This window comes from Aquarana catesbeiana, linkage group LG10, assembly GCF_042186555.1.
Source record: "Aquarana catesbeiana isolate 2022-GZ linkage group LG10, ASM4218655v1, whole genome shotgun sequence".
Classification (NCBI taxonomy): Eukaryota; Metazoa; Chordata; class Amphibia; order Anura; family Ranidae; genus Aquarana; species Aquarana catesbeiana.
Window position 1 is genome coordinate 180,217,676 of NC_133333.1, and position 123,309 is coordinate 180,340,984.

The 123,309-nt window shown below is 44.3% G+C and overlaps 1 protein-coding gene across 3 annotated transcripts; it reads right to left on the reverse strand.

Moving 5' to 3' along the window:
- Nucleotides 1-26,219: 26,219 nt before the first annotated feature.
- H6PD (hexose-6-phosphate dehydrogenase/glucose 1-dehydrogenase) lies at nucleotides 26,220-68,530 on the reverse strand. 3 transcript variants are annotated; one of them, XM_073603018.1, is made up of 5 exons: nucleotides 68,410-68,530; nucleotides 49,820-50,448; nucleotides 36,971-37,088; nucleotides 32,930-33,199; nucleotides 26,220-30,895 (listed from the first exon to the last, which is right to left on the reverse strand). In XM_073603018.1, the coding sequence occupies exons 1-5, from the start codon at nucleotides 68,528-68,530 to the stop codon at nucleotides 29,538-29,540; spliced, it is 2,496 nt and encodes an 831-aa protein (XP_073459119.1). In that variant the 3' UTR covers nucleotides 26,220-29,537. The 3 variants fall into 3 exon arrangements, with proteins under 3 accessions (XP_073459119.1, XP_073459118.1, XP_073459117.1); XM_073603017.1 differs by having other exon boundaries at nucleotides 49,820-50,462; nucleotides 68,410-68,518; XM_073603016.1 differs by lacking the exon at nucleotides 68,410-68,530 and adding an exon at nucleotides 57,419-57,533 and having other exon boundaries at nucleotides 49,820-50,462.
- Nucleotides 68,531-123,309: the final 54,779 nt, after the last annotated feature.

Genomic DNA, 123,309 nt, shown 5'->3' on the forward strand with positions numbered 1-123,309 from the left:
ACTTTACACAGCTTCAGTTCCATGAGCCCCAATTCACTCCTGACTGTTTTGTAGTGTGTTTCCCTGTGCCTGACTACATTCAACATACAGAATCCCATTGTTTGCAATTGTGGCTGTTCACATATCAACACCCAGTCATCTGTACACTCATCGCTCTACGATCAAAGTCATACATGAGCTATTTTTTTTAATTATGTAAGATTTATTAAAGATTTCTCATAGTCAACCAGAGAGTAAGTTGACAACCATTGAGCATGTAGATTGACAATACGGGTACATCAAACAGAAAGATCAAGGTGTTGTTTAAAGACAAGGGATAGGAAAATATTGTATTTTATTTAAAAATAATTAGAATTATGTGAAGTTCAACAACATTTTGAGTACAAAGCGAAAGATTGAAGTCATAGAAGTCTATCCATTACAAGATGAATAAGTAATAGGCCAAGGGTAGCTAACCAGTTAACCCACACTATATAAAATTGTCTAGGACACCCTATGAGGTTTTTTTTTCTTTCACATAATCAGACATTTTTTGTCCCATATATTTTGGTGCGAGAACCTGTAAACTCACAATACATACAACACACATTTTGTGTTTTCACACCTGAAAAACTCCAATCCTTCTCTAGAACTGCTCTCCTCCTCTTGCGCAGCCCAGTGGGGGGAAAAAATCTGAAGCTTGATACATGTGCAAAAACACTTGCACAAATGTCATAAAATGCTTTAAAAACACCTTCTGAAAAAAATGCTTCAGAATCACCAGGAATACGTTCTGCTCTGGGGTGAATGGAGGCTAAGCTGTTATTGCAGTAGGAAGTTGACAGCTGACCAGCAAGAGCTTGTAATCCTAGAAAAAACAACTGAAAGTGGACTTCAGAGTTTCTTGCATAGCCTGGGAGAGAAAATTCAGCTAGAGCAGCCTTTCTTAACCCAAACAATGGAGAAACATACCTGCCTTCCAGGATCCATCCCTGGTGTCCTGTACATATCCCCCTTCTGCCTCAATGAAGAAGTGTCAGAGGCAATGTGGGACACCCTACAGTGTACCCTAGAGAGGGCATCAACATTCTGATGTTTCCCCAGCCTATGTTCAGCCACAAATTTGAACTCTTGTAGGGCCAGGAACCATCTGGTTACCCTGGCATTTGTGTGTTTGTTCAGTCTCATTGAGGTCAGTGGGGTATGGTCCAAAGCAGACAAAACTTCCTGCCAAGAAAAAAATAGTGCAGGAAGTCTAGAACCTACCTAATAGCCAGGCACTCTGACTCCACGACAGCATAATTTATCTTGTTGGCTGTCAACTTTCTACTGAGAAAGACTATGGGATGTTCTTGGCTTTCCGTTAGGCTTTGGTACCAACACAATCAGACTCGCCAATTCTCTCTGAGATTCCTCAGTGATATTGAGTTAAACCTTTTTCAGAACTTACTCCGATAATGTTTTCCTGTGTGCCTCTTGAATGCGATAGGGTTTTATTCAAACCTTTACATTAGGTTCGGTGACAATTTCATGCTCAATTACTCTGGTGAGGCCTGGCAACCTTGAAAAAATGCCCCTATTCCTAATTATAGTAAGGCAGGATCCATACCTCTGCATGCATGGTAATGTGTACTAATGTACACAGAGTATGAGGCACTGTACCTGCACTTCAGCACACACCAATGTGAATGTACATTGCTCGAAGGAAGTGCAGGTACCTTTTTTGTTGCTGCATTATTACCAGGGTGCCATGAATTATGATGCCTGCAGAACACTGTTTTTTCAAGGCACAACACATTTGCATCTTTAGCGCACTGTGTTTGTGGACTGGGGTGCAATTAAGAATTAACTGCAATGTGGTGTACATATACAGGGTATTATTGTTATGTGTATTATATCATGTTGTGATGTGAACAAGGCCTCAATGCACATTAACATATTTCGCAACAACATATGGTGCGTGTGCTATGGTGCTCCATTCACCCCGAGCAGAATGTATTCTTGGTAGTTTAAAGATGAATACACTTCAAAACAAAGTACACTAATGCTGCGTACACGCGGTTGGATTTTCCGACGGGAAATGTTCGATGTGAGCTTGTTGTCGGAAAGTCCGGCCGTGTGTATGCTCCATCGAACATTTGCTGTCGGAATTTCCGCACACAAATATTTGAATTTTGGGCCAACATTTGTGTGACCGTGTGTATGCAAGACAAGTTTGAGCCAATATCCTTTGGACAAAAATCCACGGTTTTGTTGGCGGAAAGTCTGATCATGTGTACGGAGCTTTACCCTTTTTACCCTCCTTCTCAAACCTAAATAAGCCCACCCTGCACCTTTTGCATGCTGACAACCTGGCATCCACAGCATGCTTTACATTCTTTTCTGAAAGTCTTGTGAAAGTCTTGTGCACTGTCTGCAGTAGATCCCCATAGACTTGTATATGGTTGCCCCCCCAAGAGTCTCCAGAATCTGTACTCAAGTCTATAGAAGCCCATAAGGAGAGCACAGAAGACATTCAGCATAGGTTGCAAACTGTGCAGGCCACAGCCTCCAAATCAGGTAAATATGCCTGTTGGATGGGGTATGGTAGGCTAGTTTGGGTCAGGAAAGGAGGGCAAAAAGATTTATTGCACATTATTTCGAAGAGCACTTATCCTTGATCAGCCTGCAGTTGGGTTTTTATTGCACATTAATACCTATTTGTAGATGTAATTTGGCTCTTGTTCTTACCCTGCAGCTTTCAGTCCTGTGTGGATTGCACCTCGCATGTTAGCTACATAAAGTTTGTATATCCTTCTTGTGCAGATTTCCTCCACTGCTCCAGTTTCCACCCACAAACCAAAACCATTCTCGTAGCCCGATTGGCTTCTCTCCAGACTCCCCCTGGCATTTGGGGTTCTGAGATTAGATTGTGAACAATTTCAAGGGATGGGGCTGATGCGACCATCTCAATGAACTCTGTAAAGCATTGAATAATATGTTGGGGTTACCATATACAGGCGGTTCCCGGGTTACTAACTAGTTAGGGACTGTAGGTTTGTTCTTACATGGGAAAACGGTGTTAATACGGGCCCTTTATCACACCACTCAGCGCCAGGACAAGATGCAGCCTCAACCGAAAACAACAATTGGAACAAATGAATACAGTATAACCGTCCAATTTGTTATGTACAAAGAGGCACGGAAAGAGATATAGAATAAAAGAGCAGCTGTTTAAAATTTAAACATCAAACATATTAAAAGTGGTATAGCATAATCAAACATATAGACCATAATATCCACTAAACAGCGCTAATGTTGAACAGAAATAGACATGCATGTGGCCAACAACACATGGAAAAAAAAGTCCTTTTTTTTAAAAAGCGGTGATAAATCCAGAGTGTAGTTCAGACAACCAGGTGTTTGTATTGCTGATTCTCAGTGTGCACCTTCCACCAGTCAAACAGATCCCACCATGTGATGACACACTCCCCTCAGGGGGTTAAACTCACCAGAACTGGGTAGTAATTAAGCCTTCAAAAACAAAACCAGCCAAGCCATACACTGCAACCACCACTTCGAAGGATTCTCAGATGATTAAGGACCGAAATCAAATAACAACAAAAGAAAAGGGTACATAGCGTAATCCTGTTTATTGATAATAGATCCCGTCACATCACACATATAAAACCCCCCTTCAATATATGTTCGTACATTATCATGCAATCAACTAAGCAAATCAGAAGGCGTTTACTTCACCGCAGTAGACAAGCCAGCGGCTCGGCTGTTCAGGAGCCGCTACTTCCTGGTTCTCGGTGGAACGCAAACGTCACTTCCAGCGTCGTGTAAGCCACGCGCTGACGCGTTTCGTCATATCCTGACTTCGACAGAGGGCGAGACCTGGTTGACACTGTCTGAACTACACTCTGGATTTATCACCGCTTTTTAAAAAAAAGGACTTCTTTTTCAATGTGTTGTTGGCCACATGCATGTCTATTTCTGTTCAACATTAGCGCTGTTTAGTGGATATTATGGTCTATATGTTTGATTATGCTATACCACTTTTAATAGGTTTGTTCTTACGTCAAATTTGTTTGTAAGTCAGAACAGTACATTTCTAAGGGCCCTTTCACACTGGGGCGGCATCGGCGGTAAAGTGCCGCTATTGTAAGCGGCGCTTTACTGTCGGTATTCGACCGCTGGCGGGACGGTTTTACCCCCCGCTAGCTTCCAAGAAAGGGTTAAAAACCACCGCAAAGCGCCTCTGCAGAGGTGCTTTGCCGGCGGTATAGCCGCGCTGTCCCATTTTTTTCAATGGGCAGGAGCAGTGAAGGAGCGGTATATACTCTGCTCCTTCATCACTCCGGAGATGCTGCTAGCAGGACTTTTTTCCCGTCCTGCTAGCGCACCGCTCCAGTGTGAAAGCCCTCGGGGCTTTCACACTGGAGACAAAGCAGCGGCACCTTCGGGTTGGTTTGCAGGCGCTATTATTAGCACAATAGCGCCTGCAAACCGCCCCAGTGTGAAAGGGCCCCACCCCGCCGCCTATGCCGCCCCCGCCCCAGTGTGAAAGGGCCCTTAGTGTAACTCCAGCCTGTGCAGTGATGTGGGAGGTTCCAGGTGCTTCTGCGCATGCAGTATTGTTATTTGGGGCTCTTGTGGCCATGCAGTACTGCAGTGTAGGATGTATCTGGCACTGCAAGATGGTTGCTCGGCTGTATCTGGGATCAGTGTGGAATGCAAGCGGCAGGCAGTGACGTTGCGCCGCCTCCGCTCATAAGTAGGAGTCGTTCGTAACTCGGATGTTCGTAACCCTGGGACTGCCTGTATATACTGTAAATATGAGAAATAATTAAAATACTCTTTAGCTGACAAAAATGAATGAATCCATCATTTCCTTTCAAGAAGATTAAAACTGTGACAATTAGTCATTTATTACCAGCAAACTTTAATCTCATTGGATCTGCTGAAAGTAATGAACAGATCATCAGATATATAAGTTTTTAGCCAGTAAAGTAGCTTACTTTCAATGTAATAGGCTTAAGAAGGGATCAAAGCATGGAATGTCTGCCAAAAGCGATGTAGAATTCTAATAGCCAGTGCCTTGATTTATGATTGCTGCCATCACGCAAACACATTCAAGTGTCTTTGTCTGAAAATCCACGCACAGCAATGTCCGATTCACTAAGACTTTCCATTTCAATGCTGACTTCAAAGAGAAAAGCTGGAGCCAATTTGGGAAAAATGATGTACAGGAAAAAGGCGTTCATTTTCACACCTATGCAAAGAGTGGATAAACACGTTCTACAATATGAAATCATGCATCTATAGTACAAACTTCTATATACATGCTTCGAGGTGGCCAAACTTGATGCTTTAACATGCAGATGTCTCACCAGGAACAATCACTAGTGATGTATCCTTATGAAGCAGAATATATTATCTCAAATTACTGCCCCTTAGCGTTCGGACATTTTTGTATTGGAATAGCAAAGGGGCATTTCCTAAAGTGTATCTAAAGCCAAAAGCTTTTTTTGTTTTGGATACAGTGGTGAGAGTTCTCATTTTATTGCCTCCTGTGTTCCTCTTAAAAAAACCCACGTAAAAAAAAAAAGTATCAATAAATGGTGTATTACAAGCTGTTCATACTCACTCGGTCACTATGGGATTCATTTTCTGTATTCTGCAAGAAACCTGGTTGATCCTGCTGCTTTCTATCTCCACCATCTGTTCATGTCCCCAATTCAGCTAGAGATTTTGCAGCTGTGGTGGCAACTCTGCACATGCTCAGTTTTCAGTAAGTTTCTATGTTGAGCATTTCCTACCTATCACATCTGAGCACCCCATGTAACTACATACCTCCCAACTTTTTGAGATGGGAATGAGGGACACCTATCAGCAAAATTATGCAGGCATAGGACACACCCCTTGCCACGCCCCTCAAACGAGAATTGTACAAAAAAATAAGATTGGTTAAACCCACAAGTGCTTTTTTTTTTTACCACTACTATTCCTTTATATTGGCTTTTGGAATTTACAAATGGAAAAGCTGGAAAACACTTTTTGATAGATAAAAAGTGCTTTTTTTATACCTCTATATAGCTCAGACCAAAATGAGGGACGAATGAGGAGGAAAGAGGGGCAGAGGGACATTGCTCCAAATCAGAGACAGTTGGGAGCTATTTATTATTATTATTATTCAGGATTTATATAGCGCCAACAGTTTACACAGCGCTTTACAATATAAAAGGCAGACAATACAGTTATAATACAATACAATACAATAGGATTAAGAGGGCCCTGCTCAGAAGAGCTTACAATCTAATAGGGTGGGGCAGGTGGTACAAAAGGTTGTAACTGTGGGGAATGAGCTGGTGGAAGTGGTAGATTAGTTGGAGACGTGATAGGCTTTCCTGAAGAGATGAGTTTTCAGGGATTGCCTGAAGGTAGCAAGAGTAGGGGATAGCTGGATAGATGGAGGTAGCGAGTTCCAGAGGATGGGAGAGGCTCTGGAGAAATCCTGGAGACGAGCATGGGAGGAGGAGATGAGAGAGCTTGAAAGCAGGAGAAGAGCGGAGAGGTCGATTTGGGTGATATTTGGAGACAAGATTAGTGATGTAGCTTGGGGCAGAGTTGTGAATGGCTTTGTATGTTGTGGTTAGAATTTTGAATTTAATTCGCTGGGTGATTGGGAGCCAGTGTAGGGATTGAAGTAGAGGGTTGGCAGACACTGAGCGGTTGGTAAGGTGGATAAGTCTGGCAGCAGCATTCATGATAGACTGAAGAGGGGATAGCCTATGGAGCGGTAGGCCAATGAGAAGGGAGTTGCAATAGTCAAGGTGAGAGATAACAAGGGAGTGAATGAGGAGCTTGGTGGTTTCATTTGTTAAAAAAGGGCGAATTTTATAACTATAGAGTCACATGTGAGTGTATACACAGTGGTAAATGACAGCCCACTCTGTTCCTCCTCCTCCATGCTCAGTAACCAGCTAAACACAATTGGGGGCAGGATCTTACATGTAGATTAACAGAGGCTTCATCTCCCTCTTATTGTTTAACAGAGGCTTTAGGGGCGTGACACAGCCTGTGACTGGGAGAAATCCACCTACACTGTGTTATTGCCAATAAATAATAAAGATTCAGTGTCACTTACAATTCTACTTCCTCCACTCCTCTTCCCTTCTCTGTCGGGGTCCCCCAAGGTTCTGTTCTTGGACCTCTTTTATTTTCAATCTACACTTCTTCCCTGGGTCAGTTGATAGCCTCTCACGGCTTTCAATATCATTTCTATGCTGATGACACACAAATCTATCTCTCCACCCCTCAACTCACTCCATCAGTCTCCTCACACATCACTAACTTACTAACAGACATATCTGTATGGATGTCACACCACTTCCTCAAACTCAACTTGGCCAAAACCGAGCTTATATTTCCTCCCCCACGTGCCTCTTTACCTGACTTCTCTGTCAAGAGCAATGGCAAAACCATCCACCCGTCCCCACATGCCAGGGTGCTAAGTGTTATCCTGGATTCTGAACTCTCCTTTCAGCCCCACATCCAATCACTTTCCAAAGCTCGCCGCCTCAACCTCCGCAACATCTCTAAACTACGTCCCTTTCTAACCAGTGAAACCACAAAGCTCCTGATTCACTCCCTGGTTATCTCTCGCCTTGACTACTGCAACTCCCTCCTCATTGGCTTACCTTTAAATAGACTATCCCCCTTCAGTCCATCATGAATGCGGCTGCCAGACTCATCCACCTTACAAACCGCTCAGCGTCTGCCACTCCTCTCTTCCAATCCCTCCATCGGCTGCCACTCGCCCAACAAATTACATTCAAAATACTAACAATAAGTTACAAAGCCATCCACAACTCTGCCCCCAGCTACATCACTAACCTAGTCTCAAAATACCAACCTAATCACCTTCTTCGTTCCTCCCAAGACCTCCTGCTCTCCAGCTCCCTCATCACCTCCTCCCATATCCGCCTCCAGGACTTCTCCCGAGCCTCGCCCATCCTCTGGAATTCCCTACCCCAATCTGTCAGACTGTCTCCAAATGTATACACTTTTAGGCGATCCCTGAAAACTTTCCTCTTCAGAGAAGCCTATCCTGCCTCCATCTAACAACTGCACTATTTTCTCCATTAGCTCATCCCCCACAGCTATTACCCTTTTGAATAACTTGACCCTCCCTCCTAGATTGTAAGCTCTAACAAACAGGGCCCTCTGATTCCTCCTGTATTGAATTGTATTGTACTTGTACTGTCTGCCCTAATGTTGTAAAGCGCTGCGTAAACTGACGGCGCTATATAAATCCTGTATAATAATAATAATAATAAAGATTTGATTTCAAATATATATTTGTATGACAATTTAAAACAGTTTATTGATATTATTTATTTATTTTACTCTGTATTACAAAGGCTGTTTTTTTTAATGAATAGTTTGAACATGTGACCAGCAGCAGAGGACTAGAAGCTCCTCCTGCTTATGTTTCCCTGCAGACAGGCTGGGAAAGATCTGGGTCATGTGACAGCTGTATATTGATTAGGAAAAAGGTACTTCGATTTTTTTCTTTTAATTAAAATAATTACAGTGCCATCTTCCATATACAGAAATAGAAGGGACAATGTAAATTAAATAGTGTGTGTTTAGTATCACTTTAAGGAAAATTCACTCTCAGTTTATGTCTAAGTAACCAGTACCATCAGGACTGAATGATAGGGAAGGTCTAAAACTTGTATTGGTCACCAGCTGTCTAAGGGCGGCCAAACGCTGAGAGAATTTCTTTCCTGCAACCACGGGTTGCACAAGCTCTTTAAGCTCCACTGTATGGAGCTTGAGTGGGGGTACTAGTAGTGCTACTTACAGTTGGCTGAGATTTACAAAGGGTTGTTAACAAAAACGATATGTACAGCTTGTTATAACCTTATGTATAAAGTACAGAAACAGCACAATCTTTGTAAGTCTCCCTGACTATGGGTGAAACAATGTGTAATACTGATTCCCCACTCCCCCTTTTTTTAATTTCCTTACCAGGTTTCAGGGCTTCAAGAATAAGGGGCTTCTATCAAAGGATGCTATAATTTTACCATATGCAGTTTTAGAGATTGGTAGTATCTGAAGTGACTGTGCCAACGGACATCCCCCCGCTACTACAGAGAGACAGATTTCTGCAAACAGATCCAAAATTTGGAAGTGATTTCCCATAGAAAATGAGGTGATTTATTCTCATTTTTAATTTCCACTTTTTGTAAAGCTTTTCCAGTGTATTCATTATAAAAGAAACCAGTAGGACAGCGCCCTCTGCTGGTAAATACAAGCAAAGGAACACAAATGCAGGGAAAATTACGTCTGATATGTATTGCCTTGCTTCTAGTACATTTTACACCAGTGTGTTTATTCACTTGACCTCCAGAAGATTTACCTCCTTCATGACCAGGCCATTTTTTGCTATATGGCACTGCATTATTTTAATTGAGAATTGCGTGGTCATGCATTTGCTGTACCCAAATAAAAGTTATGTCATTTTTTTCCCCACAAATAGAGCTGTCTTTCGATGGTGTTTGATTAACACTGCGTTTTTTTTTTTTGCGCTATAAACAAAAAAAAGACCGACAATTGAAAAAAAACAAAAAACGATTTTTTACTTTGTGCAATAAAAAAAATCCCAAGCGTATATTGATTGGTTTACGCAAACGTTACAGCGTCTACAAAACTATGAGATGTAATTATGGAATTTTTGTTTACTTATTTTTTTATACTAGTAATGGCAGTGATCAGTAACTTATAGCAGGACTGCGATACTGCGGTGGATAATCGGACACTAACTGACACTTTGTGGGAACCCGTGAGACTAATACAGTGATCAGTGCTAAAAATATGCACTGTCACTGTACTAATGACACTGACTGGCAAGGGGTTAAACATCAGGGACAATCAAAGGGTTAACCATGTGCCTAGCTAGTGTTTTTGTGTGCTGTATGTGCTACTTTTACTGAGGAAAGAAATGGATTTTGGACCTGCTTTGCAGGGTTCCTTCTTGGTAAAAAAAGTTGAGAAAGTTGAGAAAGGCTGCTATATATAAGTGTAAGTATATTATGACTCCTCCCCCTCCCTTCCTGGCAAACTCTCACAAGAATGAGCCAGAGAGCTGTGCATGATGTCATAAGCCTAGGCTAATGACCAGACAAGAAACAGGAAGTGGGCTGTATAAGGTATTTACTGGCAGAAAAAAATGTTTTACTATCCAAAGTTAAAACAACAAGAGCAGAAGATTTAATAGATGGAAATATGAAAAAATGACTGAAGTTCCACTTTAAGTAAGCATACTGAGTGCAGATGACCTTCTTCACAGGCTGGCAGTTGAGCGCCACCTTGTGGTTCCAGAATAGAAATGTTCTTCACCAGAATAGCAATTATCAGTAAATTTTTATCAAACTGCCTACTTTTTTTTATTGTGGGCTTGTATTGATAGCTAATCAGTTTCCGAACTCTACATTTCTACTTAATGTCTTTGTTGCATTGGGAAGTGACCCCTGCTTGATGGAACTTCTTTGTGTTCAAAGCTAAATTTTGCTTGTATTTTGCCTTCATGGGTTGACTTCCCTCCCTTTTTTTTTAATATGTACCTTATTTTAGACCCAGTGATTTCATCACTAGGTCTCTGTGCTTCTCTATGCAATACAGGTGTTTCACGGCTGGTAGGAGGGGCCAGCAAGTTGCTGTACAAAGCTTCCTAAAAACAGGAAGCTGTGGTAACACCAACATGTGATGCTTAGTCTCATTGATTGAAAGAACTGAAATCTAATGAATGAAAGTGGCGGGCCAGAGTTAGTCAGGCTAGGGAGGTAAGAGATAGATGATGCTAGACGTCCTGCATCCAGGAAATGAGGCACGCTCTTATCTGATTTGCTACAGCTTCTTCACTGGGAGAAGCTCACAGTGTGCAGTGAAATCAGAGTAAACAATTTCAGTACAGGAGAGTACATCTATATACAATAAAATAAAGAGATATTCCCGCGCTACCAAAGGAAAGAAAAGGGAGTGTGATGAGACACTAGTTGCTGCAAGCACCGAAATGATCAATCCATAAACCACAGTGAATAATGTAATGTAATGTAATAATGTACTCACATTTAAAAACAAGATAAAATGCAAAACACCTTGAGCAGTGAGCTCGCACACTGATGTCACTTCCAGTGCCTGTTCGTTTCCGACACGTAGCGTCACGATCACGTGACTTCATCAGGGATTGCTTTTATATTTCACTGTTTTAATTATCAAATAAGGACATTTTATCTTCTGGGACTATTATTCAATTTTTAATACTGTTCTTTTGGTATTTCCTTTTACTAAAATTTTTGGACTTTGTTATGTTTATATGATTTAACCAAGTGAGGTTTCCACTGCCTTTAAGCACGTGGCACGTTACATATTTATTGTTTGTATTTTTCTTGTGGCACCCATCACTTTAATTTTGCACATTGCTTTTGCTATCACTTAGAGCGCAGCACCATCTTTTGATTTTGATACATCTCTATACAACTGTAAAAAAAAGGGAAGATTGGAATTCAGCTTTAGTGTCAACAGAACTTTACTAAAATCAAAGGGGCTCATTCAAACATACAGTATCTCTTGCCATGTTTGACAGGTGATGAGGTAGGTGGTGATGCATCAACTCCTCCCTGGCCAAACCATTGTGCTGCTAGCACTTGCATTACACACAGTTACAGGGTAGTTGTGGCACGGGCCCATACACTTAAAATATATGTTTTTATCCTCCTTAACCACTTCCTACTCAGCCTATAGCAAAATGATGGCCTGGCAGGAGTTTCATTGTTCTGGGTTAAAACGCTGCAGGCACAATCTGGCATCCGCTGTTTCCACCAGACACAGCCAATGACAGATCACTATACCGGCCCGCTGCCAGTACCATGTGATCACTGTGACCAATCACATGTGACAGATCACATGACAATTGTAAAAAATGGATGGCTTCCTTTGTGTGCAATTGTGTTGCTAGCTGTGATCTGTCACAGTGATCACATGGTACAGACAGGGCTAATCACAGCCCATCTGCACCATGTGATTAGCTGTGTCCAATCACAGCTAATTACAACAATACTCACTGAATGAGACTGTTTCATGCAGTAAAAATGGTTCCATATACCAATAAAATTCATCGGTATAAGCAATTGTAAGAATAGTACAGTGTTACTATGGTAACACTGTATTGCTCCGGTCACAGTGTGTTAAAAAAAATCATTTAAAAAAAAAAAAATGTAAATAATAAAAAAACATAACATGTTATCAGTCAGTGGCCCTGATCAACCACCACCACACCAGTTATATGATGATGCTGTACTGCACTGGTGACAATAAAAAAAAAAAAAAAAAAAATTGTGAAAAAACTTTTTTTAATTTCTTCATTATCTAAAAAATTGTAACAAAAAATTACAACTTCCAAAAACTCGCCTTGCCTTTTACAAAATATCTTGGACTGTCTACTTTCCAAAAAGATATTTGTACTGTCCTGGCATTTTCAGTCCTCATGAAATGAGGCAATCAGTACATCAGGATTGATCAGTAAAAAAAAAGAATACACTTTGTCCTACATTTATGATTTTTTGTTAGCAAAATTTTCAAAATTGTCGGCCTTTTTCGTTTATTTAGCAAAAATTAGCAAGGTCCCAGGCCTCCTTAGGCTAATGAGAACCTCCAGAGCCAGGGACAGCTGACATCCTTCTGTATAGAGTGGGTTGCAAGGCATAGTGGGTGTAATGAGAGGTAGATTCATGGGCGCCAAACACTTCTTGAATGCAGAGAGATTTTATTTTCTCTTGAACAGAACAGTGGGAGAGAGGGTTTAGGGCCAGGACACCCTTTGGTAGTTGCAATGTTAATTAGCAGACTCCGAGACTTCTACAGGTAGACAGCCATGCAGGGAAAGGCATCCATCAAGACACCACATCTGCATGTGTAGGAGCGCTGTCTCCTATGGCAACAGTCTTAGAACAGTTCCTAACACAGATTGTAACAAACTCCTTTACTTTCATACAGTCAATTCTTGTAGACTCTCAGCCCACTGAGCTCCCAGTCTCTCTCAATAGACTTGCTGATTCACAGCAACTGAATCCCGTGAACTCTTCTCACTTTAGTATCTTCCTCAAGCGACACCCCCGCTTCACTGCTGGGTCCCTGGCTTGGCACTCCAGATACTCCTCAAGCATCACCCCACTGGCTGGGTTTCTGGCTTGGCACCTACTGAAGTTGCCCAATTCCTCACCGTCCCCGGTTGGTGGGAATACTGCTCCGGTACTTGCTTCAGTAACTCACAGTGGTCCCTGATACAAGGTGGTTGGTCCTATAGTAGCGACAGCTTCCCCTCTACCCCCAATCACGAGTGGTTCTCCAGCTGGCAGAACTGTCACTTCTGGTTGGACTACAAGCCGCAATCCCAACCCTACGCTGCTCTCTTGCTTCTGGATAGGCTCTCAGACAGCCTAGCAGCCAGATGTGCCTGGGATAGGCCCAAACTCCAGCCTAGCAGCCCAACACATATCCACCCAGATAGCAGTCCAGGTGGCACAGAACCCGATCACCTGACCTCTTTCAAATAAATAGGCTCTCCCCCAGCAGGCCAAGGGACCCAAGAAAATCCCTGTCCATTGGCAGAGATACCCTATCCATTCCTAATCTGTCCTTACAATGCCCTTGTCTTATCTAATGTCACCAGATACCCGGCCATCTAGTGACAGAAGAGAGAAGTGCAGCAATTCCAGACTTAGGATGAAATCAATTGATCCCTAGCAATTAGCCAAGGCAACTATACCTAGCAGATAAATTTATGAGCAACCCTGCCAAAACATCAGGGTGCTACAATAAAAAACACCCAGTGGTGATTAAATACCACCAAAACAAAACTCTGTGTGAAAAAAATTATCACAATTTCATTTAGGTACAGTGTTGCATGACCGCCCAATTGTCATTCAAGGGGGTAAAAGTGCTGAAAGCTGAAAATTGGCCTGGGCAGAAAGGGGTGGAAGTGGCTCACACTAAAAAACAGAGGGCTGGACTGGTAGGTATTGTGACTATTGATAGATACAAGTTGGCTAAAACACTTTCATTTTCTACTTTTCCCCATTGATGACAGGTGGCATTCCTATATGTACACATGTACACATGTATAGGCAGTGGTGTATATTGGTTTTGTGCTGCCCTAGGCAAGACTAAAATTGGGCACCCCCTCCCATCTAAATTTGTCCCATTCCTTCCTGTTTAAGATCCCCCCTCATCTGTAAGCCCCACCCCTTCCTCTTTAGGCTGCACCTCAGGAGTTGGTCATAGACTGCAGACATACTACAGGAGACGGTCAGAGACTGCGGACATACTACAGAAGACAGACAGAGACTGCAGACATACTACAGGATACGGTCAGAGACTGCAGACATACTACAGGACACAGTCACAGACTCCAGACATACTACAAGAGATGGTCAGTGATTGCAGACATGACTCCCCATGGTCATAATAGGGAATAGAAAAGTCTCCAGCAATTAATTCACTGTAATCACAGTGGGGAACAGCTTAAGTTTTAAAACATAACAACTAAGTTACAGCATTTTCTGTAACATGAATCGTCCTTCTTCTTCTAATACATTTGCCAGTTACCATTACACCACTGCAGCCACCCCCACCCCCCCCGCCCAAGCACAGCCAAGCTGAGGTGAGCCAAGCCGAGACCCCTCCATCCGAACACAGCTGAGCCCACCCTCCCCGAGCACAGCCAAGCTGAGGTGAGCCCAACCAAGACCCCTCCCACCGAGCACAGCTGAGGCTGCCCCCTTGCCTGAGCCCAGCGGAGTCGAGTTCGCCCCTGCCCGAGCACAGCCAAACCGAGACCCCTCCCGCCTGAGCACAGCTGAGACTGCTCACCTGACCGAGCACCGCCAAGCCGAGGTGAGCCAAGCTGAGACCCCTCTGCCCAAGCACAACTGAGACTACCCCCCTGCCTGAGCCCAGCCGAGCTGAGGTGAGTCAGGACCCCTTCTGCCTGAGCACAGCTGAGACCGCCCCCCCTGCCCGAGCCCAGTTGAGCCCACCTCCTGGGACCACCCCCGCCTGAGCCCAGCCAAACCAAGACCGCCCACCTGCCCGAGCACAGCCAAACAGAGACCGCCCCCTGCCCCAGCACAGCCAAGCCAAGTTGAGCCGAGACTACCCCCCACCTAAGCACAGCTGAGATCGCACCTTTGCCTGAGCCGAGAGCACCTCCTCCACCCGAGCACAGCTGACATTGCCCCACTGCCAGATCACAGCTGAGAGCGCCCCCCATGCCTGAGCAACTGAGACTGCCGAAGCCTAGCTGAGCCCCCCCAATACAGTTCACTCCTGGTAGCGAAGGCACTGGTCCCTTCTGCCTGGGGGCGGCGCCGACTCCCTGGAAAATGCCGACCTAAGGCAAATGCCTTGATTGCCTTGCGGCAGATATGCTCCTGTGTATAGGGATGTCCATGGGCAGGGCACAATGATTGGCACACATGGTCCTTGACAGATATGCATTAAAGCAGCATAAGCAGTAAATCACATAGTGGATGGGAAGAAGACAAGCCTGGTTCACATTAGAATTGCTGGGTTGTGTCTTGTAAACACCAATCTGCAGATTTTTTTAAATCGAGAGAAGCAAATATTAATCTTACAAAACACAACCTTGCAGTCTGATGCCTACAGATCCCTTTTTATTTGGAAAATTTTAGAACCTTAGATTGTAGAATGATGTCTGTTCATTTCTAACAATAGAAGCTTTTTCCACAGATCATCAACAGTTGCTGTCTGGGGGGGGGGGGCAGTTATGTAGCCCTGTAACTGGAATCTCATTAGTGGAGATTTGTGTCTTCCGTGATTTCTATAGTCTCACCAATGACAGCCAGTGTACCATAGGTTTGAAGATTACGCCAAATTCCTGATGTTGGGTGTCACTGGAGCCCTGGATATCACTGATCAGAGGGCGCACCAATCTAGCACATTACCTTTGTCATAGCTTTTATTATGTAAATAAGACAAATACATACTCACAAACAACACTGTCAATAAGGTGGCACATCAAAGTTCACAATATACTTGAAGCAGCCTAGTCACCTAGGCAAGTCCCAAACCTACGAAGATATTCCAAGTGCTAATGCGTTTCAAGGGTGGATCCCCTCTTCCTCAGAGGCTCTGAGAGGCTCCATACGCAGCATCTCACACATCACAAATCATCCCACCCCATACACAGTATCTCACCCCACACAAAGCATCCCATACCATATGCTGCAATTCACCCCATACACAGCATCCCATACCATAAACCATAATTTTTCTTAGCTGGTCTGATGAACTTACCAACCCCTGGCACAATGCACAGCCAGGCAAGTGACACAGCTACTTCCTACATTCACATTGAGACTCCACCAAAATGTAAAGTTCACATTAAGACTCCATCAAAATGTGAGGTCCATATTGAGACTTCACAAAAAAATGGCCGTGAGTGCCCTAGCACTAGAGATATTATCCCAATGACATTGGATGGCTTCAGATTCCATCACCTTCTTGGACAGGGGAGTTTTGGAAAGGTAAGTGGTCAGATGTTTTCTCTGATTTAAAATATTCAGATAGAGTGGGTGAGGATTAAAACCCCTGTCTGTCCTTCTTGCCAATCAGGGCAGCATTCAAAAGATTTCCCCTTACTATCCTGCTGACAATGGTTTCACCAGCCAGGAAGTGAAGGAAAATCCACAAGGACACAGACAAAAATCCTCTTCTGTGGTGCTGTTGTAAAATTCGACATACACTTTAAAGCACAAATAATCTTTCCATTTTATTCAGATAAATCCATTCCAGGTGCATGAACATAAACGTTGTTTAGAATTAGTTTTTTTTAGCAGCTAATGCCAAAGTAGAAGAGGAAGGCTGTATGTGTATCAGCGCTCCTTAGGAATAATTCCACACTTATACCATGGGGGTGAGCTGAAAGAACTAGAATTGGAGAGGGGGGATAACTTGTCTGACTGAACACAGACACTATTTCTGCTCACTGAAAGGGTCCCAGTCTGTGACCTGTCAGCACACCTGGGATACCTGTCCCCCCCGGACATAAGCAGCCCATGCATGGCTGACCATCTCACCTATCCTCTGCTTTTTACTCTCAATCTCCCTCCCACTCTAAAATGCGTCCAGCTCATGGCACTGCGCCGCCACCTTTGCTACTGACCTCATGCACCACCCATTCCTCCAACAATTCCACCCACTTCACATTTCTACCTATTATTCCACTTTTTACATGACATTACATTGTATTGTGCAGATCGTGGCTGTATGTAAATGAATCCAAACTCAGCTTTGTGCTGTGTGGGGAGGAGGAGGTGTGCTGTTTGTGCCCTCTCTGTCTGCAATGCATAACTGGGAAAAGGAGCTCAGCAGCGAGGAGCTTTGGGGGGGGCGCAGCTGCAATTTGGGGGGTGGTGGCAAAGCCCACCCAGCATCCCCCTGGATCTAGCCATATTTTTAAGGGTTCCTTCATGTTAAAAAAAAGTTGAGAAAGGCTGTTATAGAGTGTGAGTTGAGGAACAGTCCTGAGTCTGTTGGGACTGCTGACCTCACATCCAAAATTGCAATTCCCAGCAGAAGTCTCAGGTCCCTTGCGTGTCTACATGAGGGAAGCTTTTATGAATTCTGTGCACATTTACTGTACATATGTGGCACTACCCCTGTAGAGGTTGCAGAGGACAGGGTTCCCCACTGCTGCACTGCCAGGTACACATCTTCAGCTTTCATTCAAACACAGTTAAAGGGTAACTCCACTTTTGTGGGGAAAAAAAATGGCAAAAAGAAAAAAAAAATTAGCGTGTACAATTGTGATACAAGTCATATTGTAATTGAATGTTATTAAAAATTACCTTTCCTTTTCAATCTGCAGCCGCTGTAATTTTCTATAAATGCAATGCAATATGGCTACCTGGAGGTGTTCTGTACACAGAATGTGTTCTGACCACTCCCTAGAAACATAATTTCCCACTTGTGTGATTGGCTCACCAATTTTCCCAGAAGTCTGTCTAAGATAGTGTTTTTTAATAGGGGGTAATAACTTGGATGGGGATTGGAATTATGGGATGCCCAACTTAATAGTGACAAAACCTCCCTACATACAGCTCCAATTGATTCCTCTTTACAACTCCAATTGATTCCTCGTTAGTAGCAAAGGGGCAAGTAGGGTTAGTAGCAAAGTCAATTCACTAAGAGTTAAATAATAGCGAATAAAATGCGGTAAAATAATGCATTCGGTAATAATTATGCAATTCACTAAGAAATTTAAGTTAAATAACGAATGCAATATTTGTTTAATCTAGCAGGAAATGCTAGCCCACCTGGCTGCTTCTCCACCAGTCTACCTGACTGACTCTCTGGAGATCTCTGAGGGCAAGGAAGGGAAGATTTAAGCACACCCGTATCTTCCAGAGAGACCTGCTACATGACAGCCTCCTCTTCCACTTGACTCCCCTCCCAGCATGGCTCGTCATTCCTGTTTAAGCGCTCACTCCCCTGCCAGGCCTGTCTCCTGGGAATGGGCAATGCACCCCTAAATATGCAGAACAGCTCTCCTAGCCTCTGCCCTCTAGTTTCCAGAATGTTCTCCAACTTTGCAGAACCAGGGGGAGGCACCAGAGAGCTGCCTGTATGAGTCATGCTGCCCTGAACTCTAATAACCCTGACCCAATTAAGACTCTCAGGATTTAAACATGAGCCAGGGTATGTTTTACCTACTCTGACACTAATAGCATAGTAGAGGGTACTATGCATATAATGGTATCTTGTTTTCTTTCTAATATTTTGTTGAAATCAATAGTCTGGGACAGGGTCTCTTTAAACCGGTACTGAACCCAAAACCAAACATGTAATACATTGCAGCATACCAGTGCTTTCCTCTCTGTTTTCTCCTGGTGATCTGGCCAGTAACACACCTCCTGTATTCAGGGCTGTCTTTAATATTGATTAGACCCAAACATTTTCTTGGGACCCCCCCATGCGATTTCACTCCCCCCATCATTACACAGGACTCCCTCCCCCATACTACCCAAATCACTACATATGACCCCCATTCCCCATACTACCCCCATAATTACAGGACCTCCCTCCCATATCATTATACAGGACCCCCCATACTATGCCCATCACTACACAGGCCGCCTCCACCATACTACCCCCCATTACGCAGGATCCCTCCCCCATAATACCCCCATCACTACAGAGCCCCCCCCCATACTACATTGCCACTCATTAACCATCAGCGCGCTGCTGTTTCTGCAGAAAGGAGGAGTATTATTCAGGGTGGAGAAGCAGGGAGGGGGGTTATTGTTGAGGGTGGAGAAACGGGGAGGGGGTTATTGAGGGTGGAGAAGCGGGGAGGGGGGCTATTGTTGAGGGTGGAGAAGCGGGGAAGGGGATTATTGTTGAGGGTGGAGAAGCAGGGAGGGGGGTTGTTGAGGGTGGAGAAGCGGGGAGGGGGGTTATTGTTGAGGGTGGAGAAGCGGGGAGGGGGGTTATAGATGAGGGTGAAGTGGGGAGGGGGTTATTGTTGAGCCCACAGCTGTCAATCACTGCCCTGCACTACAACACCCAACCCTGCCCTCCCCCTCCAAGAAGTTCTGCAGCAGCAGCCAATCACTGCCCTGCCCCCCCCCCCCAAGAAGTTCTGCAGCAGCTGAGACTCCCTGAAAAGTTATCAGAGGTGGTGGGAGGGGGAGCATGGCTCAGAACAGCACACAGTGTCTCAGAGGGAGACAGTATACTCACTGTGCAGAGCGATGTAGTCCGGCAGCCCACAGAGGAGGGATGGGAGGGGCAGAATGCAGCACGTCCGTCCTGGGGAAGAGACTCAGTCCACTCAGACAGAGACAAGGGGAAGGGGCAAGTAGAAGAGACACTGAGGAGACGTGACTTCACTTAACCCGTGCCGAGCTGGATAGAAAGAAGGAGACAACTTATGCACTTGACTTGTCAGCGTTTGGGGCCCTCCAACAATGAATGGGCCCTGGGCAGATGCCCCATTTGCCCTGCGTTAAAGACGGCCCTGCTTGTATTAGTGAGATATTGGTGAGTGGATGAATGGGCACAGGGGGGCACCTTTGGACAGCAACATTGTCAGTCTGGTGGGGGATGTTAGATGTATAAGCACCCCTTGGTTCGGTTGGCGCCAGAACTCCCGAACAAAACCGTGTGGACTCCGCCCACCCCAAAGCACCTTGTCCCCATGCTGATGAGGACAGGGACCTTATCCCGACAAACCCTGTGGGCTGTGGTTGTGGGGGTCTGTGGGCAGGGGGCTTATCAGAATTCCTTAACAAGGGGTCCCCCAGATCCTGGACCCCCACATTTGAATGAGTATGGCCTACCCATTCACCAAAAAAGTGTAAACGTGAATAAAGACAGTACAGGAGAACAATTCCTTTTATTAAAAAATTAAAAAAAACAATGTTCGCCGATGTAGATCCATCGTTAATCGCACCGCTGCTGACCCGAAAAAAAAGACGCTCCGGCGTCAAAGCAGGCTAAGTGCCTACAGTTGATAGTTACGATATAGGTAAGAGGCAGAACCACCTGGCGACGGCACTTTGGGGGCCCCTCCCCTTTGTGACGTCACCAACCCAGCATGCACTCACCAAGGAGCTTGCAGATTCTAGTGTTTGCCGAACGGATGATATTCGGGCTGAACATTTCCTCGAACCGAGCGCCCAACACTATTTAGAAGTAAGGGTAGTTGAAATACATATGTATGCCCCACATCCCAAGTTATATACAGTAGGTTATGGAAAACAAAGAGAAAGGGCAGCACATCTGGAGATTAAAAGCAATACATTTATTGGAAATCCATAAAACAATGAAACATGATACACAAACAATCCAAAAGGTGCTCAGTAGACGCGTTTCTCATTGTAATGAGATAGCACGTTGCTTTTAATCTCCGGATGTGCCGCCTTTTTTCTTTGTTTTCCATGGATTCCTCTGGCTGTGGACCAGGCAGGAACCTGGATTCATACAGCAGCACATGAAATCCTGCAATCGGCTTAGGAGCAATGTGTACCCAGCTCTTTCTCTTATATACAGTAGGTCCACCAAGAAACAAAAAGGTCAGCTATTTTTAAGGTGGTTTTGTTACTATTTAAGCTGACATCCAGTACAAATATCTAATACTATACAAAATGTATTGACTAATTTGTAAAAAAAATATTCCCAATAAAAACATTGAGGTTGATTTACTAAAAGTAGAGAAAAATTTGGTGAAGCTCTGCATAGAAACCAGTTGGCTTCCAGGTTTTTTAGTCAAAGCTTAATGGAACAAGCTGAAGTTAGAAGCTGATTGGCTACCATGTACAGCTGTACCCATAGGTGTGTTTAGCCTATTGCGTTAGGGTGTGCACCCCAAAGTTCAAACACATATGCCTTTCTCTGCAGCCTCAAGTTGTACAGGACAGTGAATGAACAGGAAGTGCTCTGTGCTGAGTGGCTTCCTGTTCATTCACAAACTGGAGCATAGTAAACTGTTTACTATGCTTCAGTTATGAATGGACACAGTGAGCAAGTGTGTTCATTTATAAAAGGAAGGGTCCATTAAATTACATATTTACTAGCCCCTTCCCCTGCTCTCCATCCTGAAACATCCCCCGCAGCAGTCTGTGGGAAAGCAGAGGAGGGAGGCCAGCAGGACTACAGGGTGGGGGACCAACTAGGGGGGAGCCTAGGCAGTAGGGGGAATTAGTACCATACATAGTGATTAGGGTGTGCCCAGGCTGCACCAGATTTTGCACGCTCCAGTTTTAATAAAGGAACCCTTGTGAACTATAACAGCGAACATGCTGAGCAGTACATTTTGCCTGGTCTGTGCTCCCATTTTGTTTGTACCTGCCAAACATTATCAAATCAAAGACAGTGATCTTTATATATCACAGGCCCTTTGGATGTCTTTTCCAAATCCATTATGAAAGCAGTGGACATTCATGTATTATCTGTCGATTTTATTATTTAACTGGCTGTGTGCATTATCTATTTTGACCTACCACACAAGGCAATCTAAGACAATGATCTCTTGGGCCTTTTATACAATGCTGTGAAAAAGTATTCTGATTTCAAACAAAGATTTGAAGAGATCAAACAAATTTTATTATTACACAAAGATAACCTGAGTAAATACAAAATGCAGTTTTTAAATGATGGTTTCATTTATTAAGGCAAAAAAGCTGTCCAAACCTGCCTGGCTTTATGTGAATAAATAATATTCCCTAAACATAATAACTAGTTGTTCCACCCTTGGCGGCAACAACTGCAATCAAGCATTTGCAATAACTGGCAATGAGTCTTTCGCATTGCTGTGGCTCAATTTTGGCCCACTCTTCTTTGCAGAATTGTTTTAATTCAGCCACATTGGAGGGTTTTCCAGCATGAACGGCCTGTGTAAGGTCATGATACAGCACCTCAATTGGATTTAAGTCCGACCTTTGATTAGGCCACTCCAAATCTAAATTTTGCTTTGTTTGAACCATTTGGAGGTGGACTTGCTGTTGTGTTTCACTGGTATAAGCAATCAAAGTGTAAAAATAAATAAATAAAATACTGATCACTTCCCCAGAGTAGGATATAATGCTTGTGTACCTGTATACCTGACTACTTTGGTATCAGGCCCTAGTATAAATATTGGAACCCACCAAAAGAGGAAGAAAGGGGAGAAATGGGACTTTGTTTATTTTTTTCCACTTTGAGGGTATCACAAATATAAAACCACATATGTAGTGAGAATATTCTCACTACATATGTGATTTTATATTTGTGATACCCTCAAAGTGGAAAAAATAAACAAAGTCCCATTTCTCCCCTTTCTGGGTTCCAACATTAATAGTATTGTGTTACTTTGTCTTGAGATAGGGTGAGCCAAATCACATTCCAAAACATTGATATAAAATGGAAGCTGTGGAAAGGCAGGAGTTAATAGAATATGGTAAAGAAGAGAAATTAGCTTTGTGCACTGGTGCGCAGTCGACTATATTGGAACAGGAAGAGGGTCATCCCCAGACTGAAATTGTCCAAAATGTCTTGGCATGCCAACCCCTTTAGAGTTCCCTTCACTGGAATTAGGGGCCAAGCCCAACCCCTGAAAAAAAAAAAAAAAAAAGACCTGACCTCAACTTGACAGAATTTTGGGATAAATTAGGAGCGGAGACTGCGAGCCAGGCCTTCTCATCCAACATCAGTGCCTGACCTCACAAATGTGCTTCTGGAAGAATGGTCAAAATTCCCATAGACACACTCCTTAATCTTGTTGACAGCCTTCCCAGAAGAAGCTGTTATAGCTGCAATGGGTGGGCCAACTCAATATTGAACCCTACGGTCTAAGAGTGGGATACCATTAAAATTCATGTGCGTGTAAAGGCAGGCGTTCCAATACTTCTGACAATATAGCGTAGCTCAGATTGTGGAGGGATGCGAGAAGCCTTTAGGGCAGGTGGTCTCAAACTGGCGGCCCTCCAGCTGTTGCCATGAGGCATTGCAAGGCTGACAGTTATAAGCATGACTCCCACAGGCAGAGGCATGATGGGACTTGTAGGCCCCATACACACTATTAGATTTCCTGCAGATTTTGGTCTTCAGATTTACCAAAACCATGTAGTGCAAAGGCCTGCCTGATTGTATACAAAATGAAACTCTTAAGGTTTGACCTCATATTATATGGTTTTGGTAAATCTGAAGACAAAAGTCTGCAGAAAATCTAATGGTGTGTATGGGGCCGTAGTTTCACAACAGCTGGAGGGCCGCCAGTTTGAGACCCCTGCTTTAGGGCCGCTTTAGATTTATGCTTTAGGACTATTGTGGTGTTGCAGTCTCCCATCTTCAGGTTTCCTACTTCACACTGGATGTATATGATATGTGCTATACAGGACCTTTTCAATATTACCAGAGTCTATATTCTGCATATTGAGCTGTGCATTCTTGGCTTTTAACTACAGTATATATGATATATAGGAGACACATGAGAACACTGGTGTTGGATTCTGTGTTCCCAGATCTCAAACCTTTCATCACTCTGTCTCAGTGGGTAAAGTCTGACTGGACACACAGAAAAGCTACTGTATTTCTGGATTAGATGGTACATTTTTAAACTGCTGGGTTAAGATTTCTATCTTAACCCAGCAATCAATGTTTGCCAACATGGAACACAAATCCCTGATCACCCCCGTGTCAGTTTTCTTTTTTCTGTCACCAGTCATTATCCCTGCTCACTGCCACACCGGTCATACAATAACACTGTACTGGTGACGGTATGTAAAAATAATTTACTTCATTTCTCAATTTTCCAATAAAATGACAAAAAAGTACAACTTCAAAAAAACTTGCCATGCCTCTTACTAAATACCTTCGACTGTCTACTTTCCAAAAAGGGCTCATTTGTTTTTGTTTTTGTACTGTCCTGGCATTTTAAGGGCCTCTAGAAATTAGATAGGCCGTCAGTACACCAGGATTGATCAATTTTCAAATATGTATACACCATAGTCTGTAGACTCTATACCTTTCACACAAACCAATTAATATACATTTATTGGGATTTGTCTTTACTAAAGACTAGGGCTGCAACTAACGATTATTTTCATAATCGATTAGTTGGCCGATTATTGTTTCGATTAATCGGTTAATAACCTTTAAAAAAAAAAAAGTGTGGTGTATAATTTAGTTAATACGTAAAGTTTAAAAAAAAAAAGGCAATTTATTCTTAAATATCTCTATGCAGTGGTAAACATAAATACCGGTAACCAACTATATGGTTAGGGAGCAAAATATCGAATCCACTCTGAGAATGACAGAAGAGAGATACTGTATATACTATTAGATGAGATATACTGTATATACTATTAGAGGAGATATACTGTATAAACTATTAGAGGAGAGATGTACTGTATATACTATTAGAGGAGAGATATACTGTGTATACTATTAGATGAGATATACTGTATATACTATTAGAGGAGAGATATACTGTATAAACTATTAGGAGGAGAGATATACTGTATATACTATTAGAGGAGAGATACTGTATATACTATTAGAGGAGATTTACTGTATAAACTATTAGAGAGATATACTGTATATAATATTAGAGGAGATATATACTGTAAATACTATTAAAAGGGTGGATCTGGTAAATATCATCAGACTCAGAGATCACATTTTTTAATTTAAAACAAAAACAAATGTCTTCCCTCTAGAAAATGTAATTTTAAGAACGTTCATTCGATTTTCTAATCGTTAGTGGGGTCAAAGCAATGTTCATTTTCAACCACAGTGACGGGAACATTTGGAAATAATAGAGAACTTCTTGGTCAAAGGAATTTTCAGACAGTGTATGTGGTTTTCACTCATGTACAAAGATTTTTTGTCTGAATATTCTCGTCTGAAAATTGATCCGTGTGGCCAGCATAAGGCTCAGTACACACCTATGCAGTTTACTTTTGATCTGTTTCTGCTGTGCTTCTGCTGTGCGTTTTGATTTAGCTATCACACAACACTAGACGCTGCTTTGACCCAGAAGTGTTGTCTGTGTGAACCGGAAGTTTTGCACTAGGTGACGGCGTTCCGCCGCCATCTTTCCTTGTCACCGCCCCACGCTGTCTCCACAGTGTGGATGTTTTTATTCACTGTTTGGAAACCTGTTTTTTTGGATTAAATAAATTTTAAAAATAACGAACTACACCATTGGAAGCCCCCTTGTTCTTTTTGTCTTGCTTGGTTGACCTGAAGTCTAGGATCCAGAATCGCCCCTAGCAAGAAGTGGCCAAAGTATCCATCCACCAGGAGCCATCCACCAGTGGACACCACCAGATTACTTCTAAACCATCACCCTACATCTATACTAAGGCTTTATCTTAAGCCCTTTAAGGTAAGGGCAATGGGAGACCTGATATAGAGGGAAGGAGTTTATTTGACCATTATGTTATTTTTGGAAGTCTATCACACAGTTGATTGAATACTCCATTCCCTAACTGGAAGCTATAGGCCTGTTATTTCATCACCATTGGACACTTTTTATTGTTTTTATTAATTGTACACAAGTCACTTGATATATTAGACAACACTTATTAATTGTTATTCATTTATGTGTTTGCTGGAAATCCTACCTACAATAGTTGTATGTATGTGTTATCTGTAAAAGGCATAATAATATTTATTAGCTGCAGTCAGCTGGTGAATTTTTTTATTCCAATGAAAGCATGTATAGCCACAAACACTGATATAAAATCTGGATGGAAAAAAACATTATAAACATCTAATAATACTAGTTATTAACTGTTCACAAGAATATCTACAATTCTATAATTTAGTTGCATATTTCACATCTGTGTCTTTTTCAGTGGATAGCACAACATAAAAATATGACACATTCAGTAGTCATTTACAGTTATTGGTCCACTTTAGTAATACCAACAATATGCCAATTGAACAGCTTAGAAACATCTCTAAAAAGACACATCATCCTTTTAAAAAGACAAATCCAACCTAAAATGTTTTTCTCTGTTTTAGATAATGTGGTTGGGTGTAGTCTCATGCTGGGCTTTTATAGTGGGAGAAAACAAGTCAAACAGTGTTTTGTGCATTGCATACATACATGTTGTAGCACATATAACAGCTAATAATGCTGTGCAGTTACCAGCTATCCATCCAATATGGAAAACTGCCAGTTAAAGCACATCTAAAGCCAAGAACAAAAAATGCATAATATATTGCAGCTTACTGGTCCATAGATGTGCCATAGTAGCTGCATTTGTTTTCAAGCACATTTTCTGCATGTGCAGAAAAAGCACCTGTTGATCCTGCCAGAAATTCAATGTCCAAGTAAAATCCTTTGCACTGACATGTTATGGGTCTTTGAAGCTTAACTCTGTGAACCACTAAAAATACCTCCCCCCTCTAATAGAAATGAGGAGTCAGGGAGGTGTTTGTAATCCAAGGTTGACAACACTGCACTGCCCCAGACACCGTTCAATGAATCAGTATTGTCACCAAAGGACATCATGTTTGTTATTGGCAGGATTATCAGGTAAAAATAAAGGGGAAAAAGCCTGAAAAAAGAAAATGAATGCGGCCACCACATCCAAGAATTGATGAGCTGCAATATATTACCTTTTTTGGGTTTAAGTATGCTTTAATCCTACCCATTTTTTTCCTCCTGGTTACCAGGTAAAATCTAGGTGGTTTCTGTGATCCAAGATATACAGAACTTTGTAAATGGTAAAAAAAAACTGTAAAAACCTAGATACTGGTAGACAAATCTAAAGACTTGGTTTCAAAATGCTACAACTATTTTACAAAAGTAGGGATGCAGGGGCATGGAAGAATGAAGTGGAAAGGACAGAACACAGTCCGGGAAGCCTGGAAATGGAAAGCATTTAAAGGAGACAAAAAAAAACAAAACACACTGAAGACATGTGCAAGGTAAAGAAAGAAAACAGATGGTGAAGACTATGGAAAAAAAAATCTGGATGTGTGCAGAGGGATCATAGAATTGGTATATTTTGGCAGTAAATCAAACAATGGCTGCATGTTTTAGTTATTAGGTATGAGATGTTTTAATTAGAGATATATTAGGCAGCTTCTAGCCACAGTGCAGTCTGAAAGTGATCACCTTATAAGTATAGTTAAGTTGGCCATAGATGGATCACAATTCAGGGGCTGTCCGAATTTTGATCGATCTATGGCATTCCCACTTGACAGAAGTCGAACCAACAATCAACTTTTGTTGAATGGGAATGCTGGAAAACTTTTGTCGATCATCCGCTGATGAGTGTATTCTGATAATGGAGGAGTCTCAGCTGTTAGAATACAATTACACAGCGGGGAGGATTCTTCCACCTACCTCGCTTGTGTAGATGGGGAAAAAAAAAAAAAAGGAGGACCATCTATAGTCTACCTTAGGACAACAGTACGAATATTATCATAATTTCAGATACTGTATACCACAGATCTGAAATTAAGAGCTCCCTGGCCTTTTCTTTTTTGTAACATACCAAACACAAGTATACATATTGATTTATAAAATCATTTGCGTCAAAACCGCCGTTTCATTTCACACTGGTCGGCTAAATTGATCCACTGTTTTATATCTTTTGGTGTCCCCAAAAACTGAATTAACCATCAGCCTGGATCCCCACCCTGCAAAGCCTTACTCCTTCTGCTGCATCAAAAAATAAATTTGTGTTACTCCTGTTAAATTTTCTTAAACAAAATGAAAATCCATCAAACACCTTCTTGTATGGACCTGCCATGCCCGCAATCCTGTCACTGGCAGCAAAAGGATCCCTGAAGGGTGCAATCACCTCATCCTATTACTTCAGTGGTTCAAACTTTGCAAAGCCTTGCCCTCCAGCAATAAAGTAGAGAAACAGTGACAGGTCCTTGCTTCGTTAAGCATGCAGTGATGCAGTAGAAGCAGCCGAGAATTCTTGCTGCTCTCAAAGTGGTTAAGGCAAAAAAAGTTGTTTACCCTAATACTCTCTGCATTAAGGTAAAATACCTTTTGAAAGTTGCTCCCCCCTTAAGCACTTACCTGAGCCCAATTTCAATCCAGAGCTGTACCCATCTGCAGCAGCTCTTCACTCTCTCTTCTCACAGGAAACTTGACAGCAGTCAGAGTGATTGGCTCCTGCTGCTGTCAGTCAAATCCTGTGAAAAAGAAGCAGGGGACGTGCCCAAGCTGAGCTGTGTGCGTCTCCAGACACACACAGTCAGGCTCCGCATCAATCCAGTGCATCTGCCTTCATAGCAAGCCTTTGCTATGGGGGAAAAACGGAGAAGGGGAGGAGCGGACAGAGCAGATGGAGAACCAGAAGAGGAGGTTTGGGGTTACTCTGTGCAAAACCATTACACAGATCAGATAAGTATGACATGTTTGTTATAAAAAAAAAAAAACCTTTACAATCACTTTAAGCTGGCCACACACTGGTTGAATTTTGGGCAATTTCTGCAGGCTCCGACTAAATCTGAGTAGTGTACGGCCATGCAGATACTACTCCATTTAATAAAAGTCAGTTGTTCAACTACTGCCTGTCAAAATACCCTGTCATAAATTGTTGGGCCAACAGCACCTGCATCTAATCAGATGCAGCACTGTTTGGGTATTCTGATGATGCCCCAGCAGTCATAATACAATAGCCCGGAAGGGGGAATTTGTCTATCTGTGCTGCTAACGTGAATGCAGGAACCTGTTAGATTTCTTTCGTTCAGCCCCCAGGCTAAATAAAAGAAATCTATATGTGTATGGCCAGCTTGCAATCCTGTCGCTGACATAAGATTGATAGATTCACATGGGCCCTATGGCTGTGAACATGAGCAGACCTTGAAATTAAGTAGACATTGCAATATTGCAGTCCCCAAAATAGAAGGTGGTTCCATCCTCTGGTATCTGCCGAAAAAGCTTTTTTTGGTGGTAACCCTTCAAGTAAAAAAAAAAAAAGGCACTTTCACTGGTAAACATTGTTTTTTTTTTTTTTTTTTTTGGTTTAACGAAACAAAGTCTCATAATCAATGTACCATACCAACTGCCCAGATGCTGGTTTTATTCCAAAGATGGGCCATTTATTGGGATTGCTTTCTGCTCTGCTAATAAGAGTTGCAATATCATGCTTCCCTTTACCTAGAACTAGGACAGCGACTTTTCTGGCTTTATTAATGAGTGGAAGGCTAAGGCTCATCCTATCATGGGGCTTTATTGGACTTCTTGAAAATACCACCAATTCATCTCCTGTGATCCCATTCTGGGAGCCAGGGAAGATGGAAGCAGTATGGCCATCGTTCCCCAGCCCTAATAGTACAAGATCAAAGCTTGAATTGCTGACCAGGGCAGAGATATCCTGAGCGTAGACCTGAGTACCCAGATCTTCCTCAGCACAGACTCTTTGGTTCCTATGTACAGGCATGGGGTGGACATTTACATAGGGGACTCTGACATGCTGCAACAGATGTCTTTCAAGGCTACCAAAGTTGGACTCAATATCTGTAAATGGCACACAGCGTTCATCCACCATCCACAAATGAGTGTGTTTCCATGGAAAGCCATGATGGTGCCTGGACAATCTCTGAAATAAAGCGATAGGACTGGAACCCCCAGAGAGCGCTAGATGGAAACTGCCTGAGCTCTTCACAGCTTCTTCCGCTGCTCTCTGTATGTCCTGTGCTAGTTTCTCTATCAGTTGTTCAGCCCAGTTAGACACCATAGTGTTCCCGAGGAATTTTGACTGTGTTGAGGCAAATGTATTTGTCTTTTGCTCCATGCCCATTATCTGTAAGTGTTCATCTGTCAGAAAACGTAGCCCACCATGTTCTATTACAAAGTCTAGCAAATTACTGTTCTCTGACCCTCCTGGATAGACTCTTGGGGAAGTTCTCTCCAGCTCCTCCAAGATAGGAGTCCAGAACTTCCAGGAAGCCAGCAGATTTTTTGTTGTGATGAAAGACGCCTTCTTTCCCCGATAAATATTTGAGATTAGTATGGAGTAAGCCTCTCTTTCTTGAATTGGACGGTACACATAATAATCAGAGAGAGGTTGACCAAACAAAGACAAGTCATTCGGGACTTCAGGCGCTTCTTGCCACTGGCTGGGTACAAGGCTTGGCTTGAATAAATTCCGACTTACTAGCACAGCCGGAAAACCAAGCTCTCCGTGTCCAATGTGGAATACAACCTGCCTGGGTTTACATGGATCTTTTACTGTGTCCCGGGCTGAACCTTTTTGCAGGCAGAAGGCATTGTCTTTAAACACAACTCTGACATATGAAGTCCTCTCATCCAAATCTTTGCCGGATACCAAGAGAAAGGGCACTCCTTCCCACCTCATGTTGTCAATATAGATAAGGACACCTTTCAAAAGAGCAAAAAACAAAAAAATAAATAAATAAAAAAAACACTGTTTAGATATGGTTATTTGCACATTTGTGTAATTTTCTGAATGTCATGACATTTTACATATTTCTTTTAATCTCTTCTGCTTATATTTCACTAATATTTAATACTAAATAGAGCATCAGGCTGTAGTTTAAAAAGAAACTGGGCCTCTTTTACTAAAATGCGAAGGAAACCGTGTGTGCACTGCTCATGATAAGCAATTTTAGACCTACACCAGTAGCATATAGAACAGGGGGCCCAATTCGCTGCCTGAGGGACCTTTTTCTGCAGCCTGCATCACACCAGGGAAGTACCAAGTGCTGGAACGGTCTAGGGCACGCATCACCAAATGGCGGACCGTGGTTCCGGACATGGACCAAATTACAGTCCTATCTGGACTGCGGCTCGACTACTTAGCAGCCTGGGTGTCCTCTGCTGGTATATCCTTCTTCCCCCGCTGCCACCACACCATTCAGCTTAACAGCAGGTAGAAGGCACGGCATGACCGGACAGAGGGCGGGAGCTGCCCAACTTTTCAAGTTAACAAGCCTGTGACTTATTGCGGGGCGGTCCGAGCAACCAATCACCTGACTGTTAACATGAAAAGGGCATGTGCAGCTCCTGCCCTTAGTCCAGACACGCAGTGCCTTCTGCCTTCTACCTGCTGTGTAAGGTAGGATTGGTAAGGTTGGAGGAGGATTGTGATTGGCACAGGGAAATGCAATGTGATGTAAGGGAGGGGCATTCACATGAAGAGGAATAGGAAGGAAGGAAGGAAGGAAGGAAGGAAGGAAGGAAGGAAGGAAGGAAGGAAGGAAGGAAGGAAGGAAGGAAGGAAGGAAGGGGACCAGTATACAAGGAAGGGGGTTGTATAGGGGACTGAAATGGAAGTAAAAGGGGGCTGTAAAGGGGACTGGGGTGCAAGGAAGCGAGGGCTGTAAAGGGGACTTGGGGTGCAAGGAGGGGGGGACTGTAAGAAAAACTGGGGTGCAAGGAGGGGGGGCTGTAAAAAGGACGGAGGTGGAAGGAAGAGAGGCTGTAAAGGGGACTGGGATGCAAGGAAGGGGGACTGTGAGGGCTGAGGACACTGTTTTAAAGGGTGGAGATCTGTGATGTAAGAGAGGAGGAGGGGGGGGTCAGAGGACATTGAAGTAAGGGAGGTACTGATGTAAAGCTGGGCTGTGATGTGAAGTGGGCACTGTAATGTAAAGAAGGGGCTGTGTTGTAAAGGGGAGACTGATGTAAAGGGGAGGACTGATGACACTGATGTAAAAGGGGAAAATGTAATGTAAGGAGGTGGGGCTATGATATGAAGGATCCGAGTCATCGTACAAACATGAGACTCGAGCCTCTGCTGGATGAAAATTTTAATGATAGGACCTCTGTAAATTTTAATTCAATACCACTGCTCTAGAGATTATTTAATTCCCACTGGCAAAAACAATATGGGGCTTATTTAATACCCACTGGCACCAACAATGCAGGGCTCTTTTTACTCCCAATGGCAACAATGGTTGGACCAATTTTACTCTCGCTGACAACGGGTCTTATTTTACAGTCAATGACAGCAAAAATGGGGGGTATTCCATTGTGTTCATGTATTTCTTGGTTTTATAACAATACATATGACCTTTGCCATCTTATACCATGGGCTTTTCCCACCATACATTGACCTTGGGTGCTTTGTACAGCCTGGACAGGATATAAGAGGTGTTTATTTAGAAGCAGCCCTCCACTCAGCTTGAAATATAAATGGGCCCTTTAGGTTGGACACCACTGACATACAGAAAGCAGGTTCCAACCAACTCATTGAACAACCCGGGAGTCCCCACACTCAGGGTGCTTTATAATGCTCAACGTTACCCTATACTATTGCTTCAGTGAGGCTGCCCATCATAGTGTTGAGCAAACTGTAAAATGCATGAGGTCCTGCAATCTCAACCAGAGTAGCTGGTAAAGCATTCACCCCCTTTTATACAAATATGAGTAGATTTAGAAGAAGCAACTTACTTGCAAATGTCTGTGTTTTGGTGTAAAAATTTGGAGGTTTTTCCAACTCCTCTCTGACCTGTTGCACATAGTTTTGGTATTGACCAGTGATAGCACTGCTGCCTTCCAGGGGGTGCAGAGAATCCAATAACTCTAACTTGGCTCTCAGGACATCATCGGAGCTGGTAAGATTATTTGGCACTTCCATGGCAACAGAGGTCAAAATTTCTGTCAGATGATTCTGGATAACATCACGTATGACGCCATATTCTTCATAAAAACTGATGCGTCCTTAAAAATAAAAAAAAAAAACCCCAATAAAGTGTTAAATGCTTGAATTGTCTAGGGATTTAGGAATTCATTACTTTATTCCTTGCTCTGGCAGACTTCCCCCTCTTTATGGGACAGGTCCCCAGAAGCTGCTCCTTTTCACTGGCCAACCAGTCACAGCTCTCGGATGTTATATTGGACAATGCTGTCCTTTGTTGTACATGAGTCAGGGACACCATCTACATCTCAGAAGCTTTGGAAAGCAGAGGAAAAGGCCACCTGCCAGGTAGGTGAGTAATAAGGCAAGTAATTCTCATTATTCATCACCCCCAAGACAAAGCGAGAACAGTCACTCTGCACAAAGAGAGAAAGCAGCAGAGACTGGTCTTTAACACAGGAAGCTCCTGCTTGTAGGCAAAGGTTTGTTGCCTTATGAGTTTATGTGAAATCTCCATTAATAGCTGTAAAATATTGTAATTATAAATATATTTCATTTAGTTTTGGATCTATGTAGGGGTGTGACATAGTGTCCCAGAAGGCCCTGTTATACAGATGAGTCGATGCCTAGGCTTATGTATCTAAACAACGGGACCCAAACCTCTGTTGTATATTTATTCACTTCAAAGGATCCCTTGTTGAAATATGCAATGAGGGTGGCCAGCCCATCATGAATACTTAATTTCCCTGAAAATGTCTACTTACAAGGTTATATCTCACGCTCAAAAGTCTGTGTCAAAGATTTGCATTAAAGGGGGCTGACTTATGCAAAAGTATAGAGATTGAAGATTTAGCGAATCCTTAACCAGGATTAGGGAGGCCCACCAATCAGAGCCACGCCATGCAAGCCAATGAGTCATCAGCCTGTAATGATATACACAGTCTAGATGGGAGGGAAACACACACTCTATGGTAGAGCAGCCACCAGAATGGAACCTTGATGGAAATGGCAACTATGGGAAATGTCTGCCTTGTACTTGTAACTAAATATGTTTGTCTTATGTCTTTTATGTCCTACTGTTTGTAGATTCATGTTTAAAGGAATATACTCTGTATTCCTTCATGTAATCCATGATTTTTTACCCTTTTCCTATACAAATAGATAGATTGCTGTGTATTAGTCTAGGCCTTATTACTATATAGTAATAAATTGTTGTTATTGTGTTAAAGCTTTCACTCATGGTCAACGAACTCTCATTTAACCCAAATCATATCTGAGAGATATTAAATCTCAAATATAATAAACGGGTAACAGGTTCATGCTGGATTACTGCACCGATCTGGAAAAATACACAAAATACCCCAAGAGTTAAGTATACACATGCCTTTTACATTTAAACAATATTTGCTTATCTTTAATTTCAGCTTTAAAGCACAGCTTCAGGCTCGGTTCACACCTAAACCAGCCGCGGACCGCACAGCAACACTGTCCGTCCCTGTTCCCTGTTTCAGGGACGAATCAGGGCAGAATCTTTGCCTCAATTTGGCCTTGAAACGGAGGCAAAGACGCACAGTGTTTCTGTGCAGTGCGCTCTGCAGCCGCCCTAGAGACATGTGAACCGGCTCCATAGAGAGCCAGTCATATTCTCCTGCTATGCGAATTCCCCGCATCCAATTCGCGTAGGTGTGAACCCAGCTTAAATCTGTAGGAGAAAAAAATGCTGACAGGTAGGCATTTTATTGCTCACACTGTCTCTCTTCTGCAATTAAAAGCTCCTTTTTGCCGGCCAGCAATCTTCTTCACATTGCCACTATTGCTCAGTGTGCAACCTTGCATGCCTAGGTGCTGCAATGAACTAAAGCTCAAGTAAGATGGGCGAAGATGTCAAACCCAGAAAAAGACTGGGCAAAATGTGAGCTGTGACAACGGAGCAACAAGGGACATTGCGGCCACTGCAGTGCTGGGGGGTCTCTGGCAGATAAGTGTACCACAAGGTGTAGGTATGCATAACATACTTGTACTTTGTGACAAAAGCCCACTCACTTGTAACTGAACTACTGGATTACTTCCATTTGAAGGAAACCTGCCAAATACACATTAAAATACATATATTTGAACCTTTTAAAGGCATAGAGCAACACAGGCTCAGGGCAAGGGTACATTTTCTACGTGCCCTGTTCATACTATACGTGTGCAGTGGTTTGCACTTCATAAAAATGCACTATACTGCACGTCAATGTACTGTACAGTTGAATGAAGTGTCGATTTGTGACATTTAAATACACTTTAACAATGTAAATAAGTAGCGGTGCCTTGCATGGGACTACACTTCACAACACACACGTTATACAGGGCATAATGCATGCTAACTGGTATGAACAAGCCCATAAGTGTTCTGAATCTTTTCTTCATTATGTTTGGCATCATGCCTCCCTGTATGCATTTATAATATTCAAATCATTTTTGCAACCTTGTTGTAAAGTGTCTTACCTGGAGATCCTGCGAGGAGCAGAGCTTTGTGTTGCAGGCTGTCAAAGCGAAGATTTATACTTTAAGTGCTGCGCTATCACTAGCACTATCACTAGCGTAAAAGCGCAGCACTTTGGCTGCTTTCACACACATTTTTACTACATTTTTTATGTTTCCAGTGCGTTCTTTGCTTGCCTGACATCAGGCTGCACTTCTAAAAAGAGACGTGTCTCAAAGCTGCAACCATGGGTGAGTTTTTAATGAGTTTTCAATGTATTTCAATGGGGAGGTGTGTTTTTGGTGCAATTTTAAGCACGCACCAAACATGCAGCATGCAAGACTTTTAAAAATGCAACTGACCCGCAGCCGACTGGTGTGAAGAGTTCCATGGAATTTAATGGTCGCCATTTTTCATCAGCTTTTTGTAACACAAAAAAAGTAAGAAAAACTGATCACTGTGAAAGCAGCCTTCAAGTAGCTTATATCTTATATCAGAATATTATGCAGGAGGCACTGCCTCTCAATTAACAGCAGTGTCGATAAGCTGGCCATACATCATACAATTTTTCGTTATTCAATTTCTTTTAGATTTACCTTTTGCCATGTAGTGCAAGGGCATTCCTGATTGCATACAAATTGAAAGAGTTTGACCTCATATTACATGGTTTTGGTAAATCCTAGGAAAAATTGGACGTATGGCCAATCTGCTGTGTGCACTCCTTCGGTTGGCCGTTGCACTGCCCATCTGATAGACCTGATAGGTAGCTCTTGCACAGCAGGCTGACAACACTGCTGCTAAATGAGAGGCTGTGGCTTTGTGCTTCCACATAACACATAAGCATAATGGAGAACAAAAACGAACCATCAAGTACCAGAGAGTGATATTTTTGTAACGGCTATGAGAAAGACGAATTGTAATTGGAGGAGATCTCACCACTGAAGTGTTTTATTTACCCATGAGCCCCTATACTAACAACATTTGGTACCAGTTTCAACGAGAAATGGCCTTTAGGTCAACCAAGACATTAAAAAAGAAAGGAAAAAGAAAGAAAGGGAAGCACCTAGTGCTGTAAATTTTAATAAAACAGATTCAAAACAAATAAAATGTACTGCATAGGTTGTGCTTCCCTGTTTCTTTTGTTGTATAGATTGTGGTCAAGTCCTTGATCAGACAATTTAAAGGGGCAGTTTCACAGATCCTGGCTGGATGTTTTCTTTTAATCTAGCATTGAGAATCCCTTGCTGATTGCACACTCAGGTGTATCCAGAGGGGGAGTTTTGTTTTTCTTTTCAATCAAGACTGTTATAACCTCTGGGTATGCAGCTTTTGAAAAAAAAAGAATGAAGATAGTAAATTGTAGAGCTCGTTCAGGTTTTTAAAATACCTTTTGCATCAACTGTTTCCTTCATGACAATTTCCACTCTATCCACATGCTGCCGGTTCCAGATTGAGTCTAGATGCTTTTGGTTGCGTCGTCTGAATGGTAGAATCTGTTCAACTGTCTGCAAAAGATACATTACAAATATATTAGACCAGTGGTGATTTAAGTAACTGACAGCTAGGTCCCATCAATTAGTCCAGGCACAGTAACCATGGGTAAGGAGAGGGTAAGGAAGAAGATAAAAAAAAATAAAAAAAATATAGAATAATAAATAATAATAATAATAATGATGATACCTTTAACATCCAAAATGCATAGCTCGTTAACCACTTGCCCTCTGGAAGAATAACCCCCTTCATGACAAAGCCATTTTTTTGCAAGACGGCACTGCGGTACTTTAACTGACATTTGCGCAGTCGTGCGATGCTCTACCCAAATAAAATTGGGGTCCGCAGTAAGGCTACTTTTACACTAGGGCATTGGCGGTAAAGCTCCACTATTTTTAGTGGCTCTTTAACATCGTTTTTGTGGTCCTTTTCGGCCGTCAGCGGGGGTTAAAAGCGCCCCGCTACTGGCTGAAAAAGGGTTAAATGCACCTGCAAATTGCCAGTGAATTCAATGGGCAGGGGCACTGTAGGAGCAGTGTATACACCACTCCTACAGCGCCTCAAAGATGCGGCTTGCAGGACTTTTGGCATCCTGCCAGCGCACCGCTCCAGTGTGAAAGCACTCACACTCAGCATTAGAACGGGAGAGAGCGTCAAGTCAGGGGCCCTTGTCCTCATCAACGTGGGGACAAGGTGCTTTGGGGGTGGGGGGCTTTTCCTGACCTGCTTGGCTGCGTGCTCAGATAAGGGTCTGGTATGGATTTTGGGGGGGGGCCACGCCGTTTTTTCGCCGTGGGGGTTCCCCTTAAAGTCCATACCAGACCGAAGGGCCTGATATGGTCTTTTTTAATTTGGCATGGAGTTTCCCCTAAAGATTCACAAAGTGCCTGGCATTGTTGGGATCAAAGTCGGATCCCTGTTCATTGAAGTATGTCGGACTTCAAGTCACAGGGCAAAGTCAGATCCATAGTCGTATGACTGTCGTGTCGTACCAGTGTGAACCCAGCCTGAGTTGTTTATACAATTTGATTGGAGTCCACCTGGGGTAAATTCAGTTGATTGGACATGATTTGGAAAGACACACACCTGTCTATATAAGATCCCACAGGTAACAGTGCATATCAGAGCACAAACCAAGCCATGAAGTCCAAGGAATTGTCTGTAGACCTCTGAGACAGGATTGTACCGAGGTACAGATCTGGGGAAGGGTACAGGAAAATTTCTGCAGCATTGAAGGTCCCAATGACTACAGAAGCCTCCATCATCCGTAAATGGAAGAAGTTTGGAACCACCAGAACTCTTACTAGAACGGGCTGCCCGGTCAAACTGAGCGATTGGGGGAGAAGGGCCTTAGTCAGGGAGGTGATCAAGAACCCGATGGAACCCTACGTCATATGACACCCAGTCAGGATAACTGAACCACTTCCCGGCCGTCATTAGGCCAGGCGGGAAGTGGTTAAACTTATTCTGTTAATAAACTTGTAAAGTGACAGGTGCGCTTAATTATTCAGAAATAAATAAATGAAATGGCAGAGAGTTAGTAAACAGCGGCCTGATGACGTTGTGCTGACGAAACGCCTAGGGTGGAGCTTCCAGCGTCCTTGCGTCACTTCCTGCCAAAGCCATGGAATGAATGGCATCCCGGACTTCCCGATTTTAAATGCTTATTGTATGCAGACAAATTGGCAGTACATTCCCAGCTGTTGTTAACAAAATAAATATAATGAAAATGGTATTGTGCTATGGGATGTAATTTTTCTCTGCATGTGGATGAGACGGAGGGGCTGAATTTCTAAAAGGAGGAAGGAGAGGAGAAATACATAAAAAGGCGTGGATCTGGGTCTGCTACACAGTGGCTTAAACTGTGAATGTCAGACACCCCCCAGAGGGGAGAACTTTCTGGTGAGTGCAGTACCATAGGGGGAGCACTAAGTGAGGCACAAGCAGAGCACCTGTCACATAACTCATTGACTATTTTATTGGAGGATATTTACATATATCAAAGACTATTTGTTTACTGGCTTAAATTCTAAGTGCACTGGTCACTTTAAATTACAAGTGTTATTCATTTAAGGATTATTTTTCACAGCAAAGGTTTACCAACTCTCTGCCATTTAATTTATATATTTCTGAATAATTAAGAGCACCTGTCACTTTACAAGTTAACAGAATAAGTTTTAATGAAAAGGGTTTGGTAACACTGAGGTATCAATTTTCTGTCACTTTATTTCATGTTTTAATTTTTTAATAATTAAGAGCACCTGTCACTTTTTAAACTCGATTACCATAAGTTTTAATGAATAAAGATTGGTAACACCGAGGTATAGAAATAAAATTGCAATCTAATTTAACATTAGAGATTATTAAAAGGGCACCACACAATTATAAAAAGAACAGCGCCATACCTACTACCTTCAAACACTCTTACTTTCAGATTTTGCCAGTAAGTCTGTTTTTCAACAGAACAAGCTGTCCTGCAGATAAAGGACTAAGGCTACTTTCACACTGAAAGCGCCGGTAGTTAGTGCTAAAGCGCTGCTTGTTTTAGAAGTGCTTTTGCACCTCTTTTCGGTAAGTTCACCTTTGTACACTTTTTTCTAAATTCCAGTTCCCCCATGGACCAATATAGCATTCATGTACTTTTTTTGCAAAAATATCAAAGCTTTTCATTAAATCTACAGTCACTTACTTTTCTTGTCCTAATCCCTGTTTCCAGACGTTTCCATTAGTAATGTCTTCTTCCTGATCAGACTTTAGGTCATGACACAGGAAGGATTTGACCAGCTGACCTCATTAGCACACACCCTGCATCATCCACCCTCCCACTCCCAGGTGCACGCTTTTTAAATGAAATGCAATCAATCAGTGATCACCCTTCTCACTAAATACACTATCAGATTGCATAGTGTATAGTGTACATAGGAGGGAGTGGACTCAGCTTTCAAGCCCCGTTCAGAACTCACATTCCCACATGCGTTTTTTTTTTGTTTTTTTGTTGGGGGGGGGGGGGGGGGGGCGTTTTGGAGCATTTTCACTCATCACACATAGGGCAGCCCATCACACAGCACACAGCAAAGAAGCTTCAGAACTTTTTTTTTACTTTAGAGTGGAGCTTGGTGCGTTTTTTACTGCAATTTTTGGTGCAGCGCATTTCTGAAATGCAAGGAAACACACAGATGTGAATGGAGCCTCATTGTTCCTGTGGTAACGCATCAATTTCACTTTCAGGCCCCTTCACATCTAGCATAGTGGGAACGCACATTGTGTCTCCTTTGACACGTATAGGGCAGCCTGTTGATTTCAATTGGCTGCACTAAATGTGGTTAATGGGACATTTTGGCATTTTGTGGGTTGTGTGTTTTTACTGTGTGTTTTGCAGCATTTGCCCCTCGTTTTTTCACATGGCAAAATGTGTGTTTGCCTCTGTGTTTGGTGTGCTGTTAATGGCACTGAAAGCGCAACTACTAATTTTAGGTGTATAAACATGGCCATACACTATACAATCTGATTTTATATTGTGTATTTAGTGAGAAGGGTGATCACTGCTTGATTGTATTTCATTTAAAAAACGTGCACCTGGGAATGGGCGGGTGGATGATGCAGGGTGTGTGCTAATGAGGTCAGCTGGTCAACTACTTCCTGTGTCATTACCTCTGATCAGGAAGAAAGACATTACTAATGGAAACATGGATTAGGACAAGAAAAGTAAGTGACTGTAGATTTAATGGAAACCTTTGATATTTTTGCAAAAAAAGTACATAATTGCCATATTGGTGCATAGGGGAGCTGGAATTTAGAAGAAAAAAAAAATACTGTACAAAAAAGGTGAACTTACCCTTTAAGAGTGTTGAAAAAAAACATTTAATACCAACAGGAGTACTTACAATGGTCAGCTTTTATTCATTAACCACTTATACTGCAGCAGGTTGGCTCCCCTGCGCGAGACGTCGTAGCTGTAAGTCGGCTCTTTAAGATGCCTCCGGCGGCACGCGCCCAAAGCGTGTCCCCGGAGCCTATACGAGTGCCCAGCGGGCCCGGGGGAACCTGCGATTGCTCGTTACAGAATGAGAACGGGAATGTGTGTGCATAAACACACACATCCCATTTCTCTCAGGGGAGAGGAGACAGATCGTGTGTTCATACCGAGTATGAACACCGATCTCTCTCTTCCCCTAGTCAGTCCCATCCCCCTACAGTTAGAACACACACAGGGAACACAGTTAACCCCTTGATCACCCCCTAGTGTTAACCCCTTCCCTGCCAATGCCATTTATACAGTAATCAGTGCATTTTTATATCGCTGTATAAATGTCACTGGTCCTAAAAATGTGTCAAAAGAGTCAGATTTGTCAGCCGCAATATTGCAGTCCTGATGAAAAAAAAAAAAAAAAAAAATATATATATATATATATATATATATGTATATATATATATATATATATATATATATATATATATATATATATATATATATATATATATATATATATATATATATATATATATATATATATAATAAAAATGCCATAAATCTATCCCCTATTTTGTAGATGCTATAACTTTTGCGCAAACCAATCACTATGCTTATTGCAATTTTTTTTACCAAAAATATGTAGAAGAATACATATGGGCCTAAACTGAGGCAAAAATTTGTTTTTTTGTGTTTTTTTAAATTTGGGATATTTATTATAGCAAAAAGTAAGATGTATTTTTTCAAAAATGTTGCTCTTTTGTTTATAGCGCAAAAAATAAAAACCGCAGAGGTGATCAAATACCACCAAAAGAAAGCTTTATTTGTGGGAAAAAAGGACGTCAATTTTGTCTGGGTAGTGTCACGCGACTGCGCAATTGTCAGTTAAAGGGATGCAGTGCCGTATCCTAAAAAATGGCCTGGCCATTGAGCAGCCAAATCTTCCGGGGCTGAAGTGGTTAAAGTAAAACCTTTATCCCAAAAGGAAATAAACTGCTGCTGTAACTGCTTAAAAAGCGTTAGCTGAAGTTTGGCTTCAATTTATCAGCATATCTAAATCTGCTATGCATTTAACACTCCCCTCCCCAGATTGACAATGCTGCTGTCCAAAAGGTGTCACTGTTGCTCCTTCATCCAGAGTGGAGGCACTCATACAGGTGTGTTTTGTGGCCAGATCACCAGGTGAAAAACACAGAAAACCCGGTTGCAGCCACCACACCTAATTACTGTGCTGTATACTACACACATTTTTCAATCCTTGAGTATGCTCTGTAAAACATGTAATGGTTCAGGTTTTTCCTGTGCAGTCTCTTAGTATGAAAAAAACTTCAGCATTACCAATGTGTGATCCTCTATCATATTCCTTGCACCCTGGGTGTCTGTTTGTGGGCTGATGCGTGGACCGACTCGGGAGTTGTGTTGTAGCCCAGGTTCACACTGAGCAGCTTCACTCCCGCATGTCAGTCCTGCGGCGTCGCACCGATTGGGACAGTGCCATTGACGGCAATTGCCGCCGATTTGACATGTCAAAAGGCTCCAGTGTGAACCATGGCTTAAATCTGCTTTGTGCATTCAAAGGCTTATCCCCGTTTTCTTTAACCACTTCAATACAGAGCACTTATACACCCTTCCTGCCCAGACCAATTTTCAGCTTTCAGTGCTCTCGCACTATATATCTATAATACCTAAATGATACCTATACATGACTACTATATACCAGGTGAGAGCTAAGTCTAATATAAATCAGACTTAGAATTGGGGGACTTTTATAGCAGCACCTTAATCTATAACGCATATGTTTGTTGTTTTTTGTTTTATTTAGTGGTATCTATTGTAGACCACATGATATATATGTGTAACCCACCACTCTAGACACATATATGCAATTTTGTTTTTTCGGTTGCTTGTCAGTTTGGTCAAGTTCTCCCACACCTTGAGCCACAAGTTTTCCAGGCAAGCATAAACATGGTTTTGTTTATGTTTATATGTAATTAGTCTCTGTGTATATGTACTCCTCCTGGAGAAATGTTGTAACAATCACAGTTCATACTTCTATAGATATACACTAAATTGAATACTTACACACGTACTCTCGTTTTTAAATATACCAGAACCTACCTAGTATCTGTCCTGAGGAAACTAATATTTTAGTGAAACGCGTCAACAAGCAAGTTTTTGGAGGCATCACTGGATCAGAAATTTTTCTTTTACCTTGATACAGTATTAAATTAATCTTTGTTGCTGTAGGTCCAGTCCTCTATAACTGCATTATTGGGTAACTGGTAACTGTGTCCATACAGGATGTTGTTTGTATGTTGTTTTATGTGTTTTTTTAACTATGTTGTAATAAAATGTATACTTTTTTACTGATTCTCTCTCTCATTATGTGCCCACAAAGTCCACTAATTTTTTTGACTTGGTCAATCCTTGAATATTTACAGAACAGCTCTGGGAGTCTCTGCCTATATGGAGTGGGGGTGTGTGCCTTTCCTCCAATAAGCTGTCTTGGCTGTATGCCCAGTCTTCACACTCAGTGCTGGGCAGAAAAAGAAAATCTAACACGATCTGAACTTTCTAAAGAATATATAAAGCTGAAGACAGCAGCTATACATGTAAAACTTATGTAGAGAGATTTGTTTCATCTCTCTGCATCATCTGAGGCTGTTCACTTCACTGGGTATATGTGAGGGTTTACATCCACTTTAAGATGACTGATTTTGGTAAGACTAGGCAACAACTGTCGTTGAAAGTGCAAAATCTGGTGCAGCTGTGCATGGTAGTCAAACAGCTTTTAACTACAGCTTGTTCAATTAAGCTTTGACACAAAAAAAAAAAAAAGCACCACACGGAAGCGGATTGGTTTCTATGCAAAGCTGCACCAGATATTGCACTCTACAGTTTTAGTAAATCGTTCCCAATGGATGGCAGCATATCCTTGGTCAATTGTTCTCAATGGAAAGGTTAAATGGCTGGGTTACATTGTTTTGGTTTATCATAATAGTTATTCTGGAGACAAGGCTAAGGCAGCCCATAGACTATTCGATTGTCTTTCTTTCCAGCACGGGTAAAAGGAACGAAAACTGCTCGATTTCCCCCACAGCGCTATTATGTTCTGCCGGTAGGGGGGGACTGGGGAGCCTTTCCAACTGGCAGAACACGACTACTGCTAGCAGCTATAGCCGCTGGCAGTGATCGCATGCCAAAAATTTGATGGCTCGACTTGGGTACAATCAGCCTGCCCAAACAAGGATCGAAATTTGGCCAGTCCCTACTGAACCAACTGAATTTGGATTCATGTATGGACAGATTAATACCACTGCTCCCACTTCTTCAAAGTATAAACACACAAGCTTTCAGAAAAAAAAAGTCCAAAAAATTTTGAAAAAAAAAAAAAATTATATATGTTTGCATGACTAACTGGTATTCTGTCTGTGAATCAGCTAAGCACACCTGCAGATTAGTTATCAGGTATGGAGCAGCCTGCAGCTGTGCGCATTCTTATTTCTAAAGCAGAGACATAGGTCTCCAATCAACGATTAGTAACCAATTATCATGGTTCACAACTAAGTGATGGGCATGACATCCAATCATGTATATAGATATGTTGTTTCCAGTTTTCCAGACAGTTTCCAGAAACAAAGTATCTCCCTAGTAATGGATAAAAAGAGAAAGCGTAGGAGAGAGACACTGCTCCCTCAAAGGCAATGGGATTTTAATTGGAGGTAAAACCTCTGTTACGAAGGTGAGCACATATACACCACAGTATGGTTTAAGAAAATATTAAATGTATTTATTACATAGCAGATAAAAAATCATCACATAGGCATAAAGCATTTAGACCATGAATTGATACTTAATATATGAAACAAGATGCTTGGATATGCAGAGGGGACGACATGTTTCGCAGATTCCTGCTTCTTCAAGGCACCGCATGCATCTATAGTTTCATCTAAGTTAATCAATTTTCAATTTTACACAATGACACATTTTACACAATGATAAGTAAATTCATAACAGAATAATTATAACAGTATTAACAGCACGTGCTCACCTAGCTTGTGGTTTTAAAAGATTTTTTGGATGCCGGTAGCATCTCATTGTGCAAGGATCAGCCGTCACAGAAGCACCGCCCACAGCAACTTCCTGGTGGAGGCCAGATCCACTAGGGTTGGTCAGTGAAGATATTGGATCGTGTTAATTGCCAGGGATTGTATAGTGACAATGGTCTATGGATTTAAAAATATATATATATACACTAACAATAAATGCTGTATATTTAGCTAATAGATCGTTAAATTCTATCAGGGGATGGGGAATCTAGATATGGCTCGATATAGATGTACCCTGCATAGATACTGACCAGGGATATTAACTTTGTAAACATGACCATCTAGATACCTATACTATATTAAATTATGCCATCATACCATGATGACATAGAATCCTGTATGTGCAACATACATTTTAGTGTGTATGTATTTATATTAGTAGACATGTTTATTTTGTTTTTCATTTATTTGAGTGGACAGACAGTCCAAATATAAAGTTGTACACCTAATGCTACAGTTTAAGGTTTACAATAAATTCTTAGGTTAATCTTTACTGAGATAAATAGATTAGATAATACAGGTATTCAGGCCCGAATATAGATTAATTAGACCGGTCATTGCCTGCAGCTATTAACATGATAAATGTATGTAAAGCAAATGTAAACCCGGAGTCACGCTAAAACTATTATAGCATGTCTCAAAAAGTAGTTCATATAGGGAGGGGCCCATATTGTATAGCTCCTACAACTAAAGTCCCACCAAGATTAATAATCCTTACCTGTGTCAAATATAAGGTTTAAAATACATAACGCTTCAAAATCCCGATCGATGCACAGGTGCCTATTAATGCACCATGATAGATGACGATAAGATGCGTGTGTCGGCATATCAGCCATCACCGCCATTTTAAATATCCACGATCCCACCGGAAGTGATGGGTCAGACTTGACCCCTGACATCACTTCCGGTGAGGGCACCCCTGGAGGCATGCGTGTGCACCAGGGCCGAAGACCTGACAATCGGTGTGCAGGTGCGCTGTCTCACATGCCAAGAATGATGCGCAAGGGGAGTGGGGAGGGAGAATGAGTACCTCCCCTCTGTCAGAGGCGTCCAAATAGCCTCACTCGTAAACCAATGTCAAAAGGGCACTCAATGCCGCAATCATCCAATCAATATATTCACATGCTTTAGCATAAAGAAATCACATATATAGGCAATTGCTAAAATGTAAATATACGAACATAAAACAACTTATAACATGGAGAAGACACACATATACAGGCGTGCCCTTCTTCTTGTCTAGTATTCAGAGAGTCACTTGAAATAATGATTCAAATAAAAAAAAAAATAAAAAAAAAAGAAGCATATTTTAAATTCTACATATCAAAATAATAATAATCCAAAAGAAAATTACCCAATACCAAATATATTTAGTAAACATTACATTTAAGTTGAATAAGTACATGATTGTATAGAGACATTTTACATTATTATGTGGAAATTGTAGGTATTGTATAGTATTGGGAATATTCTATGGAGATATTATTATTAGGGGAAGAGTATAGAGATGGTAATTAAAGAAAGGATTTGAATGATAATGATGTATTTAACCCCGGTGGGGTTGATTAAAGATCCACCTGGCTTCTTTCTGGAGGATCTTCTTGTCGAAGTCTCCTCCCCTTTCAGGTTCAGGGATGACCTCTAATGCAAAGAAAGAAATAAATGCTGGGTCATAACTATGGTTTAGTCCCACATGTTTACATATTGGGGTGTATAAGAGCGCAGAGTCTAAATAATAGAGATGGTCCTGTATACCCTTGGCAAATGGGTGTTTCGTCTTCCCAATATAAAATGCGCCGCATGAGCATGTCGCTAAGTAGACTCTACCAATAGTGTGGCAGTCCGCATACATTTTGGATTTATGGTATCCGCCTCTTGGTAACAGACATCCCACACCCTCTTTAATCCATGGGCATTGGTCGCAGTGGCCACATTTGTATGTCCCCTTTCCACCTGTCGCTCCAAGAAAGGGAGCGGCAGTTGGAAAGTGACTGTGTACCAGGTTGTCCCTGATTGATCAAGATCTTCTATATATAATTTGTGGTCTGTCTGCTACATATCTCAAAATGACTGGATCTTCAGATAAAAAATGCCAATTATTAGCTACCAGTCTACAGAACAAGTCCTGATGCGCACTGAAAATGGTTATAAATTTTGTCGTGGGATTGGTCTCTCGGATCTTAGATTTGAAAATCAATGACTTGGCCCTTTGATAGGCTTTTTTAAAGGACTTTTTTACTATAGCCCCTAATGATCAATTGTTCAAAAAGGGCCTTAGCCTCATGGTCAAAGTCCTCCTCCCTGGCACAGTTTTGGCGCAGTTTGAGCTACTGGCCGAATGGAATGCTCTGTACCAGGGAATGAGGGTGGGCACTAGAGTAGTGCAGGATTGTATTTCCGGCTGTTTCTTTCCTATATAGGATTACTATATATTGTTCCATCATTGTTGAGGAAAAGGCATAGATCAAGGAATGGGATACTCACTGTATCAGAGTGAATTCTAAATTTAAGATTAAATTGATTATGAGATATAAATGTCATGAACTCGGAGAGTTCGACAGCTGAACCCGTCCAGATGAGCAAAACATCATCGATATACCTCTGCCACAAAGAAATGTGGCGGAGGTATTTTGAGGCGTTGTCATCTGAAAATAAAGGCTCTCTCCCATCCCCCCAGGTACAGGTTGGCATACGATTGGGCACAAGATGTCCCCATTGCAACCCCCTGCACTTGGAGGTAGGTGGAGCCATTAAAGAGGAAGATATTGGTGGTTAAAATATGTTCCAACAATGTAGTGACGAAGTGGCAAAGTTTCCAATTTTTTCTATCTTGCTCTCTCATAAAGCCAGAAATAACCTCTATGCCCTTCTTGTGAGGAATACTGAAGTACAGGGCCTCAATATCTATTGCTGCCAAGATAGTCCCTGAAGGTACAGTAAGTCCCTCGATGACCTTAAGTAGTTCTAGCGTGTCCTTTAGATATGAGGGTAAACACATTACATGGGGACGTAGCTGACTGTCTACGTATTTACTAGCAGTCTCTGTGTGACACCCAATCCCCGATACTATTGGGCGCCCTGGGAGGTTCTCAATATTTTTGTGAACTTTTGGGATAGAGTAGAAAGTTGGCATTATCGGCCATTTTATTTCTAGGTATTCCAGCAGGTCCTTGTCAATAAGGGCCTGCTGGTATGCCTGGGTGATGATGGATTTATACTGAGTCCTAGCTTCCACAAGTTTGTCAATAGGGATTAGCTGATCCCATTCCCGATTAGTAAGAATTTTTTCGCACATTTCAGTGTATTTATCTCTGTCCTTCACCACCACATTCCCACCCTTGTCAGATGGTTTAACTATGATTTGATTGTTTTGAATGATGTTCATTAGTGCCCCATGTTGAGCTTGCAATAGGTTGTCCTCAATGTATCGTGGGAACAAAAAGTTTTCAATTTGCTTTCTGGTCTGTTGGAGGAATGCCCAAGCAGCCGGGCGTGTCTGCAGGTTGGGGAATTTTTGAGGGAGAAGTGTCTCTCTCCTACGCTTTCCCTTTTTATCCATTACTAAGGATTTGGAGATACTTGTCTGTTTCTGGAAACTGTCCAACAACATATCTATATACATGATTGGATGTCATGCCCATCACTTAGTTGTGAACCATGATAATTGGTTACTAATCGTTGATTGGAGACCTATGTCTCTGCTTTAGAAATAAGAATGCATACAGCTGCAGGCTGCTCCATTTTCCTGCACAGGGAAACCATGCCTGATAACTTTAATCTGCAGGTGTGCTTAGCTGATTCACAGACATAGAATACCAGTTAGTCATGCAAATATATATATATAATTTTTTTTTTCAAAATTTTTCTTGAAAAACATATGGACTTTTTTTTCTTAAAGCTTGTGTGCTTATACTTTGAAGAAGCTGGAGCAGTGGTATTAATCTGTCCATGCATGGAACAAAATTCGGCTGGTTCAGTAGGAACTGGCCAAATTTCGATCCTTGTTTGGGCAGGCTGATTGTACCCAAGTCGAGCCATCGAATTTTTGGCATGCGATCACTGCCAGCGGCTATAGCTGCTAGCAGTAGTCGTGTTCTGCCAGCTGGAAAGGCTCCCCGGTCCCCCCCCCCACCGGCAGAAAATTGATTAATTGGTATTATATTAATGATATGTTCTATGTAACCTAGATGAAACCATAGATGCATGCAGTGCCTTGAAGAAGCAGGAATCTGCGAAACATGTCAGCCCCTCTGCATATCCAAGCATCTTGTTTCATGTATTAAGTATCAATTCATGGTCTAAATGCTTTATGACTATGTGATGATTTTTTATCTGCTATGTAATAAATAAATTTAACATTTTCTCAAACCATACTCTGGTGTATATGTGCTCACCTTGGTAACAGGCATTTATACCTCCAATTCAAATCTCATTGTCTTTGAGGGAGCAGTGTCTCTCTCCTACTCTCTTTTTAGACATCCAATCATGGTAATCGTGTGAAGTTGGTTTATAAACAAACCTGCTATTTGTAGCTTTCACTTTGCCTGTGCAGTGATTGCACAGAGAAAATTCACTCTGACAGCTGTAACATGCATACCAACAATGCTAAATTTGTTTTGGGTAATTAGGCTATACCCACCTCTGGTTATAAAATGGTTAGTCTTACCTGTTTTCCTAGATAATGATCTACCCGATAGATCTCTTCTTCTTGGAAAAAGGTTTGCATAACACTGGCCAGCTGCTTAGCAGACTCATAGTCATGCCCAAAGGGCTTCTCCAACACCACACGTAGCCATGCTCCAGGGGGAGGACGGCAGCTGGCATTGATGTTCTGAGCAATATTGGCATAAGCAAATGGAGGGACTGACAAATAGAAAAGCCTCCCAGCTTCATGAAGGTTTTCTTCAGCTAGTGAAATAAGGATGTCCTGGTGCAATGCTGTATAGTTCTCAGCCGTCTTCAATTGCCTGTAACGAGTGAGCCTCAGAAACTGGTCCTTCAAAAGTGCACACCTGTCAGCCTCAACATTGGCTGGACAGCTCAGAGACTTGAGTGAATTGAACATTATCGCCTCTGCTTTTTCTGGAGGTGTCAGCGCAGCTCCGTGAAAACTGAAGGTGTGGCCCCTTGGGACTTCATTCAGATAGAGCTGGAAGAGTCCCTGCCATAGGTATTTTTTAGCCAAGTCACCAGTAGCACCAAGAAGAATAACCGATATGTGTCCTTTTTCTTTGCAGGTGACAGCAACTGCGCCAACCAGGAGTATGCAACACAGAGTCCTCCACTGCATCATGGCTGGAACTTTCAGGCTGGAAAAAGAAAATGTTGTTAAAAAGTTTGCCATTACAAATATTGTGCTAAAAAATTCACAGGGCATTATAAAATATAAGGCACCATTCAGCTTCTTGCTGAAGTTGGCTATAGGTAGGAAGATGCTTCTGACCCATGGAAGAGACTGTGGGTGAGATTTACTAAAACTGGAGCACTCAGAATATGGTGGTAATTAGGGATGAGCCGAACACCCCCCTGTTCGGTTCGCACCAGAACATGCGAACAGGAAAAAAGTTTGTTCGAACATGCGAACACCGTTAAAGTCTATGGGACACGAACATGAATAATCAAAAGTGCTAATTTTAAAGGCTTATATGCAAGTTATTGTCATAAAAAGTGTTTGGGGACCTGGGTCCTGCCCCAGGGGACATGGATCAATGCAAAAAAAAGTTTTAAAAACGGCCGTTTTTTTCAGGAGCAGTGATTTTAATAATGCTTAAAGTCAAACAATAAAAGTGTAATATCCCTTTAAATTTCGTACCTGGGGGTGTCTATAGTATGCCTGTAAAGGGGCGCATGTTTCCTGTGTTTAGAACAGTCTGACAGCAAAATGACATTTTGAAGGAAAAAACTCATTTAAAACTACCCGCGGCTATTGCATTGCCGACAATACACATAGAAGTTCATTGATAAAAACGGCATGGGAATTCCCCAAAGGGGAACCCCGAACCAAAATTAAAAAAAAAAAATGACGTGGGAGTCCTCCTAAATTCCATACCAGGCCCTTCAGGTCTGGTATGGATATTAAGGGGAACCCCGGCCAAAATAAAAAAAAAAAAATGACGTGGGGTTCCCCCTAAATTCCATACCAGACCCTTCAGGTCTGGTATGGATTTTAAGGGGAACCCCGCGCCAAAAAAAAAAAAAAAAAACGGCGTGGGGTCCCCCCAAAAATCCATACCAGACCCTTATCCGAGCACGCAACCTGGCAGGCCGCAGGAAAAGAGGGGGGGACGAGAGTGCGGCCCCCCCTCCCTCCTGAACCGTACCAGGCCACATGCCCTCAACATTGGGAGGGTGCTTTGGGGTAGCCCCCCAAAACACCTTCTCCCCATGTTGATGAGGACAAGGGCCTCATCCCCACAACCCTGGCCGGTGGTTGTGGGGGTCTGCGGGCGGGGGGCTTATCGGAATCTGGAAGCCCCCTTTAACAAGGTGACCCCCAGATCCCGGCCCCCCCCCCTGTGTGAAATGGTAAGGGGGTACATAAGTACCCCTACCATTTCACGAAAAAAGTGTCAAAAATGTTAAAAATGACAAGAGACAGTTTTTGACAATTCCTTTATTTAAATGCTTCTTCTTTCTTCTATCTTCCTTCATCTTCTGGTTCTTCTGGCTCTTCTGGTTCTTCTGGTTCTTCCTCCGGCGTTCTCGTCCAGCATCTCCTCCGCGGCGTCTTCTGTCTTCTTCTCCTCGGGCCGCTCCGCACCCATGGCATGGGGGGAGGCTCCCGCTCTTCTCTTCTTCTCTTCTTCTCTTCTTCTCCGGGCCGCTCCGCAATCCATGCTGGCATGGAGGGAGGCTCCCGCTGTGTGACGGCGCTCCTCGTCTGACAGTTCTTAAATAACGGGGGGGGGGGGGCGGGGCCACCCGGTGACCCCGCCCCCCCCCCGTTATTTAAGAACTGTCAGACGAGGAGCGCCGTCACACAGCGGGAGCCTCCCTCCATGCCAGCATGGATTGCGGAGCGGCCCGGAGAAGAAAATGAAGAAGAGAAGAAGAGAAGAAAAGAAGAAGAGAAGAGCGGGAGCCTCCCCCCCATGCCATGGGTGCGGAGCGGCCCGAGGAGAAGAAGATAGAAGACGCCGCGGAGGAGATGCTGGACGAGAACGCCGGAGGAAGAACCAGAAGAGCCAGAAGAGCCAGAAGATGAAGGAAGATAGAAGAAGAATTTAAATAAAGGAATTGTCAAAAACTGTCTCTTGTCATTTTTAACATTTTTGACACTTTTTTCGTGAAATGGTAGGGGTACTTATGTACCCCCTTACCATTTCACACAGGGGGGGGGGGGCGGGATCTGGGGGTCACCTTGTTAAAGGGGGCTTCCAGATTCCGATAAGCCCCCCGCCCGCAGACCCCCACAACCACCGGCCAGGGTTGTGGGGATGAGGCCCTTGTCCTCATCAACATGGGGACAAGGTGTTTTGGGGGGCTACCCCAAAGCACCCTCCCAATGTTGAGGGCATGTGGCCTGGTACGGTTCAGGAGGGAGGGGGGGCCGCACTCTCGTCCCCCCCTCTTTTCCTGTGGCCTGCCAGGTTGCGTGCTCGGATAAGGGTCTGGTATGGATTTTTGGGGGGACCCCACGCTGTTTTTTTTTTTTTTTTTGGCGCGGGGTTCCCCTTAATATCCATACCAGACCTGAAGGGCCTGGTATGGAATTTAGGGGGACCCCCACGTCATTTTTTTTTTTTAATTTTGGTTCGGGGTTCCCCTTTGGGGAATTCCCATGCCGTATTTATCAATGAACTTCTATGTGTATTGTCGGCAATGCAATAGCCGCGGGTAGTTTTAAATGAGGTTTTTTCTTTCAAAATGTCATTTTGCTGTCAGACTGTTCTAAACACAGGAAACATGCGCCCCTTTACAGGCACACTATAGACACCCCCCAGGTACGAAATTTAAAGGGATATTACACTTTTATTGATTGACTTTAAGCATTATTAAAATCACTGCTCCTGAAAAAACAGCCGTTTTTAAAACTTTTTTTTGCATTGATCCATGTCCCCTGGGGCAGGACCCAGGTCCCCAAACACTTTTTATGACAATCACTTGCATATTAGCCTTTAAAATTAGCACTTTTGATTTCTCCCATAGACTTTTAAAGGGTGTTCCGCGGCATTCGAATTTGCCGCGAACACCCCAAATTGTTCGCTGTTCGGTGAACTTGCGAACAGCCAATGTTCGAGTCGAACATGAGTTCGACTCGAACTCGAAGCTCATCCCTAGTGGTAATCAACTTCAAAAAGGCCCCTTTCAAAAGATCGGACCAATCGGGTCCGCCTGAAAAACTGACCAGACCACCCAATGTCCTCTATGAGGCGGCAGATGTTACCGAACATGTGTCGGCTGACACCTGCCAGGCATCCGATCTGACAAAATCTGCTGAAAATAGAAGTATGGCAATACGTTCGCCATCCGTCCAGCGGATCGGATGACAATCGGACGGAAACGGACATGCAATCCGTTTCCATCCAACCGTCCCATAAAGGAGAGCGGTCTGTGTCCGCTCTGCATAGCGGAGCGGACACAGAACTGTCATCTGCCTGCTCAGCGGGGATCAGCGGAGAGATCCCCTGCTGAGCAGGCGGATTCCGCTTGGACGGGTCCGCCCCATGTGAAAGGGGCCTAACTTCAGCAATAAAACCTGGAAGCTGATTGGTTTCTATGAAGAGCTGCACCAGATTTTGCACCATGTAGTTTTAGTAAATAACCCCCCTCTGTCTGTAGTCTGATGTACTGGCACAGTGTGTGCAGTGTTTACATTTTTCAAGTTTTTTTTACGTTTTTTGAAAAGCTTTTTTCATTTTGGGTAGTGTGTGGAAGTTTTCAAACCTCTTTAGGTCTTATTGCTGTCTGTAACTATGGACTCTAGGACAAGAAATCAGGGGAATAAGTGCACCAGAGACAGGAGGACACAGCAACAAAAGGCCCCACCATACTAAAAAATTGTTTTTGTTGTGATCTCTATTCTCATCGGACAGATCTCCCATTACTGCCTCTGCCCTAGTCATCATAGCAGGAAGCAATCTGAAATCTCCAATGGGGACAGAGGCAGCAAAAAAAAAAAAAAAAAAAACCTGGAGGATGTAATGAAAAAAAAAAAAAAAAGGATGGCTAGGGGGCTGTCCTAGCCTAGCAAGGTCACACAGATTTTCTAACAACTAGGAAAATTTCTGAGCACTAATGGATTATGACAGTCATAATCCTGTGTTATTGCTTTCTAGGGGAACATTAAAAAAAAGGCCAATCCTTGCCCAAATATTGTAGTGAAGATAAGACTGGGCCATTTGTGACCACAATTCGAGCCATGGGTCACTGGTGCTTTTGTTGCTAGCAACCCATTTCCACACATTTCTCCTTTGCTGGCTGGATGAAGGAGTTGTTTTGTCGCTGGAAAGTGACATACTGCTCAGTTTTCTTCATTGAGGAAGTGACAACTCGCTTATCTGGTCACCAAAACAGTGAACTAGGCAAGCATGTTCTTAATCTTTAGCACTCAAGCCAGTGACAGGAACCCAAGTGTGCCACAGGCCTACAAAAGAGAACAACACATATAGTGCACAATTAACTTGCCAGAGTGTGACAACTCTTCATCCCCCTTCACTGCTGCCCTGGAAGGAAGCTTTGAAGTCCTGGCTGCACATATGCAGATGAGTCCCTGAGTAAGAGAGATTAGTAGACGTACGCTACTAATTGGAGGGAAGAGCTGCCTTTTCCTCCACGACCACCTATCAGATTAACAATGCACCAAAACATGATGCGAAATGAAATTCCAAATAGGACTTAAACTGACATTATTCTGTTAGAGATAAACTCACATGTAGGCTTATTTAAAACACAGTAAATACATTGATACTATAAAAAACATAGTGGCAACTGGCAGCCAGTCAAAGTGAGTTTTAAAATTAGATAGCCAGAAGATTAATTCTCACAGGTAACAATGTGTTAATGTGGTGTACTGTTCATCTTACTAAACATACTTTAGGTCATAAAAAGGAAAAAAAACAGTAAACAAGTATAATAGTAGTATAAATCTGTTGTCTACAGAGTTCTTTTTACAGTGAGGCCCTCTTCTCCAGATAGCAGACAAAAACTGCTGCTGAAACGTCCAACTAAATATAAAATCCAAGTAAAGTCCCACTCCATATGTTCAATGATCTCTACCAACCACACCAGGTAATCACCAACTCCTAAAGACAGCACACACACACAGGTTGGTCTACCTAGTAGTAGTTGGTCCCATTCAACTAGACTTGTCCTGTAATGTTGAAGACTCTCACTAACTTATCCAGGTAATTTCTTTGGTTCTTGGGTTCTTTTTTCAGGCCATTAGAACTTAAGAAGAAGTACAGCCAAAGCTTGTTTGGCTGTACTTTTCCTGTGGATCACAGGAGTGCAGTTCATTCTGCACTTCTGTGACCCATTTTCAGCAGACGGTGGGCTGAAGCCCATTGTTGACTGACGCCACAGTGCCGGACAAGATCGTGACAATGGAGTCGGGATCCACCCACATGCCTGGGCCAGCACCTAACTCAGCCTCTCAGCAAGTCACCGAGAGCCGATGCCGGTCGCTCCTGACCCCTTCACAGCAAAGCGCTCAGCATAGCGCGGGGGGGCAGAGCTGTGAGAACCGAGCGACTGGCAGTGTTTGATCGCTCGGTTCTTTTGCCGCATACACGCGATCGGATTTTCCGACAACAAAACCGTGAATTTTTTTCCTAAGGATGTTGGGTCAAACTTGTCTTGCATACACACAGTCACACAAATGTTGGCCAAAAATTCCGAACGTGAGAACGCGGTGACGTACAACGCATACGACAAGCCGAGAAAGAGGAAGTTCAATAGCCAGTGCTGCTCCTTCTGTTTGATTCAGAGCATGCGTGAATTTTTATGCAATGGACTTGTGTACACACGATCGGACTTTCCGACAAGTTTTGTTGCCGGAAAATTTGAGAATCTGCTATCAAACGTTTCTTGACGGAAATTTCGACAGCAAATGTTCGATGGAGCATACACACGGTCGTACTTTCCGACAACAAGCTCACATCGGACATTTCCCGCCGGAAAATCCGACCATGTGTACGCAGCTTTAGTGTTAGAGGCGCCTGGGTAGCTTTAATAGGGGTTCCCTAAGACTGGTGTCTTGTCGAATACTGTCCCCCATCCGATAGTGTCCGCCCTGTACTGCGCAGGCACAGTACAGAGGACAAACGAGAGCCGAAAGTCTCCGAAGTTCAACAGCTGATCGTCAGCTGTACACGGCGCCTGCGCTTTTATTCTTACCCTGTGTCCAGGTTCATTCCCTACTATCCAAGTGGACATAGAGTAAGAATAAATAGATGCCGAGCGCAGCGAGGCTGTGCCCGAAGCGTGGCGAGCGAAGCGAGCCCGCGAGGGGCCCTCTTACACAGCCATCACTAATAAGTGCCCAAGCGCCGTGTACAGCTGATGGTCAGCTGAACAACTTCGGACACTTTCGGCATCTCCTTCTCCTCCGTACTGCTCAGGCGCTGCGCCTGCGCAGTACGGGGCGGACACTATCTGATAGGAGGACAGTTCTCGTCAGAACACCGGAAAGTTATTTCAAGGGTTCCACTGTGTTGGAAAGGTTGAGGAAGGCAGTATTAGAACAAGTCCAGGTATATGTGGCAAACTACTACTAGCTATACCATGACCTGAAAAAATTTGAATATTCTCAGACACACAGTTTTGATTTATAGCACCCATGTAAGAGTCCTTGAACCACTTCTTGGCTTCGCATATTGTTACGCTACTCTGTGGAGAGCAACAACAAAGAGTAGAGTACCGTTACCCTATTCTTGTTGCTCTCCACAGAAGCCCCATATCTCTTGTCAGCATTGGCCGCTCTCTTACCTGCTGATGGGTCCTTCCCTCTGAGAAAACAGGGTGATGGTATGAAAAGCCAAGAAGCAGATTCATTTAACTTTTTTTGCCATCTAGCCAATCTCCAGTTTCATCTGTGTACACCAATTTCGGTTTCTGCAATTATTGTTCTAGAAGTATTATTGTTGCCACCAAATATGCCTGAACCATGCCTGATTTCTGTGTGCTGTGTAAACACCTGCTGGACCTCACAGAAGTGCATGTAACGTGACACTGACAGAAAATTAAGGACACATTTGGTGTTCATCATTTAACCTGAATGGGGTTCTTTAAATCCTCAGCAATACAAAGCAGCATGCACACCTACCTTTTTGCAAAGGGCTGACCGGGTTCCCCCTGCAGAGCTCTGTTTGTGCACAAGGCTGGTGCAATGAGCAAGCAGCAGTGAACCTACAAAACTAGTAGGTCAATGATCCCTCCCCTGTTAAATGTTAACGATTACACAAGAAAATTGTTGTGCAAGGATCACACAGAAAATCTTTTCCTGGCAGTGAGAGTTTAGATATTCCAAGCACTCTCACTATCCTGCAGCAATTCTCTATAGAAATATCTCAGCTTGTTGAAACCTTATGGATAAGCTCTGCAAACAGAAAGGAGATATCAGATGCCAGTGTAGTCTTTACTGGAATTCTAAAGAAGGCCAAACAAAACACTACAATTAACAAACCACTTCTTGGGACACATAAGCTGACTATAAGCCCAGGTTCACATTAGTGCGAACAAAGACATCACATGTAATTCGCACCCGCACTGCGGTGCCGATCGCATGCAATGTCTATGCAATGCGAGTTCAGCCATACAGTTGTATGGCTGAACTCGCATTGGATTCACACGAAAATAGTGCAGGGACTTTTTTGCCCTGCACTAGAATCGGATTGCATGGGTGTTCTAACCTATGCGATCCGATTCCTGTGCGAGTTCACAGTTCGTACTGCGATCAGAACTGATCTGGGGGTGTCATTAACAACGTATTGACACCCGCAGCTGTTCGCAGAGGGCAGTGTGAACTGCCTGCGGGGGAGATATAATCGATTCTGTTCCCGCATCGCATCTGTGTGAACCTAGGCTGAGTAATGCAACATACACACGGTCGGACTTTTCGACCGGACTGGTCCGACTGACTTTCCGATGGACTTTTACATAGTTACATAGTAGGCGAGGTTGAAAAAAGACACAAGTCCATCAAGTCCAACCTATCACCGGGTGATGTTGACCACGCCCCCTTATGATGTCACAGTTCCAGCATGCCCAGGGACTGTGACGTTATAAAGGGGGCGGGGTCACCGCCTATATAAGTCATCATTGCGCACCACTCACACACCATCACAGCGGGAGCGAGCGTTGTGTCAACATCGGAAGAAGAGAAGAGGGAAGAAGATGACGCAGAAGTCCGGGCCACCGCTAGCAAAAGAGCGGCAGAAGATAGCGGAGGACCCGGCAGAAGAACCAGACACCGGGAGAAGAGGTCGAACACCGGGAGAAGAACCGGACAACGGGAGAAGAGGCCGGAGAGCGCGGCGAAGTCGGAAGAAGACTCCCGAAGTCGGAAGAAGACCCTTGGAGCTGTCTAATAAATTACTTTAAGAACCTGTCTAGTGTGTATTTTTAATTGACACTTTTTCCCTAGGTGAATGGGTAGGGGTACGATGTACCCCATACTCATTCACATAGGGTGGGGGGCCGGGATCTGGGGGCCTCCTTATTAAATGGGGGTCCTGGATTCCGATAAGCTCCCCGCACGCAGACCCCGACAACCAATGGCCAGGGTTGTCGGGAAGAGGGTGCCCCCCTCCCCCAAAGCACCCACCCCCCATGTTGAGGGCATGCAGCCTGGTACGGTTCAGGATGGGGGGGCACTCGCTCGTCCCCACCCCCTTTCCTGACCGGCCGGGCTGCGTGCTCGGACAGGGGTCTGGTATGGATTTTGAGGGGGACCCCACTCCGTTTTTTTAGCGTAGGGGGTTCCCCTAAAATCCATACCAGACCTAAGGGACATCGTCGCCTCGCGCTCGCCGCAATAGGAAAATTTTTTCTCCTATTGCAGCGAGCGCGAGATGCAGCACTCTGCCCTTGCGTCGTATCTGGTCCGTCGGACCAGCATCTAGACGAATAGGCTTTGTGTTAGGAACTGAGTCTGGTGGAGTTACGACATAAAGATTTGAAGCAGGCTTCAAATCTAAAGTCCGTCGGATTTCCGACCGAAACGGTCCGTCGGAAGTCCGATGCAGACCACACACGGTCAGATTGTCCTCCGGATTCGGTCCGTCGGACCAGTCCGGACGGAAAGTCCGCCCATGTGTACACGGCATAAGGCCCTTTTCACACGGGCTTTCCGATCAGGTCCGCCTGTCAGTTTTTCAAGCGGACCTGATCGAAGCCTCCAATCACTCCTATGGAGCAGCAGATGTCAGCGGTGACATGTCCGCTGACACCCACTGCTATCCGATCCAATCCTGTCCGTGAAATCCAGATGGATGGTGACCCTATTTTCCACCCATCTGAAGGATCGGATGAAAACGGACAGGCAATCCGATCTCCCCGTGGAGGAGAGCGGTGCTCTGACAGGTCTGTCTCTGCACAGTGAGCTGAGACTGGCCTGTTATGCGCCTGCTCAGCAAATTAATCCCCCGCTGAGCAAAGCGGAGTCCATCGGGTGGACCGCCCGTGTGAAAGAGCCCAAACATTTGTTTTCTGAAACCAACAATTAGGCTAGCCAGGTGGTGGGACTTTACCCTTTCTCATACTACAATAAATATCAATTTTTTTTTTTTTCTCCAAGACCCCTTTTACACATATGGATCGTTCGTCCATTTCTCATCCATCCATTGACAGATGAAAAATGGTCAATGCATTCCTATGGAAAAACGGATGATCATCTATTTTCATCTGTTTTCTTGAATGGATGAAAGCTCTATTTTTCATCCGTTAAAAAAAAACGGATCGGACAAAAAACGAACGTAAAACGGTGGAAATGTCCATTTTTGCATGAAAAAATTACTCTGGAACTCTAGCAAAAAAAAAAAAAACAGATGAAACACTGATGTAAACGTCATTCATTTTTTCTTTATAAAAAAAGTGACTGAACTGATCAAACGAACGATCCACATGTGTGAACAGAGCCCAAAAAGGCTTCTTTCACATGACCATTCAGACCAGGTCCGCCTGTCAGTTTTTCAGGCATACCCGATTAGATGGTCTATTCACTTCATGGACTGGTGGATGTAAACAGGCTGGTGTCCGTTTACACCAGCCAACATCCAATTTGAGCCGCTAAAAATAAACAGAAGGGGATCTGTCTCTGCGGATCGGAGGGCAGTTGAGTGTAACCGGATAGCGGAGTCTGTTTACACCCGGCTGTCCATAGAGCCAAGTGGGCACTGTTATGGGTTCACTCTGCAGAAACTAAGCAGACATGGACCTGTCATCCACCTGCTCTGCTCAGCAGGGGACAGATCTCCTGCTCATCAAAACTGAGTCTGCCCCCTGTGAAAGGGGCCTTAGATTGGCAACCACCATCCCGATCATCATAGATTAGAAAATGTCTGTGTGCTATAATGAGATCTTCCAACAGCCTCTACATAGCTTAGTCCTAGTCAATCATCACATTTGCCCATTGATTTGGCACAGCATTGGGCAACATATGAGCATTCCAAGTTAAAGAGAAACTCTGGACACAAAAACCTCACATAAATATATTTATTAAAGAGGAACTGCAGTCTGCTCACATAATTTGTAATAAAAACATCTTAGCCATTCTGAAGCTTCCCTCCAACCACTTTGCATATTATTTTATATATACAGTGATTCTGTACTTGCCAAACATGCTATACAAGTCTGGCTGCAACCACTTTAACTGTGGGCAGCTGAAGCTGCTGCCTGTTCACTTCCTGGATTTACAGCGGCACACCTGCAGCTCTCATTGGCCCTCTTATGACTCATCCCCTATCCCTTCCTGGCAATCTCATATATATATATATATATATATATATATATATATATATATATATATATATATATATATATATATATATATATATATATATATATATATATAGATAGATAGATAGATAGATATAGATAGAGAGAGAGCTGTGCATGATGTCATAAGCCTAGGCTAATGACCAGACAAGAAGCAGGAAGTGGGCTGTATAAGGTATTTACTGGCAGAAAAAAAATGTTTTACTATCCAAAGTTAAAAAAAACAACAAGGGCACAAGATTTAATAGATTGAAAAAAATTACTGAAGTTCCGCTTTAATAACCAAAAAGGATATATGTCCACTTTGTGTGGACCAGACACCTCTGCAAACCCACATATTACCATATAAAAGTAACCGTAACATCATTACTCTGCTGTACATAGTCTGTGCAGAGAATAGATCTGTGGGAGGGACCCAACAGGCTCCACCCACTACAGGCTACCTACAGAAAACTACAGGAGGGGGTGGAAACAAGACCAGTCACCCTGCACAAGGACAGAGAGCAGCCATGACTGGTCTTTATTATAGGAAGTTCCCGCACAAAATCACAAAAGCTTCACACTGGATTACTGTACAGATCTGGAAGAAATAAAGCATGCAAGAATACACATTCCTCTTACATTAACACAATATTTGCTTATCCGGGAATTCAGATTTTGTTGCCTTATTTTAGATGTGTGAGGTGTATTAACAATATATGAAAATGAAAACATGCAGTCTTAAAACTACAGGTGGTGAAATAGGTGCTCATTCTTGACAAAGTGAGAACGTCAGGCTCAACATGCATCAAGATTTTCCAGCAAGCTGGAAAATCCCACACAGACATGCTTGTCACATTAGGAAAATTGGGACAATGGCTTAACAGCTAGATCGTGGATAACTTTTTCTTATAATGGTACCCAAAGGAGTATATCCCTATACTGTCAGCACCTGGGAGGCCTGTAGGACACCATAGACATTAGAAGACCTTTCTCTGGGGTTAAAGGAGTGACCGTATAGAATTCTCTTGAGTTGCACTGTATGGACTTTGCCAATTGAGTACATGGAATACGTTTTTAATTACAGAAATGTGTAAACCTATGTACCTTTCAAGCAGGGAAAAGATTGTTTTCCCAATGTTCAACTGCTATTCTACTGCCTTACACACTATAGAAATGTAACCTATTTCAGCAAGGCTAGCAATAATATGTCAAGGAAGGTGAGCAATCAAAAATGTGACATTAATTACCGACAATTTCCACCATGGGTAAAGATCTCTACCACCACCATCAAGGTTTCCATGTTTCACTACAGGAGCAGCACATTCACAGTGTCAGAGGTCAGTTGAAATATTTGTCCTCGACTAGAATACTCAAGTGGTCCAAGGTCCAAAACTCTCCAACTAATGCATCTAAAAAGGTCACACACACATTACAATCTGATTACACAATCTCTGTGTACAAAGCATTGATATGGAGATACCCACATTTCTATTCTGATAGTGATAGTGACTGATTTGATCACTTTTGAGTCACAAAGGAACTCAAAATTCAGGTAAAGCAGTCATATCACAGGTTCACCTGTAAAAAAAAAAAAAAAAAAAAAAAAAAAGCCAAAGAAAAACCTGCACATCCCTTAGTAAAAGCACCACCAATGCAGGGTGACTGAGCCCTCTATCCCCCTTAAAAGGTGATATCACTGTCCAAACAACTGATTGGTCATTTATTCACATACCAGCCTGTATCTACCACAGCCCAAACTGGAATAGGCTAGTCTCACATCAGAGCTGCTTCCATGAGGCGTTTGTCTGAACTTTTTTTTATCTTAATGCATTCTATGCAGCTAAGGCCTCGTGCACACTGGACGTTTTTGACGTTTTCAGCAGCTGTATTTGGCTGTAGACGTTTTTTTTTCTACAGTCATTAAACTCTCCATCATGTTATCCTATGTGTCCATGCACACATAGGCTGTTATCAGCAGTTATGGGCAGAAACGTTTTTGAGCAGTAAAAAAACCCCAAAACTAGTGGGTTTTGAGAGACGTTTTTCAGCTGTAAAAACGCTCTAACGCTGATATATGTCGATAAACGCTCAAAAACGTCACTCACCAGCGTTTAACGTTTTTGATCCATTGAAAAAAAAAAAATTTAATAAAAAACGCTAAAAAACGCTAACGCAGAAAAACGCTAAAAACCACTAATAAACTAAGAACCGCTATTGCAAAAACGCTAAAAAAAGTTGAAAAAAAAGTTAAAAAGCTCACTGCAAAGCTACTGGCGTTTTTTATAACGTTATTTTAATATCCAGTGTGCATGAGGCCTAATACTTACCTGAGCCCTAGAGCTGCATGATTCTGGCCAAAATGAGAATAACGATTTTTTTTTTGCTAAGGATAAAAAGATCATGATTCTCGCAACGTAAAACCTTTCACATTATACAAAAAAAAAAAAATTGGGCTAACTTTACTGGTTAGTTTTTTTTTTTTTTAATTCATTAAAGTAATTTTTTCCAAAAAAATTGCATTTAAAAGACTGCTGCGCAAATACAGTGTGACATAAAATATTGCAACAACCACCATTTTAGTCTCTAGGGTCTCTACTAAAATAATATATAATGTTTGGTGGTTTTAAGTAACTTTCTACCAAAAAAAAAAAAATGATTTTAACTTGAAACCGACAAATGTTAGAAAAAGGTTTAAAGCGGATTTCCACACAAAAATGGAACTTCCGCTTTTCGGAACCCTCCCCCCCCTCCAGTGTCACATTTGGCACCTTTCAGGGGGGAGGGGGGTGCAGATACCTGTCTAAGACAGGTATTCGCACCCACTTCCGGCATAGACTCCCATGGGAGTCTATGCCTCTTCCTGTCAGTCCGCACTGTCTCCTGGGAAACACACAGCTCCCAGGAGATAGCGGGGACCAGTTACGATGCGCAGCGCGACTCGCGCATGCGCAGTAGGGAACCGGGAAGTGAAGCCGCAACGCTTCACTTCCTGATTCCCTCACCTAGGATGGCGGCGGCAGCTGCCGAGAACCGAGCGGGTTCTCGGCGTCGCCTGCCGACATCGCTGGACCCTGGGACAGGTAAGTGGCCATGTATTAAAAGTCAGCAGCTGCAGTATTTGTAGCTGCTGGCTTTTAATATTTTTTTTTTTTTGGCGGTTTAGGTGGACCTCCGCTTTAAGTGGTTAAACTTTCCTCATTTACACACAAAGTCTATTGCTTTGACAAATTGTTACAATGTTTATACTTAAGTTCCACTGCTAAAGAATGTTGTGATTCTTGGCAGACTGCCCAGTTTTTGTTATCCTTTCTTTTGATGGCTGTGGCTTCAGAAGAGCAGAGAGAATTCTTTGCATAGAGAGAATGGTGAAACGCTTTTGTCAAGATCGCAATCGGGAAAAAAATTGCGATAACGATTATTGACAATTAATCGTGCACCTCTACTGAGCCCCATCCCTGTCCACGAGTCTCGACAGTTGGAGACTCTCCTTCCTGATTGGCTGAGACACAGCAGTAGCGTTATTGGCTCCCGCTGCTGTCAATCAAAGCCAGCCAATCAGGAGAGATAGGGGCGGGGCTGGGTCAGGGCAACATATCTGAATGGACATACAGAGTTGTGACTAGGCTCCGGTGCCCCCACAGCAAGCTGCTATCGAATAAATACCCAAAAAGAACTTAAACTATCACGTGACCGTGATACAAAATTTAGGCTCATATTTAAACCTTGGATTGCCTCAGACGTTAACCCATTCCTATCATTAGTACAGTGACAGTATATATGATTAGCACTGATCACTTGATTAGTATCACTGGAGATGCCAGTGGCAGTTAGCCAGTTCCTATAAAGTGTCAAGTTAGTGTCAGATTTCCCACCGTACTATCACAGTCCCACTATTGGGCTCCGTTTCCACTAGTGCTGCTTGTCATGCAACTTTGGACACAAAGTCACAGCCCATTGATTTCAATAGCACCTGTTCCAATCTATGCGCCCTAAAGTGGATGTAAACCCGATTGATGAAATTTGAGCTGGGCACATATATCTGCAGTGTTTTGTAATCTCTCTTCAAAGCACTTAGTCCAGTATTTGTCTGCCACTCAGTTCTTCTGTTCTCAGCCTGATAACTCCTGAGAAGTTCTCCATCACATATGATAAAAGTAGCCTGAGTTTTGTGTTGGGGAGGATGCTATAAATAGATTAGCAGAGCCCTGAACTATTCAACATCAGCTCTGAAAGTCTCTACCTATGAGGAGAGGGGTGTGTGCCTTTCCTCCAATCAGCTGTCTTGGCTGTATGCCCAGAAATCACTGCAGTGTTGAACAGGAAGAGAAAATCTCATAACACAATCTGAACGTTGTAAACAGTATATAAGGCTAAATACAGCAGATATACATGTAAAACTTACGTAGGGAGATTTGTTTCATCCCTGTCCATCATCTGAGGCTGTTCACTTCACTGGGTATATGTGAGGGTTTACATCCACTTTAAAGTTGCAGCGACTTTGAAAAGGTTCCTCCACTACTTTGATGCGACTTTGATCCAGAAAGTGGAAACGTAGCCTAAGTCGCTCATCACTGCCACTACTACTATATATATAAAAATTTAAAAAAATATTCCAGTATATATCTAATAGTTTGTAGTCGCCATAACTTTTACACAAACCAATCAATTTGTTATAAAAACATCTTTGCCATTCTGAAGCTTCCCAAAGTACTAGAGCCAGAAGAGGGACAACATAACAGTCAATATTTCCAGCATGAGGTCAGCAATGGCAGACCTGGTATTTGTCTAACGTCTTGGTGCATTATCTGCAGTGATCTTTTGCAGTCTCAGGTAACATGGCCTCAGTCTCTGACTGTCTCCTATAACATGATGCCTGTTTCCTACACACCTGTAGCAGGTCCAGAATCTCCAATTATTTCCTCTAGTCAAGTCTACAGTCTATTAGGGCTCATTTGCACTTTCTGAAGCTTGACCCTTGTTTGGTCGAGCAGTTGTGGGTTACAGCACAGCCTTAATGACTTAAATGAGTCGCACTCGACAGATCCTATCACCTGTCGAGCGCAACAGGGGGTGTAATTTCTGCCCTGCTGTGAAACAAAGCGTTGTGGCCATGGCCTGTGTACACCCCCAGGCACTGCAGCAAAAATGTGGCTTATTCGTGGTTTTACCGCCCTCTCCACAAATTGCAAGTGTAAACGAGCCTTTACAGTCTTCTGCAGCATTACATATAATGATGATGTGCAGCTCCTTGGTGACATCAGGGTCCGCAGCTGAACCCCTTATACTTTGTAATTTGACAACCGCGGATCTAATGGAAGGTTCACTGTACCTGTAACCTCTGTCGGTGCAAACATTTACAATCCTATACCTAATAAATGCGCAGATTCTACCATTTTCTATTGGCTAACGAGTTTTGTTACATAGGTGCTACAGTGACTTCCCAGATCAGTAATATCTGGGCCAAGGACATTAGTGATCCAGTACTGATAATTGTATTTTTGCTGCTATTGCACTATAAGTGGAAGGCTTGCTGATATTTTACATACAAATGGCTTTTCAAAGCAGCTCCCTTATATGTACAGTGCATTCAGAAAGTATTCAGACCTCCTACACCTTTGTTATGTTGCAGCCCGATACTAGTTATTTAAATTCATTTTTTCCTCATTAATCTACACTCAGTACCCCTAAGAACCACTTGGTGCTGAGTCCACTTAGTGTCTAGGATTGGACACTGCGTGCTGTGGCACTCGTGTCCAGGCTTGGGCACTGCGCGCGGCAGCACTCACGTCCAGGCATGGGCGCTGCGGCACTTGCGTCCAGGCTTGGGTGCTGCGCGCGGCGGCATTTCGCGTCCAGGCTTAGGTGCTGGGGCACTCGCGTCCAGGCTTGGGCGCTCCGGCACTCGCGTCCAGGCTTGGGCGCTGCGGCACTCGCGTCCAGGCTTCGGAGCTGCGGCACTCGCGTCCAGGCTTGGGCGCTCCGGCACTCGCGTCCAGGCTTGGGCGCTCCGGCACTCGCGTCCAGGCTTGGGCGCTCCGGCACTCGCGTCCAGGCTTGGGCGCTCCGGCACTCGCGTCCAGGCTTGGGCGCTCCGGCACTCGCGTCCAGGCTTGGGCGCTCCGGCACTCGCGTCCAGGCTTGGGCGCTCCGGCACTCGCGTCCAGGCTTGGGAGCTGCGGCACTTGCGTCCAGGCTTGGGAGCTGCACGCAGCGGTACTCACGTCCAGGCTCGGGCGCAGCGGCACTAGCATCCAGGATTAGACACTGCGCGCGGCGGCACTCGCATCCAGGCTTGGACGATGCAGCGCCACTCGCGTCCAAGATTAGACGCTGCAGCGCCACTCGCGTCCAGGCTTGGGCAGGCCGGCACCCGCGTCCAGGATTGGGCGCTGCGCGCGCCGGCACCCGTGTCCAGGATTGGGCGCTGCGCGCGCCGGCAATCGCGTCCAGGATTGGGCGTTGCAGCGCCACTCGCGTCCAGGATTAGACGCTGCAGTGCCACTCGCGTCCAGGATTGGGCGCTGCGTGCGCCGGCACCTGCGTCCAGGATTGGGCGCTGCAGCGCCACTCGCGTCTAGGATTAGACACTGCAGCGCCACTCGCGTCCAGGATTGGGCGCTGTGCGCGCCGGCACTCGCTTCCAGGATTGGGCGATGCGGCGCCACTCGCGTCCAGGATTGGACGCTGCGCGCGGCACTCGTGTCCAGGATTGGACACTGCGTGCGGCACTCGCGTCCAGGATTGGACGCTGCGCGCGGCACTCGCGTCCAGGATTGGGCGCTGCAGCGGCACCCGCGTCCAGGATTGGAAGCTGCGCGCGGCACTCGCGTCCAGGATTGGACGCTGCGCGCGGCACTCGCGTCCAGGATTGGGCGCTGCAGCGGCACCCGCGTCCAGGATTGGACGCTGCAGCGGCACCCGCGTCCAGGATTGGATGCTGCAGCGGTGTCCCCTTTGCGCATAAAAACTACAGAATTTAAATAAAATTAGCTAATCACTCTATGAGGCCAAGCACATTCTCACTGTGTTAAAGTGTCACCCCAGCCTAGGAGAGGACTTCAGAGACCCCCCCACACCACTCAGGGGCGCTAAGCTGTTCATTTAATGACTTCTCCTGTCCTGATAGGAGGACAATTGCAGCAAAGCTGAACCAATATTGGAGCTCTCTACCCCCCTCCCCCCAGTGTAAACAAAGACTAACCATATGTACTAAGCTCCCTCTCCTCTACATTACACAGAAATGCTGCAGCACGACCTGCTTCTACCTCACCCCATCCATCCCCTCCCCCCTCGTACACGGAGCTAGCCCGGTGAAAGGACACGAGGGGTCATACAGACCTGGCGAAACAGCGCCCCCTGCAGACACAATCACCTCATACACGGCAGGTCTGTGTCTTCCTCCCCATGTAATATGACGGATGTTGTCTTCCGGGAGAGGCAGGAAGTAAAGAAGGGACATGGAGGTCACGTTTCCTGTTTATTGCAGGGCTCCTCCATTAACAAGGAGGATGTGTGTTAGAAGTCAGGGGTGTTCTGTAGTTGTGACAACATATGCAGGAACACAGAATTAGAAAGAACACTTCACACTTTTTCCTAAAATCTTCTAATCCATACACCTACGTTAACCCCTTGTCTGCCGGGGCTGTTTTTTTACTTTATGTTAAAAAGTATTGTAAACCCCCCAGAAGTTTATATGAACTGAAAGCAGAGAGCCTAGAGCAGTGATGGTGAACTTTGGCACTCCACATCTTTTGGAACTACATTTCCCATGATGCTCATGCACTCTGCAGTGTAGGTGAGCATCATGGGAAATGTAGTTTCAAAACAGCTGGGGTGCCAAGGTTCACCATCACTGGCCTAGAGAATAAAATAGTGGTTGCATTAGTTGCACTAAAAATGAATTTTAGTGCAAACACAATCTTATACCCTATTTTTTTGTAAAATATAAAAGTAGGGGTTACGTGGAGTAAAAAGATACAAAAAATGTGAAGTCTTAAAATTGTGCAAAATACAAAACCTTTGTATATTGTATGGACCCTGACCAGGTCTCTTGGGCTGGAGCACCCCTCCCCCTCTTCATTATCTCTTATTATTAGTGGCCACCATTGCATAGGAGGAATCCCTTCAGTTCTCCCACATAGAGGAGTTTATCTCCCATAGTGGAGACACAGGTACTTTCATTCTATTACTAGTGTAGGACCCACTAATTCTGGGTACTTTGTCGCAGTAAGTGGGCTTAGCACTATATATGACCATATAGTGTGACCAAACCCCCGTATTTTTGAATATGTTTAGGTGTTTTTTTAACTAGCCTTGCAGGATAAATGTCATTTTTGTATGTGTGCACTGCAATCTGTTTTGTCTTAAAATTGTGAACGCACATGGAATCACAAAAAACTATGATACCCAAAATTCTCCATAGGCAACACTTTTAAAGTCTTTAGAGATCTTCAATTTAGAGTTACGTACACATGCCCACCTTACGCTTCACTTTTTATATGGGGTGATGCTTTAAAACTTTTTTTTTATATATAACTTTTTTACACTATTGAATTTTTTTTTTTTTTACCTTATTGTTATCACAAGGGGGCTACCAAATCCCCTGTATGAAAGCAGAGGCATGTGACAGGTCCTCTTTATAGAGACATTGGAGGTCTATTCAAATCCAGATTGTGTGTTTGGCTATAGTAGTCGAGGAATGACAGCTGTGACTTCGGATGTGACATAATACACAACACTTCTAGGGTCAGTAGTTGCAGGAGAGATCAGGAAGTGAATGTTGAAATGCAAGGCAAAGGGATCAGGTGGCTCTCAAGAGCCCTTCGCTGGCTCTTAAAGCTAATTTCTTTATCGTACATCATGGGACACAAAGCCTTAAGTAATAACTTAATGGGTTATAACCACCTTCAGGTGATGGACACTGGCACATCCTAAACAGGAAGTTGCCTCCCTATATAACCCCTCCTCCTACCAGGAGTAAATCAGTTTTTTTGCCAGTGTCGGTCACGAGTGAAGATGTGCTCTGAAAGAGCTCCAAGCTGGAGGGATCCATGCTGGATTTAAACAGCCTCCATAGACCAGATCCATCCAAAGTGCCATTAAGGCCAAGCTGGTTTGTACCCGGGCCTCGCTTAAGAAGAACGAGGTTTTGCCTGTAATGCCTCTCCTTAAGGGCTGGACCCCAGGACTTTTTGGTCATGCCACATTACCTAAAGTTTACCTGAGGGGTGCTATACAGGTCTAAGGCCATGGACCCCCTATAATAGGGACCCAGTCCTTGAAGGTTTCTAACGCAGCCCGTCGTGATGGGTGAAGTTTGGATCTATCCTTTACAGCAGTATTCTGCAGCGAGGAAAAGGTAAGGGAAGAAGCCTAGGAACTGTAAAAAGTCCACCTATGCTTTTTTCTTACATTACATAAAGTACTAACGTTGTCATGCCTAAAATCTCCACTAGAGGGAGTAAATGCATACCTTAGAACGTTGCTTCTCAGTAGCTCAGAAGTCCAGCCAAACAGTACGTGTGTGGTCTCAAAAGCCAAGGGGGATCCTCATTCTGAACATTTCCCCCTGGGGGGGGAGGTACAACTGAAACTTGTAACCCCCTCCCAGTAGGGGGTGCGGCAGCGGCTTTTTTTTATTTAGAAATTTCTTCTATACCCCACAGAAGTTTTTTGACTTTCCTGCCGCCCAGCCCTCCCTTGCCCCTCCTCTTGCTCAAGGAGTGTGTCAGCCGTCCGCGCGTGCCCGGACTAAAGGGCTCATTTTAAAAAGACAGAGGGAAGATGTTGATTGACGGAGGGGGCGTGGCTTACGTGCCTGGCTAGGGAGCAGCACTGTGTACAGGATGTAAGTACACAAGGCACACGGCGCAGGCGCTGGGGACAGAGACAGACGCTCACTCTCACAGATCAACAGCTGCAGCGAACACACAGGACACGAGCGCTGGGGGCATGTAAGGGATGCAGGCATTTCCAGTACAGGAAATAACATGACAAACAACTAAAAGCTGAACTTTATTAGCATTGTCTTTTGCTAAAACTATTTTGCTCGAGTTGTGTATTTACTTGTGCCTCTGTTTTTTTTGTGCTCAGCACTATGGCTCCCAAAAAAGACACCCCAAAGGTACCAGAACTTCCACCCCCAGGCGCTGGGAATTTCAGTCGTGTGTCCACACTGTAATCCTCGCCTGAATTACCAGATATGGCAAGCCAGGGTGAGTCATTGGGACCAATTGGTGGTGCAACTGCTTCTCACATTTCAGCCACTGTATACATGACTGAAAATGCGTTTTCTTCCGCCCTGCAGGGCTTAAAAGGAAGATTAGCTAATTTAATCGCATCCGCTATCCAAAAGGATAGGAAGCGTGTTAGATCCCCCTCTCCTACCTTAGACCCCTTATCAAGGGAACAGTGGGTAGAGGATGAGGTGTTACGCTCAGGAGATCAGGAAGAAAGGCAAACCAATTACTCCTCTGCAGAGGAAACAGATGAATCTTTTTCAGCCTCGCAATCTGAGAGATTGCTGGTATAATCTCTTACAGAGATGGTTCATGCCTCTTTCAAGCTACCTCTAGCAGAGTTAGCTGACATAGTTGCCAACATTGTAAAAAAAAAAAAAGTGGGACACTTTTGTGGCTGTAGGCGGAGCCGTACAATAATTAGGGGGTGGGGCATTCGTTTGTAGGCGTGGCTTAGGAAAATAAACAAGTGCGGTGGCAAATGGGCGTGGTTTACGTGACATAGTGGGCGTGGCTTAAATGGGCGTGGCTCAAGAGGGTGTGGTTAGAGTCTGAGATGAATGATGGAGAGGGAAAGGGGGAGGGGGGGAGAGGGAGAGGGAAATGACCGGACAGCAGCCCCAGATCCTACACAATAAAAATATGTGTATTCTAGAATCAGCAGATAAAGATACTCCAAACACCTGGTGTTAGCACTTCAATCATCCCGGCACCATGGTTGTTATGGTGTCAGGATGATTGAAGTGCATTATTTCTATTATTACATTGTAATATAAAATGAAATCATTCAACTCACCATAATGCAGAATCAGTGGGATCCCTGAGTGTGTCACTAGCCACGTCGCCTGCCACCAGCCGTCCGTCCTTGCGTCAGATGTCCCCGGCGGAGCCCCCCCCTCGCACCAGGAGTCCCCGGCGGAGCCCCCCCTCGCATCAGGTGTCCCCAGTGGAGCCCCTCTTACATCAGATTCCCAGAGCGCTGCACCCCCACACCTCAGAGGTGTCCGCCGGCCGCATGGCTAGAACCCCCGCCCCTTTCCATAACAGACTGGCAGCGGGGCGGGGGTTAGGCAGGGCGAGGCGGAGGGTGGGCGGCGACGGAGGCCTGGCAGCGGGGGGGGGTAGGCGGAGCGGGGCGGAGGGTGGGCGGCGACACAGGAGCTCCGTCTAGCCCCCCCCAGCTGTCTTACTGATCTTCGTTAAAATGGCGGCCGGCGGAGACATTGTCTCCGCCGGCCGTGGACCTCTAGTGGCGGCGGCGGCGAAAATCGTGAAGTACCGGATTTCTCGGGACATTTACCAGGACACCACAAATTCGGGAATGGCGTCTAAGTCCCAGGAACATTTCCCGGGACAGTTGGCAACTATGAGCTGATAGTTTTGTTTCTTCTTAGGTTCCTTAAAACCTTCGCAGCCTTTTTATGCGTTTTCCTATACATGCATTATTAGAAAAGCTTATTTATACTGAATGGGATCACCCAGATAAACATTTTTTTTCCCTCCAAAGAGATTCACATCACTCTATCCCATGGAGGAGAAATTCACCAAAAGCTGGAAGCCACCAGCAGTTGACGCTGCGATTTCCAGTGTGAATAATAGCCTAACTTGTACAGTAGACAATGCACAAAGGCTTAAAGATCCAACTGATAAAAGATTGGAATTTCTGTTAAAATCCTCTTTCTTTGGCAGGTGCAGTTGCAGCAATAGGCATCTGTCAGTCCCTAAGGGACCAGTTTAGACAGGCCCTGAAAGAGGTCCCTGCACATAGACCGGCAATTTGGCCGAACTACCAAGGGCGCTATGTTTTGTCATAGACGCATTAAAAGACTTTACTCACCAGGCGTCCCGCCTTGCTCTTGTGCTGGTACACATGCGTAGGACCCTGTGGTTAAAAAAAAAAAAAAAAAAAAAAAAAAAATTTGGTCAGCCGAAGCACCTTGCAAAAGGCTTCTGACTAGTTTCCCTTTTCATAGGGATCGACTATTTGGGGAGGATTTGGTCAAATACATCCAAATGATTTCTAATGGGAAAGGTACTCTTTTGCCCAAAAGAAAGTATAAACGTCCTTCATTTAAACTGACTCCTTCCCCTGCGCAAGGGGCATCTAATTCTAGGCAGTGTCGATGACTTCCACCGTCAGACTCTAGAGGAAAGCCTCAGGGTCAGGCCCAGGCACAGAAAATTCAGCCCCTGTATACATGACTGAAAATGCGTTTTCCTCTGCCCTGCAGGGCCTAGAAGGAAAATTAGCGACTTTAATCGCATCCACTATCCAAAAGGATAGGAAGCTTGTTAGATCCCCCTCCCCCACCTTAGACCCCTTATCAAGGAAACTGGGTAGAATATGAGGGGTTATCCTCAGGTGATCAGAAAGAAAGGCAAACCGATTACTCCTGTGCGGAGGAAACAACAGTAGATGAACCTTTTTCAGCCTCGCAATCTGAGATATTGCTGGTACACTCTCTTACAGAGATGGTTTGTGCCTTTTTAAGCTACCTCTATTAGAGTCAGCTGATAGTTCTGTTTCCTCTTTAGGTTCCTTAAAACCTTCACAGCCTTTTCATGTGTTTCCTGTACATGCACAGATCCACACAGAAAAGCAAGGTTTGGGGTTTTATTGAACAGACCCATTCTAGATCTAAAGAATCTAAATCAGTTCTGGAAGATCTGCTCCTTTCGATGGAGTCGATCAGGTCAGTAGTTTCTATCCTACAAAGTGGAGAACTTCTGGCGTCTGTCAACATCAGGGATGCATATCTGCATGTCCCTATATTTCCCGCTCACCAAAGGTTTCTGCGGTTCGAAGTAGAACAACAGTATTCAGTTTGTAGCCTTGCCCTTCGGGACAGCTACAGCACCCAGGCAGCGTCGAACTGTTGCTAACAGACCAATCGGTGGCTTGTTTGGAGCAAAGTGTATGCATTCCAATCGGTTCCCTGTAAAGTCTGAGTTGGGTTCTTAACCTAGAGAAGTCTTCCTTAAAACCGTTAAAAAAGCTGGAGTATTTGGGTCTGATCATAGATACAGCCCAGAAAAAGGTGTTCTTGCCTCAGGTAAAAATCAACTCCATAAGAGAGTTGGTGCAGATGGTCAGGTCAAAAGGAGATCCCTCCATTCGCCTTTGCATTAAGTTGTTCAGAAAGATGGTGGCTTCATTCGAAGCAGTTCCCTGTGCCCAGTTCCATTCAAGACTGTTGCAAAACTGTATTCTATCTGCTTGGAACAATATGATCCAAGCTTTAGACTTGCCAATGCGGCTGTCCCCAATGGTGTCCCAAAGCCTCAATTGGTGGTAACTAACCCAGAATCTGCTGTAAGGAAAATCCTTAAGACCAGTTATCTGGAAAGTGCTAACAGACGCCAGCCTTTCAGGTTGGGGAGCAGTACTAGAGAAGACAACTGTCCAGGGACAGTGGTCAAGCCATAAGAGCCTTGCCCATCAATATCCTAGAGATTCGGGCAGTGCGCCTTTCTCTGAAGGCCTGGACTTCCAGGTTATGGGATAGTCCTGTCAGGATCCAATCCGACAACGCCACAGCGGTGGCCTATACCAAGAGTCTTGCATGCAGACAGAGGTGAAAATTCTAACTTGGGCAGAAAGGAATATTCCGTGCCTATTGACAGTCTTCACTCCAGGAATAGAGAATTGGCAGGCGGACTACTTGAGTCGCCAGCAGTTATTCCCAGGGGAATGGTCTCTTCACCCCAACATTTTTCGGGCTGTTTTCAAAGATGGGGGACTCCGGACGTAGATCTTCTAGCATCAAGATTCAACATGAAGTTAGTCAACTTTGTGTCCAGGAGAAGGGATCCATTCGGAAACAGATGCGTTGGTGACCCCGTGGGATCAGTTCTCACTGATCTATGCATTTCCCCCTATTCAATTGCTGCCTGGACTTCTTTGCAGGATCAAGCTGGAAAGAAAGCCAGTAATTATGGTAGCACCAGCATGGCCCAAAAGGTTATGGTATGCAGAAATCGTAAAGATGGCAGTGGAGGATCCATGTTCCCTTCCACTACGGCCAGACCTGCTTTCACAGGGGCCGATATTCCATCCTACCTTACAAACACTAAATTTAACGGCTTTGCTATTGAAACCCACATTCTGAAGAAACGTTGGCTTTCTGGATCAGTTGTCTCTACTTTAATTAGGAAGCCAGCTTCCAGAACTCTATATTATAGAGTCTGGAGGGCTTATGTTTCCTGGTGTGAATCCAAGGGTTGGCACCCTCGGAGATATATCATAGGCTGAATTCTTGCCTTTCTACAATAATAATTATTATTATTATTATTATTATTATACAGGATTTATATAGCGCTGACAGTTTACGCAGCGCTTTACAACATTAGGGCAGACAGTACAAGTACAATACAATTCAATACAGGAGGAATCAGAGGGCCCTGCTCGTTAGAGCTTACAATCTAGGAGGGAGGGTCAAGTTATACAAAAGAGTAATAGCTGTGGGGGATGAGCTAGTGGAGAAAATAGTGCAGTTGTTAGATGGAGGCAGGATAGGCTTCTCTGAAGAGGAAAGTTTTCAGGGATCGCCTAACAATTAAGTTAGAGATGAAGTTGGCCTTGAGTACTATTGAAGGCCAAGTCTCAGCTTTATCGGTGTTATTTCAAAGAGCGCTTGCTACACATTGAAAGTATATATAAATAAATATATATGTGATCCTGCGCAAAACTCCAATAAAAAAGACGATAGAAATAATGTATAGTGTCAAACAATGATGAATATATACATTGAAAAAAGTGAAAACATAAAATATCCCAGTGGTGACTATATTAGTAAAAAAAAGTTCAATAATCTATATAATCAGTGTTGATTGTTGATCTCGTGACTTTGTGATATCCACACCACCGGGTATTTTATTAAATAAACCCAGTTATCTTTGATATCACACTATTGGAGGCCCAATTATTTTACATATGGATCCTACCAACGATTGGGAGGGGATGTCATTTTGTGTAACGAGCAAACACCACCATTGATCCTAAAATTCGGATAGAGGCCGCGTCCCAGAGGATACACCAAGGCATATTACCTATGCCCTTAAGGTGAGAGTTCTGTGAGCACTTAGCAGTGGTGTGGATCTCACAAAGTCATGAGATCAACAATCAAGACTGTGAATATATATATATATATATAATTTATTGGACTTTTTTCACTAATATAGTCACCACTGGGATATTTTTTTCAATGTACCGTATATACTCGAGTATAAGTTGACCCGAATATAAGCCGAGGCACCTAATTTTACCACAAAAAACTGGGAAAACTTATTGACTCGAGTATAAGCCTAGGGTGAAAAATGTGCAGCTACTGTAAGTGGAAAAGAGGGTCAACAATGCCCATTTGCAGCCTCACTGTGCCCATTTGCATGCCTCGCTGTGCCCATTTGCAGCCATAGGTCCCCCTAACTTCAAACTTGGTAGTTAAGGGTTCCTAGATGCCCCCTAGCTGCAGCCAAAATTTGTTTTCTGAGCACTGCTGTGCGGTTCAGATGTAGTGGTTAGCACTTTCGCCTAGCAGTAAGAAGGGTCGCTGGTTCGAATCCTAACCATGACACTACCTGCCTGGAGTTTGCATGTTCTCCCTGTGTCTGCGTGGGTTTCCTCCGTGTACTCCGGTTTCCTCCCACACTCCAAAGACATGCTGGTAGGTTAATTGGATCCTGTCTAAATTGCCCCTAGTATGTATGAGAGTTAGGGACCTTAGATTGTAAGCTCCTTGAGGGTAGGGACTGATGTGAATGTACAATGTATATGTAAAGCGCTGCGTAAATTGACGGCGCTATATAAATACCTAAAATAAATAAAATCAATAACTTCCAGGCTCATTGAATCACACATCTCATTAGTTTTAAACACAAATTCAATGAGGAAAAAAACAGCGTGGGGAGTCCCTCCCAGTCCGTACCAAACACAAAAGCCTGCCCCCTTGTTACATCATTGACCAGTGCATGCTGGGTCTATGTCACAGGGGCGGGGTCATCCGAAGATGTCGCTGGATGGCCCCGCCCATTAGCTATTTAGGAACTGTCAGACGGAGGAGTGGGCAGGCGATGGGAGGTGACGAGTGCAAAGATTTTTTTTTTTTTTTTCTTTTTGGTTCGGCAGTGGTGTCTATCATTATTGATGGTGGATCTACATGGACGGTTTTTGTTTTTTTTTTTTTTTTGTTTTTTTTATTTGCTTTTTCATAAAGGAATTGTGGAATTGTCAAAAACTGTCTCTGTGTTTATATTTATTATTGACACCTTATTGGTGAATTAGTAGGGGTACAATGTATCCCTACTCATTCAGATGGGAGGGGAGCAGGATCTGGGAGCCCCCCTTCTTAAAGGTGGCTTCCAGATTTCAGTAAGCCCCCTGCTTGCAGACCCCCACCACCCAGGGTTGTGGGGAAGAGGCCCTTGTCCCCATCAACATTTTGAGGACATGTAGCCTGGTATGGTTCAGGAGGGAGGGGGGTGCTCGCTTGTCCCCCCTTTCCTGACCTGCTGGGCTGCATGCTCGGATAAGGGCCTGGTATGGACTTTGGGGGGGGGATAATTAATTTTTTATTTTGGCATGGGGGTTCCCTTAAAAATCTGTACCAGACCCAAAAGGACCTGGTATGGATTGGGGGGACCCCCACGCCGTATTTTTTATTGCGGGGCAGCTGATGAGTCATCTGCTGTTAAGGATATGCTGGCCAGTTTCCCGGTCTGCTCCTTAAAGTGGAGTTCCACTTGACTGTGGAACTTCCACTTATCTGTCTCCTCCCCCCTCCAGTGCCACATTTGGCACCTTTTGGGGGGGAGGGGGGGGGGGGGGACAGACACCTGTCGCACTAATGTGAACCAGTGTTGAATAAATGACGACTTTTAACATTTTATGGATGGAAGCTGGTAGGCAGGTTCCTACGTTTTATTATGTGAACATGTTCTGTAGCATTATGTTTTGGCTGATGCATGTATTCAGAGGCGGCTCTAGACTTTGTGAGGCCTTAGGCAAAACTTAGACATGAGGGCTTCTCGCGCCAATAATGGGAAGAATAATTAAAGCGGTAGAAATGTAATACCACATTGCATTGTACAGTGTAAAATGAACTGATGGCAATCCACCCATAGCCAGTCCTCAAGGATTCCAGCATGGTATTGGATCATATCACACCAGCGAGCTCACCCAGACCGTCCCTCCCTGTCCCAGGCTGTGCTCTGCTCTCCGCTGAGTGTGTCTTGTCAGCAGATCGCCATTTGTGAGCGGCACAAAGAGATAACATTGACAGCTCAAGTTGGCAGCGCCATCCTTCTTCCCGATGCTGGGCTCTCCCCTCCAGTGGCATAGCACGGGTTGTCAGCGCCTGGGGCAAGGCAAGTAATTTGCGCCCCACTAACCCGTGGACTTTTAGCTCTGGTCTGGTCACATGATCCCCTATGTCAGTCATCGGTGGCTGCAGGGGAGAGGAGAGCGCTTGGCAATGGATGGTAAAGCCCGGAGCGGTGACATCACCCGCAGGTTCCCATGTTCCATCTGTTAGCGGTTTTAAGGTCACATACCTCTGAACCCCTAAACCTTGGGCACTCCATTATGCAAATCTTTACCAGCCACTGTTGTAGACTGCTTGGGCCCGCCCTCTCCACCCTACTGGTAAAGGAGGCCATCCATCAAAGTTATAAGCCAATAACAACCATTGGAGCCTTACCACTTCCTCTGGCTGGTCTAGATCTGTATCAGTGTTGCCAACCATCAGTATTTTTACTGGCAGCCAGTAAAAAACAGGCACTTTTTCTCATGCCAGTAATGCCCCGTACACAGGGTCGGACATTGATCGGACATTCTGAGAACAAAATCCATGGATTTCTTCTGACGGATGTTGGCTCAAACTTGTCTTGCATACACATGGTCGCACAAAGTTGTCGGAAAATCCGATCGTTCTGAACGCGGTGACGTAAAACACGTACGTCGGGCCTATAAACGGGGCAATAGCTTTCGTCCCTTCATTTATTCTGAGCATGCGTGGCACTTTGTCCTTCGGATTTGTCTACACGCGATCGGATTTTAAAGGATCTGATTTTTTTGTCGGAAAATTTTATAGCATGCTCTCAAACTTTGTGTGTCGGAAATTCCGATGGAAAAAGTCCGATGGAGCCCACACACGGTCGGAATTTCCGACAAGGTATTTAGTGTTTTCCAGTTATATATCACCTTGGGGTGATCAAACACTTGCTTCAGCACACACTTAGTGCTACTATTTTTGCTTATTGTCATATATATAATTTTCCTTTGACAAGTGGTTAAAATACAGCTCACATACTGTATATAGCGTATACAGGAAAACCGACCTCGTGGGGAGGAGTCTGGTGTGGGAGCTGTATAGTGAGGGCCAGTGTTTTATGTGATCTGTTTTCCGGCCACATTCCTCTTCAATGGGATCTATCTTTTAGGGTATCCATGTGTATGAACTTTGTTGCATGGACTTCTTTGTCCTAAAGATGAGGACAGTACAGCCCAACTGTACACAACTACAGTGCCTTGAAAAAGTATTTTATACCCCTTAAAATGTTCCACATTTTTTCATGTTACAACCAAAAATGTAAATGCATTTATTGGGATTCTATGTGATAGACCAACACAAACTGGCACATCATTTTAAAGTGGAAGGAAAATGATAAATGGTTTTCAAATTGTTTTACAAATAAATATCTGAAAAGTGTAGTGTGCATTTGTATTCCGCTCCCTTTTCTCTGATTCTCCTAACTAAAATTTAGTGGAACCAATTGCCTTCAGAAGTCACCTAATTAGTAAATAGAGTCCACCTGTGTGTAATTAAACCTCAGTATAAATACAGTTGTTCTGTGAAGCCCTCAGATTTGTTGGAGAGCCTTAGTGAACAAACAGCATCATAAAGGCCAAGGATCCCACCAGACAGGTCAGAGACAAAGTTGTGTTGTGGGGATACTTTTCTTCAGCAGGGATAGGGAAGCTGGTCAGAGTTGATGGGAAGATGGATGGAGCCAAATACTGTACAGGGCAAACTTAGAAGAAAACCTGTTAGAGTCTACAAAATACTTGAGACTAGGGCGGAGCTTTGCCTTCCAGCATTACAACGACTGTAAACATACAGCTAGAACTACAATGGAATCGTTTAAATCAAAGCATATCCAAGTGTTAGAATGGCCCAGTCAAAGTCCAGACCTAAATCCAATTGAGAATCTGTGGCAAGACTTGAAAATTGCTGTTCACAGGTGCTCTCCATCCAAACTGATAGAGCTTGAGCTATTTTGCAAAGAAGAATGGGCAAAACTTTCACTCTCTAGTACAAAGCTGGTAGAGACATACCTAAAAAGATTGCAGCTGTAATTGAAGTGAAAGGTGGTTCTACAAAGTATTTACTCAGGGGGGCTGATTACAAATGCACGACACACTTTTCACATATTTATTTGTAAAAAATTTTGAAAACCATTTATCATTTTCCTTCCACTTCACAATTATGTGCCACTTTGTGTTGGTTTATTACATAAAATCCCAATAAAATACATTTAGGTTTTTGGTTGTAACATGACAAAATGTGGAAAACTTCAAGGGATATGAATACTTTTTCAAGGCATAGTACAGTATTTTATATATTTCAGATTGCTATATACACAGCTATGTCAGTATTTGGTTGCCATAGTGGATAAAACGCTTTGATCACCCATGCATTTAAAGCTTCCTGGAGCCGACTTCTCCTCGGGGAGCAATACAAGTAAGGAGACAGCAACATAATATGGAACGGATTCTTTAGGTAGCCCATAAATTTTTTTTTTTTTTTTTGGACACAGCATCAGCATTTTTTTTTGGACACAGCATCAGCATTTATGTCTATTATGCAGCTAAGAGGAACATGGAGGTTAGGTGAGTTTTTTTTTTTTCTTTTGCAGCGTTAGACAGGTGTGTTGTCATGCAAACAAGCGCTTCCTTTGTACTTCACCATGGCTTACCGGCATGTGTTTCCAGGCATGTACTGGCCATTGGGACTACAGGGAGTTTCCCGGTGGGCCGATGGCTCAGTGGGCCAGTCAGGCACAGTCCTGGTGCCGCTCCTCACTGACAGTGAGTGATCGTGATTTCACTCCTGTCACCAAGGAGCAGCTGCCTACACTTGCTGGAGAGATGATTAGGCTTTCTGCTCCCTCCAGCCTGCAGGGGGAGATAGACAGCCGGCAGATTTCCCTTCCTCTCTCCCCTTATCACTTGTCACTTATCACATGACTGGAGAGAGGAACGAGAGGCTGCCTTCAGAACTGTGAGTACACATGGGAGGGGGATGAGAGGGGGCTGACACTCTGATGTAAGTGGGTGCTGATGGGGACACTCTGATGTAAGGGGGTGCTCTTGAGGATACTCTGATGTGAAGGGGGGTGCTGATGGGGACACTTTGATGTAAGGGGGTGCTGATGGGGACACTTTAATGTAAAGGGGTGCTGATGGGGACACTTTGATGTAAGGGGGTGCTGATAGGGACACTCAAAATTAAAGTGGGCCAGTCTGGTTGAATTCCAGGGCCACATGTGTGTCCCAGTCCAGCCCTGTGTGTTTCCAACAAATTTTTGATGTGGGTTAAAAGTCATTGACCAAGTCTGTATAATTCCTGTTACCAATGCATCAAATCATATGTTGCAAACATTTTGATGCATTTCTATTGATTTCTATTTGTCTCCCAAAGCACTAAATCACAGAAAAACGTCATATTTTCCAAAGTGCACTGCCTGTGCAGAGATGGGAAACTAACACTTTTTATTATAGGGAATTTGGACACATGCGTTATACGTCATTTCAACACATGCATTAAAACCTAGCAGTGTAAATGGGCCCTAAAGGTGGCCATAGACTGGTAGATATCTCCCTCAGAATGATTGGTTGAGCACGCAGATACCTGTCTATCCTCAAACTTGTCACCTGGGTCTCAGGACATACTATGATCCTTGCCTAATGCATAGCTCCCAACTGTCCCTGATTTTGAGGGACTGTCCCTGATTTGGAGCAATGTCCCTCTGTCTCTCTTTCCCCCTCATTTTTCCCTCATTTTGGTCTGATCTATATAGTTGTATATAAAATGCACTTTTTATCTTACAAAAAGTGTTCCCCAGTGCTAAACCTTTCATCCAATTTCTAAATTGCTGCATTTGTACATTTTAAAAGCCAATATAAAGGAACAGTAGTGGTAAAAAAAAGCACTTGTGGATTTAATTAACCTTTTTTTGGTCTCCTTTAAAGGGGTGTGGCAGGGGTCGCGAAGCATGCTGCATTTCCTAATTAGTCTGGCGGCAGAAAAAACAGGTACCCATTCCCCCCCCCCCGAAAGAGGCTAAATGTGGCCCCGGAGGGGGGTGGAGATGGACAAGCTGAAGTTCCACTTTAACTACACACACACATCTCAAAAATTTAGTCCACTCCATATAGATCCTTTCATCAGTATGCTTATATAAATGAGAATTGTTTTCAAATTACACTCACACTATATATATATATATATATATATATATATATATATATATATATATATATATATATATATATATATATATATATATATATATATATATATATATATATATATATATATATATATATATATATATATATATATATATATATATATATATATATATATATATATATTGGGACAAAAAATAGGCCCCGGGCATTTTGGACTGAGCAGCCATGACATGTTAACCGGCCCCTTCCCCACTCTCCACTCTGACGGATCCCCGGGGAGAGGAGAGGGGGGGTACCTGGCGGGGGGGGCGAGGGGGACTGGGAAAAAGCATGAAGGGGGGGGTGGTGGAGAGCACAGGAAGGAACCTTGAGAACATGGGGTGGGGCGAGAGCACAGGGGAGAGGCAGTGAACACAGGGAGGAAGAGGAGAGTACAAGGGGGCCGGAGAGCACAGAAGGTGGGGGGTTGGAGAGAACAGGGGGAACCAAAAACACGGGGTGGGGTGGAGAGCACAGGGAGGGTGGAGAGTACAAGGGGGAGGCAGCAAAGAGCACAGAGAGGGCAGGAGAGCACAGGGGGAGGCGGACAACACTGGGGGGGGCTGGAAAGTACTGGGGGGTGAATAGCACTGGGGGGAGGCGGCCAACAGTTGGGGGGGGCTGGGGGCTGGAGAGCATGGGGGGAGGTGGAGAGCACTGGAGGGGCTGGAGAGCACTGGGGGAGAGCAGGGGGGAGGTGGAGAGCATGGGGTGGATGATGTGTAAAGCACAGGGGGGCAGCGGAGAGCGTGGGGGATGTGGAGAGCACAGGGGGGCAGCAGAGAGCATTGGGGAGAGGTGGAGAGCATGGGGGAAGATGGAGAGCACAGGGGGGCAGCGGAGAGCATGGGGGAAGGTGGAGAGCATGGGGAGGCTGAGAGCCAGAGGGGGGAGGGAGAGCACAGGGGGGCAGCAGAGAGTACAGGGGGGAAGGTGGAGAGCATGGGGAGGCTGAGAGCCAGAGGGGGGAGGGAGAGCACAGGGGGGCAGTGGAGAGCATGGGGGAGGTGGAGAGCACAGGGGGGCATGGGAGACCATGGGGGAGGGGAAGAGCACAGGGGGGCAGCAGAGAGCATGGGGGAGATGTGGAGAGCACAGGGGGCACCGGAGAACATGGGGGGATGTGGAGAGCACAGGGGAGGCACCGGAGAACATGGGGGGATGTGGAGAGCACAGGGGGGCACCGGAGAACATGGGGGATGTGGAGAGCATGGGGGGGTGTGAAGAGCACAGGGGGGCACTGGAGAGAATGGAGGATGTGGAGAGCACAGGGGGCAGCGGAAAGCATGGGGGGGTGTGGAGAACACATGGGGCAGCGGAGAGCATGGGGGAGGTGGAGAGCACAGAGGGCATCGGAGAGCATGGGGGGAGGTGGAAAGCACAGGGGGCAAAGAGTATGGTGGAGAACACGGGGAGGCTGAGAGCCGAGAGCCAAGGGGAGGTGGAGAGCACGAGGGGGCAAAGATGATGGGTGGGGCAGAGAGCACAGAAGGGGCAGCAGAAATAAGCAGGGTAGGAGGAGCAGTGGGGGTGGCTGCATATAGAAGAATCATTCTCTCCATCTTCCTCCTGCAGTCTTTGAAAGCCTGCTTCTCCTCTCCCTCTTACAGGAATTCAAAGACTGCAGGAGGAAGATGGAGAGAATGATTGTTCTATATGCAGCCGCCCCCACTGCTCCTCCTATCCAGGTCACAGGGGAGCTGCACACACGTTCTCTATGATCTGGCTCCAAGGTGTCTGCAGCAGGTTTCTTCTAGCTCCTCCGCCTTCATGGTCACGCCCCTGGCATAGACAGCTGAACTATACGTGCGGCCGCGGAGGTGTCTCATCTAGCCCCTCCCTCTTTGTGGCCACGCCCCCGGCACAGACGGCTTCACTATACGTGCAGTTGTAGAGAGCTCCTCCCCCCTGCATGTTTCAATGGCTGAGCTGAACTAGCAGCCGGGCGGCCGCGGAGGGGCCTGGTGAGTGGCGCGGGCTCAAAGAGCAGCCCAGCTGCCTCGGGCCAAGCAAGGACTTGTGGCCCCGGCCCACCGGGCAAGTGCCCAGTTTGCCCTATGGCCAGCCTGGGCCTGGTATATAATATTGTACTAGCTAGCAGCACCTACCATTTAACTTATTATTTTCTTGTTAAATATATTGCCTCATCTGAGGCTGAGCTAGCTTTCTCCTCCTGGGCTGCCTGTTCTTCTCCATTCTCCTTTGCTGGGCGGCTGCTGCACAGCCAATCCCAGTCCCTCCAACAGATCACTCCGCAGTCCGCACGCAGGACTCCACCATTACTTCACTACTTGAGTGGGCGGCCGGATCTACATCTCCAGTACACAGGAGGAGGGATACTGGAGCCGACCCGAGCCATTGGGGCAGGTCAGGGAAGATGGTGAGAGCAGCAGTTACTCAAGTTAGTAAAAAAATAGTCTGTGGTGGCCACGGACCCTGCAAGGTCCGCTGCGCCGCTGCTAACAAAGTTACTGTTACTTAATCTCTGTGCAGTGCGATACACAATTCCACCCTAGCACTGCCAGTATCTTCGCTCTGGATCTGATCGATCCTGATGGGGCTCCATGTGTATCTGGGGCCCCTGGGCTGTGCCCAGGTGTGCCCGCTCGATAAGACGGCCTTGAGGGGTTGCTTTTTTTAACGTTTATTGCAGATTAACTTGGATGGGGATTAGGGGAGCTGTGGGATATTCCAAACACTGAAAGCAATGAGAACACACTCTTCTCTTTGCAGCTTTTTCCTAGAACGGTCCCTTCAGCAAATGAACAGAGAATGGACAGCACTGGGACACCATAAGTAATGTTCTAGGCCAAGCAAGCCTAAGGCTGGCCATACACTATACAATTTTCTTGTTCAATTTTCTTTAGATTTACCTTCAACTATGTAGTGCAAGGGCCTGCCTGACAGCATACACATGGAAAGTGTTTAGGTTTGACCTCATATTATATGGTTTTGGTAAATCTAAAGGAAAATTGAATAAGAAAATTGTATAATGTATGGCCAGTCTTAGTATTAGTACACCAGGGGTTGACAGCAGCAACGGTCACTAGCATACCTCACAACTTTGGAACTTGAGAATGAGGGACACCTAGGGATAGAGAAGACATGCGTTGTGCACCGTGTCAAAAATGTCTATGGCTAAAATGCACTGAATACTGAGGTGGCTGAAAGGAGCCTGGTTAAATAGATTTTAAGCCTGTACACATGATAGCTTAACCACAGCGCTGTCAATTTAAGAGCATGAATGTTAATCTGGAACTGCTATCTGATCATCAAATGCCCAAGCTAAGCACTATAGGCAATTGTTAGAACTGTAAATCATTATTCACAGCGCTGCCCCTATCATGCTGCCACAAACACAATATACACCTTGAATGGACAAAAAAAATACTTTGTGCAAAAAAAAAAAAAAAAAGTAAAAATAATTATATATTTGCCTTGTAAAGTGTCATTGTGTTAAAAGAGCTCTAAATTATGACTTTCATAATGTGCTCCAATAGAAAGTGCTTCTGTGCTGCTATTCCTACTTCACAGTGCTGCATGAAGTGCTCTAAGCCCAGTGTCACTCATCACCAGATTCTTTTGACTGTGCTTTTCAGCAACAAATTCTCCCTGGCTTGTAGATATTCCCCTCCCGGGTCTTTGCAGTATGATACACAGCACCTCTACTTCTCCACTCCACTAGCAATCTCCTCCAGTCCCTTGGCCTCAATCCTCATGCCACATCCACCATGTATAGGAATTGAAAGGGGGGGCGGGCTTGCATCAGAGTACCTCTTTCACACCATTTGTCCCTTTCTTCACATTAGAAGACCCCTCACATCAGGTGTCCCTCCCTTCACATCAGAGTCTCCTGTTCACATGAGGAATACATCAGAGTCCCCCTTTTCACATCAGAAGCCTCCTCCTTTAAATCAAAGGCCCTCATCTTTCACTTCAGAGTTCCTACTTTACATCAAGAGCCAACCTTTTAAATTAAGTGTCTCTTTCACATCATAGTCCCCCTTTACATCAAGCGTCACCCCCTTATATCTGGAGACTTCTCTTCACATCAGGAGTCCCCCCTTACATCAGGAGCTCCCTTTTTAGCATCAGGAGTCAGACTTTAAAGAAGTCTATCCTGAGCCTGTTTGGCTGGGCTTCTCCTATGAGTCACAGGAGTGCAATTTGTTTTGCACTCCTATGACCTATTTTCAGCAGAGAGCAGTCTGAAGTCCGCTCTCTGCTGATGTCACTGGAATCAGTTCAGGCACCCCGTCATCACGACACTAAAGTCTGGATCCGCCAGGTTCCTGGACTGATACCTGTCACAGCCTCTCAGCGAGCCGCTAAGAGCCTGAGACAGCCGTTCCCCGCCCCTCCACAGCTCAGCGTTCCAGTGTGCATGGAGGAGCAGAGAGGAGAGCTGCTGATTGACAATCTCAGTTTTCAGTGCAGAGGCGGCGGGGGACAGATGCAGCATCCACCTAGGTAAGTATAAATTGGCCAAAACCCCCCTCCATGCTTCTCTTTTAACTTACCCCCTTTACTTCAGAGCACCCCTTCGCATCAGCAATGGCCCTTTAAATCAGGAGCCACCTTATATCAGTAGCCATCTATTTAAAACATCAGAAGTCCCCTTTACATCAGCAATGGGCCTTTAAATAAAGGGCCTCTTTAATACCAGTATTCCCCTTTACATTGGTAGTTCTCCTTATCATTTTGAGTCCTTTTTTTTACATCAGGGGTCTTCCTTTTATGTAGGTCACGGTGACTGAACCAGTCCCTTTTTACATCAGGGGGTCTTCCTTTCATGTAGTTCACCGTGACTGAACCAGAGTGCCTGCTGGTTAGGAAAGGGAGCAGGCATCTAGTGGAGAGGAAAGGGGGGTCTGGTGTGTCAGGATGGGACTTGCTGATGACTGGGAAGAGGAGAAGTACAGTATATCAGAATCAAAGTTGCTGCGGGTGAGGGAGGAGAGCTGGGAAGAAGGTAACTAATTGCAAAGAGAAAAGTAGTGGAGCTGGAGCTGTCAGTGGTGGGGGAGAAGAGGAGAAAAACAGATTACACGTGTTTGGCTTGACTGGGATGGTGAAGAGGAGAGAAGACCAAAGGAGAATAGATGAGCTGGGCAGGAGTGGGGGGAGATTGATTGGGAGGACTGTGTAGGTGCAGCAGGAGCAGAGAGATTCCACACCTGTCACATAGCGAAGAATTAGCATGTCAGGGAGTGGATGCTGGCACCCATAATTTTAAATAATGTTGGGATACTGACATACAGATGTGGACACAAGGTCATATTGTATGGCTGGATCGGGGCTGTTCATTAATGTGGGAGATCAGGGAGCTGGAAGCAGCGTAATTTGATAAAACCCTGCAAGAATGGTGAGTTGGAGGCAAAAAAATGGAAAATTTTAAAAACCAAAAGCATATGAGACTGAAGGGGTAACACATGGTCAATTATGGCAAATACTGGTATCTGCTCCCAGAGCCCACCCTTTTTTAAGCCAATTAGAGCCTCAGGCTCTAATCATGTGCTTAAAAAAAAAACAAAAACAAAAAAAAACAAAACCTTGAAATACATGCGTCCGGTGTACTGCATTTAGATTAGGAGCCGGGCGCATGGATTAGGGGGGCGGTGCCCCTGCGCCCCATATGAGTGGCCGCCGCTGCTCCAGACGAGAGGGGGAAGCAATCAAACCTGCTGCCTGCAGATCTCAGAGCAGCCCAAAGCTATCACAAACTGCTCTACTGATTACAGTAGAGCCATAAGAACTAAATTTGTCTAACCTAACGAGTAACCTTTCTGGGAAAGTGCTACAAAAGTATATGTCCAGATTGGGCCTGCTCACAGGGAGGTTTTCCAGCAACATTTTAAAAAGGTCTGAGACGTGTTCCTTCTGTCTGAGGCACGCTTTAGGCACCTTTCACACTGGCTGGATACGTTTATGCTCAATGAGGGATCTGTCCACGAATCTCCTGCTGAGCGGAGTGGGCGGATGACAAGTCTGTGCCCGCTCTACTTATGCAGAGTGGACACGAACACAGCCCACTCTGCTCTATGGGCAGCTGGATGTAAACGATCTGTCTGTGTACACCTGGCTGCCCTCCAATCTGATCCGGCCAGCCGGAGGGGAGCAAACGGATACAAGTCTGTTTACATCCATCGTTCTATATAGGAGAATGGAGGGTCTGATTGGTTTCAACTGAAAAACAGATAGCTGGACCCGATCAAATCCCTAATGTAATGGGATTTACTGCTCTAGTTCAGGAAAGGCCCAGTAATTGCAAGCATTGCTTGAAGCTGGAAGCCATGTTCCAGGCCTGTGACAAGTTGGATCATCGGGCACACCTGCAACTGGTAAAAAATGATCTCCTCATAATCTTGTCTCATCATTTTTTTTTTTTTTCAGTTATTTTCCTATTAATTTTATTTATTTTGTCTTTTTAAGGCCAATATTGTGAAATGCTTATGGGATTAAGGTGAGAGTTTAAAATAACACAATGATCCTATATAAATAGTTGCTTTAGATCTTATTTTCTAGTGTTTCCTCCTAGTAATGTGTCTTTATTTTATTTCCTGTATTTGTATAGAGACTACATGTTGCGCAGTATCTTTACAAAGCACAGAGGACCATTCACAATTGTCCTTACACTAATCCTTTTGTGAATGATATAATACCCAATACTGTCTTGCTTAAAACGGAGTTCCACCCATTTAAAAGTCAGCAGCTACAAAAAGTGAGTTGCTGACTTTTAATAATCAGACACTTACCTGTCCCACGGTCCAGCGATGCGGGCACACAAAGCCCCGCTCCTCTCCCCCTCCTCTCCGCGGCACCCGGCTGTGGCTATACAGCCACAGCACTACGCATGCGCGAGCCATGCTGGGTGCTATGAATGGCTGGGCAATCTTCTGGGACCTATGACGTGTCCCACAAGATTGCAGGGAGGGAGGGGGGAGAGGTGATCTTCCTTCCGGCAGCACAAGGGGAGGAAGTGGGAGCTGGGTGCCTGTAAAAACAGGGTACCCACTTACCCCCAAAAAAAATGACATGCCAAATGTGGCATGCCAGGGGGTCACCAACACTTAAAGTGGAAGTTCCATTTTTGGGTGGAATTCCTCTTTAAGAAATCTAAATGTCCCTTTCATTTTCAATGATTTCTGCTCATTCACGTAGCCTCGGTTCACACTGCCGCGACTTGTCCTGCGACAAAGTCGCAGGACAAGTTGCGCCCCATTAATGGAAATGGACTCAATCGGTGCGACTCAAGTCGCTCCAATTTAGAAAAAGGTTCCTGCACTACTTTGGGGCGACTTAATCAGGACTTGCATTGACTTCTGTGAAAGAAGTCACATGCAAGCCACGAAGTGCAGGGATGTCGGCTTCAAAGTAGCTTAAAGTGATTCTAAAAGTAATAAAAAATAAAAATAACAAACATGTTATACTTACCTGCTCTGTGCAATGGTTTTGCTGACAGCAGCCCTGATCCTCCTCTTCTCGGGTCCCCTGCCAGCACTCCTGACTCCCCCCTGCTGAGTGGCCCTTCAGCAAGCCGCTTACTATGGGGGAACTTGTGCGTGCTGGCTCCCGTGCTGGCTCCCGAGTCGGCTCCCTCCTCACTGGCTGTGATTGACAGCAGCCAATGGCTCCCTCTGCTGCCTCTCTGTCTAAGGATGGAGAGATCCGCTGCTCTCGTGAACATTGCTGGGTTCAAATCGATCTCAAGTCATTATAGGGGGGACTGGGAGGGGGGCTGCTTGCAGAAGGTGCAATGAATGCATTAACCACTTCAGCCCCAGAAGATTTTCCTGATTAAGGAAACCAGGCCATTTTTTGCAAAACGGCACTGCGTTGCTTTAACTGACAATTGCACGGTCCTGAGCTGTGTCTCCCATGCTTGTACATGTAGTGCTCCTCATGTTCTTCATGGTTTTATGTGAATAAAGGCGTTTTGGATCTCAGTTTGGTGTGCAGCCATCCAGACTTTCCTTTCATTCCTGCGAAAGGAATCAAATAGAATCAGTGAAAGAAATGGATAGGCAATGTATGGTACATGGTGATAAGAGTCCAACTACAACAACAACTATCAGAAACACCTGCCTTGATTTTGGACTATAACATACAATACAAAGAAGTGGAAAAATTGATTACCAAGCATTGGCATATACCGGGAGGTGACAGACACCTGCACAGTATTCTACCGGGCAAACCTACTTTCATTTATAAGCGAGCAACAACCTTGAGAGATCTGGTTGTAAAAAACATTGTTGAACCACCACCCAAGAATAATTTCACCTTCTTTGATGGTAAAGGCTTTTTTCCATGCAAATACTGTTATGCTTAAATGTAATCTGATCTCATATATCCATATACCCAAATGAACCTTCTCCTAGATATATAAGAGCAAATAAGAGGCGCTCATATCCCCAGTGCTAAAAATCATATGTGCTACAATTCCATCAAATAATAACTACATTTGAGTGCATAAATTCATACGTGAACTAAATGGTGTGTATACAAACTCTAATTACACCATACATGGATTAATCCTATGTGAACGTGAAGTAAACTGTGACAACAGAATAATTTATAAATTAATCAAGTGGCAAAAAATCACCAATTAATGTGACATACCAAATAAATAATTGAAAGTGCAGTAAAAATAAACATGACAAAATTCAGTCCTTAAAAATCTTGTGACAAAAAATGCGTGATTTAGTTTGTGACAAAAAAATCCACATAGATCTTCTATAGTGCAGTGGTCTTGATAGTGTTAAACTCCACGTGTCTTTCACCTCACCAACATGAAAACGTGAATCCACTCCCAATAGAAACTCACTCACCGAATAATTTTGCCAGCACTCTCATGCACGGCAAAAAAACGCTTATTAACAACACTCCAGAGTGATTAGATACGTAATTATTCCACAGTGTTTTGGATCAATCCACATGTAAAAGAATTCGAAGAACTCACATAGCGTAAACCAGCACGGCAAGTTTTATTTAAAACCACTACAATCTTCAATATAAGCACTCACATTTTAAAAGATATAAGCCAGCAGTAAAAACAGTGTAGTTCACAGCAACTTTAAATTTAGTGGATACACTCAAAACAGCATATGGTCACGGCGGACCCGAGGTGTACTGATGCAAGGACTCACTGTCTCTCTCACCCCCCTTCCGTAGCGCGCCGTACAAACAAAACTCTCCTTCCTCTAGTGCGGCTCTCAGCGTTGCTCGTCACAACTCACAGCCATGCCCCCGACATGTTTCGTCATAGATTAGACTTATTCAAATACTGTTATGCAAGTCAACATTCAAAGAAGTTTCAAAGTAAAAAATTGGAGTTTGAGGTCACCAGCACAGGAAGAGTTTATCCAATTAAAGACTTCATTTGTTGTCATACTGAAGGAGTAGTGTATGTTCTAGAATGTTCTTGTAAATTACAATATGTAGGGAGGGCTAAAAGAGTACTAAAAGTCAAAATTAAGGAACATGTACAGAAAATCATAAATGGTTTTCCAAAACATAATGTGTCCAGGCATTTTGCACTGGTTCACAACAAAGATCCAGCACACTTACAATTCTGGGGTATAGAGAAATATAAGAAGGTATGTAGAGGGAGTCACAAAATTAGGACCCTAAGTCAGATTGAATCCAAGTGGATACATAAGATGAAAACCCTCATGCCAGAAGGTCTGAATGTGGAGTTCGACCTCAACTGCTTTATTAGTAATTATTAATAACCACACATAAACATGAGCCATATTGGCAGGTGTTATGCAACATAACTGAGAACTGCATTATTCTAATATTTTGATTTTTTTTTTTTTTAAGTAAGCCTCACATCTCATTTCCGGTGTGCTATGTCGATTAACCAATTTCAAGTTTACTGATCTTATTATTGACACACATTATTGAATATGTGGTTTGTCCTTCTATCCTTAAATATTTATTTATTATTCCCATCCGGTATTATGGTAGTCTTCGTGTGATTCACCTATTCATGGCAGTTATTTGCCATTTAGTCACATATTGACACATTTGATCATCCTACATGACATCCAACATATTTTATTAGAAACTATTGCACCAGCCATAAAAAAATGGCCACTGTGCCATTGTTTTGAACTTTAACAAAATGGCCACTGTCTGTTTTGTATTTCTTTAACATAGAGAACCATTAATTAGTCATAGGGAAAATGGCCGCTATATTATCAACATGAGCTTCAACAAAATGGCATTCGAGACACTTGCTGTTCCCAGCACATAAATAGACTGAGCTGATGGCCAATCCGGGTCCCTGAAGAAGTCACATGACATAACGCGTACGGTGTGGCCGTAAGACGCAGCGGACCGGAAGTGATGTGAGAGGCGGAAACGCCGGTGTTTTTTGCTGTTTGAAGCGATTTTAATTGTGCTTAGATGTAAGCAGGTTTTAATACTTTTAATTAAATTGGTTTGGAAACGTTAATGCACTATTGGAGGCTTGTTTGTGTATCTTACCCCCACACATGATTCTGGACCTTCTGAGAGAGGATTTGCAGAGGCGTTTCCAGCAGGAGAGAATAGTTTGTCCTTAATAACACTCAAGGCTTATATTCTGTGGATATGAGGTGAGAGTTCTATGAGCACTGAGGTGTTGGTGGCAGGGCATAGACTCTCTGAAGTTTTATTAAGAAGGTTATTGGATTTGTTCATTGAAGGACTGCACATTGATTACAGTGCTTATATTTGGATCACAGTCACCATTCGATCATAGATCGTTATTTATATGGAACTGGGAATTGATTATTTTAGGATTATTGATTTATAATCACCACTGGACTTTATTATTGCAAGATTTCAGTTTACATCACATTGTTTAATTATATAGGATGAACTAGCGCAAAATCATTCAGTTATTTATGCACGTGTATTTGTGAAATCACTAGATTTTGCAGCAATTTCTGGGTATCTAATTAGGATTTATTGTTATCATACAATGGCGCAGAGGATCACTTTACTATAAGTATGTGCTATACCTGTTGTATCCCTGTGGAAACTGGAAATCACCGCAGTACACACCGCTCGTACAATGATCTCTACTGGCTTCCAGGTCCAGTGCCAAGTGGCTGTCCTACTGCGTAGTGAAAATAGGAGGTCACTTGCTCAGCATGGGTAACATTCATAGAACACTTTGCCAGTTCTGTGTCTTGGCATAGGCCGACAAGGCCTAGGGTGCACTGGCACTTTGCGGGGGCGGCATTTCAAAGGAAAAAAAGACATTTAAAACTACTCGCGGCTATTAATGAATTGTCGGTCCAACAATACACATAAAAGTTCATTGATAAAAACAGCATTTGGAATTCACCACAGGGGAACCCCCAACCAAAATTAAAAAAAATAAATAAATTACGTGGGGGGGTCCCCCTAAATTCCATACCAGGCATTTCACGCAGTGGTTATGATTAAGTACTTCCTGCGTGAAACGCGTTAACAACGTCTGTTATCTTGTATCTCGGAACTGTGATGTTTTCGTGTATGGATTTTATACAATAAAGTTTACATTTTCCTGGCTGTTGGAGTGCAGTTAACCTCTACTTGCTGTATGTATGGATTGCATACACCAGCCACTTTATTAGGTACACCTTTCTAGTACCAGTTTAAACCTCCTTTTGCCTTCTGAACTGCCTTAATTCTTTGTGGCATAGATTCAACAAGGTGTTAGAAACATTTCTCAGAGATTCCGGTCCATAGTGACATGATAGTATCACGCAGTTGCTGCAGATTTGTCGGCTGCACATCCATGATGCAAATTTCCCGTTCCATCACATCCCAAAGGTGCTCTATTGGATTGAGATCTGATGACTGTGGAGGCATTGGAATACAGTGAACTCATTGTCATGTTCAAGAAACCAGTTTGAGATGATTTGAGGTTTGTGACATGGTGCATTATCCTGCTGGAAGGAGCCATCAGAAGATGTGTACACTGTAGTCATAAAGGGATGGACATGGTCAGCAACAATACTCAGGTAGGCCGTGGTGTTTAAATGATGCTCAGTTGGTACTAAGGGGCCCAAAGTGTGCCAAGAAAATATCTCTCACACCACCATCCGCCTGAACTGTTGATACAAGGCAGGATGGATCCGTGCTTTCATGGATGACCCTACCATCTGAATGTAAAAGCTGAATTAGAGACTCATCAGACCAGGCAAATTGTAGCCTTAGTTTCCTGTTCTTAGCTGACAGGAGTGGCAACCGGTGTGGTCTTCTGCTGCTGTGCTGTAGCCCATCTGCTTCAAGGTTTGTTGTGCATTCAGAGATGGTATTCTGAATACCTTGGTTATAATGATTTGTTATTTGAGTTACTGTTGCCTTTCTATCATCTCAATACAGTCTACCAATTTTCCTCTGACCTCTGAGATCAACATGGCATTTTCATCCACACAACTTCCGCTCTCTGGTTATTTTCTCTTTTTCAGACCATTTTCTGTAAACCCCAGAGATGATTGGGCATGAAAATCCCAGTAGATCAGCAGTCTGGCACCAACAATCATGCCACGTTCAGTCACTTAAATCCCTATTCTGATGTTCGGTTTGAACTTCAGCAAGTCATCTTCACTACGTCTAGATCAGGGACATGTGGTGAGGTCAGTGGCTGGTGAGGCACTGGCTAATATCAGAGCCAGATACACACAGGTTACATATTCACAAGGTAAGTATTCGGTTCTCATTATGTAGGCGATTACAGTTCTACTAGTTATATATAGCACCTTCACTAGTTAGTTCTCATAATTTACTAATTTAACCAGATAAGTACTTGTTTTAGCATATGTAAACAGCATTCAAACCACACTTATGAGGTATCGCAGCGAACGTTGGAGCGAGAGCAATAATTCTAGCACTATACCTCCTCTGAAACTCTAAACATTTAACCTGTAAAAATTTTTGAAGCGTTGCCTATGGACATTTTTAAATACCGTAGTTTGTCGCCATTCCACGAGCATGCACAATTTTAAAGCATGACATGTTAGGTATATTTATTCAATGTAACATCTTTCACAATATACAAAAAAATCGTGCTTGCTTTTTTAAATTTTTTTTCTTTTTATTATTCATGAAACCTTTTTTTCCTAAAAAAAAATGCGTTTGAAAAATTGCTGCGCAAATACCATGTGAAAGAAAATGTTGCAACAACCACCATTTTATTCCCTAGGGTGTCTGCTAAAAAAATATTAATAATGTTTGGGGGTTCCAAGTAATTTTCTAGCAAAAAAATTATGATTTTTTTTTCATGTAGGAGAGAAGTGTCAGAATTGGCCTGGGTGGCAAGTGGTTAATTACTATAAGTAATATACAAATAATTAATAAATATATATATATAATTTTTTTTTTTAAGGTAATTTACTATATTTTCAAAAACTGTACTCAAGCAGGTGGCTTAACCGGTTCCCGACCGACTCACGTCTATACACGGGGGTAAAATGGCTCCCCTGCGCGAAACCCCCTTACAGGTATGGGGTTCCTTTAAGAGCCGCCAGAGGGCGCGCGCCCGCCGCCTAGGGGCCAGCCTGTGCCTGCTGCATGTCGGGAGACACGATGCATGTGGCCGGCAGTCACGATCGCCACTGGCCACGCGTGATCACATGTATGAGCACCAGCACAGGGATTTCTGTGTGTAAACACAGAAATCCCTGTGCTGTCAGAGGAGATGAGAGGAGACATGTCGTTTGTTCCTACTATGTAGAAACAGCAATATGTCTCCTCTCCTACTCAGTCCTATCCCCATACAGGTAGAACACACTGAGGGAACACACATTTAACCCCTTGACCCCTTGAACAGTACCTAGTGTTAACCCCTTCCCTACCAGTGTCATTTACACCGTAATCAGTGCATTTTTATAGCACTGATCGCTGTATAAATGTCACTGGTCCCAAAAATGTGTCAAAAGTGTCCCATCTGCCCATCGCAATGTCTCAATTCCGCTAAAAATCGCAGATCACCACCATTACTAGTAAATATATATATAATATAATTAATAATAAAAACGCCATAAGTCTTTTCCATGGTTTGTAGACACTATAACCTTTGCACAAACCAATCAATATAAGCTTATTGCGATTTTTTTTTTTTTTTTTTTGACCAAAAAAATGTAGAAGAATATATATTGGCCTGAACTGTTGAAGACATTTGTTTTTTTTAAAACATTTTTGTGGATATTTATTAGTAAAAAGTGAAAAATATATATATTTTTTTTTTTTTGAAAATTGTCGCTCTTTTTTTGTGTATAGCGCAAAAAATAAAAACCACAGAGGTGATCAAATAGCACCAAAAGAAAGCTCTATTTGTGGGAAAAAAAGGACGCAAATTTCATTTGGGTACAGCATTGCATGACTGCGCAATTACCAGTTAAAGCAACGCAGTGCCAAATTGTAAAAAATGCTCTGGTCAGGAAGGGGGTAAAACCTTCTGGGGCTGAAGTGGTTAACAGGCAAATTACTGAAGTTTGAAGTTTAAACTTCAAACCCATAATTTCAGAGTAAATAAATAATTAATTATTATGTTATCTATAACATGTAGCATAATAATATTTTATTTAGCTTGATTAAAAAAGTATCTTAGCAGCAGCAGATTCTCCCTTTTAACTGAGTGAGACAAACGTGGGATTATGGGTAAACCTTATACCTATAAATCCATGTTTTTTCCTTGTGGTTAACAGTAGGGATGGGCGAACGGTTTGGCCCGAGCATAAGTTCAGGCCGAACTTTGGTTGTTCGGATGTTCTGCAAACACCGAACAATATGCGGTGTTCGGGGCAAATTCAAAAGCCGCCGAACCGCCACCGTTAAAGTCTATGGGACACTAACATGAAAAATCAAAAGTGCCCATTTTTAAAGGCTTATATGCAAGTTATAGTCATAAAAAGTGTTTGGGGGCCTGGATCCTGCCCCAGGGGAATGTATCAATGCAAAAAAATGTTTTTAAAAACTGCAGTTTTTTTGGGAGCAGTGGCTTTTTTTTTTTTTTTTTTTTTTTTTTTTAATGCTTAAACTGAAACCATAAAAATTAAATATTCCTTTAAATATCGTGCCAGGGTGGTGTCTATAGTATGCCTGTAAAGTGGCACATTTTTCCTGTGTTTAGAACAGTACCACAGCAAAATGACATTTCTAAAGGAAAAATTGTCATTTAAAACTAATTGCTGCTGTAATGAATTGTCGGTTCTCGACAATATAGATAAAACTCATTGAAAAAAAGAGCATGGGATCCCCCCCCCCCCCCCCCCCAGTCTATTACCAGGCCCTTCGGGTCTGATATGGAAATTAAGGGGAACCCTGCACCAATATTTTTTTTTTTTTTTTTTTTTTTTTTTTTTTTAAATGGCATAGGGGTCCCCCCCAAAATCCATACCAGACCCTTATCTGAGCACGCCAGCTGGCAGGCCACAGGAAAAGAGATGGCGGGACGAGAGAGCGCCCCCCTGAACCGTACCAGGCCACATGCCCTCAACATGGGGACAACAAGGGGACCCCCAGATCCTGGCCTCCCCCCTGTGTAAAATGGTAACGGGTACAAATGTACCCATTTCACAAAAAAGTGTCCAAATGTTAAAAACAACAAAACACAGCTTGGGACAAGTCCTTTATTAAAAAATAAAAATGTTCCACGATGTCCATTCATCTTCTATCACGCTGCCCGGAGCGAAAAAGAAAAAAAAAAAAACAGGACCGACCTGCCTCCATGGGAGGCTCCCACCGTCTGACGCATCTTGGCTTGTGACAGCTCTTATATAACTGAGGACGGGGCCACCCGGTGATGTAAACAGGTGACCCCACCCCGTCTGATGCACAGGGGCTTCCCCGTGGCGTCAGAGGGGGCGGGGCAACCGATAAGACCCCCCGCCTGCAAACCCCCACAACCACCGGGCAAGGGTTGTGGAGATGAGGCCCTTGTCTCCATCAACATGGGGACAAGGTGCTTTGGGGGCTACCCCAAAGGACCCTCCCCATGTTGAGGGCATGTGGTCTTGTACAGTTCAGGTGAGGGGGGCGCTCTCTCATCTCTCCTCTTTTCCTGCGGCCTGCCAGGTTGCGTGCTCGGATAAGTGTCTGGTATGGATTTTGGGGGGGACCCCTACGCCATTTTTAAAAAAAATCACTGCTCCTGAAAAAACATCCATTTTTAAAAAATGTTTTTGAATTGATACATGTCACCTGGGGCAGGACCCAGGTCCCCAAACACTTTTATGACAATAACTTGCATATAAGTCTTTAAAATGAGCACTTTAGATTATTCGTGTCCCATAGACTTTAACGGTGTTCGTGTGTTCTGCTGAATTTTTTGCCTGGTCGGTATGTTCTGCTGCAAACCAAACAGGAGGGTGTTCAGCTCATCCCTAGTTAAGAAGGCTCGGCTGGAAGGGAGCATGTGTCTTTTAGACACATGCCCCCTTCTATGAGAGGAGAGCCTCCACTGCAGCATTTTTTGGACAGCTTGGACCAATGGTGCTTTACCATTGGTCCAAGGCTCCAAGCTGTCCATTGAGCTCAGTGCCTCTGACAAGAAGTCAGAGGCACTGTGAGGTCATCCTCTCAATCTGCTGCAAACAGCATGTGCCAGCTCGTATTTAAACTCATATTTAAATCTGTATGTAGCTTCTTACAGGCTGCGCAAGGAGCCTCGTATCTCCGGAACCATAGGTGCCAGGAGCCGCAAATTTTGACCAGTGTTGGGATAGGACTTCGGCTACCTACCCCCCTTATATGGGGTCTCTGTGACCCCAGTTCACCAAGCTAGAACCCTTGAAGCTCAATCTTTTTTTTTTTTTTTGTTTGTGGCAGGTGAGGCTCTGCCTTCCCTTGACTGCATGTCTCTGGTCTAGATGCCTAAATGCATTGCGTTGCTGCCATGTGATTGGCCGATTAGCAATTTGTGTTACCAAGCAATTGAACAGGTGTACCTAATAAAGTGACCGGTGAGAGTAGATCACGGATCAGACCACCACCTAATCGGCGTGATTTGACAAATTATGTCAAATCGCATGCCAAATCGCAGCCTATTGCCAGCAACGGCACTGTCCCAATCGGTGCAACGACCAACTTTGCGGCGCCGCATAAATTTCCAAAAGTAGCTCCTGCACTACTTTTGGTGACTTTGGGGGTGATTTCAATAGACATCTGTGCATGAACCCACACAGATGTCTTTCAAATCACTCCCAAACTCGCACTGAAATGTGTGAATGTACCCAAAAGGGGCCAATGTATGACAAGTCCACCTGGAGCTGCATTTGCTTTCTGACCAGGTATGGCACATACCTGTACTTTATTGTGGAACTCTAACCAAAACATTTTTTTTTTAATATAGCATCTGGGCCCCTTACACATCTTTAGGCCTGGGCCCCCCCGAGCCTGTCCACCAACATTACCCAGGGCTTGCCCACGGGCCATCTCACCGAATCCACACACTAGCCACCTCACCTGTACGCACTGTCATGAATCGCCAGTAATACCTTCATGCCCTGTCTATCAGCTTACCTCTGGTCTGTGAATCAACCTTGAGCCTGCACTCTCACACCTGCATGGCTAAGTAATGTTCCCTCAGCGTGGCTCCACCCTAGCCTCTACAGGATACTTAACACTGTGCTGTCCAAGCCTGCCTTGCCCGAGCAATATTGTGTGTTTGGTTTCCTGTCTCCTGCTTGCCGTGTGCTCTACATCTGTTTCTGTTACCGATCTTGGCTTGTTCTTTGACTATCCCTGCCTGCTTGTTACCCTGACCTTTGGCGTGTTTTCTCTCTATCCTTGTCTGCTAGTTGCCCCAACCTTTGGCTTATCTCCTGACTATCCCTTATTTTCCTGGGCTGCTGCTTCCTCTCTGTCCTCTTGTAGCCTACCGTGAGCGTGAGCTGGGAGACCCTGGGGGCCGCGACCTAGAGCCAGTTGCAGCACAGTCCATTCTCACCACTAGAGGCTCTGGTGAACACCTGCTGGCTCTTAGACTCCACGCCCTAGGGAATCTTATGCTCTAGCTCCCAGTGGGATCCGTGTTGATGCTCCAGTGGACCTGGTTTCCTGAACCACCCAGAGTTCCATCCGCAGCAGTCAGCCATAGGGTCCACTACCTTAGCGATGCGGTCCTGACCCCAACGGTGTGCATCTGTCACCTGGCTTCAGGTGACCTGACACGCACCCAGCCCCCCTCAATCCCGTATATATGTCAGCCCCCCTCAATTCTGTATATATGCCAGCCCCCTCACACCTGCATATACCTCAGCCCTCCCACACACACCTGTGTATATATGTCAGCCCCAACCTGTATTTATGCCAGCCCCCCCACACCTGTATATATCAGCCCCCCCACACCTGTATATATGTCAGCCCCCCCACATACCTGTATATATGTCAGCTCCCCTCACTCCTGCATATTAGTCAGCTCCCCACATACCTGTATATATGTCAGCTCCCCTCACTCCTGCATATTAGTCAGCTCCCCACATACCTGTATATATGTCAGCCCCCCCCACATACCTGTATATATGTCAGCCCCCCCACACCTGTATATATGTCAGCCCCCCCACACCTGTATATATGTCAGCCCCCCCACACCTGTATATATGTCAGCCCCCCCCACACCTGTATATATGTCAGCCCCCCCCACACCTGTATATATGTCAGCCCCCCCCACACCTGTATATATGTCAGCCCCCCTCACTCCTGTATCTATGTCAGCCCCCCTCACACCTATATCTATGTCAGCCCCCCTCACACCTGTATCTATGTCTCCCCCCCCCCACACCTGTATATATGCCAGCCCCCTTACACCTGTATAGGTCAGTGCCCCACCTGTATATATATATATGTCAGCCCTACACATACACAAATCTATAAACACACAAACCTCTGGCCCCTCCCTATACACAAACATCCCCCCTTCCTTTCCTTCACAGCCCCTACCTGTAAAGGAAATCTTCCTACCTAGTCCCAGCTCGTTTTCACAAAGCTGACATGTTGCTGACACAGAGGAGCACAGTACAGGCAGCTCACACAAGGGGTGCACATGCACAGAGTAGCCAGAGGTAGCAGTAAAGAGCTTGATGTCTGAGCTCAATGATACAGAGAGCAGCAGAAGCTGCAAGATCATTTCTATAGTGCACAACACGCCTCCCCTTCACCCATTCTGCCTTCTTCTGGCCCGGGCAGGCCCCTGGGCTCCTTACAGTTGTATCGGATGTACCCTCCTGATGGCGGGCCTGGCTGTGAGCAAGCGGGGATTATTCACTCCTGTGTGATCTCCTGGAGAGATAGTGAGGGCTACCTCCCTTCCATCGTTGGTTCAATGACTATCCCCCTGACTGTGTTTTCTGAATTGTATCTGAATTACTTGATTTCCCCACTTGATATCCTCTCTACCTGAACTCCAATAGGCATGCACATCGAACACATATATATTATTAGGGAAAGGAGAATGTGAATGTTTTATAGGTTGACCCACTTGTAAATTGAGAATATTCCATAAATAGTGTAAGGAGTAAGCTGCAGTATGCTGAGCAAGCATTTGGAATCAATATTGTACTGGAACCACTTCAATAAAGTGATTAATTGCTATCACTTACTGCATTCAGCATTCTGCATCTTGCACTGTTTATTAGATAAGGCAGCTTGTCCTTACCTACCACAAATGAATCTAATGTTGAACAAAAATGTGAATATGTTGTGGAACCAGAATTATTTTCCAAATACAAATACAGTATAAAAATCCCCTTGTCCTAATCAGTACTTTTGCTATGATTTTGTTTTGCACATGCAGATACTGCAGAAATGATTATCCACCAGAGGGAGCACAACAACATAATTATTATTGTAGCACATTCCCTTGAATTTCATTGAGACTGCAGTTTCCTGAAGAACATGTAGCGCACCCCCCAAAGGAGCTGCTATAGTGAACTGGTCTCTTCCCTCAAGATTTAGTGCAGAGGCAACCAAGCACACAGCCTTTTCTCTCTCTGGCTCAATAAAACAGATTATGGAGTGTCTTTTATTGCTGTTTAAATCAAAAGTGCTAATTTTAAAGGCTTATATGCAAGTTATTGCCATAAAAGTGTTTGAGGACCCGAGTCCTGCCCCAGGGGAAAAAAAAGGTTTAAAAATGACCGTTTTTTCAGGAACAGTGATTTTAATAATGCTTAAAGTGAAACAATAAAAATGAAATATTTCTTTAAATATCGTGCCTGGGGGGTGTCCTTAGTATGCTTGTAAAGTAGCGCATCTTTCCCATGTTTATAACAGCAAAATGAAATTTCTAAAGGAAAAAAATGTCATTTAAAACTGCTTGTGGCTGTAATGTATTGTCGGATCCCGTCAATATAGATAAAAATACCAAAGAAAATGGCGTGGATGTCACCCCCAAAATCCGTACCAGGCCCTTCAGGTCTGGTATGGATATTAAGGGGAACACCGCACCCAAATCTCTTTAAAGATGGTATGGGCGGGCCCTCAGGCACTATATACTCTGAACAGCAGTATAAATACTATACAGCCTGCCCTATATACTCTGCAGAAAATTGGGCCTTAGGTGTTGGTGGTACCAGAACACTGTAAGCCCTCACAATTACTCTTGTTGGGCGCAGGAACGGGCCCTGCTGTGAAATATTAGATCAAGAATTGTAATTACATGCCCCTGTTAAACAGGGGCAGAAAAATTGGGCCTTGGGTGGTGGTGGTGCCACAACACTATAAGCCCTCACAGATACTCTTGTTGGGCGCAGGAACAGGCCCTGCTGTGAAATATTATATCAAAAATTGTAATTACATGCCCCTTTTAAGCAGGGAAGAAAAATCGGCCTTTGGTGGTGGTGCCACAACACTGTAAGCCCTCAGTTATGCCGCATACACATGATCGCACATTCCGACAACAAAATCCATCTTTTTTTTCAGACGGATGTTGGCTCAAACTTGTCTTGCATACACATGGTCACACAAATCTTGTCGGAAATTCCAATCGCCAAGAACGCGGTGACGTACAACACGTACGAGGAGCTGAGAGAAAATGAAGTTCAACAGCCAGTGCAGCTCTTCTGCTTGATTCCGAGCATGTGTGGAAAATTTGAGATCCAGATCTCAAATTTTGTTTGTCGGAAATTCGGACGAAAAATGTCCGCTGGAGACTACACACAATCGGTATTTCCATCAACAAGCTCCCATAGAACATTTCCTGTCGGAAAATCCGACAGTGTGTACGCGGCATTACTCTTGTTGGGCGCAGGAACGGACCCTGCGTTGAAATATTATATTAAAAATTGTAATTACATGTCCCTGTAAAGCAGGAGCAGAAAAATTGGGCCTTGGGTGGTGGTGCCACAACACTGTAACCCCTCACAGATACTCTTGTTGGGCGCAGGCAAGTGCCCTGCTGTGAAATATTATATCAAACATTGTAATTGCATGCCCCCAGTAAACAGGGGCAGAAGAATTGGGCCTGTGGTGGTGGTGGTGGTGCCACAACACTCTAACCCCTCACAGATACTCTTGTTGGGAGCAGGAACGGGCCCCGCGTTGAAATATTATATAAAAAATTGTAATTACATGCTCCTGTTAAACAGGGGCAGAAAAATTGGGCCTTTGGGTGGTGGTGGTGGTGCCCTAAACCAAAAATATTGTTGGGAGCTAGCATCCCCAAGATTGAGGAGGAATAGGATAGTCAGCATGTGCAGTCTTCAAGGGATCCCACATCCATAGCAAATTCAATCAGTTACATCAGCATCAGGTGCTTGATAGCCACTTATCCAAGACAGGCTCACATTCATAAAAATGAATCAAAGGAGTCCGTGGACAGGCGCACTCTTTGATTCATTACAAACCCTCTAGCAGCACTGAATGTGTGTTCAGAAAGCACGCTGGATGCAGGACAGGCCAGTAGCTCAATTGCATATTGAGAAAGTTCTAGCCAGTGGTCCATCCTCAAGACCCAGTAACCCAGTGGATGCTCTTTTGGAAAGGTCTCCAAGTCTGCTCTTGCCCCTAGATATTCCTGCACCATTTAATGCAGACGCTGGCGATGGTTGCTTGAACCGATCAGACCTTGGCGCCGAGGGCTGAAAATTTGTTTAAAGGCATCGTCATCGGTCAGCCGACCACCTTCTCCACTGTTCTTCCTCTGACTGAACGAAGGCTCAGCAACACGTTGTCCAGCACCAGAAAATTGTAACCTCCCAGGGTCTGGAAATGTGTTGTACAAACCTTTCTTCAAGGCCTCCTGAAGATGTTTCATCCTCTGCTCCCTCTGTGAAGGCAGGATCAGTTCTGCAACCTTACCCTTGTAACGTGGATCAAGAAGGGTTGCCAGCCAGTAATGATCCCTCTCCTTGATACCACTAATCCTAGGGTCCTTTCACAGGCTTTGCAGAATCAGGGAGGCCATGCAGCGTAAGTTTGCAGAGGCATTCAATTCTGATTCCCCTGGGTCACTAAGGATCACATGATACGTAACTACCTCCTCCCAGCCACGTACAACTCCTTGGGTTTCTGCGGACTGAAAACCATCCCTTGAAGACTGCTGCTGAGTGTTATCCTCTACATCCATGCTGACACAATCCTCCTCCTCCTCCTCCTCATCTTCCTGTGTGTTTAGCGGGCCCGCAGGAATGCTATCTGGATAAAGGGGGCCTTGAGAGCCAAGGAAGTCCTCCCCTTCCTCCCGCTGTTCTGCCTTAAGTGCCTGTCCATGATTCCATGAAGCGTGTGGTCCAACAGGAAGACTAGAGGGACAGTGTCACTGATGCATGCATTGTCGCTGCTCACCATCCTTGTGGCTTCCCCAAATGGTGACAGGACAGTGCATGTATCCTTGATCAGCAGCCACTGGTGTGGGGAAAAGAGGCCAAGCTCTCCTGACCCTGTCCTGTTCCATACTCGCACAGGTACTCATTGATGGCCCTCTACTGTGTGTGCAGCCGCTGCAGCATTGCCAATGTTTAGTTCCACCTGGTGGGCATGTCACAAATGAGGCGGTTGGTGGGCAGGTTGCATTCCCTTTGAATGTCAGCCAGCCGAGCACTGGCACTGTGCCCACAGACATTGTAAAAAATGGGAAACATTGTTTGGTTCTCTAACTTTGCTGTAGCTGCAATAGTCAGCTTTTGTGATGGGGAAGAGATTGGGTGCAGTTCTGCTGGGGGGCGGCAGTCCCTGTTTCCAGGAGGAGGATGACTGTCATTGGCCACTGCTAAAGCCAATCGCAGTCCTGTTAGCCCCGCCCACCATCTGGAGGAAGATGACTCGCTTGGTTGCCACTACCAATCTCAGATAGAAGGGATTTCACTGTGATTGAGAAAACCACAATCAGGTGACACTGGTTGAAATTATTCCTGAACCTTTGCGTCACTCACTACTGAACCCCTGCACTTTGTGTCCCTTTTAAGCCACAGCCAGTATTCAGTGCAATGAAAATCACACTCAACAACTTTTTCTCAGCTGCGGGGGCCCAACTTATGATACTGCACACAGGCCCACTGCTTACAGAAAATGCCCCTGACCTGAGCTCAACATTGCGCATCCATTTCATATGCTTGTATGTGACATCAGATACATCACATACAAGCACGTGGGCTGAATGCGAGAGGTGGATCAGCAGGATGAGTGTACCAGGACAGGTAGATGTGTCTCATCTCTGCTTCCTTTCACCACTCTGCATATCACGCATATCATAGACGAGAAGAGGGTACAATGGTGGAGCAGACGAGCAGGAGGGTACAGCAGTGGGGAAAATGAGCAGGAGGGGTTCAGAGGTGGGACAGAAGAGCAGAAGTGTACAGCGGTGGGCCAGATGTGCAGGGAGGTACAGTGGTCGGCCAAAAAGCAAGGCGGTACAGTGATGGGTCAGATCAGCAGGGGCGTACAGTGGTGGGAAAGATGAGCAGGGGGTTACAGCGGTGGGGCAGAGGAGCAGGGGGAACAGAAGTGGGGCAGATGTGCAGAAGAGAAAGAAGGTACATCAGTGGAACACATGAGCAGGGAGTTACAGTGGTGGGGCAGAAGAGCAGGGGGAACAGAGGTGGGACAGATGTGCAGGAAGTACAGTCATAAGGCAGATGAGAAAGGGGGTTACAGTGGTGGGGCAGATGAGCAGATAAGTTCAGTGTTAGGACAGATGAGAAGATGGGTCAGTGGTGGAGCAGATGTGCATGGAGGTACAGTGGTGGAGCAGATGAGAAAGGGGGAACATTGGTTGGGTAGATGAGCAGGGGGTTGCAGTGGTGGGACAAAAGAGCATGGTGGAACAGTGGTGGGGCAGATGTAAAGGGGGTTACAGTGGTGGGACAGATGAGCAGGGGGTTACAGTGGTGGGGCAGATGTGCAGGGGGTTACAGTGGTGGGGCAGATGTGCAGGGGGTTACAGTGGTGGGGCAGATGTGCAGGGGGTTACAGTGGTGGGGCAGATGTGCAGGGGGTTACAGTGGTGGGGCAGATGTGCAGGGGGTTACAGTGGTGGGGCAGATGTGCAGGGGGTTACAGTGGTGGGGCAGATGTGCAGGGGGTTACAGTGGTGGGGCAGATGTGCAGGGGGTTACAGTGGTGGGGCAGATGAGAAAGGGGGTACATTGGCGGTACCATAGTGTAAACTCTGTTACACTCCTGTCTGGATGTAGCAGCGAGTAATTCAGTCATTCAGAATTGCAACAGCGATTGCTGTGAATGGTTGTCTCTTTCTGTAAAACACATGGTGGTGGCTACCATGTGTGTGCAAAGAGTTAACTTGCCCCAGTGATGGTCACTCTCAGTCTGCTAAATTGGTGTTCTGTGAGCTTAAAAATCTCTGAGCAGGTTAGGGCTGGAAATGTAATCACCACACTGGGGTTCTTCAGTATAAGTACATGGCAGCAAAATGAATTGTTGTCTGTTTCCCCTAACACTATGACATTCTGCAGTATTTTCACACTTGCTAGGCAGAGACAGTAAAGCCTCAATTTACAAAAGCATATTTTTTTTTTTTTTTTTTTATCGCCATGCCACATGATGAGCTGAATTAACTGGACATCTGTACAAAAAAAATTACCCTGTGGGCTGTCCCTGCTTACAGAAACACTGTCACCCTGCCCATGTGACAAAGTCTCCTCAAAGCCCCCCCGACCCCCTTATACTCACAATCCTCCCACGGCTCTCCTTCCTCTGTCACAGAGGCTACACTACCTGGCACTTCCGGTAATGGGAGAGCATGTGAAAGTGATTGCGCCTAGCAGCCTGCCTCTAGGCCGAGCACTGTCACATGACCAAGGTAGTGACATCTTGCTTCCCCTGCAACAAGACCCGTGGCATGGGTTGCGGGCGCCCCATGACCCAGCATTACTGTGATTGGATATACCTGTGTTGGCGGCGTGATGCGGTACGCCGTCGGCTCAGGGGGACCAGTCATGGGGTTGCATCCAGGGAGGTTCCCTCAATGACATAATTTACCACACCCCCCTCTCTCATTATGGCCACAATTTAAAAACAGGCAGCTCCCCATGCTCCTGGCAGCTCTTTGGAGACACGAGGAACTGCCATACTTATGACACTCACAAGGCTTACAATGTATGTGATACTTCTCCGCTGCTTGGGGTTCATTATTATTTTTTGTACTGTTGGGTTAATTCCTTTGTCCCCTGGCCGGTACAATACAAATTTATATTATTCTTGATTTTAGGTTTGGCTGTTGTATGTTCAGCCTCTCTTTGGATAGCTGCTGATAATCTTTGTGCATTTTTTGCTCTTAGTCCGCACAGCCTTGTTTGATTGTCAGTGGCCTTTTGCAGTGGGACCTGTTTTATGCACTATGGACTAACTTCCATGGTAATAGTCGCCTTACAAGCCTTCAAGTGATAGGTATGGTTATTATCACTTTTTTGCTGAGCATCCATTTTTCGGTGTACTCATTCATGTTTTATACAATAATCTATTTACTATTTGTCTACTTCTTCTCTTTTGTTTTTGCATATATCTAGATTTCTGTTGGGTCTTCCCTTGATGCTGCTCAGGCCCCTTTTTGGGAGGCAGGCTCAGATGAACGGGGGGGGGGGGATCTCTGTTGAGCTATGAATTTTTTCCGACATATATGACACATGAGGTCAGTAGGGATACTTGCATGCCCACTCCGTTCCTTTTCTTTTTTGTTATAACCTTTATGATACAAGTTATGTTACATTATGAATTTTGATTTGTGTTTGTAATTATGTGCTTATTGATATTATAGATTGTATGTATTGATCTGCAAAGTTTCAGCCCATTTACCCTGAAGAAGACCTCTACCTCATTAGTCGAAACGCGTTGGATTTCTTCAGTCTCTCTAACAGTTGATTTGGGTTTTCTTCCTCATTGTTTGTTTTTCATGTTTGTCCTCATCATTATAATGTGTCAATTGTATTAATTTTGCTGATACATTCTGATAAATTTGTAATTTTATAAAATTCCCTACTCCTTGAGCGTTTCTGGTCCATTAAAGTCCCACCTTTTGAGGAACTTAGTTTTTACATTTTGCTGCCCTGGTCCCCGAAACGGTAGATTTCAGTGTTGGCTGAGATGTAGGAAGGAGTAGCAAAAGAACATAGGCACTGTGAGTATAAGGGAGTGTACCTTTTTGCAAAGACACCATCGATTTGCCCTGCATTCCTTTTAAAATAAGGGGACCAGGTTTTCAAAATGAAATTTAAGGACACCCTACTGACCATTCCCACTTTTAATAGGTGGGTCTATTAGCAGCATGCAAGGTGAGCTGTGCCAATGGGTACAGATAGCCAAATTGTGCTTGCAGTGGAAGGGGCTTAAAAGCGGTATGGTTAAATAAAACCTGATTTTCTAGCAAATTTTTTAGGCCATGACCTAGGTATAGGAAAGTCCGGGCCTACTTTAGTCTAATGAGAACCTCCAGAGCCAGGGACAGTTGACATACTTCTGTATAGAATGGGTTGCAAGGCATAGTGGATGTAATGTAAAGTAGATTGATGGGTGGCAGACCCTTCTTGAATGCAAAGAGATTTATTTTCTCTTGAACAGAACAGTGGGAGAGAGGGTTTAGGGCCAGGACACCCTTAGGAAGTTGCAATGTCAATTAGTAGGCTCCAAGACTTTTACAGGTAGACAGCCATGCTGGGAAAGGCATCCAGCAAGACACCAAATCTGCATGTGTAGGAGTCTTGCCTAGTATCTTCCCCAAGCGTCACCCACGCTTCCCTGCTGGGTCCCTGGCTTGGCACACCAGATACTCCTCTTCAAGCATCACCCCACTGGCTGGGTCCCTGGCTTGGCACTTGCTGAAGTTTCCCCGATTCTTCACCGTCCCCGGTTGGTGAGAATACTGCTCCGGTACTTGCTTCAGCTACTCACTGTGGTCCCTGGTAACAAGGTGGTTGGTCCCTTAGTGACGACAGCCTCCCCTCTACCTCCAACCACGACAGGTTCTCCGTCACTTCAGGTTGGGCTGCAAGCCGCAATCCCAACCCTATGCTGCTCTCTTGCTTCTGGATAGGCCCACAGACAGCCTAGCAGCCAGATGTGGCCGGGATAGGCCCAAACTCTGGCCTAGCAGCCCAACACACATCCACCCAGACAGCCGTCCAGGTGGCACAGAACACCAATCACCTGACCTCACCCAAATAAATAGGCTCTCCCAGCAGGATTGAGATACCCCATCTATTCCTAATCTGTCCTTGCAATGTCCTTGTCTTATCTCATGTCACCAGATACCCGGCCATCTAGTGACAGAAGAGAGAAGTGCAGCAATTCCAGACTTAGGGTGAAATCAATTGATCCCTCACAATTAGAAAAGGCAATGATACATGGCAGGTAAATTTAGCAGCAACCCTGCCAAGACATCAGGGTGCTACATCGGGATGCCATTAGTGAACCAGGGACTTTTTTTCCTAGAGGCACCTATCGTCACCCTATTTTAATGAGATTCCTAATGGTGACAATGGTAGACCATGCCTATAAAATATGTCATGGCAAACGACGAATGCTGGTGAATGACTTAAAATGAGCTCGGGTAGATATAGCCCCTTATTCAAGAAACTCATTTTAAAGAGGACCGACTGCCAGTCCTCAAAAAAAGATTCTTTCCTCTAACCTATCACTCTACCAACAAAACTAAATCTAGAGGAGCTTCTATCCTCCTGTCCAGTAGACTACCGTGGACCCATCGAGATTCCATGGTGGATACGGTGGGAAGCTTTGCGTTGATAAAATGCCTTGTAGGTGACATACAATTAACGTTAGCGACCATATATGCCCCGAAGGACCATCAAGACACATTTTTACAACACACCCTAAAATCTCTAACTTCCAAGAAGGCCAAATGATCCTCGGGGGAGATTTCAACATCCCTCTTGTCCCTAACGTAGACACTTCCTCTGGATCATCCTCCATCCTGACAGGTTTTCGCAAACGCATTGCCCAGATTCTACACGAAGCCCAGTTGGTCGACGTGTGGCGCCCTCAGCATTCGGGGGAAAGGGACTACACGTTCTACTCCCCTTCCCACAAAATATATACAATAATAGACTATTTCCTCATCCCCCACGGCCAACTCCAATGCGGTAAAGGACTCCTCCATTGGCAATAGGACATGGTCCGACCATGCCCCTATAGTATTGACTTATGCATTTTCAAATAACCCCTCTCACAGATCTCACTTCTGGCGTCTAAACGAAAGCCTCCAAAAGAGACCAGAGGTCCTGGAAGAGGTAAATAGAGAACTAAAATTCAACTTTCAAACTAACACTACAGCAGACTGCACCCCGGGAGTGGTGTGGCAGGCCCATAAGGCGGTCATTAGGGGTATCTTCATAAAACATGGCGCTCGTATTAAAAAAAAGAAAGAGAAACAGTTAGAGCTACTCCTCGCCAAACTCCATACTACTGAGTCACAACATAAACGTTCCCCTGGTCCCCTCCTAGGGGCTGAACTCTCCTCCCTTCGCAACCAAATCAATGACCTCATCTGCTATAGAGCTAAGGCAGCGCTAAAAAAATGCCACCTTACAACATACAAATCTGGAGATAAATGTGGAAAAATTCTTGCCAGAGCTGTTAGAGACATTAAAATGCAAACCTACATCCCTCACATTAAGACACCAACTGATATGAAGGTCAGCTTACCAAACCAAATCGCTAAAACTTTTAGAGACTATTACGAGACCCTGTATAATTTACCGGCCCCGCCCAGAGTGCAAACCCTGATAGAGAACTATTTATCCTCCGCACAGATTCCTACACTGACACCGGACAGTATAGCCGAACTTGACACCCCGATCACACTGGAGGAACTGGAACTAGCAATTAGCTCAACTAAACCGGGTAAGGCCCCTGGGCCAGACGGTCTCCCCCTCCCTGTGATACCCTACGGGCACATATCACAGTTATCCCTAAAGAAGGTAAAGACCCCACAGTATGCAGTAGTTATAGACCCATCTCCCTTCTGAACACCAACCTTAAGCTGTTTACCAAAATTTTAGCGACCGGACTAGCCCGTCATCTGCAAACTCTGATTCACTTAGATCAAGTGGGTTTTATCCCCACTAGGGAAGCTAGGGACAGTACAACTAAAGTACTGAATCTGATACATGTAGCTAATCAAACTCCTACACCCTACGTCTTTATAAACACTGACGCGGAAAAAGCATTCGACTGGGTCAACTGGAACTATATGTTTACAGTCCTTCGACATATAGGGCTAGGGGAGACTATGATTGAATGGATTGCCCAAATTTACTTAACCCCTACTGCACAGGTCAAAACCAATGGAATCCTTTCGGATTCCCTCCTGATTACGAACGGGACTAGACAAGGCTGCCCGTTGTCACCTCAGTTAGAACAAACTCAGACATCCAAGGCCTTACGGTTGGAGACACCCAATACAAAGTCTTGGCATACACGGACGATTTACCTCCTCTGAGAATTCGATACTTACAGAACCATATTTAACCTGAGAACTAATCTTAATAAATCAGAAGCCATGGGTGTAGAGATATCACCAACCATTATGTCAACACTCTGCTCTAACCCCACCAACCGTGGCCAGTTGGATCCGGAAAGTAGAGGACATTAGTAAAATGGAAGACCTAGTGCTCACCGCGCGACACCAACAGGAAAAGTATAACAAGACATGGTTGCTCTGGAACCAGTTTATTCTCTCCTCAGGGTATCGCCCTTAGAACCCCTTGACGGGGCTGATGCCCCTGCAAGCCTGCGATCCAAGACCGTCCTGAATCAACCAGGATCCTGCCATACCCCCACCCTACTCTCCCAACCATATACCCTCCTTCCTACCATGCCACCCCCCCTCCCCCCCTCTTTCTCTATCCTCCCCCTTAGACTCCCCCCCCCCTTTTTATTTTTTTTTTTGTTTTTTTTTTGTTTTTTTCCTTGTCCCTCCTCGGTTCCTGCTACAGACCCCCACTCAGATGGTGTGGAGGACGTTCAGAGGGAAGAGGAGGAGGGGAAAGTGGAGGGAAGAGAAGAAGAAAAGAGAAAGGAGAGAGAGAGAAATGAGAGAGGAGATAGAAGGTGGCCTAGGTTTCCTTTCTCCCATTGACTCAATCCAGCTGATACTCACTGATAGAGAAGGCATTGGCCATTCAGCACCAACTCAGGAAAGGTTTCTCACTTGTTACACAGCTACAAGATCAAATGTACATATGAAACCCTGTCTCTTCTCTGTCTCCTTGTGTTGATGTTGGTTATGATTTCCTTTTTTATGCCTGTATTCCATCGTCTTATGCCCCGTACACACGATTTGATTTTCCGACAACAAAACCGTGGATTTTTTTCCGAAGGATGTTGGCTCAAACTTGTCTTGCATACACACGGTCACACAAATGTTGGCCAAAACTTCCAAACGTGAGAACGCAGTGACGTACAACACTTACGATGAGCCAAGAAAAAGGAAGTTCTATAGCCAATGTGGCTCCTTCTGCTTGATTCAGAGCATGCGTGAACTTTTGTGCGACAGACTTGTGTACACACGATCGGACTTTCCGACAACAAGTTTTGTTGTCGGAAAATTTGAGAACCTGCTCTCAAACATTTGTGCGTGGAAATTCCGACAGCAAATGTTCAATGTAGCATACACATGGTTGGACTTTACGACAACAGGCTCACATCGAACATTTCCCATCAGAAAGTCCGATCATGTGTACACGGCATTAGCCCATGTTGGGCGTTAATAAAAAAACTATATTTGGAAAAAAATAAAAAATTTGTCATGGCATGACTGCCTGTAGCCTCGACCAGAGAAGCATCTAGCAGGGTGAGAACGGAGGAACACAACTGGGAGACCGTCATCACCCCATAATGAGGGCCAAAATAAGCACCTTTATAGCAAACCACTGGGTATATTTTAATAAAAGCTACATAATAAAAGAGACTGAAAATAAATGTGTAAAATAATTAGGGATGAGCTGAATTGCCCTGGGTTCTGTTGGTTCTGTTCAGATGTCGAACCCAAACTCAATTGAAATCAATTGAAGCCGAATCTGTCAAATGAAAAATGTCCGTTTTCTGGGCAAATAGGCAAAAGGGTAAAGGGGATGGGCACTGTCCTTTGTCAATCGCCCTAAAAATCCATATAAAACCCTTAATCTGAACATACAGCCCGGCTGGCCAGGAAAGGGTGAGGATGAGCGTGAAACCCCTCACTGTGAATCATACCAGGCCACATGCCCTCAACATGGAGTTGTACCCGTATTAATGAGGACAAGGACCTGTTCTCCACAACCCTGGCTGGTGGTAGTGGGGGCCTGTTGGGGGGGGGGGAGATCTTTTCGAAATCTGCAAGCCCCCTTTAATAACAAGGGTGGCACCAAAATATCGCCCCCCCCCCCCCATATATTACCCTTACTCATTCAGTAAAAAAAAATGTAACCTAAATACCTAAGCCCTGGTTCACTCCATTGCAGCTTTGAAATTGCTCTACTTCAGCAAAATTTCACAGACGCTGATCAATTCGATTTTGATGTGCAATTTCATTGCAGCTTGTGAATTTATTTAACAGAAGTCAATGCAAATCACAATGAAATCGCAAAAAAGTAGTGCAAGACAAGTGTTGCAATGATTTGAATGGTTCCATTGCTACAAATGCGATATGACTTGTCATGCAATTTTGAACTATCAATCACATGACAAATTGCACTGGTGTGAACCAGGGCTTAAAGTGGTAGTAAAATTTGTTTTTTGACTTGTACCTACAGGAATGCCCATAGTAAGTCTTACCTGGTAGGTACAATGAATATCTCCTTAACTTGCACTGTTTAGGAGATATTCACACTGCATGCAGCCGGTGACATCCCCAGTATATGCTGGACCTGCAGAGCTTGTGCTATAAATGAGGGCTCCCGCGTGCATGTCCGGGAGTGACGTCATTGTAGCCCAAGTCACTAATGTAGGCTGTGAGCCCTGGAAGGAAGACTGAGTGAGCGGTGATAGCGTGCAGCTGGAGTGCTTCGTTTTAAGATAAGTCTTGCATAATGTGCTAGTAGGCAATGCCTACTAGCACATTATGCCTTTGTCTTACAGGGGAACTTTTTTTTTTTTTTTTTCCGTGTAGCGGTTTACTTTAATGTTTGACAAGTCCTTAATTAAAAAACTAAAAATCCCTTATAAAAAATGTCCATTGTTGAAAATCCATTGTCAATCACATTGCCTGCTTACTTGTTGGAAAAAAACAAAAAACCTGGCCACGTGACCCATCCTGACCGTACTTATAGTAAAACAGCAGCTCCACAAGCTGTCATCAGCTATATAAGGGAAGAGGCAGAGAGACATCATTGACCAATAATGGCCTTTGCTGCATTCAGGACTGATCACTCACATGTGACTGCAGCATGAGAGATTACATGTTTTAAATGGGGCTGCCCCACTCACAGCTAATCGCGGGAACCTCCACTGTGGTTCTCGCATGTAATCGCCCGCAGGCTGCATTTGAATGTGTGAATGCTCCCTAATACAAATACAAATCTTAACAAATAAGCCAAATCTAAGAACCGAACAGTTTGTTTTGCAATTATGAAATTATGATATTGTTTTCATTTATTTCATGAGTGACAACTTAGGCAATGTATCCACAAATAAGCAAAGCTATTTAAATGAGCTAAGCTCTTTTCCAATGTGCAGGGAATTCAGTGGAATTCAAATTTTTTCCTTTCAAAGTACTGCAGTGAATTGATTTAAGCCGGCCTTCTGTGAAGGTGCTGACGTCTGCTTCTGTGAAACACTATCACCAACCTTCTAAGAAATGTCAATAATTTGGATCCTGACGCATGTCAGAAAAAAAAGATCTTTAGGCTCCATAGACACTGAAGCTCATAAACGGCCGTTTTTGGGAGTTTGGGTGTTTTTTTTTTTTTAACAGCCCATAAACTCCCCTCTATGTTGTCCTATGTGTTCATGCACACATGGACATTTTTGGATGTTATCAGCAGTGGAGTTATGGGCTGTTTTCTGAACGCCATAAAATCGCGTTCAGGAGTCGTTTTTCTGACCACAAAAAACACCAAACGCTCATAAACGCTGATAAATGTCAATAAATGCACAAAAACATGGCTCACCAGCGTTTAACATTTTTGATCCTTTGAATAATAATAATATAAAAAAAAAAAACGTTGACGTGGAAAAATGCTAAAAAACGCTAATAAACGCTATTGCACAAACGTTAAAAAATGACAGACTCACTGCAAAGCTACTGGCATTTTTATAATTTTAATTGTTATTTTAACGTCCAGTGTGCATGGTGTCTTAAATGGACATTATGTATGTGAGCAGATGATGTGGTCTCTGTAGGGTTGTTAGACCCCTTTCACACTGAGGCAGTTTTCAGGTGTTTTAGCGCTAGAAATAGCACCTGTAAACAGTGACGTAGCGTGGGTTGTCAGCACGCGGGGCAAGGCAAGTAATCTGTGCCCCCTAACCTGCAGACTTTTAGCACCTAAGAATGGGGGCTCAGGGACTGCTCTGCTGCTGCTTACGTGCTGTGGCTGTCGAAACGCAAAGGGTTTCCCCACTCACAGCCTGAGCCTCTGGCTGCCTGCAGCCTTTTATTATTGGTTAGATCTGATATATCTCTTTGACTACAGTAGTCAAAGAGATATCTTCTCATTATCAATTAATAATAAAAGGCTGCGGGTAGCCAATCAGAGGCTCAGGTTGTAAATAACGAGGAGCACTTGTATACAGCAGAGCAGGCAGCCAATAATAACCCCGATTTAAGGATGCAGAATATTTAGTGCTAGACATGATACAGGAGAAGGTCAGAGACTGCAGACATGGTACAGAAGATGGTCATAGACTGCAGACATGATACAGGAGATGGTCAGAGACTGCAGACATGGTCCAGGAGATGGTCAGAGACTGCAGACATGGTCCAGGAGATGGTCAGAGGCTGCAGACATGGTACAGGAGATGGTCAGAGACTGCAGACGTGATACAGGAGATGGTCAGAGACTGCAGACGTGATACAGGAGATGGTGAGAGACTGCAGATGTGATACAGGAGATGGTGAGAGACTGCAGACCTGATACAGGAGATGGTCAGAGACTGCAGACATGATAGAGAAGATGCTCATAGACTGCAGACATGATACAGGAGATGGTCAGAGACTGCAGACATGGTCCAGGAGGTGGTCAGAGGCTGCAGACATGGTCCAGGAGATGGTCAGAGACTGCAGACGTGATACAGGAGATGGTGAGAGACTGCAGACATGATACAGGAGATGGTCAGAGACTGCAGACATGATACAGGAGATGTATACAAAAGATACGCTGCACTAAGGTGAAAATGTTAATCTGGAGATCATTATGCATATGAGGTATACTGAAAATACCGCATAAGCGGCTTTTCCAGCCACAGCAAGGCACAAAGGATATATGTATAAAAAAAAAAAAAAAAATTAAAAGTGATTATAAGGTGCAATGTGTAAATATTATACTAGATGTATGCCATTAGAATAAGAGTAGCAATGATTAAACTACTAACTGTATATATAATGAATGAAAAATTATTTATATAATCTGAAATTTACTGTGTAAAAAATATATAAATAATATCACAGTGATAAGTGCAAAAAATACAACAAAGTGCCAAGTGCCACACAATGAGTGTGAATATCAAATCCAAGATGTGATACGTGGTTATTAAAGTCCAATTTATGAAAGAAATGCACATAAAGTCCATAAAAACAGTTCATAAAAAGTACAGAAGATGGTCAGAGACTGCAGACATGGTACAGGAGATGGTCAGAGACTGCAGACATGATACAGGAGATGAAAAGAGAAAAATATCCTGGACGGCCGCACACCATAGAAGACATCTTTATTGATATGAAGAAATAAAATCCAAATGCAGTCACCTCATGTACAGGGAGGAACAGGAAAGATAGCTAACATGTTTCACGCCCCATCATGGCGCTTATTCATAGCTGAATGATTAAAGTTTGATCATGGGTATATATAGGGACTTCAGGTTTTGATAGCCAATCCAGGGATGGTCTCAAATAGAGACCTGCCCACATAATCAAACTCTAGACCGACACCCAAGAGGTAGGAGACACCTGGGATGTGAAGTTGAATTTTAAATCAAAATTTGAAGACAAGATAACATGACAATGTAATAATGCCTAGAAAGGTCCACCAAACTAAAAAAGTTTACTAAGTGAACCAGTGCGCATATATATATATGTATGTACATGCGCTAGACACATGATTATTTTTACTATTCGCATTATTCAACTTCTCCCATTGTGTACATCCATAACCTTGGGATGAAGACCATGATAAATACTAAAACAATATTAAACAATAGCAAAGTACAACGTAACAACACTAATTTTCAAATCATAAATGCTAAATAATCTCAAAGGAAAACTTGTGTATAAATGTATAAATTTGTCTTCTATGGTGTGCGGCCGTCCAGGATATTTTTCTCTTTCCACAAGCTTGTGCAGAGCCAGCACCTGTGAGTTCCATTAGGGCGGGTGTCTTGATATGGATTTGAGAGATTGGAGCGGCAATCTTTTGCTTATGATACAGGAGATGGTCAGAGACTGCAGACATGATACAGGAGATGGTCAGAGACTGCAGACATGATACAGGAGATGGTCAGAGACTGCAGACATGATACAGGAGATGGTCAGAGACTGCAGACATGATACAGAAGATGGTCAGAGACTGCAGACATGGTCCAGGAGATGGTCAGAGACTGCAGACATGGTACAGGAGATGGTGAGAGACTGCAGACATGATACAGGAGATGGTGAGAGACTGCAGACATGATACAGGAGATGGTCAGAGACTGCAGACATGATACAGGAGATGGTCAGAGACTGCAGACATGATACAGGAGATGGTCAGAGACTGCAGACATGATACAGGAGATGGTCAGAGACTGCAGACATGATACAGGAGATGGTCAGAGACTGCAGACATGATACAGGAGATGGACAGAGACTGCAGACATGACACAGGAGATGGTGAGAGACTGCAGACATACTATAGGAGATACAGTGAAATACTGCATACATACTATATGCAGGGCTATTTTCCTCAGATAATAGGTGCAGGAACTTAACCATGCTGCCACCACCACCTAACAGTGGTAGAATCTTAATGGGGCATTATTAAATACCACTTGTGCATTCTTCACAGAGTGAAGAGTTCAGGAGTTTGCCACGTACAGAATGCAAAGATCAGGAGTGTGCTATATACAAAATGCAAAGATCAAGATTGTACTACGAATAGAGTGCAGAGTTCAAGAGTGCACTGCATACAAAGTGCAGAGTTCATGACTGTGCTACGTACAGATTGCAGGGATCAGGAATGCATATCTCACAGGGCAGTTTACAACCCCCCTTCCAGTACAGAGCTCTCCTTCCACTCCCAAATCATCTCTTCTCCATCTACATACTATCAGAGAGAGGGTCGAGAGGGTCTGCTACAGAAAAGCAACTACAATTTACAGCAGGAGTGCAATGTTAAGTGGAGAGAGGGGAATTAGTGCAAAGAGTGGGGATAGGGGATGACATTGGTGTTGGTGCTAAATGGGGGGGGGGGGGCGCAATGTGCTAATTTCTAACTTGGGGAGAGTGTGAACATTGTTGCTAAGTGGGGGGAGGGGGCATTGCAGACATTGGGGATACGTAGATGAAGAAGGGGGACATTGGGGATAAGTGGGGGATATATGGGAGGAGAAGAGGGGACATTTGGGATAAGTGGGGGGAGAGGGGGGCATTTGGGATAAGTGGGGGGAGAGGAGGGACATTTGGGATAAGTGGGGGGAGAGGAGGGGCATATGCTAAGTTAATATGGCATTGTTGCTAAGTGGGGGGGGAGGGGGGGCATTGGTGCTAAGTGGGGGGAAATGAGGGACATTTGGGATAAGTGGGAGAAGTGGGACATTGGGGATACATAGACGAAGAAGGGGGACATTGGGGATAAGTGGGGGATATATGGGAGGAGAGGAGGGGACATTTGGGATAAGTGGGGAGAGAGGAGGGACATTTGGGATAAGTGGGGGGGAGAGGAGGGGGGCTCTGGGGGCAGCACAGAAGGTTTTTCACCTTAATGCCGCCGTTCCTTCAGAGCACATGCGCAGATGACGTCATCGGCTGCATGTAATGTAAATTTCTCCTAAACGGTTTACGTTTAGGAGATATTTACAGTACCTATAGATAAGCCTTATTATAGACTTACCTATAGGTACAAATTATGCCTTTGAGTTTACTTGCTCTTTAAATAGACTTGGATCCAGCACCAATATACCTTGCCCCCCCCCCTAAGGACAATAGGTCCCCTTTATACATACTGAAAAACAACAACAAAGGGAGGGCGCACCTGCCTAGTGCATTACTGTAATAACATTTATTGAAGGAAAAAAAACAATACTGTAGGTGATATACTCACAAACAGATGACACAGATAAGCATGCCATAAAAAGCAAATGGGATCGCCTCCAGGTCAGCTGCAATGAACTGATTATGTACGAAGACCAGGCAGCGTCCGTACTGGCTAACACGTTTTGAGGAAGAACCCACTTTATCAGGGCTCTGATGAAGCGGGTTCTCCCTTGAATCATCGCATACTAGCACATTATGAAATACTTACCTTAGAACAAAGCCCTCCAGCGGCGAGCTGTCACCGCTGACAGAGCTTCCATCTTCCCCTGTCTTTCTTCTAGGTTTGCGGGCTCTGGCTGTATGAGTGGGCAGAGCCGCGATGATGTCACTTCCATGCATGCATTCGTGAGCCCTCGGCTTCGGCATGAAGCTCTGAAGGTTCAGCACGAAGTGCATGCGCCAGTGACGTCACTGGCTGCATGCAGGGTGAATATCTCCTAAACAGTGCACAATTCGGAGCTATTCATTTACCTACAGGTAAGTCTTATTATGAGCTTACCTGTAGATAAAAATCACACTACCACATTAAGCCCCCTCTAGTGACGCCACCCCTATATGGTTAATGGATAGATTCATGCATAGCATGAATCTATCCACAGCCGCCGCAGCCACCCCCTATTCATGAGTCCGGCCCCTTTCAGGATGTCGGGTGCATGAATTACAGCGGCGAGGGTGGTTTTTTGAAGTACCTCATTAGGGCTTCAAAACAGGCTTCAAAATAGGGTGGACTCAGAGCGCAGACCATTGCACTGGAAGCCCACCCAAGTGTGTTAGAAAAGCAAATGAATATTCGCTTTTCTAACACTGAGTCTCCTCTCTGCCAATCAGGAAGCGCGGGTCTGATACCCGTTTCATGACTGGCTGAAAGGTCAGGCGATCCTATTGGACGCCTAGGAGGAGGAGGAGGGGGATGCACAGCAGAAGGTGCCGTGATCCACACCACAAGAGAAAGAAAGCCGCCGGACACGCTGCCCACCTACTTCCTAGATGGGGTAAGTGCGGAGCTTTGATGTCCCGGCTGTCGCTGACTGACCGTGGGGCATGGGCAAGAATGTGCAATAACCACATTCTGGAATTTACGCTATGCGTGTGAGTTTATGCAAGCACGGCACATACTCAAGAACAACTAGAATCACAGCCATTCATTAATATGGGTGACTGCATGCTGCAGCTCTTTCCCAGGATTAAAATAAGCCACCTACTCGTGGCAATCAGTCCTGAAACTGACAGTCTCTAGATGGCAAAGGAGAAGACATGAGGGCCGCTGCTAGAGATATGTCCCATTAATGTACATATTAAGCTGAAGGAGCCTCTACTGCTAGGCTCTGAGGAAGAAGGTATTCCTTCGAAACGCGTCAACCAATAGTGGCCCTGATGTCTTCTCATTTGCCATCTGGAGACTGTCGGTTTCAGGACTGATTGCCATGAGTAGGTGGCTTATACAAGCGATATTTCTCCACATGTTTGTGAATAGTTTTTAACTTCATTTTTATTAATAAATCTGTTTGGGACAATGCACTAGGCTGGTGCGCGCTCTTTTCTTTACTTTTTCTGTGACTATTAGAATATTCCCTATCCTGGAGGGCAGCAAGGCCTGAGACACCATCCCTTGAGTAATAGACCACCCGGACATCACACTTATGTGCAAGAGTGTTTGTTTGCTCTTATAAAAATAAGCTCCGCAATTTATGTTGGTGACCCAAACCGCTTGTGTGCATAAGGCCCCTTTCACACTGTTGGACCTGTCAGTTTTTACGGCGGACCTGAACAGGTGCTCCATGCTAGTCTATGGAGCGACAGATGTCAGCGGTGACATGTCCGCTGACATCCGACCCTGTCCGATCCGCTAAAAGCAGACGGATGCCCCTACGTTTGCATCCGTCCCTGGCGGATCGGATCGGGTGAGATCGGATGAAAACGGACATGCTGTCTGTTTTCATCCGATCCCTCCATAGGCGGCAGCGGCGCTCGACAGGCCCCTCCCCGCTCAGTGAGCAGAGAGGGACCTGTCATCCGCTGGCTCAGCGGAGATCAACAGAGAGATCTACCGCTGAGCTGGCGGACAGAAGCGGACTCCGAGGCAGCGGATCCGCCTCGTGGGAATAATGCCTAAGACCTTAGTGCAGCGTAAAACTTTTGGTAGTTACTGTAAATATTAAAAATGTTTAGAGGTATATACAGCAGACCAAAAAAAGGGAGATATAGATTTGTTATACAATGGGGACAGTTATGGTCTGTAGACACAATACGACAATCAGAAGTAAAATTTAGTTCGACGAATGATCTGACGATTTTTGGATCGTTAGTATGGTGCTTTTGACAGCCGATTACGAATTTTCGTATGACAAAAGCTGGACGTGCAGACTATAAAATTTTTGTCAGATGTGAACACAACGTCCGATTTTCGTATAATTATGGTTTTCGTCAAAAAAAAAAATCGTAAGAGCAAGACTATGCATGCTCAGAAACGAAAGAATACATACAAAACTATTCAACATATGACATCAGTTCGGAAGTTGAATTCTGTCGTACAAGAATTTTCGTATGGGGAGTAACCTCTTCACTTTCAACATGAGACTAGCATGCAACAGAAAACAGACGAACGGTCATCTGAAAAT

Coding starts and splice junctions, on each gene's coding strand:
- H6PD (XM_073603018.1), bottom strand. CDS start 68,530: ATGTCCCTTCTTTACTTCCTGCCTCTCCCGGAAGACAACATCCGTCAT. Junction 33,200..36,970: donor GGAAACAGTTGATGCAAAAG/GTATTTTAAAAA, acceptor TTTATTTTTAAG/GACGCATCAGTTTTTATGAA. Junction 30,896..32,929: donor CAAAACACAGACATTTGCAA/GTAAGTTGCTTC, acceptor CTCTTTTGAAAG/GTGTCCTTATCTATATTGAC.